Below are 139,024 nucleotides of genomic sequence, written 5' to 3'. Positions count from 1 at the left end.
GAAATTGTGACTCTAGTTTCTTTCTGTAGCACCACTTTGCTGCCTTCACCACTCTGTGCACGCTGTAGGATGCAGCTTTATACTCATCCATGTTTCCACTGGCAAGCCCCGTGTTGTACACAGTGGAGTGGGATCGTGGACGGATTTATCCACCCACGGCTTCTGATTGGAAAACTTTCTGATGATAGTTTTGTGCACTGTGTAACCTGATAGTTTTGTGCACTGTGTAACCTGCTAGTTTTCCGATAAATCCCTCAACCGCTTTTGTAAACATGTTGATGTCATCAGAGCTGATCCTAAACATGTCCCAGTCTGCATCATCCAAAGTGTCTTGTAGAGTGGCCACTGATTGGTCTGTCCAGCATGTGACCTCCCGCTGAACTGGGTCTTCCTGCTTTAGCCTTTGTTTATATTTAGTCATGAGGAAGATGGCAGCATGGTCCAATTTCCCTAACGGTGAACTTGACTGTGCTTTGTAGCTGTCTTTGAACTGTGTGTAGCAGTGGTCCAGTGTACTTCCACCCCTGTTGGGCCAGGTGATGTGTTGATAAAAGTTTGGTGTTGCGTGTTTGAGGTTAGCACTGTTGAAGTCCCCTGCCACAATGAGCGCAGCATCACTGTTGTGTCTGGTGAAGAGTGAGAGCTTCATGTAGCTCCCATAAAGCAGTGGCCGTGTCCGCCTGAGGTGGAATATAAATGGCGCTGACTATGACTGAACTAAATTCCAGAGGAAGGTAGAAAGGGTGACATTTAATGGACATTTGAAGTTTGAGGTTGGGTGAGCAGGAGAGTGAAAGAGCTCGCACTGTTGCACCAGCTGTTGTTTACCATCAGACATACTCCACCTCCTTTTGTCTTCCCCAACTCCATTGTGCTGTCCATGTGTTGAACCGAGAAGAACTTGGCTGGCTGGATGGTGTGGTCTGGTACCGCTGGGTTCAGCCATGTCTCGGTGAAGCAGAGAAGGTTGCAGTCCCAAATGTCTCTCTGGAACTTTACTCTGGCCCTGAGGTCATCAAGCTTGTTTTTCAGGGACTGGACATTGGCTAACAGGATGCTAGGCAAGGGAGCCAGGTGTGCGCATGCTCTTTTGCCCTGGCTTGTTTGCCCCTCGGTCGTCGCTTTGAGTCACTTCCTTTGTTCCTCAGAATCTTGCTCAGCCAGCATGTGTCCAGGTTTCAAAACGGCGGTACTGTAGGTGAGTAGATTGTAAACCAATAGAAATAAGAGTATCTCTGTCATATGTAATAATGTCCATTGCATAGGTAGATATGTTCCAATTTGGTCCGGCGTGCAGAAAATAAGCAAAAACAAACCAAGCGTGGTCGGAGCAGTCGTGACGGCAGCCGACCTCACCGGGGCCATCTTGCTGAGCCTCTTTCCCAGCTTTCCACTGAAAAGATGTTTAAAGTCTCCGCCACTGGCATCAACTGTGAGCGAGCCAGCCAAAAACAGACATCTGACATCTGCCTTTACATTCACATGAATTTAATATGGAATTGGCCTGCCCATATACAGTATCTCACAAAAGTGAGTACACCCCTCACATTTTTGTAAATACTTTATTATATCTTTTCAGGTGACAACACTGAAGAAATGACACTCTGCTACAATGTAAAGTAGTGAGTGTACAGCCTGTATAACAGTCTAAATTTGCTGTCCCCTCAAAATATCTCAACACACAGGCATTAATGTCTAAACTGTTGGCAACAAAAGTGAGTACACCCCTAAGTGGAAATGTCCAAATTGTGCCCAAAGTGTCAATATTTTGTGTGGCCACCATTATTTTCCAGCATTGCCTTAACCCTCTTGGGCATGGAGTTCACCAGAGCTTGACAGGTTGCCACTGGAGTCCCCTTCACTCCTCCATGATGACATCACAGAGCTGCTGGATGTTAGAGACCTTGCGCTCCCCCACCTTAGGTCTCCAGACCTAAGGTTTAGGTCTGGAGACATGCTTGGCCAGTCCATAACCTTTACCCTCAGCTTCTTTAGCAAGGCAGTGGTGGTCTTGGAGGTGTGTTTGGGGTTGTTATCATGTTGGAATACTGCCCTGTGGCCCAGTCTCTGAAGGGAGGGGATCGTGCTCTGCTTCAGTATGTCACAGTACATGTTAGCATTCATGGTTCCCTCATTGAACTGTAGCTCCCCAGTGCCAGCAGCACTCATGCAGGCCCAGACCATGACACTCCCACCACCATGCTTGACTGTAGGCAAGACACACTTGTCTTTGTACTCCTCACCTTGCTGCTGCCACACCCGCTTGACACCATCTGAACCAAATAAGTTTATCTTGGTCTCATCAGACCACAGGACATGGTTCCAGGACATGCTGACCCCTGAGCACCGCAAAAAGTGCCAACTATGGGCATGTGAGCATCAGAACTGGACCACGGAGCAATGCAAGAAGGCGGCCTGGTCTGATAAATTACATTTTCTTTTACATCACGTGGATGGCTGGGTGTGTGTGCATCGTTTACCAGGGGAACACATGGCACCAGGATGTACTATGGGAAGAAGGCAAGTCAGCGGAGGCAAGTGTCATGCTTTAAGCAATGTTCTGCCGGGTAACCTTGGGTACTGCCATCCATGTGAATGTTACTTTGATAAGTACCACCTACCTAAGCATTGTTACAGACCATGTACACCCTTTCATAAATAACGGTATTCTCTGATGGCTGTGGCCCCTTTCAGCAGGATAATGCGCTGTGCCTCAAAGCAAAAATGGTTCAGGAATGGTTTGATGAGGACAACAAGTTTGGGGATTTAGTGGAGTCCATGCCTCGTCAGGTCAGGGCTGTTTTGGCAGCAAAAGGGGGAGCAACACAATATTAGTCATAATGTTATGGCTGATCAGTGTAAACCACATGTAGTTCTATTTTATTATCAGAAGCAAATTCAACTACTGATTGCAATCAATTTTAATAAGAATTTAAAGTGTATTAATTTGTTATAGTTGACCCTGTCTTTCTCCTAGTAGACATTCAGGCATATTAATTGTTTTAAACAAACAATGTAACAAGGGCACACCTTGGCAACAACCTTTTCTTTTTTTTTTGTTCAACAAATGATTGAAACAAATGGTGTCATGTTCTAGATAACTCTAATATCTGGTTGAATTGAAAATCAGGTTGGTTCATGGTGCAGCAGAATATGTCAGAATATGTCAAACATTGAAACATCAAATTTCTTACCCATGTACTCTTTTCTTTAAAGTCCCTCAGTGTTAATGATCGTGGCAGAAAAGTGAAATTCCATGTCACATCCATACTCACCAGCTCCAAAAACAATAAAATGTAATAATTAAATATTATAAAAATTATAGTTCAATATTGAAATTTAAATGATTTTATTTTATTTACCAAATTTAAAAAACACACGTAGAAAATGCATGTAGAAAAAAATCAATAATGAAACATTGTTGAAGGTATATACAACAATGTAATGTAATATATAGTTAAAATATGAATGAGTTTATGATTTAATTCACCAAAGCAAGAGAAATCAGCAAAAGTGCTCAATTCCAGCATAATAATGTCCTAACATGGCAGGAATATCACAGGTAAATGTTAATTCCCCCACTATCTTCCACTGTTTGTAACTGCATTTAAAGCTCCTGTAAAGCACTTCTCACTCTGCTGTGCAGAGATGACAGGAATGGCAGGTGGAACCCAAATGCAGGATGCCAGAGCTTAAGTTTATGAGCTTTAATAAAAGGAACACAGTTCAAAATTCCAAAACAGAGTAACAGTTGAGTCAAGAGTATAATCCACAGTTCAAATATCCGCAACAGAGTAAAGGAAGGCTCACTGGATACACACAGTTCACTAATCAAAAATAATGAAAAATGGCAGGCTCACTGGAATACACAGGTTGCTTATTCAAAGCAGAGAAATGGCAGACTCGCATGAAATTCACAGTTCAATAACCCACAGCCGAGAAATAACAGGGTCACGAAAAATACTCAGTTCAATAACCCAAGGCAAGGAAATAAGTCTCATGAAAAATGCACAGTTCAGTAACCCACATTGCGAAATCCTTGTTAGCAATCCAAACGGCAAAATCCAAATAAACAGTCCAAGTATACTGATCTGGAAACAATGGTGACAGGGTCAGGCAGGTGTGAAGAACAGGAATCAAACAGGGTCACAACCTGGGTAGCGCACAACTGGCACCATCTGGCACGGAGCAAGTGTCGGCAGCATCCTTAAATATAAATAAATTAAGAATGCTTAAAGTGGTGGCCAACCCGGACGTGCTTGATGGCGGTCGACTGCATACCTACGAGGCAGTGCATGTTAGCAGGGGCGACACGGGCGTTGTTTTTTGGAGTCTACAACAGTTGACAAACTGGTTTGTGACTGGATTGAGGTGATTTTTGGGGTAATTAATGAAGATGATAACAGGCATTCCAATTAAGAATATCTAGAAAAATTCAAACAAAGTATTTCTGGAGGTGAAGTGAGTAGAATAAAAAGGTAGCAAAAAACAATGAATGAGGAAAGGATTGATAGTTTATCAATGTACACTATATTGTCAAAAGTATTCGCTCACCCATCCAAATAATCAGAATCAGGTGTTCCAATCACTTCCATGGCCACAGGTGTATAAAATCAAGCACCTAGGCATGCAGACTGTTTTTACAAACATTTGTGAAAGAATGGGTCGCTCTCAGGAGCTCAGTGAATTCCAGCGTGGAACTGTGATAGGATGCCACCTGTGCAACAAATCCATTCGTGAAATTTCCTCGCTCCTAAATATTCCACAGTCAACTGTCACCTGTATTATAAGAACGTGGAAGTGTTTGGGAACGACAGCAACTCAGCCACGAAGTGGTAGGCCACGTAAACTGACAGAGCGGGGTCAGCGGATGCTGAGGCGCATAGTGCGAAGAGGTCGCCAACTTTCTGCAGAGTCAATCGCTACAGACCTCCAAACTTCATGTGGCCTTCAGATTAGCTCAAGAACAGTGCGCAGAGAGCTTCATGGAATGGGTTTCCATGGCCGAGCAGCTGCATCCAAGCCATACATCACCAAGTGCAATGCAAAGCGTCGATGCAGTGGTGTAAAGCACGCCGCCACTGGACTCTAGAGCAGTGGAGACGCGTTCTCTGGAGTGACGAATCGCGCTTCTCCGTTCTGGCAATCTGATGGACGAGTCTGGGTTTGGCGGTTGCCAGGAGAACGGTACTTGTCTGACTGCATTGTGCCAAGTGTAAAGTTTGGTGGAGGGGGGATTATGGTGTGGGGTTGTTTTTCAGGAGCTGGGCTTGGCCCCTCAGTTCCAGTGAAAGGAACTCTGAATGCTTCGGCATACCAAGACATTTTGGACAATTCCATGCTCCCAACTTTGTGGGAACAGTTTGGAGCTGGCCCCTTCCTCTTCCAACATGACTGTGCACCAGTGCACAAAGCAAGGTCCATAAAGACATGGATGACAGAGTCTGGTGTGGATGAACTTGACTGGCCTGCACAGAGTCCTGACCTCAACCCGATAGAACACCTTTGGGATGAATTAGAGCGGAGACTGAGAGCCAGGCCTTCTTGTCCAACATCAGTGTGTGACCTCACAAATGTGCTTCTGGAAGAATGGTCAAAAATTCCCATAAACACACTCCTAAACCTTGTGGACAGCCTTCCCAGAAGAGTTGAAGCTGTTATAGCTGCAAAGGGTGGACCGACGTCATATTGAACCCTATGGATTAGGAATGGGATGTCACTTAAGTTCATATGCGAGTCAAGGCAGGTGAGCAAATACTTTTGGCAATATAGTGTATTTGTAGTTTCAATAATCAGTTCTTCCAGAAAGAGTTCAATATATGGGCTTCGCAATAAGGCCATATATTCCTCCCCCACTCTGCTGTTATAGATGTCAGAGATATAGACATATAGCAGCGGTGTGCAAAGGAAAACAAAGATGAAGAGGTGATCATAGATTTGAAAACTGTGGAGAAAATGCAAGAGATATGTGCTGTAATTGTGGGAGGCAACATAGAGTAATATACAGTGGATGTAATGTAAGGAAGAGAGCTGTGAAAATTGAACAAGTGAAAATTGTAAACAACATAAGTTACACAGAGGCAGTGACGAAGGTCCAAGAGCAAAGGAGAAGTAATGATACTGACAAAGCTAAAGACATCTCGAGAGAAGAGGTCAGTCAAGCAGAAGAAAGCAGCACAACACCGACAGTGGATAAGATGATTTTGTTTATTGCTTATGTAATTAATTGCACTGACCAAGTCAAACACAAAGAGAGAAAATTAAAATAACTGAAAGGAGCTAAAAATTTTTTGGGTATAAACAATATATCTTGGGAAAATATCAATAGAGACTGGAAGAGACTGGAAGTTGTCAGGAGGTGCAGGTTATAAGACAACTAGAATATTGTACAATTGAGAGATAGAGAGGAAGATATTGGGGGAGGGTGTATAATATTTACAAAACAAGGAATAAGGTTCTAGGGAAAGGAAAGAAGTTTAAATTTATAGTAATAAAAGTTTTGTTTAAAAAAGGAAATGTTAAAATTATTAATTTTTAAAATCCACGTAACAGACTATCATTAGAGGTATTATACATTTAGAAGGGAAAATTATATGTTGCAGTGATTTTAATGCTCATAGCATGTTATGGGACAATTGCAATGATGGGAACGGAATAGTGATTGAAGAATTAAAGATTTAGAATATTTAAATGATGGAAGGGGTACAAGGATTAATGTAAGAACAGGAACAGAAGTAGCCATTGATCTTACACTTGTTTCAAATTCACTGCTGGGTATATGCTTATGGGAGGTGTTTAGAGAACTGACTGAAGTGATCATTATCCTATAAAGTTGAAGTAAATTTAAGTGTAGAAGAATGTAATACAGGAGGAGTAGACATGTTTTTTTGGGAATGCAGATTGGGAGACATTTAGGTGTATTAGTGAAAAAAGAAATGGAAAAATTAAGCTATAGAAGGTGTTTGTAATGATATGTTAGCAGCAAATCAAACTATTCTGAAGAAGGGAGGTAAGAAAAAAGAAGATTGTACCATGGTGGAAAAATGAATGTGATAATTAAATCTTGGAATAAAGCTTTTAAAATGTTAAAAAAAAAGACTCATAGTTTCCAGAATTTTATTGAATATAAAAGGAAGCAGGCAAATGTAAGGAGAATCATTAAAAATACAAAAAAAAACTTTTGGAGGAAATTTTGTAACACAGTGGGAGGGAAAACAGAAATTGATGAAATATGGGGAATGATAAAAAAAAAGAATGAATGGGATAAAAAGAGAATTTCGGTATCCAATATTAAGGGATGGAGAAACAACAGCTGTAAAAGATGAAGAGAAAGTAGAAATGCTGGCAAAAAATTGTGTTAAAATTCATAAATCAAACAAAATTAGTGACCTTAGAGCAGTGTAAAGAGCTAATTGTAATGACGGGCTGGAGGCGTAAGTATAAGAATCCATCAGCAGATTTATTAATAAACAGCAGGCAGAAAGTCTAAACCGGAAAATCAAACACTGTGTCAAAACCAAAGGATCATACACATATATCAATAATCTCAGAAATAACTCAAGGCTTCGCACGTGACACAAGGGGACGATACTACGCGTTTGGCCAGAGGGAGCATGCTGCTTAAAAGTCCTGGAAACAGGAAACAGGAAACAACATGCGCACAGTCAATATTCAGGCGATGGTTCCTTCTGGTGGTCTGGATTAGCATACACCATGACACTAATACAGAATGAGGAATACAAAAATGACCAACTAAACCTGGCATTTATGAAGACAGAGTTAAATCGAGCTCTTAGAAAAAAGAAAAAAAAACAGGAAATCAGCTCCAGGTTTGGATCAGATTTGTTATTTAATGACATGTCATCTCAGTGAATTATCCAGGGATGTTTTATTAAAAATGTACAAAAATTTGGGAGGAAGGAAAATTACCACAAATTTGGAAGAAGGCAGTGATAGTTCCAGTCTGCAAACCAGGGAAAGACTGTAAAAAAACAGGAAATTATAGACCTATTGCTTTGACATCTAACATCGGTAAAATAATGGGAAAAAATGGTGAATGAAAGGTTAATGTGGATAATAATAATTTTTTTTCCAAATATCAGAGTGGTTTTAGGAGAGGGAGAAATACCATGGATTCACCTGTGTGTTTAGAACATGAAATAAGAAAAGCACAAATAAATAGAGAGAGTGTAGTGGCTGTCTTCTTCAACATAGAGAAAGCATACGGCATGATGTGGAGAGAAGGGCTGTTAGTCAAATTAGGTAAGTTAGGTATCAAAGGTCAAATGTATAGATGGATCATTTTTTTATTAGGGAGAGCAATAAAATGTAGAATAGGAAACAGTTATTCAGAAAAGTTTGTAATCGAAAATGGAACTCCACAAGGAAGGAGCACTTTATTGTTTTCCAAGATTTGGATAATGGGCCGGGATTCTCGCTGTTTGCTGATAATGGGGCAATCTGGAAAAGGGGAAGGAATATTGATTTTATTGTTGGAAATTACAGGAGGCTACTGGAATAGTTGAAGAATGGTCATATAAATGGGGTTTTAAATTCTCAGTTGACAGGACAAAGTTAATGTTTTTTACAAGGAAAAAAACTAATATATATGCCGTATATAGTGGATTGATTAGATCTGTGTTAGATAATGGTTGTGTGGTGTGTGGATCAGCAGCAGAAACATCTCTTAGAAAGTTAGATAATATACAGCATCAGGTATTGAGATTATGTACAGGAGCTATAAAAACTACACCAATTACAGCACTACTGGTAGAAATGTTATTAGAAATGAGAAGGGTACAGTTATCAGTGACTTATTGGGTTACAAGGCCATAGTCAAGAGCATCCAACACTAGATACTTTAAAGCCCTGTTGGGAATAAGAGAGGAGGAAAGCTAAGTTTTGGATGGACAGTGATACAGAAAGCAACAGAACTTAAACTTAATCAGTTAAATGCTAATCCAACTGTACCACTACCAGTAATAAAACTTTGGTTTCTTTCAGATGCTACAGTAGATTTTACATTGTTAGAAAAGAAAAACAAGGATAAGGAATGTAATTTCTATAATGTGCAGATATATATTAATGAGTACTACAGTTATGTTCAGATCTTTACAGATGCATCAAAGAGTTTAGAAAATAAGATAGGAGTAGCGTTTTCTGTTCCAGAATTTCATTTATCAGCAAGGAAAAGGATCAGTGATGTGTTATCTGTTTATACAGGGGAAATGATTGCATCATTATTAGCAGCACAGTAGATAGAAGAGATAAAACCTTTGAAATTAGTTGTTTGTCAGATTCCTGTTCATCATTAGCTAGTTTACAATACAGTCACTCAGAAAGTAGACCAGATATTTTAATGGAAATAATGCAAACATTATACAGAATTCAAATGATGGGCATTGCAGTGGTATTTTTATGGGTAACTGCACATATTGGTATCCAAGGAAATGAAATTGCACATAAGGAAGCAAAAAAAGCAATTAAAAATGACAACATTAACTTAATTGTTCATCTAAGGAAAGATGATATAATAATAACAAGGATGAGATTTGGACACACAAGATTAAACAGTACACTTTATAAAATGGGTAAACATGATACAGGAAGGTATGCATTTTGTGGGCAAGAAGAAACAGTGGAATGTTATAATATACTGTCAGAAATACGAACCTGAAATAAGGATTCTAATGCAAAATTTAGCAAAAATAAAAATACAATGAAGTGGAAATTTTAACAAGTAACATAGATGAACAAGTAACCCTTCAAGAACTCTGCTGTGTGTGTGTGTGTGTGGAGAGGAAGATATTACTCAGGTGGCTGTCAGTACCAGGAGTGAATCTACTCATGGAATGCAAGAACATTGTATATCTTGTCTTCTATATGCTATAGCTCCTTTTATGGAAGTGAAATGTACCATTCTATGAGAGTTTCATGCTGTTGGTCACGTACACATTTAGTTTAGAATGCACCTAAAAGTCCTATATAAGGGGGACCCGCAAAAGCAGACCTTGCCTCTCCGCTGTGTAATCTCATTGCACTGTGTTTGAGATGCCTTTTGCCGTGGCAAAAATAAAAATTCCTTTCTTATCTCTTTGCTTTGACTCGCACCCTTGTGTCCGTATGTAGTTTGTTAATCATTTCAGTTCAGAGTACAGACTTGCCACCTCAACAATTTATACTGAGAGATATTTTACAAAATAACTTGAGAAATTAATTTTATAGTTTTATTTTTCAGTATCTTAAAAGGATTAATCTGTGGGAGAGGATTTTTTTTTAAAAAAGGGAAGGGAGTAGGACATTTAAATATGTACACACAAAAAAATAAAAACGTTAAATAAACTTAACTTGTATGTCTGTGCTTTCAGTTCTTTTTTTGTGTCTCTCAGTGCTTGAATGGACCTAAAATGTTCTAATTATTTTGCAGCTTCAGATTCAGATCACAGGTTCAACGTTCAATCTTTAACAGAAAGTCACAAGGTGTGAAGAATATGACACTAGAGTGTCATGCTACAGTATTCAACTTTCAAGAAAGAATAATACAAATGAAATCCAAAAAGAAAACATGAATACTCAGGCCTAGTCCACATGTACATGGATAGTTTTAAAAATGGAGTTTTTCTTCCTTCGTTTTTAAAAAAAATCTCGTCCACATGAAAGCGCAAAATGTGGTCTGAAGCACTGTCAAGAGCATGCAAAACCAACAGGTGGTAATATAATCTCAACCTTAAAGCCATGTTGGCCAATTAGAAGCCTGAGACACTGACTTCACAAGCAGTATTGCCAGATTGGGCGGCCCAGTTGGGATTCTTTTGGTATCGTCTCAACAGGAAAAATCTGGGCTGGTTTTTGATGCAACTGGCGGGGTTTTTTTTTTACTGTAAACATGATATTTTTTTATTAATTTTCTATTCAAACAAACTTTACACTAAAGTGTAATATGTAATGTTGATTTTTTAATTATATGGTTCAGTTTAGCCAGTAAGGTTCAGGTCCTGTCCAGTCAGACTTCAGTCTTGATTAGCGGGTTGTAATTGTTCTACTCGTTAAGCCGATATCACAAAGTTATTAACTGTTTGTTATTGTATTAGTTATAACAGTATGCATTTTGGGCTGGGGTTTAAGCTGTAATTGGGATGGAAATCTTCAGTCCAATCTGGCAACCCTGTTCACAAGCCAAAAATGTCCGATTTTCCTGTATACATGATAACACTGCAACCGGAGTTTTTGAAAAACTTCACCCTGGCAGGAGTTTTCAAAAATGTTCAGTTTCAGTGACCTGATGCTGTGTTTGCGTGTGGATGAACGGCCAAACCACATAAAAAAAAGCTGCGGTTTTAAAAATACCCGCATTTCTGTGCACAGGGCCTCAGTCTCTAGAAAAAGTTGTGTCTATAAATGTCCTCTGAATAATCCAAAGTTACTTCAATTGAGCAAATTATGCAAATATGCAAATAGCTAACAGTGGTGATGAACTTTATGGCTATCAAGGTTAAATCCTGGAGTGGCTCTTCATCTCAGACTTGAATGGTTCACATTCATTCAACAATGCAATAAGTATCTTCAAAGACAAATATCAAGATGTCAGGAACTACTGGGACATTTCCCTGCCAGCTGTTTTTCGTTTCATGTGTTTTGTTGTGATTCCCACACGTGTTGTTCCACACCCTTCCTGTTGTTCTGTTTCCTGTCTTGTCACCTGTTTCCAATTTGCCTTATTGTTCTGCCTTATATATGCCTGCCTTTTTGCACCTGTCTTGGTCAAGTCATTGTGTATTGTCATGTTAGTTTCATTGGGCATTCTGTGAAGTTTTTCATGTTGTGACTTTTGCTGTTCAAGTGAGACCTCTCAGTATCCATGTGTTTGTTTTGTTTATTTTATGTCTCATCATGTCTTTCGTTTTGTTTTAAACCAATAATGCTCCAAGTTTAGATTTTAATCCTGCACTTGGGTCTGATTCTCTGCATTGTGGCCAATCAAGCTGGCTATGGAGCTCTGAGCTCTATCCTCACTTCTGGTGGCATCTCACAATCATGATACATGACTTTAGACAATGTTTTTCTCTATAAATCATCTTTAAAATGTTTTAAAAAATGAAATTTCATGACGTTTTTTCCTTCCAGGTGCATCACCTGACCCCAAAATACAAAATTAAAAAACTCCTTTCTGTATCAAACATTTATGAACAATAATACATTCATGTGATCCTTGAACTTTTAAGAAATAAAATACAACACAAAGAACTCACCATGTCCATGGATTTTACAATTAAACCAATATCCAAATAATTTGAGATGTTTTTTTTTTTACAATCCACTGTCATCTGCTTCAAAATCAGCAATCATCACTCTAAAAGCAACCTGATCTTATTAATCAAGGGTTTACAACATTATACATCACAAATAATAATGTTATTATTTATTTGCCTCACATTTATCACACTTTTGCCCCATTGTTCAACACTTCCACATATTCGCCCAGATGACGTTGCAAGCCATATAGTCACCCTTTTTCAGGTCTAGACATCTTTTGCACATCTACTTGCACCTCGTGTTATTGTTGCCCAAAACCAAAACTAACAAAATTTGCCCTCTTTTTTCTTATCATTATTCTTTCAGATGTTATTTATTTATTTGTTTGTTTGTTTGTTTGTTTTTATTTATTTATTTTTACATGGGTTACATGCAAGCCCCACACTCTCTTAGATGTCATTACAGAATATTGGGAGGAGGGGCATTCTAACAGCAACCACAGGTTGCCATTACAACCCCTGGCTCATTCCACCCTGAGCTCACAGGTTGCCATTATTAAACACAATAATTATTAAACACTTACCAATATGTTTTCAACTCTAACAAGTCACATGAACCTAACAGAACCCCATATGTGTAGACTTTCAAAAAGTCAGGGAGATGTAAATATGATGCATACCAGATAAAATAGCACTTATGAACAGTTCAAATGGTTAGGAGCAACTCACTTTTAATCAACTCTAGATTTAATGAATGGCTATTAGTAGACTATATTACCTAAAACATCTTGAGAAAAAAAAGAATATTTCCACTTATGGTTACACCATTTTGTCACCCTCGCATTTGGTTTGTTTGGAGCCCCAGTCATGTTTCAGAATCTCATGGACAGAAGACTCAAAAGAAAATGAGTGTAAATATTTATAAATTAGTGTAAAAGTATGGACATGAGTTTATTTTGTTCAATTTCAACATGTAATCCTATATAAACAAATGCCAATAAAGTGTAAAGTTTGATTTAAAAAGCATTTACTACACCTATTGTTCAAATTTAAATCTTTTTTCCTCAGCACCACTCCAGCAGAATAGAAGTTTTATTTATTTATCTATCTATTTATTCATTCATTCATTCATTCATTCATTCATTCATTCATTCATTTTTACATAATTTGTAAATTAGCTTTTATACATTAGTTTTAACTTAGTTGTTAACAAAAAATACTTACTGCTGTATAGCAGTGGCATGTTAGGGCAGGATAAAAAAATTAAAGAAAAAAAAAGAAGTGACAATACAAATAATGTCTCTATTTACTTTGCTAAGTAATTGGATTTTAACAACTGTTGACAGCTGTGTAACTTTTTTTTTTTACTGCATAGGGAGGGGGCTGGGAGAAACCTCCTGTGGTGAAGCATGGAGGTATCATCAGCTGATTGTAACAGCTGGTCACCTTAGGAGACACTTTGGTGTCTGGCAGAAGGGAATGCCTATTATTATTATTAGTAGTAGTAGTAGTAGCAGAAGTACTTATTTTCATTTTTATTGAGTTGTTTTATTTATTCAGATAATTTATTGAGAAAAGTCTTGCATTTACTAAATTATACCTAAGAATTTATTTAAGCTAGTAAGTATTTATTTAAGCAGCAACAGTCACATAACAGTCACAGAAGTGTGCATCTCATTTATAAATTTATAGTCAGTGTGTAAGAAATCATAACTAAAAATGTTCACTGTATTTCAGGTCAATCTGCTCCTGAACTCTAGTATTGAGAATGTTACATGAACCTAACAGACCCCCACATGTGTAGACTTTCAAAAAGTCAGGGCAGTGTCAACTTTACTATAATTCATTTTCTAATTTGTTTTTGCACTTATATATGTAAAACATCTGCTCTGTCTTACAAAACGTTTTTTTTATTTTTTTATTTTGACGGGTATTGCAGCCTTCAGAGTGATAATGATTGCAGCAGTAATGAAAGGTAGCACACTCTGATTGTTATGGTTCATGGTTTCTAAGGTTTACTAGTTTATTAAGCAGCCCCCGAAAAGGCATAAGGTTTGTATATATTTGTTTATCGTTAGTTAAAAGCAAGTATTTTGTGTAAAATGTATGCAGATAATGTGACGAGAGAGAGTTTACGGACTAGACTTTTAATGCGTATCGTTATACTTTGTTCAGCTCTTACAGTGATTTTGGAAGTTATAAAGGATATTTCCACAGTGTTGAATGTGCAATAAAGCTTCAAGAAACATCAATTTCGGCCATCATTCGGACGGGGTCCGCTACATCAGATAAAATAGCACTTATGAACAGTTCAAATGGTTAGGAGAAACTCACTTTTACTCAGCACTGGACTTAAAGATTGGCTATTAGTAGACTCTATTACCTACAACATCTTGAGGGAAAAAAAGAGTATTTCCACTAAGACTCTGCCCATGCAATGCATATACCACTGATTATTTAGATGACAGAGTACAGTAATGATTAGCAGTGGTATACAAATTTTCTTGGACTCTTTAAAATATTTAAATTTGCTGATGTATATATGTGTAAATGAGTGTAAATATTTGTAAATTCGGGTAAAAGTATGGACATGAGTATGTTAATAATGTATTTTGTTCATTGCAACATGTAATCCTATGCTGTTAACATGTAAACAATTGCCTGTAATGTGTCTTTAAAATCTTTTAATAAAGTTTGATTTAAAAAGCATTAACTACATTTGAAGGCTGTCATGAGATCTTTGAAATAGGCAGGACTCAAATTATAAATCAAATCTTTACCACTCATTTCTCCTGGCTCTGCCCTCCATTCACAAACCAACACTCAACCACACCTCCTCCTCCACACACACATTGTTAAAATTTAAATATTTTTAAGATTTTTTGAAGAAGCACCAATTTAGACAGCAACAGTCACATAACAGTCACAGTAGTATGCATCTCATTTATTAATCTGTAGTCAGTGTGTAAGAAATCATAACTAGAATTGTTCACTGTATTTCAGGTCAATCTGCTCCTGAACTCAAGTACTCAAGAACTCAATATATATATATATATATATATATATATATATATATATATATATATATATATATATATATATATATATATATTCTCACCACTGAATAATTTCATTTATTTAAGACTTGTTTACATAACAAATCAAAGGGTTTCAAATAAGAAATGTAAATATATAATATATATATATATTTACATTTCTTATTTGAAACCCTTTGATTTGTTATGTAAACAAGTCTTAAATAAATGAAATTATTCAATGGTGAGAACTAGACACTAATATCTAAAGTCTAAATAACAGCCACCTTACTGCCTGTCAAAGCTCAATCACTTTTCTAATTATAAACTCCTACAGCAACCTTCCTAGAATGGAAATTTAACTAGAGCCATCTGTGCCCTAAAATTAGCCCCTCTTGGTGACCAGGCCTCATGGACTATCTCTGTCAGACTGTTTGGAAGTTTGGGCTACAATTTACTCTTTTAGAGGTAAGTGGACTAGGTGTATGTGTTTGGTTTAAAACTTAAACTAGATTGAATGAATTAAATAGAATCTACATGTGATTGATTTTTTAAAAATTGCATTAAATTAAAATAATAAAACAAGGCTCAGTTAATTTTGACCTAAGAGGAAAAATATTAACCAAAAGGGATTATAAATCTGAAACAAAACAAAAAAAACCCTGTCATTTCATTTATTCTGTGCTGTTTTCTGGTTTTGCAGCATATTTGGATTAACGAGTTAAAGAGATGTATAATGCTGATAATAATAATAAATGAATGAATGAAAAAATATGCTGCCATTTAACACTGAAAAAAAATGTTGATACAGTAAATATCACTTTTGCCATATATTTAACTTTTATGTAAGAAGTCTCCTGTGTGAGTGCTTTGTAACGGACAGTATGTTTTCCTCTATTGAAAAGTCTTCAGGACAGACAACCATGCAATGTTTTTACTGTAGGGCACATGACAAACTGTCTTATTCATTAGAGAAAAAAGATTCTGTCAACACAGTTTGACTGTTTATGACAGTTTATAACTGCTATAACAGAATGTCATTTTTCAGTTGGTCCATAACAATACATGTAACAATAAACTAAAAATGAATACAGTTGTTCTTTAACTTTATAGGACAGTAATCAACTGTGGGGTGGTGACAGTAACCCTGCTTTGCACAGGCTGCATCACACCACCCTGTTTGGACTATATTCCTTACTTAACAATCAAATAAAATAATATACCTAATTTCTATTAGAACTATCCCAGTGTTTCCCTTTAGTTACCTACACTGTGGAATATTTACATATATACATATTTACATACATAATAACCTGAAAGATCACTGGCAAAGAATCGCTCACTCATTCTGTCAAGTCATTCGGACCCTCCCCCATCAGTCAGAACGTTTCCTTACCCTCCCGCTGCTGATCATGCACATGTTCACACCCGTGCTGGAACCACCTGTTTGCATTTCGCGACACCAAGGTATTTTGAGGACACAACATTGTTCGTAATGGTAAGTAATGTTAACCTCATAAATATTTTTGATTGTTATTGTTCACATGCACTGAATGCTATTACAATGACATATAGTAAAATATACCGTGTCTTATTTAATCTCATTAAATTATTAAAATCATTAAAAGAATTTAGCACTCTGAAGTCAAAACTCTCAATATTTGACTACCATTTATAAAAGAATTGGTTACATTAGAATTGGACCTTTTCTGTCAGGAACACATTTTAAAAATGCATAGTTAAACAGTAGTTATTGATATTTTAAGTTATATATATTAAATATACATATTCAGAAAGCGTGTGACAGGGTGCCAAGAGAAGAGCTGTGGTACGGTATGAGAAAGTCAGGAGTAGCAGAGAAGTATGTCAGAGTGGTGCAGGACATGTATGAGAGGAGCAGGACAGTGGTGAGGTGTGCTGTAGGTCAGACAGAGGACTTCAAAGTGGAGGTGGAACTGCATCAGTGATCGGCTCTGAGCCCCTTCCTGTTTGCTATGTTGATGGACCAGTTGTCAGAGGAGGTCAGACAGGAGTCTCCTTGGACAATGATGTTTGCAGATGACATTGTGATCTGTAGTGAGAGCAGGGAGCAGGTGGAGAAAAACCTAGAGAGGTGGAGGTTTTGCGCTGGAGAGAAGAGGAATGAAAGTAGTAGTAAGACTGAGTACATGTGTGTGAATGAAAGGGAGGGAAGTGGAACAGTAAGATTACAGGGTGAAGAGGTGAAGAAGGTACAGGAGTTTAAGTACTTGGGGTCAACAGTCCAGAGTAATGGAGAGTGTGGAAAAGAGGTAAAGAAGCGAGTGCAGGCAGGTTGGAATGGGTGGAGAAAGGTGTCAGGCGTTCTGTGTGATAGAAAAATATCAGCAAGAATCAAGGGGAAGGTATAGGATGACTCATAATTTGCTACAGATCTGTTAATCATATTTCATTTTCATAATCCCTACTTTCTGTGTGCTGTCATTATACATAACCAAAAAATAAAATTCTACAAATGAAACATACAAGCAGTAAATGTATATATGCTCAAAAGTTTGCATACCTTGAGAAAATTTGCAAGATGTGTACCATTTATTTTAAAAAAAACATGAGTGAGAAGGCAAAATTTTATTTCTTATAGGATTCAGGTTCATATTTAAGGCATAACAGAATGGCACAATCATCAAACAAAACAGGACAATAAAGCAAATGAGGAAATTATCCCTGTTCAAAAGTTTGCATACTTTTAGTTCTTAATATCGTGTATTGCCCCCTTTAGCATAAATGATGGCATGCAGTCTTTTGTAATAATTGTGCATATGGTCTGTAATTCTCTCAGGTGGTATAGCTGTCCATTCTTCTTGGCAAAATGCCTCCAGTTCCTTGCACAAACTGCACATTTGAGACTTCCCCAAAATGGCTCAATGATATTGAGGTCAGGAGACTGTGATGGCTACTCCAGAACGTTCAACTTTTTATGCTGTGGCCATTGGAGGGTAATTTGGCCTTGTGCTTTGGATCATTGTCATCTTGGAACATCTAAAGCCATGTCCACACGTAGCTAGGTTTTTTTTTAATTCTGTCCACATAAAAACGAAAATGCCCTGTTAAGTGCTGTCAGGAGCATGCTTAGCCAATCAGAAGCCTAGACAAAATGTCATTACAGATTGCAGCAGTTTAACAACAATGGCACGTCTTGGGAAAGCGATGCCCTTGACATGAGAAAATTTTATTGTAAAATGTAGAAGTCCGACCGGGTCTCGTCCAAAACCACCATCATTGTCTGTGTGGTTTGTGTTGTTGGAGATTTGTATGTAGCAGCAGTGAGCTTCATATTACATTCCAGCACCTCTGTTCATTAACGTAATGTGCGAGTAACTGCGCATGTATTTGCACACGTAAAAAGTCCAGTAAGCAACGTTAACATAGTCACTAGTTTATGTAATTTGTACAAAATACCTTCATAAACATAAACATTCAGTGATATGTAACTTCTGATCAGTTGTTTGGGTGATTTCAGTCATCATTAGGTTTTAAAAAGGAGTCAAATAATTATGTGATAATTATGGGTGCCAGTACCCTTAAATAAAATTTTTTTTTTTTTTTGCATTATCAGTCATATTTTCCAAATAAATGGCAATGTTTAACAATTTCTTTCAGGGTATGCAAACTTTTGAGCACAACCACAAAAATCTATTATTTTTAGTTTTTATATTCTATGTGAGATAGAATGAAAGGATGCTAATATGTGGTGAAATGCTAGGTAGATATATGATATATGAATATATGATCAGAGTTCACAACAGGTCACTATTGCAAGTTTTTACAAACACATTGGTAATTTAAATTGAGTTTTCAGCTAAAAATAAAATATTAATCTCATAAATTGAAGAGCCTGAACAATAACCTTAATCTTCAATAATTAAAACCTAAGCGTCAGCTTTCAGAAGATAGTTTGGTTATCTGTGTAGTCAGAAGTACTCATGAACAGCAATTTTTTAATTTTGGGTATGCCATTTATTAACTCCTTTGCCAAATTGTAGGATGCTACATAAGTGGTTAAATAACATTACTGCAAATTCTATTTTACACCTAATGAGTACAAACAGTGTGCTCAAAATGCAGCTTTCATTCATTTTGCTGACTGTAGTTCATTTTCATTCATTTTCAGGTCAAAAGAGACTTTCATTCAGGCTGCAATGGGAGCACCTGCTGTCTGCCTTAGGGTCTCCATCAGTGGGCTGAGCCCAGAGGAATTCATATAATTTTATAATAATGATGATAATAATAATAATAATAATAATAATAATAATAATAATAATAATAATAATAATAATAATAATAATAATAATGATAATAATAAAATATTTCATTTCAACACAGAATTTTGCTTCATTTCACTGACTGCTCTAGTAAATGTTGTGTAAATTATGTGTTTTGATTGTTTTAAACTTGTCTTTTTATCTCTGCTTTGTGGGTATTACTTTTTTGCCATCTCTTTATCACTCATGTCTATATAATCAAGAGATTTATAGAGCTAGCCTCTTGATTAATTTTGCCTTTAACTTTAAAATGTTCAAAATTTTCTTAAGAGGAAGCATGACCATAGACCTAGAGGATCATCCACACTTCATTGCCTTAAGAAATACCATGTCAAACATTGACTAACCCTAAATGAATCACAAACACAATGCCACTGAACTACTCATGTCCCTAAACTTCACAGCATTCAGTAGTGATCATGCAAGGTCCCCTCTAATAAGTACCCTTAATTAATGTAAGAAACAGTGTTCTTGTGTGATATTAATATAATTATTTTATAGCTATTAATTATTTATGCCAGTATCAGTAATATAAAGCAAAATTTATGAAAGTGACAGTAATACTTAGGTAGCAGTCATTTTAATTGTGCTATGTTAAAAACATTTTACATCATATTACAATAATGCAATAAATATAATATTAGTATAAAATGTTTTGAAATTATAGACAGAATGTTGGAATTTTTTACATAGCTCTTTGGGGTGAGTTGTCTGGCCATCCAGAGAACATTCATGTTTCAATTTCAATTTAAATGGATATTGTTTATATGTCAATATCTTGAAAGGACACAAGCATTTAGTCTTTTAAAATTTTATTAATAATTGTGTTACTATAAAATTAAATGAACAGAAAAAGAGGGTTAAAATATTGGTTAACCTTTTTTTTTCTCCCAAGTTTTGTGCTGCTAAAAATTATAATGGAGCCTTGAGAAGTTGATGGTGGCATGATGCTGGACCCTTTCACCAAAATGAGCTTAATGGACATTACCAAGATTTTCTCTCTCCTCCAACCCAAAGAGGATGAAGAACATGACTGTCAGCAGTTAAATAAGGCCATTGCTGAAGATGATGTCAAATGTCTGGCTGATTTGCTCTCTCAAGAACGGTACAAGAGATGTATCAATAGCAGAAGTGGCTGGGGAATACCAAGTACACCACTAAAAACTGCAGCTGCCCACGGTCACCTCCGCTGCCTAGAGTGCCTTTTAGCCCATGGTGCCGAGGTGGACAGTCTGGATGTGAAAGCCCAAACTCCTCTTTTCACAGCTGTCAGTGGCAAACATATTGGCATTGTCTCTGCTTTGCTCAAAGCTGGTGCTGATCCTAATGGAAGCCAATATAACAACTGTTCTCCAGTGCTAACTGCAGCCAGAGAGGGAGATGTGGACATTCTGAAGGAGCTGCTCTATTACGGTGCTGAGACTGATGTCAGGGCCAAAATACCAGATTGGGCTACCAATGCCACAACATGCCGAGGACCTCTCTACATTGCAGCCATTTATGGACAGCTGGAGTGCTTTAAATTGCTGTTGCTACATGGTGCCGATCCAGACTTCAACTGCAAAGAGGAGAAAATACTGGCAAGGATCAAACATTCAAACACTGTGCTGGACACATGTCTCAAATATGGGTGCCAATCTGAATACATTAAGCTACTAATAGACTTTGGAGCCAACATATATATTCCAATGGTTATTACTGACAGAATGAGAGAGCATGATGAGGCTGTCATGTTGGTGCTTAGAGAAAGAGGTTAGCTCAATAACACAAAACATTTTACAATATGTGCACTTATGTTTTTATTGAATATATTATAAATTCTCTTTCTATTTGCAGTTTCCCCCAAAACACTGATGTCCCAGACTAGGCTTGCAATACGGAAGTACCTTTCTACTGCACATCAACTGGACATGATTGATTCACTGGATATTCCACAAATGCTAAAAAATTATTTGAAACATACTACATGAACTATGCTTTATGCCATCTTTTTTGTGTTACCTTAAATACTATAAACTAGGGGTGTTCAGTGTTCTCCAAAAAGGGCCAGTGTGCGGGCATGTTTTCATACCAAACCAAGCAGAAGACACACATGACTCTATTGAAAGCCAAGATAAACTGATTGAACAGGTGGAATCAAGTGTGGCTACTGCTTTGTTGGAATGAAATCCGGTACCCACACTGGTCCTTTTCAGGTAAGATTGGACACCCATGCTTCAAACTTTAGGTAGGACATGTACTGTAGTGTGGTTCACTGGTAATTAAAGTTAAGATTGTACAGTACATGCTATATATGTATACTATGTACATGAAAAGAAATTAGCCTGTTTGTGCCCATATGTGAATAGTTATTTTATATACAGGTTATTGGATCTAGAATTCTGCCTTCCATAAATAATACTATGTACTACATTTAAGTTGTCCATATACATATACCCACACCGATCAGCCATAATATTATGACCACTACAGTTGAAGTGAATAAGACTGATTATCTACTCATCATGGCACCTGTTAGTGGGTGGGATAGATTAGGCAACAAGTGAACACCACTGAAAGCACAAACAATATGCACCTGAGCATCAGAACTGGACCACAGAGCAATCAAAGTAGGAAGTCTTGTCTGATGAATCACGTTTTCTTTTCCCTCATGTGGATGGCCGGGTGTGTGTGCGTCATTTACTTAGGGAACACATGGCACCAGGATGCACTGTGGGAAGATGTCAAGTCGACAGAGGCAGTGTCATGCTTTGGGCAATGTTCTGCTGGCAAACCTTGGGTGCTGCCATCCATGTGGATGTTACTTTGACATGTACCACCTATCTAAGTCATGGAAACGATTTTCCTTTATGACTCTGGCCTCTTTCAGCAGGATAATGTGCCATGCCACAAAGCAAACATGGTTCAGGAATGATTTGATGAGCACAACAACGAGTTTGAGGTGTTGACTTGACCTTCAAATTCCTCAGATCTCAATCCAATCAAGCATCTGTGGGATGTGTTGAACAAACAAGTCCAATACATGGAGGTCCCACCTCACAACTTACAGGACTTAAAGGATCTGCTGCTAACATTTTGGTGCCAGATACCACAGCACAACTTCAGGGATCTAGTGGAGTCCATGCCTCAATGGGCAGAACTGTTTTGGCAGCAAAAGGGGGACCAAAACAATATTATGCAGGTGGTCATAATCTTATGGCTGTACATTATATATATATATATATATATATATATATATATATATATATATATATATATATATATATATATATATATATATGTATGTATATATATATATATGTATATATATATATATAATTATATATACAACCTGTCTGACACAAACTGTCATTTTAAACACATTTAAATCTCATTTTAAATTATTAGTTATTTTAGTTATTAAATTATTATAGTAGAGATGTTTCCCAAAATAAGTGAATATGTTGCATGCTGGTTTGTACTCCCTTCCTCTGGGTAGGTTTTTCATTTTCATAATTCACTTGTTGACATGACTTCGCTTGAATTGAATAAAAATTATGTGCTTGGTCAGAAAGTGTACAGTAAGTCATGTTTACATGATCTAGTCAACCATTGTATTTTATTGCAGTTTAATCTATTGCACACTCACACTTCTTGGATCCAAGTGAATTAGATCACTCTAAATAACAGTCAATTCAATTTCAATTCAATTTTATTTGTATAGCGCTTTTAAAAATACAACATAGGAACAAAAAACATACAAAAAGTCCTAGATGTTAGACAAAACTTTTACAAAAAGCACTTTACAGTAGCTAAAGAGATAATGTAGTGGTCTACATGACTCCAACATATTCACATTATATATATATATATATATATATATATATATATATATACACATACACACATTACTCACAAAAAGTATTCGGCTTTAACTTAATTTGACCTTGGGTTAGGGTTAAGGATATTTGGCTTTTGGGTGAAATTTATGGAAAATGTAAAAATTCACGCTACAGTGATATTATATCATGAAAGTAGGGCATCTCATGCTGTTCATGAGTCGACTTATTGTCTGCTGAGGCATGGCATTCCACTCTTCTTGAAGGGCGGCCCTCAGTTCTATATATATATATATATACACACATTACTCACAAAAAGTATTCGACTTTAACTTAATTTGACCTTCTCTACACTTTTTGAATGCACCCCAGAACCTGAATGACCTGAGGGCTGCCCTTCAAGAAGAGTGGAATGCCATGCCTCAGCAGACAATAAGTCGACTCATGAACAGCATGAGACGTTATTGTCAAGCTGTAATTGATGGTCAAGGGCACATGACAAATTATTGAGACATTGACATTTTTTGTTGTGGTATATCCACCACTGTTGTTGGCTTTTGTTTCAATAAATTGTTTGAGATGAGGAACCATTGCATGCTTTTACTTAAATGCCCTACTTTCATGATATAATATCACTGTAGCATGAATTTTTACATTTTCCACAAATTTCACCCAAAAGCCAAATATCCTTAACTTTTTGTGAGTAGTGTATATATATATATATATATATATACACAAATATCAAAGATATACAAAGATATATAAATTTCTTTTTTTAATGTAAGCATTTTGAATCCCATTGTGTTCCTTATCCTGTCACCATAAAGTGATACAGTGTTCATTTCAATTCACAGAAATGGTTCAGGTACTCTAGTTTGTAAAAAAGTGATATAGAATTTAGGAAGAAATAAAAGTAGACTACAAAACTGATCACAAGTGCGTGTCACAAATACATATATATATTGTGATCAGTTTTGTAGTCTACTTTTGTTTAACACTTTTATTTCTTCCTAAATGCCATATCACTTTTTTACAAACTAGAGTACCTGAACCATTTCTGTGAATTGAAATGAACACTGTATCACTTTATGGTGATAGGGTAAGGAACACAATGGGATTCAAAATGCTTACATAAAAAAAGATATTTTTTATTGTTTACTATAATGGTTGTCAATGAACAGCACTATTGTAATCATTCCATTATTTTGGTGAAAAACAGACCAGCAGAGCACGAAAAGCACATGGCCCTGTTATTAGTGTATAATATAATGTACTGCATATTGTATAGTGTATAATGTGTTTCTTCCAGTAAAGGCAAGTGTTGTGAACACCAAGAGAGAGAAAATGTGATAAAGGTGAAACAGACACTGACACCCTGAGGAGGGAGCTATGTGTCTGCAAGGAGGCATATGCAGAAAGAACAGTTCTTGCGGATTTTAAAATGACACACAATGGCTTGTCTAGACCAATTTGACTGTTGTGATGTAGCTAAGGGGTGTTCAAACAGCAGCAGAGGCATTGTGGACTCTTTGTTTGCCTAGTCTGACTAATATGCAATTACCATCTTCTGTTGTCACCGTGGGTTCAATGTGTAAATATTTTTACTTTTGAAAACCTTTATTGTCCAAGACTTCTTTAATACCTAATACCTATTATTAATACCTAAGCTCAAATTTTATTCATTTTATTCAATTAAATTTTATTTCTATAGAGCTTTAAATGGACATTATCTCAGCAGCTTTACAGAAATATAAAAATTCAGAATGAAAATTAAAGAGTTTAAAATTTAAATATATATTAACTGTAATTAGCATGCCAGAGGCAATGGTGCAAGGAAAACTCCCTGAGATGATATGAGAGGAACATTGGAAGTTTGAGAGTAGAATACATTGCTTGACAGAGAGAGAAAGAGATAAAACTTTATTTAGTTAACAAATGAGTATGTGTGTGTAATATCTGCATCAAAAACCACCTTTAACACAATCACAATTCAAAAATTAGTTCTCCCTCAAGCACAGTGCTCCCTCAATCATCTTGTAATGCCACTGTGATTCAAAATTTCCAGGTCATTCATTACCTTATAGTATTTATATTCAACAATGACTCTATATTTCTCAAAGCCTTGAAAAGATGTGTTACATCCAGTCTATTTCTCTTTGAGCTGCAAATTAAAAGTTTTGCTTGCCCAAGAATTACATTAATTAGTTGCAATTTTGTTCTATGTTTTTGACTGTACCTACACCCTAAAATAAAAACATCAGGAATAACAACAGAAATACTATGTTTTTGGGAACCTAGTAATACAGATTGCAAAAGAAGTCTATTAGGATTGCTTGCAGTTTAGAGAGGAAACCAGTAGGCGGCTGTATACATGCCAATTTGTGCCACAATGCAGAGGCAATTCAAATTTTTAATTATTAACAATGACCAATTTAGGATTAATCCATTTCCATTTTCTGCCTTTGGCTTTTCAATTGCCCCATTCCAATTTTTACCTTACCTATAGCAGCATTTCCAACTGAGCTGGACACACACACATGCACACACACATATATCCAAGATCTGATCTCAACAGGAGAACTGAACTGTGCTGCACACGGACACAGACACACACACACACACACACACTAAACTGTCCTGTTTGCACGCACATGTCACTTTACATTTCACTTTACATTTTTTTTTATATTAATCCTGTTTACATGTGTCACTTTAATATTTGCATTCACTGTATACACTGTTCTTTGCACAAAATGTCAATTTCTTATTTGCACTCACTGTATACATTGCTGTCTGCACAAAAGTCAGTCTATATGTTGTTTGTCTGCACTGTCTTGTCTTGTCATCCTGTGCGCTTCTGTTGTATGTCTAGTTTATTTATTGCACCTTAAGTATAGTTTAGTTTTTATTGCACCTTAAGTATAGTTTAGTTTTATCTCTATGTTTAGCTCTATGTTTGTCTGCGTCACTGTACTTTGTCTTTGTATATGTAGCACCTCTGGTCTAGGAGGAACGTTGTTTCACTTCACTGTATACTGCATCAGCTATATATGGTTGAAGTGACAATAAAGCTTCTTTGACTTTGACTTTGACTTTAATACTCCAAGGTATTTCAACCCTTCTCTTTTCCAAATTAATTCACCAGGTAAAGATGTTAGATTCCCTTTCCATTTACAGTACCAATAGCCAATGCATCACTTATCCCAATTTATTTTTGCAGAGGAGATGATTCCAAATTCTTCAATACCTCTTGGATTCTTTCGTGTAGCAATGACAATGAGTTAAAATACTCCATCATTTATGGTTATATAAAACACCATTCTAAACTGCAATGGGTTTACTTTTATTTGTATCTGCTTACAATTAAAAAAATGTTGTGATTTGGTAAATGAAAAAACAAACAAACAAACAAACAAACAGGACATTCTTTCCTCTGCCTCCAGCTGTGAATTTTTATCTGGAGCGCGTAGCAGAAATGAAACGAAACTCAAAGTATCATTGCTACACAGACGAGAAATTTGTCTATAGAAACCTTGAAATGTCTATATTTAAACCGACCAATTTAAAATAAAAACAAATATTCGTACCCATTCACAGCATGCGTTATTCATATGGTAATTATCTGCACAAACTATTCAAATGTGTTAAATGTCCACCATTGCCTCTGCAGTGGCATTCCACCTTGATAGGGTGGGTCATTGTCTTCCCAGCAGTGGCAACCGGTCAATAGGGGGTGCTGGGGCCCCCCCTTTAAAGTTAGCCAGAGAAGAATGCTACTTTAACACATTAACAACAATTATATATTATAATAACGAAATAAAATAATTTAGTTGTACTATTTTTCTGATTGGATCGGAAATTTTCCTTGGGGCACAGCACTCTGAGCCCTGAACCCGCCCCTTTTTGTTGTTAGCGGATCAATATTGTTTTTATATATTTGGCCTCATGTGATTGGACCATTCTCAACAAGTCTCATTAACGCTCAGCATATTTCAGTTAACGGACAGGTATTGATTATTGTGGAAGCAAGCGAAATATGTTGAGAGGAAAGAAAATTCGTTTGTAAAATTCGTTTTTTGTAAAGAAAAATCTTTACAAAAATACCTTTTCACAAGGTGTTCAGATGAAGAAAAGAATCAAGGAGCTTGGACCAGATCAGCCCAATTTGCAAATTCAGCAGCAGTCAAGTGATGGCAGTCGAGTGTACACTCTTACATTCTTACATTCTTATTGAATGCATAGGCCATGCTGTCAATGGAAAAGAGACTGGTGACTGAGATGACTGCCTTTAATCAGAAGGTCATTAAGAAATTGGCAAGCCAGAAAGAAAGGAGGCCTGTGATTAGGCAACTTTCCTGTGTGTGTGTGTGTGTGTGTGTGTTTAAATGATTACCTTCATTACTTCATTACTGATAATAAACCCACATTAAACTCAAATTCACTGATTCATATTACACTGAGTTTTACAGTAACATTTTCATTATTTTTCCTGCATATTGGTTTTAAGTTCGTTTGTATATAAAACAACATATATAAGAAAATATGATATATACATATGAAATAAATATTTAGATATAAAAGACAAATATAAATGTCCGATTATAACAGTAAACGTAAGTGTGACCTGTGCAGAGTAGTGCAGTTATGTGTGTGCAACAATCTGCTGAGATAGAATGATGTGTGTGGAAATCCAGAGAAAAAGTCCAGAAAGTCCAGGTCTAGGTATTCTGGTTGAGGGCCCGAATGTCCTGCGGGAAGAAGCTCCTCCTCATTCTCTCTGTGTTTGCCTTCATGGAGCGTAAACATTTCCCTGGCCGCAACAGAGAGAAGAGTCCATTGTTGGGATGGCTGAGGTCCTTCATAATCTTCCTGACCTTGGTCCAGCACCCCTTGCTGTATATAGTCTCCAGGTTAGGAAGCTCAGTGCAGATGGTACGCTCAGCTGATCGCACCGCCCTCTGGAGAGTTTGCTTGTTCTGCTTGGTGCTGTGATTCTTCCTGTCAGGATGCTCTCAGTGGTGCAGGTGTAGAATGTTTTTAGCACCTTTGAGGGCAATTTAAAGTCCTTTAGGTGTCTGAGATGGTATAGACGCTGCCGGGCCTTCTTCACCAGGGTGTTAACGTGACAGGACCATGACAGGTCTTGCATGATGTAAACACATAGGTACCAGAAACTGTCCACTCTCTCCACTGGGGTCCCATTTATAGTGAGGGGCTGCTAATTCCTCTCCTGCTTTGTGCCGAAGTCCACTATCAGCTCCTTAGTCTTGCTGACATTCAGGAGAAGATTGTTGTCCTGGCACCATGTCTCCAGGTTTTCAATCTCCTCTAGGTAGGCTGTCTCGTCATTGTTGGAGATCAGGTCCACCACCACAGTATCATCTGCAAACTTAATGATGTTGGTGGAGCTGGAAGTGGCCACACAGTCGTAGGTGTACATTGAGTACAGTAAGGGGCTCAGAACACAATCCTGGGGGGCTTCAGTGCTGAGGTTAAGTGAGGGTGAGACATGGTTGCCCACTCTCATGGTGGCTCAGAGCTGTGTGATGGAGTTTGCTCCTTGCTCCTTTCCATCAGCCATAAAGTCCCATGAAGTTCCTCATTTAATTTAGTTCAGGTTTGGACTTATTTATATTTGGGAATTACAGTTTAGGTTTCTATTAGTAGGATTAGAATGTCACTGTCTGCTGAGGCGTCTCTGTCCTTCCTCATTGAGTTTGTTTGAATTGTTGTTATTATCTGGTACCTTTTATGTGGTTTGGAGGTTTTAGGATTTTTTTGTGTCTTGTTGCTTCAGTTCATTATTTGTGTTTGTGACATGTGTACTACTGTACTGTTCTCTGACATTATATGAACTGCCTAAAATCTCTGGGCTTCTGATGTCAACGTCTGTCCTACAGCTACCTTTAATCTCCTGTTTTATTTATGAAATAGTAACAATTTTTTTAGCAAATAAACAACTACACCTCCTGTATAACCTCACCTTCCCATTTTACATTTCTTTCAGTTGGTTTAGCTTAGCTTTCTCCGCATTTTCTCTGGATCTTTTCCTCTTCGTGGTAGGCATTTTATAGAGCACTTCATCAGTCTCACTCTTCTTCTATCATTTGTTCTGCTATAGCTGTAACTTGGTTTCTTTTTCTACTGTTTCTGATACCCCAATCCTGCATCACTGACTTTTTCCATTTCATCTACAGCCTCAGCTGCAATTCTCAAGCTCTTCACTATCTATGTTATCAGCTTTTGTGTCATTAGTCTGTTCAGGGCACAGGCATGTCAATCTTTTCCACATTTAAAATGTTTCATTGTTTCTGAGCTTGCAAACACCACACAGTCAAAACTGTCAATTTTAAACTTGAACACTTAGTTCTACTTTTACACTCTCTAGGATTATATAGACTTGTTGCCTAAAGCAGATCACATGCTCCAGTAGAGGAGATATACAACATAAAGAGATTTTCTTCACATCTGAAATGATTTTTTTTGTGTTTAGACAGCTCTGTGATAAGAAGCTAATCTTTAATAAATAGAGGAACACTGAAGTATTTTGTATCATGATTCCACTTTGAGCCACACTGTTCACTTTTTAAGCACAGTCAAACATGTACATGCAAAATCACAACAGTGCTGGTTATTTAGGATGCCAACATTATGCTGTTGTACCAAACAGCTGTTCCCATGGCTAAAGCAAACTCCTCTTAAGAGCAGTTCACCACAGGCTAAGGTGTCAAAAGCTTGATTAAAGTCAAGCACCTGCACAGAGAATTTACTATTAATAGAATTTATTTTGCCGGACATTCAGTATTTTAATTCCTAGTTAATTTTGCTACACTACATAAAAATTTAGAATTATTTTTGGTTATCTTCAGTTAGGGTGGAGAGATATGCTGATCTAGTTGCACTAAAAGATTTTCTGAAAAACTACTTCTGAAATACTCCCACTTTATTCCATTTATGTTTCAGGTTAAGTAGCCTTTATTTGTCACATATACATTATTGCACAGTGAATTTCTTTCTTCGGATGCTCAAGGGACCAACAGCAGTTGCTTGGTGGTGCTGGGGCTTGAACCTCAATTAACAAACTAGAGCCTTAACCACTTGAGCTACAACCACCCTATTATAATATGCTAGTGGTCTGTTTTAAGGTGCATGTGTGGTCATTATAACAGATTGTTTATTTTTTTTGGCAGTAATTACTTTCCTTCTATGTGGAGCTAAAATATTTAGGGTATAGAAAAACATTGACTATAAGTAATAATTCACCTGATCAAGTTCTATGGGGTCAGATGTGGGGATGATAACTCTGGAAGACTACTGATAAACCACTCTGCAATAGCAGACATAAATGCATGTTTAACACTAATGTGCCAAAGTGTATATCATGTCTAAGAAATTTTAAATGAAACAAGACTGTCTGAGATAGCTTCAGACTTTGGAAATGTGACTATATTTTCTATATTTAATATGAATGTTAGAATAAGATCAAGAGTGTGATCTTGCGTTTTGACATCAAAACTTGAATGATGAAAAATTAATGTGAATTGTGTTCAATCAAATAAGTATAATTACATTTCTGTAATTTAAAATAGTCATTTGAACATATTTTCATCTTTTAAAAACTCTTCAAATATTTTTCACTAAACCAACATAAGAACATTTCATTCAAACAACTCATTTAGATTAAGGACAGTGATTCCATCCAATTAGTTCAAGTTACATTAACACAAGGTTTATTTCAAATTACATCACACAAAAATGCTTTGCTATTATCTGTTAACTCTGTTAAAGTTTATTTCAAGAACTATGGACAATTACAGTTAAACAATACTGTAACATTACAAAACTAATGTTTACTGAAACAATAGATGCACTTTGCACCATGTAAGCTCACTGAAACAAGTGTGCACTTTAAGGCCTTTGGATAATTACAACAGTTTGTTGTTAAAGAAAATTAGATGCACTTTGCAGAGTGAGCATGCACATTAAGAACTGTGAATAGTTACAATTAAATATTACTGTAACATTACAAAACTATATTGTTTACTGACAAATTAGATGCATCATTCAGGTATAGCCTGCAATATTAACAAGTCTGGATAATACAGAAGCAATACTGTAACAAGATTATAAAACTGAAAGAACCTGAATGTTATAGCATGAAACCAATGTTTCAAAATGTTCAAGTATTGCTATTTTCTGAAACATGGCATTTAAAAGTAACAAATTACAAAAAAAATTACTTACACATCTGAGAGCAGCTTTGTCTTCAGTATTTGTACTTTATTAGATAGCTTGGTGCCATCTAGCTCCAGAAATAACTTCTGCAGTGCTTCAAAAGTGTACCTGAGTTCAGGAGGGTGGGTCAAGTTCAGTGCACATAAGTCCTATTAGCATGGCTGTGGCTGTGTTCAAGAACTCTCAGACCCTCCAATACCACTCCAACATCTACTGGGCAATCTTCAGTGTTTACACCTTTCATAAAAATCCCAAGAGTCTTCTGGATCGAGTACTGGGTGCATCTGTATCCTATAGAGGAGTACTACAATGATACAGGTACTCAAAATTCATGTGTATTAAATGAATATTTCACCCAAAAATAAAAATCATTTAGTCACCCTTGTGTCATTTAAAACCTATATATAACTCTTCTGTAGAACACAAAAATATTAAGAATGTCTCAGTGGTTATGTGTCCATACAGTACAATGGACACAAAGGTCAATTGGGTTCAATGTTGTATGGTTCAAAAAGTTGGACAAAGAAAATCAAACAGGTTTGGAATGACATGAGTGGCTAAAAACTGAAGTAACTTTTAGGGGATTGTTCACCCCAAAATTAAATTTCTTTCATCACTTACTCACCCTCAAGTCATTTCAGCCACCCACTGACTTCCATTATATAGATACAAAACCATCAAGACATCTCTCAATTTCTTTTGTGTTTCACAGGCGAGTCATACACGTTTTGAATGACATAAGGGGGAATAAATTTTAATGACAATTTTTGGGTAAACTATCCCTTTTACTTTACCACATCATTGTACAGCAAAATGCAGAAGGCACATTTTCTTAATATCTTCATGAGTTTTGAAGAGTATCGATCCATCTTGGAAAAGAAAGTAGACACCAGTTGGACTGTTGTGATTTGCTCATTCTGCACAAACCTACAATAGACAAAGAATAACTTTTCATGAAACCCATTAAGTTTAATAGAAAAAAAATTATTCACTTTAAAACGTTCACCTACCTCTTTTCTGAAGAGAGCAGGCCATCTGGTTTTGAAATCTGCTATAAGAGGTGATTCCTTGACCACCTCATGCCTCCTAATTGATAAAGACTTGTTCATTAGCATTCTTAAATTCTCATTATTCTTTTTTATTTCAGACAAATGTTACTCTAATTGCTTCAAGAGTTTCAGGTGTTTCCCCTTGTGGGTAGGATTGGCAGTAGTTCACCTCAGCTTTGTGCATCTTTTTACATGGTATGCAGGACTGGAAATCCAATCTGGTTTGTGCATGAGCGAGTTTACTGTAACTTCTGTATGGCCAATGTTTTAGTTTTGTTCTATAATTGCCAAGATTATACTTCAAACTGGCTTTCCAGCCACTGTATCAACTTCTCTTTTAAACAAGGGTGCTTTATTACAAGTGCTTGAGCCATCTGGCTGTATTCTGCATCTGAAGGGTAGACTTTGTATTTTACAATTTCTTCAGCAAGGCCATCTAATATGGACATTTTCAGCTTCAGGATTGAGAAGTGCCATGTGTTTTAAAAGCTGCATTACCCATTTCTAATTTAAGCTCAGCGTCATACGAAAAACGTGGCACAGTAAAGCTAAAGTAACAGCTGGCCATGCAGATGACTAGACTCGAAGATGGCTCAGGAGATAGACTTGCAACAGAGCTTGCTGAAGTAAATTGGAGATGACAAAATAAACATGTCACAGGATGAAAGTGACAAATGGTACTTCCACTTTGAGATGTGTCCAAATGTGGCAAGAGTGAGGTAGTCTTAAGGTCACTTGATGTCAGAAATACCACTTTCAAGGAACTTTTGTCTTGAATTTCAGATGTGGACATGAGATTCATGAAATCATTGTCAAAAATTAGGATCCATGAATTGCAATCTAAAATCTCCTTGTAGATTATACTTTTTCAGTTTCCTTTGAGAGATCACCAACAAAAGTTAGCATGCCATTCTGGAGGATCACCTTCCGTGAGTTATGCTCTCCAATAATAATTTTTATTCAGATTGGAGAAGTCATTGTGGTAAAACTGTGGGGGGAAAAAAAAACAGGAACACAATTAGTTTGTGAAAATATGCGAGTACGGTAATGATAAATTTAAAAAAAAAATGCAATAGTTTAAAGAAAAAAAATTGTGAAGTTTACACTTTATGCATGCACTTGTCTTTTCAAAGTCACTAAACACAAATGACCAACCATATAGTCAACCAAAGGATAATCATCAGCTAAATGACCATGTCCTACAAAGAACATCTCTCTTGTTGGTAATGCAGTAAGCTCAAATGCCCTAAAGTGTTCCCTGTACCAACCCCACAATTGTCTCCTTATGAAGCACAATGGCTTTTGAACTATACAAATTTGAACAATTTCTCCAAAGTCAGGGAGGCCACTTCTTGTTTCATGTTCCAGGTTCATACCATTTCTGAATTTCAAACAATTGCTAGACACTCTTAGCAATATAGATTTCCAGTATATCTGGGTACTTATTTTTGCATACCTGGGCTACCCCTGTTCGCAAATCATCAAGAGGAACTGTGGAGGCATCAGAAACATCCAGTGTACATTTTTCAGTAGCTTTCAAGTGATAGGAAATTAGCTGATGTTTTACAGCAAGTGACGGGAATGTTTATGAAGCAATTTGTGTGTCACACAATCTGCTTTAAAAAAAAGCTGTGCTTTGGTTCAAAGCACATGGTCCATAAACTAACAAGAGGACCAAATGATCATCATCTCAGAGTAATGCTCCTCCCCAAAAAATGGTGCTTTGGAAGAAGCTTGACATCAGGTAAGAGTTCTTGGTATCTGTCTGTTCAGAAATTTTCATCTCGAGGTAGGCTATGGATTCATCTGTGTGTATTGGTGAAACCACCAACTCAATATTGTTGAGGTCCATTAGAACCTGCCATGCAGGATTACCTTCAGGCACAAGATGCCCAATGAAAAATTGAAGAAACCTTATCAACCTCCAGTTTTCATGGGCATTTCCACCAATTGTCTTTCACCTTGAAAATGTACAAGGAATTGCATGTGTCTTGTTCTTTCGGTCTTCACACTTTTAAGGGAATTGGACAACAGATTTATTGAGGCTTTCCAATGTGAAGTATTTTTGATACAAGTAAAGAAAAGCACTGTGCAAGTTCGACAGGCACTACACCCTCAGAAACAGCACATCTGGAGGAAAAGCAGATAGAACTTTAAGCAGATTGAAATGAGAAAGATGCTTAGTAAAAACACATTCTCTTCACTCCACAACAGCTTGAGCCACTTTCCTGTGCCGTTTTCACATGATCTCCATGAAGATCTTTATTATGGAGGTTAAATTGCTCAAAATCCAGTAAACAGCAAAAAGCTTGAGCTTCTTTCGGGATGTGCCCAATGGGTTACACACCTCAAAATCTGCATATAGTGTCAATGAAATTGTTAAGTCTTTCCCAGACAGCAAATTGTCTTTAAAATAGGTAGCATCCTGAAATTACCTATAATAATGGTTCCCACTACTTGCTGGAGTAGTCCTTGTTTTGTGATCATCAACAACCTGAGGCAGAGATTTCAAAATTGGAACATACTGGTCCTTGTAAAGCTGCTTACACTTATGGGCAGAACATAAAGGACCACCTCTGCCTATGGCTGAATGCAATGGGTTACCTGTAATGATTGTAGTTGTGATTTCATTTATGACAGATTCATCAACATTGATATGTTTCTTAAACACACGCTGTACTCTGGTGACTGTGAGGCACGGACACAGACTTTAAATGGTAATGCAGCTCATCTTTTTCTTAAAAAAAAAGGCTGAAGATGGTTGCACCTTAACATTGCACCTAAATTCTGAACAACCATATAAGGCAAGTCTTTAACCATTTCACTGGAGACAACATGTACAAAATCACTGGCTTCACTACTGTCAACATCTTCAGGCTCCTGTAAATGTTCAGAGATGGTAACTACACCAGGCTTAAGATCACTCAGGAAAGGTTGCTTGTGTTTTCTGTTTTTATGTGATTTAGTTCCATTATGTGATTAAGTTCCATATACATTTGAATGGAAAGCACAACCAGAAAACAGGCAATGGACAGTTTCATTCTTCTTTAAATGACCATTTATGTGAGCAAAGTAATCTCTTTCTGAGGACAGACCACTGTATGCACACAAATGACAAGATGGGCCTTTGTCCATTTTCTCCTACACATGTAGGATGATTTCAACTTAAATGAATAAGTAGAGCATTCCATGTCTTGAACATACATAGACAATTTGAATATGTACAAGGATATCTCTGATAACCACTATAATGCACAGGCTGCAGTCTATAATGTTTTAGTAGCTTAGATCTTGCAGAAACCACAAGTCCACAAATTTTACACTTCCACATTTCTTTCAGGAAATTTGTTTGAGATTTACAAAAGCTTAAGCTGAATTTTATGTACCGTTTTATGTTCCGTTACCTAAAATGGCTGAATTCGAGGACTTTAAGAACTGCATAGAAAAGGCACTGACTAAACGGACTAAAATACAGAATTAACGTGAAAAACTGAATAAATCACACTAGTTAATCAGAAAAACCATGGTACACAATACTCAATTGCATGAATAATCCATTAAGTTTTAAACATACAAATACCTGACTATATAAAACACTAAAATCACCCCAAAACAGAGCATCAAGTTCAATACCGACCAAACGCGATGAAAAGGATAAATGAAACGCACCTCCTTCAGTTGCATGAAATCATCCACACAATACCCGACTGCAATATAAAATCACCACAACAGAGCAAAAGTTTAAAAAGAAATAAAGAACAAAAATCCTTAAGATTTCTTACCTGATGCTTCTCTTTAGTGCCAACTCCTTCGCGCCATTTTCCACAGATCCGTTACAAAATGTCACATCCGTTTTTTGAATTACAAACTTAAGTACATTACATTAGTTTAAAAAATGACAATCAAGTGTAGCCGAAATTAGAATGATTTGTTTTAGGGTAACACAATACACTTATGTTTTGATCAAAAACGAAACGTGTTATTTTAACACAAGATATTTGGGTAAAACAGAGTGCCAGAAAACCCCATTTTTTGAGTGTAGGATGTAAACAGCTGCTGTTCTCAGAGGGTTTTACGAGTTATCAAAATGAATATTAAAGTCTCCAACAATTAATGTTGTCATGAAAAACAACTTGGTCATAAATGAAATCTTAAAATTCACAGAGGAATTCAGAATATTGCCTTAAGGGTCTGTAAATATAAAAACATTTGTAAATGCAATAGCAAGCATAAAAATTTTGTTTGTTTTTCCTCTCATTTCAATGATAAACACTTTTTGAAAAAACAATTTAAAAAAAATTTATAACACTTGTAGCGGTATTTTGAGGACTCTGGAAACTCTAACACCAGGTTAAGAGAACTGTCTTTGGGGTGAGGGTTGTTCAGCGTGCAGGTGGTAGCAGCAGTGGCCTGAACACAGGAGACAGTGGTTAGTGGAGGATTTCGGAACGTGGCTGATATTCTCAAACAAATTATACTCATCAGTTTCTTGAATCCAGAAACGGAAGGCACACTGGGGCTGAGATCGGGCGAGTGAGTGCTGAGGGAATCCAAGATGGTGGACAGGAGAGGACTCCCAAAATGGCCCGTCGGATCGTTATCGCATGCATCCAAGAGACGAAGTGGAAATGAGCAAAGGTGAAGGATATAAACTATTCTACAATGGTGCACAGACACAGAATGGAGTGGGCATGGTAGTCAGTGAGCAGCTCCAGGACAGCGTGGTCGAAGTCCACTGCCCAGACGTTCCCCAGACGAACTGCCCCGAAGACGAAAAAGATGAATCCCACCTCTGCGCCATTGAACATGGAGAGCGACTGGTGATTGGCGGCGATCTTAATGGTCATGTCTGACGGGAGAGGGACGGATACGATCGATCCCATGGAGGCCAGGGATTTGGAACCCGAAACGATGAGGGATGCTGTGCACTGGACTGCGCGGAGGCACACAACCTCTCCGTGGCCAACACCTTCTTCAGGAAGAAGCCGGCGCATCTGATCACCTATGCCAGTGGTGGACAGGAAACACAAATTGATTACTGGCTTATCAGATGGCGTGACCTTAAACTGGCAACCAGTGTGAAGATCATACAATCGACAAACATCAGCCCTCAACATCGGCTGTGTAGAAGATGTGGTGGAAAATTCCAGAACGCAAGCAGGAGCTCGTGGCCGCCCTCAAATCAGTTGAGGATGCAGACCCTGACCAACCAGTGGCAACCATCTGGGAGAATGTTGTCGAGCAGATACACAAAGCTGCCAACAGTGTCCTTGGAAAACGAAAATGGGAAGACGTTTTATCGATAAGCAGATATGGTGGTGAAATGAAGAAGTGCTAGATCTGGATCACGTCATGCAGTGACGTGGACTACCAGTGATACCGGAACCTGAAGTCACTCGCAAATCGGGCAGTAGCGGCAGCAAAGAAGGCGCATTACAACTGTCTCTATGAAGACTCTATGACACGATGGAAAGGGTGAGAAGCATTTATCGCCTGGCCAATGCGCACCGCAGGATATCAGCCAAGTCAAACACATCAAAGACGATAACAAACAGATCCTGCGGGACCTGCCGGCCATACTGCAGCGCTGGAGCAATTACTTCTCAAAGATCTTTGGCGAAGAGTTTCCCCTACCCGCCGATACCCTCCGCTGACCCGAATCATGGCCCTGTCCCGCCCATCACCATAAGGGAGGTAGAAGTGGCAGTCAAGAAGATGAAGAACAGTAAAGCTGCTGACTCTGACAAGGTTCCTGCCGAAGTGTGGAAGCTGTTGGGATGCAGGGACATCTCGATCCTGACAACCCTCTTCAACCGCATCGTCAAAGACAGCGAAGTCCCAGCAGCCTAGTCGACCAGCACGACAGTGCCCATATGGAAGGGCAAAGGCGACGTAGCCGATTGCTCCAATTACCGCCCAATTTGCCTACTATGCCACACCATGAAGATTTTCGAGTGAATCCTCGATGCTAGGCTTCGAGCAATCATCACCAACATGCCAAATCAATGCGGATTCGTGAAAGGATGCGGCACCACCGACACCAATCATGCCACCTGATTGCTCCTGGAGAAACATCCCGAGAAGAATAAAAAAGTCCACATGGTGCAAGGTGCCCCATGAGCTGATCTGGCATGCCCTACGATCACGCGGCATCCCAGAAGCCTACGTCAACTAGGTCAAGCTGCTCTACCATGATGCCAGCAGTACCGTCTGAACCCCCGTTGGAAACTCACCGCCATCCGTGACCAAAGTGGGCGTCCACCAAGGCTCCGCCCTTTTACCATTTCTATACATCCTGTGCATGGACGTGGTGACCACCGACCTCCAACAGCCTCACCCATGGTCTCTCCTGTATGCCGATGAAGTCTTCCTCTTGGATGAAGACCGAGGAGACGTACAAGGACAAACGCAACAGTGGAAGACTCACCTCCGCGATAATGGAATGCGATTAATCACGAAGAAGACCGAGTACATGGAGTGCGGTCCGCAATCAGACAGCTCCATCACTGTGGATGGAGTGGACCTGAAAAAGGTCACCGAATTCAAGTACCTCGGGTCAGTCATCAGCAGTGACGGTGACCTGCTCCCCGACGTCCATGCCCACATCACTGCCACATGGATGAAATGGCGACAGGTCACTGGAGTCCTCTGTGATCGCCAAATGTCGCATCGCCTCAAATCCAAAGTTTATCGGACCGTTGTCCACCCAGTTGCCTTGTATGGATCATAATGCTGGCCAGCCGCCGCCAAGCACGAGCAAGCCCGCCATGCGACGGAGATGCGCATGCTATGATGGAGTCTCGGCCTGACAAGATGGGATCGTGTCATGAACACCGACGTCTGGAAGATTATCGGAATCGCCCCTATTACAGACAAGATGCAGGAAGCTCGGCTACGATGGTACGGACATGTGGTTCGAAGCACTGACAACTCTGTAGCCAAGACAGCCATGCGAATCAGCCCCCGAAGATGCCCTCGATCGCGCCAAATGGAGAAGGCAGACCCCGCGATGCAGCGGGACTGAACAAAGCAAAAAGCACAATCTGGCAGAGAAACTGGCCCAGAGTAGCTGCTTATATAGGAGAGAGAGGTGCACAGATGAAAGTCATCAGGTAATTAGAGTGGCAGAGTGAGCAGACAGGAGAGGGAAGGGGAGAGAGAGTGCAGTTGAAAACCAGGAACTGGAGTAGCAGGATCCAGGTGAGGCAGCGGAGCAGGAATCTTGACAACAATTATATGATGGCAACAGTAATATGATTCTTTAATGCATAACATATAAGTTGTTTACATAAATGGCACCTTAAATTAAAACCTCATATTCAAAGTGTTATGACTATAGGAGAGTGGGAGAAAAAGTTGTTAGGGTGTGCCTATTGCAGGGGTGTCAAACCGGATCCACAAAGCGCCATGTGGTTTTCATTCCAACCGAGCATAAGCCACACCTGCGTCTACTGAAAGCCAAGATCAGTTGATTAAACAGGTGGAATCAGGTGTGGCTTCTGCTCGGTTGGAATGAAAACCTACACGGCCCATTGTGGATCCGGTTTGACACCTATGGCCTATTGAGATCAGGATTCTCGGGTAAGTAACATGGAAGTCGAGTGCTCAATTATAGAATCAAAAGCATGGAGCATAGAGAACCGAGAAATAGTAATCAAAATAAGTATGCACATCTTTGGATGACCTGTTACATGCCACAGATCCGCTGCAAAACTACCTCACAAATGCTGGGTGTCTCAGGCTGTTGAAATGCATCAAAGACAGAGACCTGTTGTTTCAGGACATTCTTATGTTTTTAAGTAGTCCACAGAGTCTGTCGGGCATTTGAAAGTTTTCTGTGACACAGTTTGAGTTGTGATTAAGTGATATTTTTTAACAAAAACGATTTCAAGAAGTATAAGACTACGAGAACTATATTTTCACAATTCAGATATAAAACACATACAAAAAACAACAAATTTGGTTTATTTTTCACTTTGTTCTGCTACAAATTAAATTGAAAATGAATAGGATTTCAAATTATATTTGACTAAATAAACTTTATCAAAGATTTAAACAGTATGTTTCATATATTTCTTTCAAGATTTCATCGTAATTTCAGATAGCATTTTGAATATTTACCTTTTATTCTGCATTGTTAATGCAAGTCATCCTTTTGATCTTTGCTAGCCTAACAAAGAATGATTATCAGTCCAACCTGAAACATTTTTTCTAATTATGGCTCTCATTTTTATAGATTTAAGGAGGGGCTGAAGACTCAAATGCACCCAGTGTTGCTAAAGCAGAAAATATTTGGACTACTTGTGTCACGTTTGCATTACAGTTGGAATGGACAGTCATCATTCCCAGAGGATGAATCAAAATGATTTTGGTTGCCCTCTACCCTTTCCTTCAGTGTTTTGTCTATTCATTCATTTCAATATTTTCTTCTTTTTCTCTGTCTTCTTTGCTTTGGCAGCAATCTTTCATTCTGTCCTTATGTATTTTATATCACTCACTTTTCATTGACTCTTTGCTTCTAGACATTTATTTGCTGCTGTTCTAGCTCCTTTCCTTGCATTTGTTTTTCAGTCTTTCCGTACTTGATTTTCATCTCTCACTTTGCTGTCTTTTGAAGTTTTAGATATGGTACCTTTTAACTTTCTGTTATGATTGCACTAAATTCTCATTCTTTTCTTTGTTGTTTGTTTGCTTGTTTTTCTGTGTTATAGCAAGAGGGACCACCAATGCTAGGTAAAATTCTAGCCTTTACTGCTGGTGTAAATGTCATCCCTCCAGTTTGCTTCTCCCCTCAACCACCTAAATGCTGTTTGCCCATGGCAAACACTTGAATCAACTGCCTGAAGTTGTCACTGCTTGATACATGACAAGTTCAGAGGATGCATGAACTTTGCATCAGGTAATACATTGGTAAGCAGCATTTCGTTGCTATGTACTATGTGCTATTGACAATAAAGTTCTATCTATCTATCTATCTATCTATCTATCTATCTATCTATCTATCTATCTATCTATCTATCTATCTATCTATCTATCTATCTATCTATCAATAATAAATTTAGTTATTTTACATCTAATGCATTCTTAAGCTGTATAAAAAATACAATGTGTTGTTTAAGATATAAACACAGAGCAGTGCAAAAAAAATCCTAAAGTTAGTTACATTTTGCAATCTGCTACAAAATGTCCCAAAGCACTTTTGCTCTTGACATGACTTTTGAATGGTCCACTGATCAGCTTTGTTACTGTTCACTAAGAAAATTCACCAGACCTAAAAAATAATTGTATGCCATGTTTACCATCATCACTCAGTTGGTCTAATGTCTCTTGAATCCTGTTCAAAACTGTTTGATTGACATTAAAGTAATTTACTGGAACAAAATGTTGTTTTCGGTCTCTAACTGTAGCCTGTGTGGCTTCATTAAATCCCAACGTCTCATTTTCTGTAAAAATATTGTCAATTGCTAAGTTACCAGATCCAGCACTGTTAAGAACCCCTCTCTGCCACAGTTGGAGAGGGGTTTACCCTCCCTGTGTACATAATCCGTGGTTGTTCCACTGATTTCGGAACTCTGTGGATGCCCTTGGGACTCTTGGCAAGTAGAGACGAAAGAGATGGAATTCATTTGTGGAGCCAAATATGCTCTAATTTTTCCTAAAGGTAAACAGGTTACTGAAGTGAAATGATTCAACTCTGTTCAGATCTGTGCATAGCCATTCTATCCTCTGATTGTAGACACTGCGTTCAGTAATGACACTGCATCTGTTCTCCATGCCGTGGTCACAGTATATTTTTAGGGGGAAGGCCAAAGTTCTTCAAACCAGTGCAAAACAATTCCAGTACACTTGAGGCCATGTTGTTATTGGGGCACTTCAAATATATGATTATCTGACTAAAGCCATCCACACAACTATGAAAGTCCATCCTCCACCTCACCAGTTTATGGTTCACATCTCTATGCCTGTGGAAGGTGCATTCATATCTTGATAAAATAGTGCATTAAAAAAATATTCACCATAATTGATTGGGAGTTTGAACATTGTATATTTTTTGTCAAATTGCATGGTGGTAGCAGAAGCCCTGTACAACTGGGTCAAGCTGTTGCAGGCAGTGTCTCACATGCCAGCGTTGTATTCTAATGTGGCGCAACCTAAGGTTTGAAGGATTTCGCTGATCATGTCTGTCAAGTCCTCATCAGATATTTCTGTATAAGCCAGTGGTCCAATTTCAAGTTGCTGTCTATACCTGTTCAGTGTACTCTGGATTCCAAAGCATACAGCTCCTCTTTTGCAAAATCATTCCAATGGAAAAATAATGAGTAAATTTTACCCAGGATGATCATTTCTTATTGTTGGAGGTATACTTGAATTAAATAAAGCCCTTTGTCTCACTCATTCATCTTGAGTTTTTATATGAATTCATAATGGGACAAAAACATACATATAAGGCCTACAATGCTTGAAAACTCCTTGATGATATTTAATCCGTCCTAACTGCCAGTTAATTGAGAGAAAGGAAGAAATTATCCTTGTGTATGCATTAAGCTCACAGAAGGTAATCTGTCCAAAATCATGCTCTCATGTCCCATAGTGTAAGATTCTCTTATAATGTTCTGAACACGCCGCACTATATTAGGGCAAAAAAACATAAAACTCCTCCTCATTACCACCACAAACAAAAACTTACCTGGAAAAAGATGGTAAATAAGTAAGAAAATCATGGTTGCTGCTGTTCTAACAAAACTGTTAGAAACTGTTGTAAAGTTGTCTGTCCTTGAAAGTGCTGTTGCTTGAAATACTCCTTGTAGCTCCAACTTTGCTAGCAGTGCTATAAGCTACATACTTTGTTTTCAGTCAGGATTTAAACTGTCTTCTTGTTTAATCAAACTAACATCATTTTTAATTATATTATCTGCACTGTCATTCTTTCTCACACACAATGCCACACTCTCACACAACAATTTCTCTCATACAAATATCATCATTCTTTCTTATTCACTAATCTATTCTATCTTGCACACATTACTGTCGGGAATATTATGGTGTGTATGAATGAGTATGATAATGTCTGTAAGTGAGTGATAGTGTTTCTAAGTAGAATTATTAGTGTAAGTAAGTATAGTGACAATAGTGTGTGTTTGAGTATGATTGTGCAAGTAAGAGGGTATGGTAGTGTGTGTGTAAGAGTAAAGTATATGTGTGCAAGGGTCTAGTAGTGTATGTGGGAGAGCATAGTTATATGTGTGCTAGGGTAGAGTAGTATGTGTGGGAGAGTATAGTTGTATGTGTGCAATGGTATGCTCTGGGAGTATAGTTGTATGTTTGCATGGGTAGAGTAGTGTGTGGGGGAGTATAGTTGTATGTGTGCATGGGTAGAGTAGTGTGTGGGAGAGTATAGTTGTATGTGTGCATGGGTAGAGTAGTGTGTGGGAGAGTATAGTTGTATGTGTGCAAGGGTCTAGTAGTGTATGTGGGAGAGCATAGTTATATGTGTGCTAGGGTAGAGTAGTATGTATGGGAGAGTATAGTTGTATGTGTGCAAGGGTCTAGTAGTGTATGTGGGAGAGCATAGTTATATGTGTGCTAGGGTAGAGTAGTATGTATGGGAGAGTATAGTTGTATGTGTGCAAGGGTATAGTAGTGTATGTGGGAGAGCATAGTTATATGTGTGCTAGGGTAGAGTAGCATGTGTGGGAGAGTATAGTTGTATGTGTGCAATGGTATGCTCTGGGAGTACAGTTGTATGTTTGCATGGGTAGAGTAGTGTGTGGGGGAGTATAGTTGTATGTGTGCATGGGTAGAGTAGTGTGTGGGAGAGTATAGTTGTATGTGTGCATGAGTATGGTAGTGTGTGTGGGAGAGTATAGTTGTATCTGTGCAAGGTTATTATAGAATGTGTGTGAGAATGTATGTGTTATGACCTAAGTGGCCTCTCATAGTTACGCCCAGACACACACACACACACACACAAACACACACACAAGAACACGAGGGGGGTGGGGGATAGAAAAGCACAAGGGAAACTACAAACAACAGGAGTCCGGGCCATGATAAGGAAGAATAAAATTATAGTTTTCTTAACATAATTTTAACCGGGTGTCATTTTTTGCTGTGATTGCTACTGCCGTCATCAGTGCCGGCAATGTCACTCATGCAGATGCACACGCAACAAATGCACCTCTGTGCTGGTACACATCCATTGACATACAGCTCTAATTGTGGTTAAATACAAATAAACTCAAGCAGCACGTCCCTTTGCACCACCTAGCTGTGAACAAGATTCACACATTTGTCTAGGAGGTATTTTAGTTGCTGACCAACTGTATGATTTGTGTATGTAATGAAACAATATTAAGGCAAGTGGGGATAGTGTTAAGGCTGTGCAGGAACCAGATGCGATATAGTCCTTGGCAAAGTATTGGAATGGCAAGGCGAATGCTGTTATTGCTAACCACTAAAGATATCAGATCAAAAGATGATTGTCAGTAGATTATTATAATATTTAATTACTCTGAATGCCTAATCTTGATTTCTGCCCTGTGTTTTAAAAGTGCTGCATTTCAACTGCATTTTTTTTTGTATAAAAGGATAAATCAACATGTAGAAATGAGAGCTATTTATGGAAGAAAAGTAAGCCATGAAATCAATGACAGCCATTACACGACAATTTGGGATGCCCTGAAAAAGAAAGAAATGAGCAGTGTACAATCAACCAGATATCAAACAGGTCAGCCAAGAAAAACAACAGCAGTTGGTGTTGGAAAAATTAGAGCTGTGGAGAACAACCCCAAACAACAGTTGGTGACATCACCAACCAGCTTCACACAGGAGGGAAGAAGTTTTCACAGTCCACCAATTGAAGATGATTGAGAGCAGAAATATAGAGGACATACTGCAAGATGATACCCAGTTGTATATGTGGATGATCTGTGTCATGTCTATTCTACAGTACTTTGCATCAATGACAATTATGTGTCCTTGCTATTAATGTGAAGGGGATAGGCTGAATAGGGCTCTAAATGGCACCTCAAATTTAGGATATTCTGTGGCTTATTATATGCAAAATTGACTGTTAGTCATCTAAGGAATATGTGGCTGATTTCGAACAGAATAAGTGCAACAAGGGGAATTTCTTCTCTCCCTGAGGACTAGCCTTTGCTGCATTCTTTCTTTGGGCATTGCTAGTTTAGGGAAGTGGGGGCTTGATTACGGCTTGATGATCACCTCAAGCAAAAAGAAAATCTTCCTGTTTTCTCAATGAGAGAGAGGTGCTCAGTGGTAGGATTGAAACAAAGTAAAAAAAAAAAAGTTACAAATATGAGTGGGTGGATAAGGGTTAGTTTCATGGTGTTTAATTAATTAATCTACTTTCAACATTCAGAAAATAAAATATAACCTTATTATAAATTGCATTTTTAAACACAGCCTTCTTAATTACATTTATTGTGATTTAATTCAATGGATTCTGAGGTTGTCTCTCTTTATTAGAATTCCTAAAAAATGTCTCACTTCCTTTGTATCCCTGAAAGAGGATGTATAACCATGTTTATTGTAGCCTGACTTCCTGTTTTCAGATTCTCTGATACCATGTGCCTGAGGTCTATTCCTGTCCAAAAATGGCAGAATATTTCTATTCTCATTCTACATCACATTCATATGGACAGAGTTTTGTAATCCTTAATGGTGTGTTGTGCATATATATGTGATGGCCTTGGAAAGTCCTTCATGTGACAAAATTTTGTTTTTCCAGAGCTGAAAAAGGTTTCTCTTTTGCATAACAATCAAGGGTTATAGTATTTTAAAGCCTGGTTATCCCCAAAAGTGAAAAAGAAGAAAAGACTTGAACCAGTTGATTTAGAATTATAGTAATGTATATGAATACTATGTTCACTTTCTTCATGAAAAAAAAAATGGAATATGCATGTGGAGGTTTGTCTCATCACTTGGTGGCCTCTTTCTGCTACTGAGGTTGGCCCCATCTGGACAGCCTAGAGATAAATGGGATTGCTCACTGTGGATAGTATCACTTATAAACCCTGACGATGACTTTGGATCGCAATTACCATGAATAGTTAAGTTCACTATTGTTGAAGAACTGATAACTTCAACAAGATAGACTTCATGTTGAAACTAAAATGAATATCCTAGTTATGCAATTGGATTTTTTTTATAGATTAAATAAGAAATACAGCCAAAACAAACCACATGACCCATATCACTGATGATAAGATTATGATAAATATTTTAAACAGAAAGGTGCCTTTGGCAAGAGGATATGGTCAAGTAACATCAAACCAGCAAATAATATGTGATTATTCTCACCTTTGTCTATTAGCCTAAGATTTCTTATGTGCTTCTCTTCGTGTCTTAAGTTGACAAAGCCTAGCCACTCCACCATGTAACAGTGAGTCAGAGACGGGCACTAGCCGACCTCCCATCTCCTCATTCCCAGCCCAACCCAAAATTGCGATAGTGTCATATATAACCAAACAGTAAATGATGTATTGAGCAACTCCATCTACCACAACTTGGTAAAATCAGTCATAAACTGTTTACATATTGTCTAAAGTGGTTTGATCCTGTTTTAGAAGTAATTTGACAAATATTATATAAAGTCATATGGAAAATTAATTATTATTAATAATGAACTCAAGAGTCTGCCTTGAGAAATACAAACCACAGAGAGAATACCAAGAATTTCAGAGTAATTTTTATCTAATTTTATGGTGCCACTAGTTATTACCTGCATGTCCTTCATAGTGAGACATAGCATAATTTTTTTTTTTTTAATCTAGTTATGGCGTACTGATGACGTATTCAAGCTATGGCATCTAATCTGAGAGTTCATTAATAAATATTTTTGTGCAACCATTGCAGCAGGAAATTTTAGGGACAGTAGATGAGAGTGCATAGCACCATGATTGTATCACAACTAATTTGTGTTGCTCAATACAGACCACATTTCGATACACTGTTCTTTGAGAGAGACTATTTTATACATTTTTATATCATGCTAGTTTCTTTTTTTTCTGGCCCTAATCCATAGTTATTAGTGAAACATTTACAATCATGGTTAAACTGAGTTGTTGTTTCCCACTATGCCTGCTATTGAAGTGCACAGTTTGGACCACATCACAGGAAGCTGAGGAAAACGGCAATTGTTTCAGAAATAAAACAAAAAAGAGTGATGTCTTCATTTTGAAGTCTTGTCTACAATGTTTAAAAATTACTAAACAGGAACTAAGCACAGTTATATTTGTTCACAAAACAAATAATACTTGTTCATATGGCCTGTAAGCTCTAAGCTTTTTTCCCTGGTGGATCATTCTTGTACATTTTTTTCTCTCCTTCTGTGTACATATTATGAAAAGTGTTTACCATTTCCACAATTGCTTCTCATTTAAAATAAAATAATTTTATTAATCAGGGGAATATGCTGAAAATTAGGATAGTTAAGCCATTCATGATGTGCATTGTACTTCCATAGCAAATGAGCTGAAATATAATTTGTGCTTGGGCAGTGTTCTATTCTAGAAATGCATTAGATGAAGCGACACTTGAAAACATATTACATATTTTATTTTGGTGATTATGTATTATTTGTGTTTATATCATTATATTAAACATTACCTATAATGATTTACATTGGTCATTTTTGTGTGTCTTTGTGTAATAACCTTTGACCAATCTCACAAGCCACACATAATATATTGTTTGTAACACAAAAATCATAAATTTTGTACTATGTTTGGTGTCATGAATCATTGGCTACTGAACATAATGTGATGATGACAAACATACGTAGGTAGACAGAAACACAATTGCTCTGGTAGTCACACAGACAGAGCGGGAAGCATGTATGGCAGAGATATTTACATACAGTCAGCCAGACTTCCTGCCTTTGTGAAGCAGAGAGCATTTTTTTAGACCCATTGATGCAAGATCCACTCTTTCCTGTGTATAGGGTAGGGGGAGGTGGAGGGATGTCGTATGTGTACAATAGTACATAAAGACAATTTAACAATTTAAAAAATGCTTAAAAGAGCCTATATAGGCTGTATAATTTTATAAAGTGTATAAAGTAGAGTGTTTCCTATAATTGCTATAATTAAAAAGAATTGCTTGAGTTAGCCAGCCATCTTGCACAATCCCCAACAATTTTTTTCTAATTTATTTCAGAAATATGTATATATATATATATATATATATATATATATATATATATATATATATATATATGTGTGTGTGTGTGTGTGTGTGTGTGTGTGTGTGTGTGTGTGTTTGTGAAAAAATAACGGATTTGAGAATAAATCTGTGTGTGTGTGTGTGTGTGTGTGTGTGTCTGCGCTTGTCGCATATCTCAGTGTCGGCTTTCGTTCATTGTGTTGAGGGCGAGAGTGCAACAATTATACTGCTGACTATTCGTGGGAAAACGGACATTTTAAATACTACATCAAGGGGAACCTGGAGTTAGCTATCTTGAGCGCTAAATTAAAAAGAAACACGAAATATGGGCTGCTAGCAAAGTTTATTATCTCGCTACTCTTAATTCGCAGGTATTACCGACTTCACACATCTGATATCCGAATGGCAAGACTTATCTGAGGTAAACGTTTCATTTATTCATTTGCTTTCTAATATTATGAGACTCTACTGAAACTTAAAATGTTTATTCATTCTGTGTCGCCCACAGGCGCATTATAATAATAGGTCTCTTTTGAGACTGAAATATTAAACGGCAGCAAACCGGGGCACACTTAGTGCAAAATGTACAACATGGTAAACGCTGTTGATGTTCATTTAAAAGTATAAGAACTGAGGAAGACATGTACTTCTATAAATAAGATGTTTTAGAAACTATCCGACAGTAGTTGAATCCGCAGGTTTTTTATTACATTATCATGCCAAGCCTTGCTTATCAATGACTTACTACTTCAGCCTTTTATTTCCTTTTTTTTCCCCCATAAAACTTAAAAGGCACATAATAGACAATAGTAACTGGACAATCGACTGATAAGCAATTTTATGTGGTGTGTTTTCTCATTATTACATTACAAATTAAGGAGATTAAAAGCCTGGAATTAATTTTAAGTGGTGAAATTGCATTTGGTAGCTGTTCACAGGATCTCTCATTATTTGTGGGATAGGGTGGCTAGATGGAATCCCTTTGTCATAAAAATATGCAAGATCAACTAAACTGTCAAAAAGTTATAAAGTTATAATAGTCCATACTATTATTACATATAATAATTCCATAATTCCAAAGGGATGAGTGTGAAAATGCAAAAACAAAAAACAACAACAAAATAAAAACACTCTCATAGAGCAGCACAGTACAGTATGGTGGTGGTAGCATCATGCTTTTGGGCTGCTTTGTTCAACCAGAATTGGGGCTTTTATCAAGGTGGAGGGAATCATGAATTTTTAGAAATTGCTGATGCAAAACCTTAGGAGTCTGCTAGTAAACTAAAGATAAATGGGATTTCCTCCTGTCATCACAATGACCAAAGCATACATCCAAGTCAACATAGGAATAGCTTAACCAAAAGAAGATTCATATTTTTGAATGACCTGGCCTGTGCCCAGAACTGAAAACACCTAAAAATCTATGGGGTGACCTGTAGCAGACTGTGCACAGCAGATGCTTACAATTTGATGGATCTTGGATGTTTTAGCAACAAAATATTGTCTTCTTCTTCTTCTTTCGGCTTTTTCCTTCAGGGGTCACCACAGCGAATCATCTCTCTCTACCTATCCCTGTCTGCTGCATCCTCAACACTTGCACCCACTAGCTTCATATCCTCATTTATTACATCCATATACCTCCTCTTTGGCCTTCCTCTTTGCCTTCTGCCTAGCAGCTCCATGTCCAACATTCTCCTACCAATATACTCACTCTCCCTCCTCTGAACATGTCCAAACCATCGTAATCTGGCTTCCCTAACTTTGTCCCCCAGAAGTCCAACATGAGCTGTCCCTCTGATGTACTCGTTCCTAATTTTGTCCAACCTTGTCACTCCCAAAGAGAACCTCAACATCTTCAGCTCAGCTACCTCCAGCTCTGACTCCTGTCTCTTCCTCAGTGACACTGCCCCTAAACCATACAGCATGATGGTTTCACCACCAGTCTCACCACTGTCTTGTATGCCTTCCCCTTGATTCTTGCGGATACTTTAGCAAGGAAATATTGTCATTATACCATAGTTATACCATACTGATAGAATCTTACTCTATTATCTTTCCTTTTTGTGAAATGTTCGGATGTAATTTATCTTGGTTTAATTTAGTTAGAATCACCAAATCCTGCCATTTTAACAGTGTTTAATTCAGTTGTTTATATATTATCATATTTATTGTGTATTTCTCACTCTATATATAAATATTTGCATACACTTAGATTTAACTCATTAAAAGTCATTTTTAACCAATCCACAGATTTCATATTAGCAAACTATAATTTTGGCAAGTCATTTATGATTACTTTGTGCATGACGTTTTTTTTTTTGTAATTTTATCACAATTCCAGTGAGTCAGAAGTTTACATTAATTGACTATACCTTTAAACAGCTTGGAAATGCTGTTAAGGCTTTAGGCAATTAGTCATTACCTTCTTGTAGGCTAAATGGGTAATTGGTGTAAATGGAAGTGTACATGTAGATGTATTGAAGTACAAACTTCAAATTAAATGACTTGTTGCTTGACATCATGGGAAAATCAAACGAAATCAGCCAAAAAAAATTGTGGCTGTCACAAGTTTGGTTTATTCATGGGAGTAGTTTCCAAACATCTGAAGGTACCATGTTCATCTGCACAAACAATAATACAAGTATAATTACAAGTGTAAAGTATAATAAAGTCAAGGTATTGGAATGGCTGTCACAAAGCCATGACTTCAATACAATAGAAAATTTGTGGACAGAACTGAAAAAGTGTGTGCAAAAAATGAGCCCTACAAACTTGACTCACTTACATTAGTACAGCTTACTGTAAGAAGCTTATGAAATGCTTACCTGAGTTCTTTAAACTTCTGACAAACTGGGAATGTGATAAAATAAATAAATAAATATTTTTCTCAACAATTATTTTGATATTTCACATTCTTACAATAGAGCAATGACATAACTGACCTAAGAAAGACAGGGAATGTTTTCTATGATTAAATGTCAGGAATTGTGAAGGGAAGAGAGAGAGAGAGAGAGAGAGAGAGAGAGTTTGCTACTAAATGCATGATCTGCAAATTAAGGTTCTGCTGGGCATTGTTATGTAGAAATATTATCTTAAGCACATGTAAGTTTCAGCTGTTTACATGTACTGCCAGCTTCTAATTAATACAACCACTGCTGTGGAATTGCTATTTTGAGATTCATATAGTTGGTAATTGGTTCCAAATTCTCTTAAATATCCATTCCTGAGCTTGCAAAATACACATCTTGGTTAAGTATGCCAATGTCATTTGTAACTAGGATTTGTTTGAGGGACATGTGTAAAAATTCAAATACATTATTATAATTAGAAGCTGGCAGTACATGTAAACAGCTGAAACTTACATATGCTTAAGATAATATTTTTACATAACAATGCCCAGCAGAACCTTAATTTGCAGATCATGCATTTAGTAGCAAACTCTCTCTCTCTCTTCCCTTCACAATTCCTGACATTTAATCAAATGAGGATGGGTTCCCTTCTGAGCCTGGTTCCTCTCAAGGTTTCTTCCTTTCCATCCCAGGGAGTTTTTCCTTGCCACCGTTGCCACAGGCTTGCTCATTAGGGATAAAATAAAATAGTCTAACTATAGAATTTAATAATTTATTCTTATTTCTAGTTAATTAGTTATTTTTTATTTTTTATTATTATTTTTCATTTTCCCCTCCCCTTTCTCTGTTTTCTTCTTTTGTAAAGCTGCTTTGAGACAATGTTCATTGTAAAAGGCGCTATACAAAATAAACTGAATTGAATTGAATTGAATATACACTTTATTCAAGTCTTAAATTTTACTTTCTTTCTACCCAGTCTGATACTACTTTACTCAGTTCCAGAGATCAAATGTTCCCTTCTTTGAGGCTGACACTATGCTCTAGTGGTAAACCCACACAGTTACACAGACAGTGGTGAAAATGTTTCAGAGATAGAGAGGAAAAAGTTGAGGTAATGCTGAGACATACGATTCTGGCGCAGCTGCAAAAAAGCAGACATCTTGTACATTTGAGTTGTTTGTACATTTCAATCTAATTAAAAACAAAGACAAAAAATATTATTAGCAGCCATGTCACAAAGTAATATTTTTCATTAGAGGAAACTTCTGTAATTCTTTTATAGCTCACAATTTTACTGTTTTCTCACATTAATGAATGACAAGAATTACCCATTACATTTCTAGGTTTGTTTTTGGTTAGCTGGAAATTTTTTCTTTGTTTTCAGTTTGCAGAACATTCCCATAACTTTCTCTTAACCTTACATAATTAATGTAAAATCCTATACTGCATAATCCTGTAACCTAATATGACATGCAATAATGTATAATCCTGGAATTTCCCACACTTCTGGGTTTGTCATGCTTTGACATGCTTTTGCCATTCTTTTTAAATATGTTTTTACCTGGATACTTGCATTGTTATTATGTTTCATATACTGTCTCCTGGTTGTTTCCCTCATGGCTTCTTATTGCCTGCACCTGTTTTGAGTTTACTCCTTGATTGAATATTTCAACCTTCATGTGTCCCTGTACATTTTAAAGTTTACACTCAGTGTTTCAAAGCTGTTGATACCAGGGACGTATCTAGGATTTGAAAACATCAGGGGCTGAGCCCAAAACATCCGGGGCTAATTGAGGAGAGGGGGTAAGCAAGAATAACACATTTTGTAAGGGCATTTTTATGTAATATTGTTTAATATTACATAAAATATTTAGTATTGTTTAATATTGTTTAATAAACACAAATTAACACAAACAGTATGCAACTTTAGAAAATTTAATTCAATCTTTTTTCTGACTCCTACCATCATTTCAGAGTCTTGCTACTAAAAAAGGAGTTCATTAAAGTCATTACATTTTCTCTCACACAGGTATACCATGCAATATTATCTCTTTTACAGTTTGTGTGTGAAGCTGTACCGTGTAGATCCTTTATTATTACTATTATTTTACAATAATCTATATTATACATGCACCTATTATTTCATTCCTGATTCATGCTGTCACTACTGTATGAATTATTCTTTGTTTATTTTTTACAGCTTCTCTTCTCTTATCATTCTCTCATCTCTCATTCTCTCAGCTATCTTACTGCTTGTATCTTGTCTACTTCATGCTCCTGATGACTTTTCTATATTATTTTTTTGAGGGTGGAATCATCAGAGAGTATTTCCAAGCCTTGAGCAAAACGATCAGTTATCATACTAGTATTTCTAGTGCTGAGAATTCCTTTATCAATTGACAGAACAGCTGAATGATGGAGTCTGTTCTGGTCCATTGTTCACCTAAGTCATGTCTGTATTTTAACTTAAATACTGCATTAGTTGAATAATAGAAAGTCATGAGGTTCAGACTGTAATGTCTTAGTGCTTTAACAGTTTAGATTTTATTTAGATCTATCTTTAGGATGATTTAATTTAAGGCTTTTGTTCGTCTTGGGTATGGAATAATATTCTAAAGGGTCCTATATGTCAGGGGTTTTCAGAATCAAAGACAGTGGGCCTCCTTTTTAACACAACATACATTTGTTAGCCGACTTTAATCAACTGTGTTAACATTAAATATCAGAAGTTACACTTTTATCTGAATAATAAGATTGTTGTGTTTTCTGACATTTTTATTGCTGTCCCGTTTAAGGGCTGTAAGGTATTTTAGTCACGTGGTGTGAAAGCGGCGCCGCGCAGACCGACAGGTGTAGAACGCGAGAGCGGTTCTAGAGCATATTCGAGCGCACACTCTCGCGGTATTTTGGCGAGAGCGTGTGTGTGTCTGTGTGTGTGTGCGCGCGCGTGCGGAGAGAGATGTCAGTCAAAATCGTGTACAGTAAACGGCAACAGTGCTCTAATAAAACGATCAACATTTCATTAATTCCTCTACACTCCTGTGGAAAATTCGGGATAAAACATTCGGGGCTAGATTAAAAACATCCGGGGCTCGAGCCCCGAATGAATAGCCCTAGCGACGACCCTGGTTGATACCAAGCCTTTATACTCTGGTTTGGCTGGTTTTGATCTTGTTTCTTGTTTGTGGTTTTCGAATAATAGTCTTTTAACTAAGATCAACTCAGTAGTGCTCCTGATTCTTAAAGTTATCACACACCCTCAGCCTCATCAGGTGAAAGACAGGGAGTTGATCATTCACTTACATCTCACTGTGTAGGTATAATGAAAACATTTATAATTACCCTATAATGCAATAGATGTTTAATTAATTTAAAATAACTGTGATAATACCTCTGTCACTATTTTAACATTAATAAGCCACAATTAAATAGAAATAATTAATTGCATTTTATACTATTACATGTGTCTTTAGGTATAGGTACCAATAACATGGTTAGTTAAGGGCTACTTCACTAGCAACATTCGCTGTAGTCAGCTATCTTAGCTGTTGTAACTAGTTAGCACTTAGCACTCCATGCTAATTAGCTTATAGATGTCTATTTGGACAAAGATACATTGGAGCTTTACAAAGATTCCTTGGAGCTAAATGTTTACATCAGAGTGTATTAGACTATTATTCAATGACTCTGCATTTTTCATATATACAATAGTAGCATTAGCATTTTAAATGCTGATTACTAAAAAGTAACACCTGATACACCCATTGTCCTTTTACTATATTTAAATTATTTAAATTCTTAAATTGTGCAAACACTTGATTTCTGTGGAGGACTGTATATACAGTGGTGCTTGAAAGTTTGTAAACCCGTTAGAATTATTTTTACATTTTTGCATAAATATGACCTAAAATATCATCAGATTTTCTTGAAAGTAGACTGAACTACTGAACTACACACTCAAACCAATGAAGATAAATATATTATACTTGGTAATTCATTTATTCAGGAAAATGATTGAACAGTGCCCTGTTTTATTTAAATAATCTATCAAAGTCTGATCTTCACAACATGTGTTTGTGAAAGTGTATCATGTCACATACAAAGGAGATACCTGAGGACCTCAGAAAGAGAGTTGTTGTTTCTCAGGCTGGAAAAGATACAAAACCATGTCTAAAGGGTTTGGACTCCACAAATCCAGTTAGACAGATTGTGTATAAATGTAAGAAATTTAAGACTATTGCTATCCTCCCCAAGAATGGTAGACCTACAAATATCACTCCAAAAGCAAGACATGTAATAGTCTGTGAGGTCACAAAGGAAACCAGGGTAACTTCTAAGTAACTAAAGGCCTCTCATATGTTGGCTAATGTTAATGTTCATGTGTTCACCATCAGGAAAACACTGAACGACCTTTGTGTGCATGGCAGAGATGCAAGGAGAAAGCCAATACTCTCCAAAAAGAACAGTGCCACCTATCTGAAGTTTGCTAAAGATCATGCAGACAAACCAGAGGACTACTGGATAAATGTTTTGTGGAGGGATGAGGCCAAATTTGAACCTTTTGGTTTAAATGAGTGCTATTTTAGGAGAAAGGAAAACACTGCATAAGAACCATCTGAGAAACATGAGAAACATCATGGGTTCACAAATTTCAATCATAACTTTACATGTGTACATCAAAATCATATAAATTAGTTTATTTTCAGCTGTAAATTATTCATTTTTAACATGCATCTGTCATTAAAGCATTTTGACCTAACGTAATATTCACACTGAATCCTTATATAAAAATCTCCTTAGTGATTATTAAATTCTATGAAGACAATGAGGACAACATCCACTTCTTATTGAGTAATTTTAATCTACAGCATATATCACAAACTTTTCATTTATTTATGGGTCATTCCTGGGATTCTGATATATTTAAGTTCCCTAGAATTTTTAAAGTGGTGGCTCACCAAAATATGCTCAAATACTATTATATTACACTAATAATCTGGGGGACTAAAATATTTCAGAATCCCAAAAATGATCCATAAAACACTACCAGTCAAAAGTTTGGACACACCTTTTAATTCAATGTTTTTTGTTTAGGGATTTATTTTCTACATTCTAGAACAATACTGGAGATTTCCAAACTATGAAATAACACACATGGACTTAAGTAATATGTAATGACATATGTAATGACAAAAAACAACAGTCAGTTGTTATTTTAAGACACGAAGGTCAAGTGTTCTGGAATAGTTCTTGCAAGAATAGTATTGTCAAGTGCATTTGCAAAACCCATCAAGCACCATGATGAAACTGGCTTACATGAAGACCATCCCAGTAAAGCAAGACCAAAACTTACCTCTGCTGCAGAGGAGAAGTTCATTTAGAGTTACCAGCCTCAGAAATCACCAATTAACAGCACCTCAGATTAGAGCCGTTATGAAGGCTTTACAGAGCATCAGTAGCAGACATATCTCAATATCAACTGTTCAAAGGACATTATTGTGTATTTCAGCCACCTTCAGCATTGCTTTACAATGTAGAAAGAAATAAACACCAGGAAAGACCATGGAATTAGGTGTGTCCAAACTTTTGACTGGTAGTGTACATAATAGCTTTGTTCTCCTGCCCTAAGAGCATGCTGAGTTATGCTGTGCATTAAGCAGTGTCCTTATAGTGTTCTGAGAATTAAATCCAAATTTGTCAGAGAATATCATCTTATTCAAAGATCACACACAATGTGACACTTACTTAAACATAAGTTAAACTTAAACATAGTTAAATCTTTCTGATATAGCATAATATACAACTTACCAGGTCTTCTAAACAATTATCACTATATATTAACACATTACACTGAAAAAAATAAAAATCATAACCTTCTATCTTTACCTATAAAATTTTGATTTAATTTAGATTAGTTTAGACATAACTTATTGTTAATTTGATTATGTCTGATACTGCTTAATTTATTTGAATAGTTTTCTATTGTTTAATTAATTGGTTTTTTTTGGTCCAAATACATTTTTTAAAATGACTATGGTTGACTCAATTTATGATTGTCTAATTCAAACTTAAACATTTAGTTATACTTGTGCTTAAGTTCATAAATCGATTTTCTCTTTCGATTTTTGTGTTACACAGACTGATTTAAAACTAGCAACTACAGTGATTTTTTGGGTTTGCACATTAAACATACTATTAGAAAGAGTTTGAGAACAGTTTATATTTTGAAAATATCTCTATTAGAACTTGATGTATGATCTTTTGATTTTCGTGAAATTTCGTGGCAATGGTGTGTCAAAGTGTCAAAGTTCACTGGGTCATGTACTCGCAGCAGTACATGACCCAGTGAAAAATTTTACAATTTTTTCATCGATATTTTTCAGACATAATGCAATACATTTAACAGTATAAGTGATTCAGATTTGTTAATAATGGTTGCTTTTTGCGATTGATACCAATATTTACCTCATGTTCCTTGGATTCTGCTTAGAGTACGGCAATTTTAATGTGACCCGATTATCGTCGAATAACAAACATGGCGAAATGTCTTTAAACTTTGAACTTGTATGCGATCAACATTCTCGATCAAAATGCAGAAAATTTCATAATTTTAAAAAAGGAAAGTTTGCAGTTTTTAATGATATATGTTACTTAAACTCTGAATGAAATATTTGACTTTGAATAATTATACCAAATTTTAATTTTGGTGTAGGAAAAAGCGGCAAACAGCATTTGAAAGCTCATTCTTTTCTCTGATTAGTGGAAATATTTTAACTTTACATAATTTAACAATCAGTATATGCATTTTGAATATACTCACCCCTTCAAAACCACATCTGTAAATGAGCTGGTTATGTCATAGGTAAAAAAAAGAAAAAAATATATAGCACACCACAATTTAGCAAATATTTTTATTAGCTTTTTAAACATGTATGTTTGAGTACATTTTATTTAATGTATTTTCTGAAAGAACAATTAATTTATACCATATATAGGGATTCTGGCATATTCCAATAGGCTTATCAGTTGATCTATGGTTGCTATTAAAAAAAAGTGTACAAGAGAACTCAAATGCAAGTGCAAGAAAAAACTCAAGGCAGGTTTTGCAAACAGTTTTTTTTTTGTTCAAAGAAATAATCTTTCACAAAAAGAATATTTACAAAAGAATCATATGTATTTTTTTTAATTCAATGCATGTTTAACATTATATTCTTCTTGTCAGGTTTATAATTGACAAAAACCCTGAAAACACTGAAATCATGCCACTGATTATGACAAAATAAAACTATTTTCATTTCTTAAAATATACTGAACAAGGTATTAATAAAATTTACAACTGATATAAAAATAGAGCCACTAAAGTAAAATACTAAAAATAAGCTAAAGGAATAAAAATAAGATACAAACAAGTAACAATAAAGTAAAAATAGAACATACAGTATATGGTGGAAAATTGCAATAGAAAAATTAATATATCAAAAATAGAGAAGGTAGTATCTGAATACTGTAACTCAATCTGAATATGGTACAATGAATTAGTACATTGAATGTTATATATACAGTATATTGGTAAAGTGCCAAATAATACATTCTTCCTTTGGTTTATAACATTTGTGGGATATTTTTTGTGACATATTTCACAATACATTGAACGAAATAGAAATAGAAAGAAATAAACATCAGGAAAGACCAAGGAATTAGAAGGTGTGTCCAAACTTTTGACTGATAGTATATATATATATATATATATATATATATATATATATATATATATATAATATATATATTTTTTATATGTCTCTCAGATCATCAGATGGTCCACAAAGATGACATCTCTTGCAGTCAAAAGCTGACGTCATAACCTGCAGTGTGAGAGGATGGATAACATGGAAAGTTCTGTCTCTGATTGTAATGTTTCCAATGGGTACGTCAACAAAGTCTTCAGCGTGTCTCTGGATATGGAGAGTGAAACAGGGATTGTGCAAATTCGCAAATCCAAGGATCTTAAAGAATCTTTGGATCTGGCTTCCTTTCAGGATCCAATCAAAGAGAAACAGGAAATGAACCGGGCATCCAAAACCACAGGCATATGGAGGATTCTCAACCACCGAAGAATTGCTTCTGACCATGATAGACGACCACAATCCATGATACTTCCAGGGGAAACATCTACCTCAAAGCAGTCATTTGCTGACAAAGTAAAGGGTTTCAAAAATTTGAAGTCCCCCTTTGTCTTCAGAGGTAAATCTTGCAAGCTTTCCAATCCCAAGTTCCACAGTGCACTTAAAGCCGAAACAAATGAGTACAGCAGGAACTCTCCTGCTTTGTTATACTCTCAAAGGAACATACTCAGGAATAAAGGCAAAAGGCACTCATATGCAGGTTACACTACTGAGTTTGATTGCTCTTTTGAGGATATTGACTTTGCTACTACAATTGACAGTGATGACCAGTTGCCTATGAATGCAGGTAAGCAACAGAAGACTCACCTATGCACAAAGATAGCTCACTCAAACTGCAACAACTCATTTGTGACAGACTATGAAGAACAGTATGTGAAAGAGAGCCCCAAAGTACCTCTAGGAGGCAGACGGTCAAAAGGAGGTGATGTTTGGAATTACTTGAAAAGAATTTCCTTTATAGGAAAGGGAAGCTCAACTTTGTTGGAGAAGAGCTTTGACTCCATGCATACACTGGACAAAACAATCAACTCAGACTATGGCTCTGTTGACATAGAGTGTATTAAAGACTCCATGCCTATACCTAAACAGACAGGTCCAGATATCAAAAGCAGCCACTTTAGGGGACTGGTTAGGTTCTTCAACAGCATGGCTGAAACTGCTCGAAAATGGAGGAACTCATCCAGGCCCTTATCACCTCCTGAAGGTGAAAGTCCCAATACTGGTTCAGCAAGAACACAGCAGATTCAATTTATCCATACTAATGTTAATGCACTTAAGAGAAAACCTGATGCTTTCACCAAGCTTGCCTTCACCCCTGATATATGTGAGGTGATCTCACATGTTAAAGTTTCAAACAGGTCCCCAGATACTGTGTTAAAATCCTGGAAAGCATGGCCAGATTCATCAAGCTCTAATGGATTCTCTGATGGGACAGGATCACAACACACCTCCACTCACACCTCTCTGGCCACCATTGAGAACCACCAAAGAACTGATGGCCCGGAAGGAAGTTCTCTGTCTGAGCATGATCTTCAGGTTGTCCTACAGGAACAAAGTGAATCTGAGTCTTCTGGTATTTTAGATAAAAACAAAGGACAGACAGATGGTGAAAAAAGGGGTTTTTCCAGTAATATCATTCATGACTGTCCAGATGAAATATTTAAGGTAAGACAAACTATGCTTATTCTGGATTTTGATTTTAGCTTTAGTTAGACTGCTTTGTTTTACTGTTGTCAGTCTTAAAAGTTTGCAAGTGTTTTGTTCTACAAAAATTTACATCCCATGACTAACCAGTTTAAATATGTACAACAGTTCAATTTCATAACATATTGTTTTATTAAAAAGGAAAGACTTTGTTCTATATATTGGACGTCACATAGAGCAGTTTAGAGTAACACAGACAACAGAAACCAAGAAGAACCATTTACCCTTCCTAAGTAGATTAAACTATCAATCAGGGAAATGTACTATTGTTAACAGCTGCTTATAAATCAAATATGCTTAAACAGATTAATAACCTTGCCAGTTCTCACATCTTGGGATCACATAGTTTTTCACTCTCATAAGCTCACATACGTGGAACTGGGTATCAGCAGGTGGCTGTTGTGTGAGTCAGGGAAGTACAGGAAGGTTCAGAACCTGTAATACAATTAGAACTTATGTCCTTTAAGAAAATGTCTTGTCACTGACCTGTTTCAGACAATGTGATCAGGCCAGGTTCTAAGTGTCCCATCATAAAGGTGGCTTATGTCCTCAGTATGCCATTATAAAGGAGGCTAATATTCTCTGAATTGGAGAAGCAATGCACAGCAGTGCTTCAGCCACTAGGTTCTAAGGTTACCTAATCCTCCCAGAAGACAGGGATATGCACCAATCCAGGTTATCAGATTACTTGGGTTATTTACCTAAAGATAACCAGAGTAAATACAAAATGCAGTTTTTAAATGATGATTTCATTTAAAAAGCTGTCCAAACCTGTCTGGCCCTATGAGAAAAAGTAATTGCTCCTAAAGCTTATAACTGGTTGTGCCACCTTTGATGGGAACAACTGCAATCAAGTGTGAGTCTTTCACATTGATGTAGAGGAATTTTGGCCCACTCTTCTTTGCAGAATTGTTTTAATTCAGCCTGTTGATATGATGTTCTTTTTATGAAATGCTATGTTAGTTTTATGCCAGATGTAACAGGATACACACCTTCCAAAAAGTTCACCTTGTGTCTCAATAGTCCACAGAATATTTACCAAAAGTCTTGGTGATAATCAAGATGGTTTTATGGCAAATGTGACGAGCCATTGTGTTATTTTTGGTCAGCAGTGTTTTTTAATTTCTTTAGATACCCGCAAGATGTGTTGCTTTTTGAGATATTCTAGCATGCTGTCATTGCCTAACCAGATTGTGTCAAAAGCCTTAAGATATCAGGGTTTGATTCAGTTGGACTAAATAGTGCATGTGTAAATGGACCATGCACCCTTAAAATATTCATTGGGCGCATTGAGTTTGTAGTGCAGATTAGCTTGATCTTTATGACACTATGCCGTTAACTCCTAATTTGCATCTAATAGCATCTAGTAAATTTCAGACCCTTTCTCGCCCTCCTGGCATGTCGCCTCAAGACCCTCCTTTTAAATTGGTCCTGCAGAAGTGCCATTCACTTCCTCTTCCGCAGAATGCCATGTCTGGATCAACGGTAGGCAGCTTGCTGCTAGACCAATCAGGTACAGTGTTACACCTGATAATAGCTGTGCAGCATATCTGTCAGGACACAATATATACTGTATGATATATACTAGATATTTCAAAACATTATTTACATGTACACTGTGTGAATTTCTACACAAGAATATTGAGTTAAAATCCTAAAAATTGCATGGAAATTTGTCATTCTACCTATAGATAATACTTCCATGTTTAAATTGCTTATTTATTTGAATGTGCAGCATTTAGCAGAACCATATCCAGAGCAATAGAATTGCTTTTGGACCTATGATTAAGTCACTACTAAGTTACAAAGTCACTACTAACTTCATTATTAAGGGATTAAGTCACTAAACTACTGCAAGCTTGCATTAACTTGGATTATTTAATCTCTCAATTGTAAAATGCTTGTTTGACATTTGTCAAAAAAATAAATGTTTTAGTAACTGTACTACACAGTATAATAATGAACAAGTCTGTATTAATACTCAATTAAAGTATTTCATCTATTTTGCAGCTGAATCTTTTAGGCAATCAGCCACTGTCCTGAGCAGTAATGGAAGCACAAATGGAAAGAAAATGATCAGACCTGGTTCTGGACCTCTGCCAGTGCATGTGGTGAGTAATCATAAGCAATTATAGATTGGAAGATTTAATCCTTTATTAATCTTCTCAGCTTCCTAACCCCAAAATGTTTAGTGAATCACCCCATAACTGATTTAAATTGCTTAAGTTTTGTAACTCTTTTTAATAAGTACAAAATGACAAAAGTGGTAGAGCAGCAGTAAATAATTGTCACAATTTCCTCAGATAACTCCTCTTTGTTTTGTGATTGCTTGGTTTAAACTGAACCAAAGGCCAGTTTTTCCAGAATCGTTAGTCAAGTCCACTTGCTGCAACCTACTCTCTCCCCATCTCTATCTCTTTGTTTATTGTTCTTGTTTCTGATATTTATAGACAATTTAAAAACATGGTGGCTACACTGTGTCTGTTTCTGTTGTTTCAAGCTTCTCTTGTTGAAGATGTCTTATGGTAAGCTAGCTAAGTAACATCTGCACAGTTGCTCTCTAAATGTAAAGAAATTGATGACTGATAATGTTGGAGTATTTTTATGCTATATTGAAGAATCTATATTATATTAAACTATATTACACTAATTAGAGTTCACTCTGGAATAGTGAATTCTACTTGCTTTGCACATGTTATTTGTGCATAATTATTGTGCATCACCCATGCACACCCAAGTAATCTTATTTATACTTTTTTATTTGGGATTGTGGAAAGATTATGCAGACATTTTCTGTTGCAGAAAATTACACTTTAATCTCATTTTATGCTAAAGTAATAGATTTGCTTTAAAGCAGCTTCATCTAGGTGAACTTCAGTCTTTTAAGCCAAAAGTCAGGACTGTGGTTTTCTCGTCAGCAAAAAATGGAACATATAACTACATGTGTAGACAGTTTATTATTATTTCACATGAAATGCAGACACTTAAAGTAGTAACAATGTTATAAAATAAGATTATACGCTATAAATCCAATAATGTTTGCATATTGCAGTTTAATTTTAGTTCAACCAGTACAGGTTTTATCACATACACTATATTGCCAAAAGTATTCGCTCACCTGCCTTGACTCGCATATCAACTTAAGTGACATCCCATTACTAATCCATAGGGTTCAATATGACATCAGTCCACCCTTTGCAGCTATAACAGCTTCAACTCTTCTGGGAAGGCTGTCCACAAGGTTTAGTAGTGTGTTTATGGGAATTTTTGACCATTCTTCCAGAAGCGCATTTGTGAGGTCACACACTGATGTTGGACGAGAAGGCCTGGCTCTCAGTCTCCACTCTAATTCATCCCAAAGGTGTTCTATCGGGTTGAGGTCAGGACTCTGTGCAGGCCAGTCAAGTTCATCCACACCAGACTCTGTCATCCATGTCTTTATGGACCTTTATGTCTATATTGCTTTGTGCACTGGTGCACAGTCATGTTGGAAGAGGAAGGGGCCAGCTCCAAACTGTTCCCACAAAGTTGGGAGCATGGAATTGTCCAAAATGTCTTGGTATGCTGAAGCATTCAGAGTTCCTTTCACTGGAACTAAGGGGCCAAGCCCAGCTCCTGAAAAACAACCCCACACCATAATCCCCCCTCCACCAAACTTTACACTTGGCACAATGCAGTCAGACAAGTACCGTTCTCCTGGCAACCGCCAAACCCAGATTCGTCCATCAGATTGCCAGATGGAGAAGTGCGATTCGTCACTCCAGAGAACGCGTCTCCACTGCTCTAGAGTCCAGTGGCGGCGTGCTTTACACCACTGCATCCAACACTTTGCATTGCACTTGGTGATGTATGGCTTGGATGCAGCTGCTTGGCCATGGAAACCCATTCCATGAAGCTCTCTGCGCACTGTTCTTGAGCTAATCTGAAGGCCACATGAAGTTTGGAGGTCTGTAGCAATTGACTCTGCAGAAAGTTAGCAACCTCTTCGCACTATGCGCCTCAGCATCCGCTGACCCCGCTCCGTCAGTTTACGTGGCCTACCACTTCGTGGCTGAGTTGCTGTCGTTCCCAAACACTTCCACGTTCTTATAATACAGCTGACAGTTGACTGTGGAATATTTAGGAGTGAGGAAATTTCACGACTGGATTTGTTGCACAGGTGGCATCCTATCACAGTTCCACGCTGGAATTCACTGAGCTCCTGAGAGCGACCCATTCTTTCACAAATGTTTGTAAAAACAGTCTGCATGCCTAGGTGCTTGATTTTATACACCTGTGGCCATGGAAGTGATTGGAACACCTGATTCTGATTATTTGGATGGGTGAGCGAATACTTTTGGCAATATAGTGTATATTATTGTCAAGCCCAACATATACTAGTTTTCATGGTAAAATGTTGTTTTCCATCTGTCTCCAGAGAGTTATCAAGTTTGGAATTTCTGTTTATCAGTGCCAATTTTTGTTGGCATTTTGGACCGTGTAATTTCCTTGACTTTTTAATACATTTGAAAATATTTCACAGAGGAATGAACATTATTCGAAACTTCACTCATGACAACTATTGTTCATATACCTTTATGCAGTATCTATATAATCTGTTATGATATTCAGGTGGCTAAATACAGTACTTTCTGTGTGGTTGTTTGGGGAGATTGCAAGTAAACAGCGTGTGTGAAAAATAGCCCACGTGGCAAAGTTCACACCATTTTACAAAACATAATCTCCAATCAAGCTGAAATGCCCACCTTATTAGCCTAGGTGTGGGTATCGACTGAAGAACACCATTGTTGTCAAAGAGACAGGTTGTGCTTTTGCTGTGGGGAAGCTGTTCATCAAAACATTTCCTGTCCAAACAAAACCCAGAAAAGTGACAAGGTGCATTGTAGTGTGTGCCTGTACAATTTATAGGTTTGGTATAAATTGTCTTAGAGCATAGTAGCTAAGTTTAGGTTTAACTGTAAATTAAAAAGACTGTAAATTAATCAGTTGTGGAGGGATGGTTGATCTGCTGTGGGTAAGGGGGTGATGGCAGCTACTGCTTTCAGAAACTCAGTCAACCAGAGGAGTACACAGCATCAGTGACCAGCTACATCAGCAAGCTCATTGATGACGTGACCGTTTTCAAGACCATCACCATATGCTCCAACCAGAAGCCGCAAATGACCTCAAAGGTGCATGCGTTGCTAAAGTCTAGAGACTCCACTTTCAGAGCAGGGGATGAGATGGCCTTAAAAACAGCATGGGCCAAAACTGTCCCAAGCCATCAGAGAGGTGAAGCGTGCAAATGCCCAGAGCATTCACGGACACTTTTAGGACAGCAGAGACACCTGGCACATGTGGCAGGGCATCCAGGCGATAATGAACTACAAGAAAACTTCACCTGCCTGTGACAGTGACACCTCCCTCCCAGATGCACTGAACGACTTCTATGCTCAGTTTGAGATGCAGAACAACGTGCAGAACTTCCTCCCAATGACCAGGTGCTCTGCCTATCCATGGCTGATGTGAGAAGAACTATATTCTGAGTTAACCCACAGAGGTCTGCTGGACCAGACAACATTCCTGGCAGAGTACTCAGGGAATGTGCAGAACAGCTAGAGGATGTCTTCACTGACATCTTCAACATTGAAGCACCGCCATTGTTCCTATGTGCCTCAAGACAACAACCATCGTCCCCATCCCCAAGTCAAAGGTTTTCTGCCATCCTCTGATGATAGTCACACCCATCGTAATGAAGTGCTTTGACAGGCTCGTCATGAAGCACATCAAGACCCAGCTACCACCCTCACTGGACCCCATGCAGTTTGCATATCATCCAAATTGCTCCACGGTCGATGCCATCTTCATAACCCTCCATCTGGGCCTCACCCACCTGGTCAATAAGAACACATATATATGAATGCTGTTCATAGATTTCAGTTCAGCATTCAATACAGTCATACCTCAGCACCTGATAGAAGCTGAGACTGCTGGGCCTAAACAATTCCCTCTGCACGTGGCTCCTGGAATTTGACTGACCTCAGTCAGAACGGATCGGGAACAGCATCCCCAGCACCACCACATTGAGCACTGGGGCCCCTCAAGGTTTTGTGCACAGCCCACTGCTTCACTCTGCTGACTCACAACTCTGCAGCAATGCACAGCTCGAAGCACATCAACAGGTTTGCAGATGACACGACCATGGTGGGTCTCATCAGCAAGAATGACAAGTCAGCATACAGAGAAGAGATGCAACAGCTAACAGCCTGGTGTAGAGCCAACAAGCTGTCTCTGAATATTGATACAACAAAAGAGATCAACAAAAAGAGCATTACAATGCATATAGGCTCTCACAACCAGACTGTGTAACAGTTTCTTCCCTCAAGCCATCAGGCCCCTCAACACTCAGAACTGAACTGTACCAAACTCACCCCCCCCCCCACACACACTCAACTGTGTGAACTGATCTGTTTTGAACTTGAGACCCAACACATACATGTCTATAACTCCACCCATATTATAACTGTTTACATGCTGTATTTTGCACATTTATTAAGTTGCTGCTGGTGCTGTTTTGCATGCATTTTAAATTGCCACCAAATGGCAATTACAGAAGTGTATATGTTTACAAGAACCCTCTTGTTTACAGTTCTCCTATTTTGCACATTGTACTGCTTATACATTGCAGAATTTATACTGGCCTGCGCTATTCTGCCTTTATTGTATATTTTGTGTATCTGTCCTGTCCTGTTATTGTCAGTTTGCACAGTCTTCTGTCTTGCACTGTTTGCACTAGGTTGCACATGTTGGCTGCTGTCTTTTATGAATATCATGTGAAAGTCCTTTTTAGCTAAGGCAGCCATGTACAAACAGCATTTTAGTTTAAAACTGGCCAGGTCCATGGTAGACCTTGAACTGATTAGTTTTCACTTTACTGGCCAAAGGGCCTTCTCCACTTCTTCATGCAGTTCTTTCTCCCGCTCCACCAGTCTCTGCCTCCAGACTACCCTGCACTGCAAAAGAATTTCGTTCAACACTCCCCCAGGACTAAAAATCTCTCTCATTTTCCACTAGCCAGGTTTTTTCATATAGCTCTGTTCTCTTTTATATTAATTTAAATGATTCTATGTGTCCTTACCTGAAAGGGAAATTTCTTAATTGCTGCACTATTTGTAGTGCCATTTACCCCAGAGCTGTTTGTGCAAAGCACCTTCTTTCAACCCTTCCACTATGAAAAAAACTAAGCTGCACTTATCAACATTCAAGAACTCTTTAATACTTCACTTTTACACCTTCTCCAGTGCTTTGTAAACTTTCTCATAACCAGTCTTATCCAACACTATATTGCCAAAGCTTTGGTATGAATTAGAGTGGAGACTCTGAGCCATTCCAAATCTGGGATGTCTGCCTTTACACGTACATGAATGTAATATGGAGTTGGCCCACCCTTTGCAGCTATAACAGCTTCAACTCTTCTGAGAAGGCTTTCCACAAGGTTTAGGAGTGTGTTCATTGGAATTTTTGACCATTCCACTAGAAGCGCATTTGTGAGGTCAGGCACTGATGCTGTATGAGAAGTTCTGGCTCGCAGTCTTTACTCTTATTCATCTCAAAGATGTTCTGTTTGGTTGAAGTCAGGACTCTGTGAAGTTCCTCCACAGCAAACTTGCTCCTCCATGTCTTTATGGACCTTGCTTTGTGCACTGGTGAGCAGTCATTTTGGAACAGAAAGGGACCATTCCCAAACTGTTACCACAAACCTGGGAGTTACCAGCAACCTGGGATGAATATACTATATGGAAAAAAGAGAGTAATATGTATAAATATATAATAAACCTGCATATATAATAAACCTGCAGCTGAATATACATGAAAAAATAAATAATTAAATATTTGAGAAAATAATAAATAAAATGGCAACTATAATAAAAATTGTGACACTGCAGTGCACACTCATTTGTGCTAATAATAGCTGTTTCCAGCTTGGCGGTTGACTCTTTTTAGCAGGAAACAGGAAGTGAGCATGTACCACAAAGGGACAGAGGCTGGAAAAAAAAAACTCTCTCTACATAGGGGAAGTGGGTGGGGTAGAGATTCTTCACCATTAATAATTGATTTAGCACAAATAGTGTATTTGCAAATAGGTAGCAAAATGATCTCATCCATGAGACCTCAAAATTAATTAAAAGATGTTAATCTATTTGGAATGTTGGAAATTTTCCCACTGTGGGACAAATAAAGGTTTATCTTATCTTATCTTAAACAGGTCATGAACATTTTTAAACAAAAGAATGCCCCCTGATACACATTACTGAATAGCTTTTTTCTTAGTGCCTCTGTAAACTGCCACATTCAAAACTATACCAACTAATTGCTTGTGTCCCTTTGTAATTTGAAGTTTTTAAAAGAATACTTATGGTATGAACCCATGTAGATGTCCCGAAAGCTTCATTAAATATGTCAAGAATCCTACTGATGTGTCATCAGTCTAAAAAATGTAAATATTACCCAAAAATTTTCTGGGTTTTGTCTGGTAGATATATAAACAGAAAAAGTACCCAGCATTTGTCAGTGGTGAATTTCTGCGATCTGATCCGTAAAACTAACAAATTAATAATATAGCTACTCTAATGCTACGCTAGTGTTAAAATTTAGATTTTCCCCCATACCTTTCAGCCTCTTACATAATCCTCCTACTGTCTTTAAGGAGGGATTTTATTTGTCAATTGAGAATTCACTGACTCTGTATAACCCTCTTGTAAGCTATAGTTATTATTACACCAGAGATTGTTGTTTGGTACTGGTTTCCATTTACATTCTATTTCTTTTTCCATAAATTGTTGACATTGTGTGTATTCATTAAACATATTTTAGAGATGCACCTTTGGTATGCAAATGGAAAGAGGGAGCCAAGGCAGCAGTATGTGGAACATTATCAGCTAGTGTGAAGAATCTTTATATGTATTGAACAGATGCATTATTTAATTTGTACTTATGACACATTTTAGTAAGAACAGCCGTCCCCTGCACATTTATGCAATCATCCAATTAGCCAATCATGTGGTATTGGCACAATGCATAAAATGAGGTAGATACAGGTTAATATTGCAGCCTCAGTTAATGTTCCTGGCAAACATCAGAATGGGGAAAGATATCATCTCTGTGACTTCGCCATGATTGTTGGTGCCAGATGGTTGGGGTATTTCAGATGATCTCCAAGGATTTTTTACACACAGTAGTTTACCCAGAACTGTGCAAAAAAAAAAAAAAAAAAACATCCTGTGAACAGAGGGTCTTGAAGGCTGAAACACCTTAAGGATGAGCAAGATTAGAGGAGAATGATGAGACCAATTTTAGCTGTCAGGAAGACTGTATCTTTTATAAGTACTCATAAGAAATATTATGAGCAGAAAAGCATCTCAGAACGTTAGCAGGTCCTAAATAACTATTTGGCCTCAAGTGCACCAGAAGTTATGCTTTTATAGTGGTAGGCACACTTCTAAATGATTAATTAAGCATGTGCATTTCTTTCAATGCTGGGCACAGAATAACTGAAACTGAATTGTTGAAGACTGGAAAATGTCCAGGAAATAGAACTGTCCAGTTTTGTTGAGTTGTGCCCATTGACTGACAGAAAAAAAAACAAAAAATGCAAAAAGTAATAAATAAACTATATATATATATATATATATATATATATATATATATATATATATATATATATATATATATAGTTTATTTATTACTTTTTGCATTTTTTAAACCTATGTATTTATATATTCCTTCATATCACCCTTCAGAGGACACAAGGATTAAATATACTGTGCTTTATTGAAACCTTTATCTCTTTAGGATCACTGTGGGCGTGCTGAAGGACTCTGCTTTTCACTGCTGAACCTGTTCGTCTCTTAGTTGCGCGTGTTTATAATTTTATCATGCAGAGTGATGTCGCTCTCTCGGTTTCTGCTCGCTATAGCTTCACACTGAGGAAGCGCAGCGGTTTTGGATCTAGTTCAAATTAATGCCCATTTACTTCTTTTAAACAGGAGACAGCTGTCGCCGGTACGACACACACACACTAATAAGGATGATGACGGTGAGGATCTCTTTTATACTCGCACGCCTTTGAGCTCAGGCCGCGATGGCGGCTTTTTAATCAATGATTTATCTGCTGCGTGAGAGCAATGGTGTATGTATGGACTGTGCGTAGGTATCTATAAATAACATATACTCGTACATTGCACCGTGACCTTGGATACGTGTTATTCATGTTCTTGCCGAGTTCACAGTAACGACGTAGTTTCATTCAGTGCACTAGGCGATTACCGCCAACACTTCAACATCGCCGAAAATATGTGAAGGACGTTACTATCTATAATACACCTGCCTGGCCTATTGGTTGGTGTTTTGTCGTTGCTGTTGTTGTCTTGTCATAGCTGTACAATTCTGTTCAGTTGTTTCCATTAACCCTGTGCCGCGGTGATTTGTGCATTGATTACTTCTGTCATAGTGATGTCGTTTGCATTTACTGCAAATAAATAACGTGATAAAGTTATACTATTATGACTATTGGTAGCATTTAGCAGTCTAAATTTCTTTTAAAGCATATGTTATAGAATGCATATTTGCAGTAATTGACCAATAAATGTAAACTACGTTTATAAAAAGTGGTTCTTGTTAGGGTTTTTGAACTATTCAGATTAATGTACGAATGTTGTAAGTGCATAGAAATCCACAAAACAGATTTAATATCAAAAATCTCACTCAGAGAACACTTGATCAGATCCCACAATAAGTTGCATTTTTGACAACAAATTTTGACATTTTTACAGAATGTGTTATAGGTCAGCCCTGACATTTGATTTGTAGAAGTTATAAATAAGTTATAAATCACTTCTTCAGTGATACTCAATATCACCAGCATAACAGCAAAAATTTTTTTAAAAAGACATTATGAATCAAAGGTGGCACGGTGGCTTAGTACGTTCGCCTCACACCTCCAGTGCCCTGGGTTCGAATCTTGCTCACTGTGTGTGTGTGTGTGGAGTGCTTGGTGGGTTTCCTTCCACAGTCCAAAGACATGGTTCTAGGCTGACTGGAGTCTCTAAATTGCTCGTAGTGTGTGATTGCGTGAGTGAATGAGCGTGTGTTTGCCCTGTGATGGGTTGGCACTCCATCCAGGGTGTATCCTGCCTTGGTGCCCGATGACGCCTGAGATAGGCACAGGCTCCCCGTGACCTGAGCATAGATAGGATAAGCAGTGCAGACAATGAAATGACATGAAAAAATTATGAATCAAATCATGAAGAGGCATACATCAGAAGTTCAAACTGGAATATGTTGTACTGCATTTTTGCAAGTTTTGAATGGCAAAAGCCTCATTACCTTATGGACAAACAGAAGAAACTAGAATAACCCTAATGTGATATGTGCTTTCCAGTGACAAGGATTTTTAGGTTTCAGACATGGCATTTCACTGAAGTCATGCTTAGAGAATGCTGTGCTATGGAGTACTTTTCACAAATACATGCCTATATTTATTCTGGGAAATTTGTAAATAAATCTAAGCTATTTTGTTTTCTTCATGAATGTCTGAATCAGCTAAACCAGTGCATACTTCTTGTTTGCCAGTGGGAACCACCAACATACAAAGACTTATTTTATTTCTGGTTATTGTTTTAACATATTGTAATATAAAGACCTTAAAAAAGTCTATAAAAATGTAACTATGACATACAGTATATTGGACACATATATGTCATAATTTTTGAGGCTCCATAAAGGACTTCATATTATATAACATATAAGCAAAGACAAAATCAACAAAACTGTCTGGTTGCTAATGTGATGATGTAGAAATGTGATAAATTATTTAGCTATTTAGAATGTGAGGTATACGATTGCCTTTAAATCATATTACAAATTTTGTATTTGTTTTTATTAAAATTGTGTATCCCTTGGCTTTTGTTTCAATTTTGCTTTCCCAACACATTTAAATCATGTTTCTACAGTGCTCTCTGGTAGCATTTTTGAACAATCAACTGTGAAAGTCCTTACACGAAGGACATCAATTTATTTGGTATGTTTACTGAAATTCTAGGATTCTGTAAAAAAAAAAAAAGGTAGCATCAGGACAATCTGATCAGTATGATCTTAATACATCATCTCATGTTTTTCAGTTGACTTAAATAGTTTGGGTTGCCGAATGACTAATGTTGACTAACTAACTTCTCATGTGAATGAGGTGAGATGCCGTCTCTTGAGCATTTCATCCCGCTACCAAACAGCAGTGAGGGTAGCATGTGAAGGTCTGTGTGACCCTCCATGGATATTCCTCAAATCCAGTCATGCTCATTCTCATGGATCCATCATCAATATCATGGATTTTAAGAGGCTGAGGCTGTGTGCATGTTGAGGTGTCTCATGGTGGCATCATTGCTGATATTGCCATGAGTTGATTAGCACTGTGATACAGACCTGAGTATTGCAGAACCACTGGTAACATAAATGTTTGGTGAGATATCTGCTGGAGTTAACTCACCCTTGATGAGCGGGGACTAATAAACTCTGCCTGATGAGCTGAACAGCTTGACTGAAATAGAAGTAGCAGTGTGGCACCTCTTTCCATCTCCACCTCTCTGAACTGTTGCAGCCAAGTTTCTGTTATAACTTGGAGCCTTATAGAAAGAAGCAAATGCAGTTAGGGCACTTTATTAGTTGAATGCCAAAAAATCCAAAAACACTTAGGTATAGTCATGATAAAAAAATAAATAAAAAAAAACAGGCAAAGGCCAGGCCATCTACAGATGGGTTAAACAGTGCTAAGCAACACAAAAGAACTGTAAATATATATTCAAAAAGGCTTGGTATATTCAAGACCTTAGATAAACTGAATGCGTACTTTGCAGAATGTAAGTAAAAGTCTGTCATTAAGGTTGAATGTGTATATTTTGAAACAGGTGAGTCTTATTAAAAGTTCAGTGACTGAGAGTGAGGCAGTGTGTTTGTATTTTGGGAGGTGGAGTCTGAGGCAGCTATGTTTTTAGGCCACAGTTTAGCCACAAGTTTGTGGACTGGGTTAACATGCACCATTTATGATCAAGGTTTCTGTTGACTGTGAAGGGGTTCATGGAGCAAAATGTTATTACAGTGACAGAAATCACAGCCCACAAATGTATTATTCATTAATTTATTATTTATTATTCGAAGTTATTATTAGCATGTTTAACCAGTCCCTTAAATTAAATGGATTTAATCAAAACCTCAGTAACTCAAGGACAAGTAGAGGGTTTGGACAATGAAACTGAAACGCCTGGTTTTAGACCACAGTAATTCATTAGTATGGTGTAGGGCCTCCTTTTGCGGCCAGTACAGCATCAGGTCGTCTCGGGAATGACAGATACAAGTCCTGCACAGTGGCCAGAGGGATTTTGAGCCATTCTTCTTGCAGAATAGTGGCCAGGTCACTACGTGATGCTGGTGGAGGAAAACATTTCCTGACTCGCTCCTCCTAAACACCCCAAAGTGGCTCAATAATATTTAGATCTGGTGACTGGGCAGGCCATGGGAGATGTTCAACTTCACTTTCATGTTCATCAAACCACTCTGTCACCAGTCTTGCTGTGTGTATTGGTGCATTATCATCCTGATACATGGCACCGCCTTCAGGATACAATGTTTGAACCATTGGGTGCACATGGTCCTCCAGAATGGTTCAGTAGTCCTTGGCAGTGACGCACCCATCTAGCACAAGTATTGGGCCTAGGGAATGCCATGATATTGCAGCCCAAACCATCACTGATCCACCCCCATGCTTCACTCTGGGCATGCAACAGTCTGGGTGGTACGCTTCTTTGGGGCTTCTCCACACCGTAGCTCTCCCGGATGTGGGAAAGACAGTGAAGGTGGACTCATCAGAGAACAATACATGTTTCACATTGTCCACAGCCCAAGATTTTCGCTGCTGGCACCATTGAAACCGACATTTGGCATTGGCACGAGTGACCAAAGGTTTGGCTATAGCAGCCCGTCCATGTACATTGACCCTGTGGATCTCCCGACGGACAGTTTTGGTGGAAACAGGAGAGTTGAGGTGCACATTTAATTCTGCAGTGAGTTGGGCAGCTGTGGTTTTATGTTTTTTGGATACAATCCGGGTTAGCACCCGGACATCCCTTTCAGACAGCTTCCTCTTGCGTCCACAGTTACTCCTGTTGGATGTGGTTCATCCTTCTTGGTGGTATGCTGACATTACCCTGGATACCGTGGCTCTTGATACATCACAAAGACTTGCTGTCTTAGTCACAGATGCGCCAGCGAGACGTGCACCAACAATCTGTCCTCTTTTGAACTCTGATATGTCACCCATAATGTTGTGTGCATTGCAATATTTTAAGCAAAACTGTGCTATTACTCTGCTAATTAAACCTTCACACTCTGCTCTTACTGGTGGAATGTGCAATCAATGAAGATTGGCCACCAGGCTGGTCAAATTTAGCCAGGAAACCTCAAACACTAAATTGGCCAGTGTTTCAGTTTCATTGTCCAACCCCTGTAGATCTACACTATATTGCCAAAAGTATTCGCTCACCTGCCTTGACTCGCATATGAACTTAAGTGACATCCCATTCCTAATCCATAGGGTTCAATATGACGTCGGTCCACCCTTTGCAGCTATAACAGCTTCAACTCTTCTGGGAAGGCTGTCCACAAGGTTTAGGAGTGTGTTTATGGGAATTTTTGACCATTCTTCCAGAAGCGCATTTGTGAGGTCACACACTGATGTTGGACGAGAAGGCCTGGCTCTCAGTCTCCGCTCTAATTCATCCCAAAGGTGTTCTATCAGGTTGAGGTCAGGACTCTGTGCAGGCCAGTCAAGTTCATCCACACCAGACTCTGTCATCCATGTCTTTATGGACCTTGCTTTGTGCACTGGTGCACAGTCATGTTGGAAGAGGAAGGGGCCAGCTCCAAACTGTTCCCACAAAGTTGGGAGCATGGAATTGTCCAAAATGTCTTGGTATGCTGAAGCATTCAGAGTTCCTTTCACTGGAACTGAGGGGCCAAGCCCAGATCCTGAAAAACAACCCCACACCATAATCCCCCCTCCACCAAACTTTACACTTGGCACAATGCAGTCAGACAAGTACCGTTCTCCTGGCAACCGCCAAACCCGGACTCGTCCATCAGATTGCCAGATGGAGAAGCGCGATTCGTCACTCCAGAGAACGCGTCTCCACTGCTCTAGAGTCCAGTGGCGGCGTGCTTTACACCACTGCATCCGACGCTTTGCATTGCACTTGGTGATGTATGGCTTGGATGCAGCTGCTCGGCCATGGAAACCCATTCCATGAAGCTCTCTGCGCACTGTTCTTGAGCTAATCTGAAGGCCACATGAAGTTTGGAAGTCTGTAGCGATTGACTCTGCAGAAAGTTGGCGACCTCTTCGCACTATGCGCCTCAGCATCCGCTGACCCCGCTCCGTCAGTATACGTGGCCTACCACTTCGTGGCTGAGTTGCTGTCGTTCCCAAACACTTCCACGTTCTTATAATACAGCTGACAGTTGACTGTGGAATATTTAGGAGCGAGGAAATTTCACCACTGGATTTGTTGCACAGGAGGCATCCTATCACAGTTCCACGCTGGAATTCACTGAGCTCCTGAGAGCGACCCATTCTTTCACAAATGTTTGTAAAAACAGTCTGCATGCCTAGGTGCTTGATTTTATACACCTGTGGCCATGGAAGTGATTGGAACACCTGATTCTGATTATTTGGATGGGTGAGCGAATACTTTTGGCAATATAGTGTATATGCCAACTTGGACCAGTATATCCCCCTGTTCCCTGTTTGTAGTTGGTTTCCATTTAATGGAAATGGAAGGTAATGCGGTCAGTAAGTTGTATCTAAATGATCTACTACATTCTGACTAGTTTAGCTTAATGAGTTAAATTATTATGAGCTAAATAATAAATGGATAAAATGTATGATTAAAAAAAAATATGTACTGAGGGCATCCATGAATTTATTTTACAGAGGGGTGCCATGCTAGAAAGGACCATTATTATCATTATTATTTTTATTAGACAAAGGTGGGCAGCATTTAACATTGTCACTGTCCCATGTCAGTGTGGGTTTCTTCCATTTTCTACGGCTTCCTCTGATCTGACAAAAATGTACGCCTAGATGTAAATGAGTGTGTTAAGTGTGCTTTTCAACACAATTAACAAACCAATTTGATTTTAATCTTCAACATGTCACCTATCTGTATATTTGTAATACACAAATTTTGCACTTTGAATATTTGGAACTGCATTTATGTTTTTCTGTGCATTTTACTGTGCATATCATGGCCATGAAAAATACTACTTTATGAGTGTCTAGCAGGTGCTTTCTTTCAAAAGATTCAGTCCTCTTAATACCACCTAACCATCTTGCAGTGTAACTATGACAATATAGATAAATAACAGTTAAGGCTGAAGTTATATGTACAGTTAGCCAAAGCCATCACTGTTATGTCAAGAAAATAAATGGAATAAAAAATAAATGCCATGGATTGAGACCTTGTGTACTACAGTTACTGAGTTGAATATGTTGCAGAAGGCTTCAACCAAATTTACCAGGTAACCCCAGGAGAGCTTTTCAGATTGCTTGGGAGGTTCTGCCATAATCTTTGGTGAGAGAAGGGGAACTCTTCAAAAACCCAGTGGATATGACCTCCTTTCAAGAGGTTGTGCTAGTAATCTCTAGTGTTTGAGTTCATCGTTGTGACTATGGTTACTGGATTAGATTTGGATTTGAAGTTGTTGAAAACTCTGGACAAGGTTGGTTATGTGATTTACATGTCCCTTCAGTGTTGCTTGGAGGACAGTGCTTTTGGATTACCAAACTGAGATTATGATAATGTGCTTTGGCTTTGTGGTTTTTGTAAAAGGTACAAAAGAGTAAAGGGTATTTTGCTATATATTATTTTGGTTTCTGTTTGAATATAGAAAATGTTGTTTACATTCAGGTAATTAAGGTGAAATCATTTAAGACAAGCAGAAGTTGTAGCAGTGTCCTCTCAAGGGGCGACTAGACAGCATTTTCTTTGAATGTACAGTAGATATAAAAAGCGCTACACACCTGTTAAAATGGCAGAGCATCTCCTGTAACCCTCTTCAGGTCAGACCAGATTTTTGATTGAATGTAAATGGCTGGGCCATTTTTAAACTTTGATCTTGTTTTGGTGAAGCCATTCTTTCATAGTCATGCTGAAAGTTGAAATTCCTCTTCATCTAAAGTGTTTAAGCAGAAGCATTAATTCTGTTATTCCCTTTACCCTTATTAATGCCCCAGTTCCAACTGAAGAAAAGCATCCCCAAAGCATGATGCTCTTTTGGTCACATGCTGTGTTCAACTTTGGACTCATCGGTCCATAACACATTATTCCACATTGTTTTGGAGATTGGATGTAAACTTTAGTTAGACTTGGCTAAAAAAAAGGCTTTCGTATTACCACCCTCCCTGTAGCCCAGACATAACAGATTTGGAGATTTTCGACTCCAACCTGCATCAGGTATCTTAGACTTTAAGCTAATACCATATTTACAAATAATTGTATCATATTTAGCAAATATAAGGTGTAGTGACTCGTGACTGTGACAGGCTGAACATAGACATGCAGGAGACAAGGGTGGTGGAAAAAGTGCTCTTTTATTTAAATGTCCTTTAGGAAAAACAAGGTGAAAAGGTGGTCAAGGGTGCTGTTGTCAACAGTATGCTCTTTGGTTGTGAGATCCCGGCAGTATGACGAGGCAGGAGCCATGGAGCTTGAAGAGTGCAGCATGTTCAGGAGATGTTGTCGTCACTTTATAAGGATAACTTATACTGTATCAGTTTACTGCTGCTTGAAGACCCTCCCTGTGTATCCTGCACTCTCCCTGCTTCACACTGAGATTGATGAGTTGCCACTCTGAGAGATTGTGTTGCCACTCTGATTTGCTGCTGGCTTTGAGCGATTCTGCTGCCCATAACAGGGATGCTAAAGTGCCACTGTCCTTTTAGCACCCTAGCAGTAATCAGGTAAGGAGCATGTATAGGCTGCTGGTGGGCGGCAATGTGGGCTAAAACAGAACCTTGTGGAACACCAAACATTACCTTAGTTTGCACAGAGAAGTCACCATTTACTGGGGTGCTTTTCGGCAGTGTATGTTTTTGTATTGTCATGTGCTTTTGTTTATGTTTCATGTTCATGTGTCTTTGCCCTGCCCTAGCTATAGATTCCTCCCCGCCTCTGCACACCTGTTCCCTATGTGTTTGTAATTGGTTCCCCTATTTATCCCTGCTGCGTTGCGTTTTGCAGTGTGGAATCCTTGTCTTCGAGTTCTTGTATTCTGTTCGGTGCCCCCAGTCTGCAGTCTTATGTAGTTAGAGTTTTGGTTTCTTTTTAGCCTAGTTATGTTTGCCCAGTTTTCCCAGTGTTTCCTGTCCCTTAATAAATCATGGCTTTTGTTATCCCTGCATTTGGGTCTGATTTTACCCTAAGAGGCACCCCTGAGCACATGATTGAAGGATTCTGCCAGTAATACAGACCCAGTGGGATAGCACCAAGTGTAGACCCTAGGCCTTTGGAGCAACTACATTAACCTCTTGAAGTTGGTTCGTAGACGATATGTCTTTTTTTTGTTTGGGATTTATTTTTTGGTTGGTTGGTATCACTCTGCACCAGTTCCAGTGGGGGGCGTCACTTCGTTTCCTGTTTGCTGGCTGAGGACGCTGCTTCACTTCCTGTTCGCAGAGGATGGTACTCAGCCGCATCGTTTCTTCAGTGCACCACGCTGCTCCACTTCCTGTTTTTCTATGGGGGATGTCACCTCACTTTGTGTCTGCAAATGATGTCATGATCTGGACTTTTTTTTTGTTTGTTTTTTTTTGTTTGTTTGTTTTTTACTTACTTTTATTGTGGACATTTTCTTGCTCCTGTGGGGGATGTGGCTCGGGAGTGGTGTCGGGCAGAGGATGCGTCCCTCCCCCTCTTCCATCTGTACAAGGATCTGCCCCTGGCTTGACTGGGGTTGTCGCTCAGCTCTTGTGGCTCGGTCATGGAGGTCGCCCAGGCCTTCTGCTCAGCTGAGGACGTCGCTCGGCTCTTTGGCTTGGCAGTCAATGTCGCTCGGCTCTTTGGCTTGGCTGTGGACATTGCGCAACCCTTTTGCTCCACTGTGGATGTCGTTTGGGACCCTCTGGCCTTGCCATCGTGCCCCTCTCTCCCAGTTTCAATTTTTATCGGTTTCTTTTTAGCCTAGTTATGTTTGCCCAATGTTTCCTGTTCCTTTTGTCTGTCTTATTTGTTAATAAATGACTTTTGTTATCCCTGCAATTGGGTCTGATTTTACCTTGAGAGGCACACCTGACAGAGATACTGCCAATTTAGTATGACGCCAATTACATTCTGTATTAATAAAGGAAATAATGTTTATGAAAACAAACTCAAAAACATTGAGAAAAGTCTACTCAAGGATTTATTTTATACTGACTTAAAGAGAATATGTTTAATAAATTTTTTTTGGTCTTTGATTTGTTCCTCTTCAGTTGATCAGTGGAGGGTCCATCGTCAGTGCTGAGGCAGTATGGGATCATGTGGCCATGGCTGACCGTGAACTGGCTTTCAAGGCAGGAGACGTTATTAAGGTTCTGGATGCCTCCAACAAGGATTGGTGGTGGGGGCAGATTGATGATGAAGAGGGTTGGTTTCCAGCCAGTTTTGTGAGGGTAAGACTGGAATCCATCCAAGAATATTTTACAGCAACATTCATACTGAATGTAACTGATAATTCACACTATTTGTTTTACTTATGTGCTCTGTAAAAGTGATGGAGTGAAATTTTGTTTTAAAAAAGGGAAAGATTTTCAAGCAGGTCATGACCCATTTGCACCAGCCCTATCCATCTGTACTTTTGTTCTATTATTTTGACCCTAGAAACAGGCAAGTGCAGTAGTTTGCATTACTAGCAATATATAGTCAAGTACAAAACATAAGTATTTGGACACAGTTTTTTGGTGTTATATAGTATTTGAAATGAAGCAGTCAAGATGTGATTGAAGTGTAAACATTCAACTTTATCTCAAGGGGTTTAAGAAAATATTAACCGCTTATCAATTACAGGCATTTCATATTCCCCTTTTGTCACAGACTTAAAACTAATTTGACAAATTAAAATAAATAAAGGATTATTTTGACAAGAAAACACACTTTTTTATATGAAATTGTATAAACATATTAATTTTCTTCACACAATTCTTGTTACAACACAAAATTTAGTAAGAATGTATTTATTGTGTATCAAACTTTTTAGTCCTTAGTTAATTTTAAGCATTTTTAAACCACAATTTAAGCACACAAAGAGTGCAATTGGCATTTAGTAGGTACTTCTAGGCAGGAACTGTGTGATTAGTCTGAGGAAATTAAAAAATTTGATGCTTTGTGAATGACTTTTGTGGCAGCATCATGTCACACTACTGTGCCATTTGAATACTTTTGTCCCTAAATGTCTTGTTGAGTGAGGTTTTCAAATTTCTCTTTGCAAGCAGGTCAGTCTTGTATACTTGACAGTACAGTATTTTGCAGTCTCTCTTTGACAGTAAGCCTATGAAAATTTAAGGTTTGCACAAGTCAATGGTAAAATTTGAAGATTAAAACGGGTCCCGAGTCAATTTCATCTCACTTACCCATCTTCATTCCTAGAGGACCATATTGGAACAAAATGTATCTTTGTTATTCTTTCCTAAGGTTGAACCTCACCCTCCTCAACCCCAAACAAAACAGGTTTTCTATATCAACCCTATAGCCACTCGAAGGTTCCAAATCACAACAGCAAAGGTGCGTTTTTATGAAATTTCCTCAAGTGCCAAGAGTTTGTCAAACACATCATGAGCATCAAAACAAGTCAGATAAAGATCATGCTTTTAGTGTACGTAATAATAAAGCTTGTAGGCTTTATTCCTAATAAAGAGCTTCATGTGAGTTAAACATTTGTGATGTGCGCATTTTGGATGCATCATTTAATATAAGAATGACTTTGAGGCATTAGTAGGACTGCATATTACTTTAGTATGTGTTTGCATTTCCATTTCTTTCGTGTGTTTGCATTATTGAGTTAGAATTTTAGTACCATGTTTAGTGGATGTCTCATAATTTTATTTGTTGTTACACTGTTTTCTAGTTAAGGATGAACCAACAGAACTCTGTGGTCCTAGCAAATACCTCTAGCAGTACTAAAACACCTAGGAACAAAGTTTTAGCAGTTACAGCTTTCTGATCACTAAATCTGTAAATTAATTTTTAATTACACCAAGATGTAGTCCCCTCCAAAATTATTAAGCAGCAATTCTGTTGTTTTTGCTATATTCTGAAAACTTTTGGACGTCGGAAATTCAGCTTCTATGTCCTAACATTTACATTTAGATGTATTAGACAACTTAGAATGCAGCACATTATTTTTTAATTTCACCAGATTTTCAAGATAACAAAATTATTGGAATGTGTGACTATTAGGCATTTCTGGTTTTGCCCTACTAGATTATTTGATTAATTCATTGAGCACTGGTTTTGCCTTTTTTGAAGAGTGCACTTGCAGCTGTCTATGACAGAAAAGCAAGCCATCTGCAAACAAGAGGGAAAATCGATCAGAGCCATTGGACAAGTATTGGGTATAGACAATACGACAATTTGAAATGTCCTGAAAAAGAAAGAAACCACTGATATACTAACAACTTGACATGAAACAGGTTGATCCAGGAAAATAGCAGCAGTTGATGACAAACACTGTGAGACCTGTGAAGAAAAAACAAAAGCATCAGTCAGTGACATCATCAACAATCTCCAGAGGACAGTGGAGAATCTATCACAAGCTACGTTTGAAAAAGGCTTAAAGAGCAGATATATAGTGCCAAGATGCAAACCATTCCTCAGTAAGAATCAAAAAGCCAGATTAAAATTCACAAAGAAATACAGATATGAGCCACAAAACTGGAATCAAGATTAACCTATGTAGGTTGTTTCCCTCAATGTACCACACTAGTAGTAAAAAAACCTATAAACTTTGTTATTTGAAAAGGTTGTTGTTGACTCTCCTTTTTGGTTAAAAGCCTAGCTAGGTATTTTGATTTCTCATTTACAAATTACTTATTACTCACCCTTTGGGCTTCCCCTTTGGGCTCAACATTCTCATGTCATTCATCTTTTAACCTCATCCCAAATGTCTTTACAATGTGTGCACAATTATTACAAGTCATTTGTAAAGTTGTAAATTTCCCAGGGTTTGGGGAGGAATTGGGATATGGGAAGCAGGCTTGGGAAATCTCCGGGGGTTCTTTATGTTAACGTTCACTTTTCATATCTCTGTGCACTCACACACACACACCTTTGAGCTGCTCAGCTTTCAGTCCTGCAGTGTTTGTCTCTCGGCACTTGACTTGCCACTGAATAACCCGTCCTCTCATCCCTCTCCGCTCACGGGATAACATGGCTCCCAGCTCTCTGTCCAATGAGTTAGTCTACAAAACAAAGGGGATTAAAAACCGACCGACCTACCGGTCACTGTAGGACCTGTTTTTTTGTGGTTGGATTGATGTATACCACCTCCAAGGAGGTGGATTGAGCCGGCGTTTTTAGATTTAACCCCAGTCCTGGTTCGTCCATCAGACAACAAAGCCACAGGGACCATCTTTCTCTACAGCTTGAGGAAACTGAGGTGGTAAACCCACCTCACAATGTTTATCTGTCCACCTTACTTCATAGTTGATGTCCCCAATATGCCGATTGAAAGAGTCATTGCCAGTTGGTGATGTAATGTGGGTAGCAAAATTATATATCCCAGTACAAATTTCCATTTCTGAGTACCCCTGCAATACATTTGGGCATGACATTTTTGCGCCTGAGGTAAATTCTCCTGTTATGTGAATTAAGGTGTGAAGTTTTGCTCTTACATAAAGAACTTGCAGAATTTCATTTTTGCTGGTTAAAGGTCTCTCCTCCCAATTTTCCCAGTGACATCTAGGACACTGTCTTGCATCCATATAATAATTCAAATGGGGGAAACCCTGTGGAGGTTTACGGGACCTCCTGCACTGCAAATAAGATGCTTAAGCCACTTATCCTAACTCCACACAACATTGTAAATAAATTACGAATCATATTTTTGTGTTTAATTAAACCCTTCGACCACTGGTGTGAATCAGTATGTTGTTGTTGCAGCTGCTCCCGTTTTTGGGGTCACCACAGTGGATCATTTTGTCTGCATGTTTCGATTTGGCACAGGTTTTACCCCAGATGCCCTTCCTGACACAATCCCATTTAATCTGGGCTTGGGACCGGCACTGAGATTTAACTTATCAGTGGTTGGGTTAGTGCCCTGCTCAGGAATCAAACCTGGGCCACAGCAATGAAAGCATGGGATCCTGCCGCTGGACCACCAGGAGGCAGTGTGAATCAGTATAAGTCCCAATAATACAGTATTTACACTTTGTGTAATGTTCATGACATGAATATAGTTCCCTGGTCCATCTCTTTTTGGATCCTGATTTAAATGATAACATTGAAGAGCATGGCATGCCTCTGCAGCATGGCATGCTAAAATGTTGCACAGAGGCACTGCTTCAAGCCATTGTGTTGTGTAGTCCACTTGCAGTAATACAAAGTGCACTTGTATATGTCGATCTAATGGCCCTGATGAGGTCCATCCAAATACTTAAAGGGGACCTTGATTAATGGAAGCATTGGCACATTTGGGGTGACCAGCCTCACATCACCTGTGAATATTGCTGTGAATTCCTGGGCCAATGGAAGCAGGCTCTGAGCTGTTTTTTTCAAGTCCTAAATGCTCTACCATTGGATTAAGGTGAGCCACAAACTCAAACTCATAATGGTTTATGCATCAGTGTAAAGTTTCCCAGGATTCAGAGAGGAATGAGGAGGCAGGCTTGGGACAACTCAAGGGAGTTTCTTTAACTTTTTATGCTTTGCTTTTCAGTGCTTTTTTGCTTTCGCTTTACACTGACAGACACACACACATGGCTTCTCTCCCATTGTGATTGTCTCTCCCCATTTTATCTCCTTTCCAGCTCGCTGCAACAAAACACATATGTTAGAGTAACCCCATACAGGTGTAGATCCTTATCACTCATTTCCTATTGCTCCGCCTCCCATTCACAAACTGGTGCTCAACCATGCACCCACTTCCACATCAGTATAATGATCTGATCATTATTTCTATGCATGTTATCTAACAGTGCTCCATTGCATACATTAAGGTACACCACTTCTTCTTTAGCCAGCAGAAGCATCAAAGATGACAGAACGATGACTTGCCCCCTTTCCTCTTCTGATTAAAACCTGTTGAGTACTTCTGGGCTATTCTTAAGCATGTCATTTACTGTAAACTCACCTGTTTGAACTCACCTGTTTGAACAGGATTTTGTAGGCTGTGGCGGAAATTGAAATTGATTGTGAACATAGTCATAGCTGAGCGGTTTTAAATCAAAATTATTGTCATTTATTTTTTATGTTAATTATTATATTATGTTAGTTATTTGCAGTGGCAGCCAGTCAGTAGGGGTTAGCCAGAGAAGAATGATTTTTAACTTTAACACATTAAAAATAATTATATATTTTAATAATGAAATAAAATCATTTAGTCATACTTTTCCACTGTTAGTCATATTTTCGTGTGTGCGGGGCGCCAGACAAACAAGTGTGTATGTAGGTCCGTAAACTTTTGAAAAGCATGTAATTGAGGCTGAGCTCTGCTCTGAGAGCAGCTCTCTGCACCCCAAACTCTCCCACTTTTGTTGTTAGTGAATCAATATTGTTTTTATATATTTGGCATCATGTGATTGGGCCATTGTCAACGAGTCTCATTACCGCTCAGCATATTGTCAGTTAACAGAGAGGTATTGATTAATGTGAAAGACAAAAGACAATTCGGTTATATCTTTACAAAAATACCCTTTCACAAGGCGTTTGGGTGAAGAAAAGAATCAAGGAGCTTGGACCACTTTAACCAGAAGGTCATTAAAAAAAGTTACAAGCCAGAAAGAAAGGAGAGCAAAATTAATTTCCAAATAGTGCCACTGCCCAGTGAATAGGCAACCTTCCAGTGTGTGTGTGTGTTTTAATGATTACCTTCATTACTTCAATACTGATAATAAACCCACATTGAACTCATATTCAGTGATTCATTGTACATTTATTGCATGCTTTAACAGTTGACTTTAACAGGAACATTTTCAATATTTATCTTAGTATTAATAATACATAATCACCTGATAAATGGCACAGGTTTTATGCCAGATGACCTTCCTGACACAACCCTCCCATTTTTTTTAGCCTGGCTTGGGACCGGCACTACATCTAGTGGCTGGGGTTGGGCACTGGCTGGGAATCGAATCCGGGCCTTCCGCATGATAGGCGAGAAACCTACCACTGAGCCACCAGTGCCCTCAGTTTAAGACCAGTAAATAAAACAAGTTAAAATTTTGTTGCCTAATAGTTGAGTATTCTAATGTTAAGTCTTATTTTTTCTTTATTAAACATTCAATTCTGTTGTGAAATAAACATTGGGGATCAGCTGAGGCCATTTTGTTCACCAATAAGATTAAGCTTAGAAATACCATTTGCCTTATAATTGTGCACACAATGTGGTGTAAGGCAGAAACATCAGAGTTAGCCTTCACATTCAAATACTTTCAGGGGGACTGCACTCATTTTTTGAGTATGTGCTACCTTAGACAACAGAGTGGAGATTTGATTAGTCTGTACTTTTCTTAGTTTTAAAAAAGGATATAAAAAATACCAAAAGTCATATTTTCTGTACATGCTTTACTCTTCTTGCACATAGCTGTGGGTGAACCAGGAAGATCGATCCATTGAAGCTGCGGAGGGCAGCAGTGAGGTCCAAAATGGGCACCTGGATGCAAGTAGTGACTGTCTCTGCTTGGGTCAGCCTCTACAGAACAGAGACCAGATGAGGGCTAACGTAATTAATGAGATCATGAGCACAGAACGTCATTACATCAAGCACCTTAAAGATATATGTGAGGTACTGCTCATCTTTTCCCTTTCCCTAAAACCATTATTGCTGATTAATGATGATTAATAAGTTATATAAATTATATTTACTTTAAAAATGTCATAGTAGTAATTTGTTTTAACTTGATGAGGTTTCCTTACACATTTGTTAAACCTTGTTTCCATTTACCTTAAATTTAGTATTGTTACATTTTGTAAATGTTTTCTTTTATGTGACATTTTGGTCTGTTTTTGTTTGCATGGTTTATATATATAAACTTGTATTGAATAATTTTTCTCTTCAGTCTGTCCCTAAAACATATGATAATGTACATATACATATACACTCACTTTAACAGTAACAAGAGAACCCCTGCTAATTTATGCAGTTATCCAATCAGCCAGATACAAATCAAATGCTTTACATAATCTTCACACATCACATCAAACATCAGAAGAAATAAATAAATAAATGTGATGGTTGTTGATGTGTATTTGAGAAACTACCCTATCTTTGTGATGGCCAGGCCTGATGGAAAACCTATCATAAGATCGATAATGTCTAACATTTTACTATGTTTGTTACTGTGTTATTTCCTGAAATTTGTACAAAATTCACATTTATATTGCAACCTAACCTACTTACAAAAACATTACTGCCAAACTGCTATGTGTTCAATTTTTTGTCATGTACACAAAAAAATTTCTGTAATTGTACATTCACTGACCACTTTATTAGGAACACTACACTAATACTAGGTAGGACCAATGTTTGCTCCCAAAACAGCCTCAATTTTTCTTAGTATGGATTCCAAATGATGTTAGACACAATGCTTTGAAATTATGGCAAATGTTGACATGAAAAATCCTAGGAGATCAGCAGTCAATGCCCCAGGGAAAATCAAATTTTGTCTACTTTCTGAAGTTTGATGTGAACATTACAGCTTCTGCAACATAAACCACTGCCCCATACCTGCATGTTAATTAATGATTGCTTAAATGAGTGCATGTGCAGGTCTTCCAAAGTGCTCGCTTTTACATTTACAGGTAAATGTTTTTTGTGAGGCTCCAATACGCTGAAGCTGTGCAATACAAAAAAAAATCAGAAGATTAGTGGAATGGAGAAGAGGAGGGGACAGAGATTATTTACAAATGAAATGAAATTCATTTCAATTCAAATTATTTGTATAGCACCTTTTACAATGGACATTGTCTCAAAGCAGCTTTACAAAAGAAGATAAACAGAGAAAGGAGAGGGGTAAAAAATGAAATATATAAATATAAATAAATTATTAAATTAAATTATTAAACAATTTTACCTTATTTTATTTTATTTTATCCCTAATGAGCAAGCCTGTGGCGACGGTGGCAAGGAAAAACTCCCTGAGATGATATGGGGAAGAAACCTTTAGAGGAACCAGGCTCAGAAGGGAACCCATCCTCATTTAGGTGATACTAGACAGTAAATAATGTAACTGTAACTGATTAATGTCCTTTCTACAACAGCAATCAATGGCTCATGAGGAACTATAAGGTCAGTGTAGTTTCTGAGGTCATTATAGACACTAATTCCTTGCTGCCACAAGCTGACAGATGAAATGGCAGATCTATGACGGTGTAATAGTCCCCAAGTGGTTCTGTCCATGGCTGTCTCCTGGATCACAGGCTGTCCGCACAGATCCATCCACAGCATCAGTGAGCACCACCAAGTGATGAGACTCCGACCAGGGGTAGAGGCAGTGGTCATAATGGAAACTGGCAAACACTGGGAGCTCAGGAGTGGGGTGTATAGCTCGACAGAGAAAGACAGAGAGAGAAAGAGAATGATATTAAGTATGCTTCTGAACATGTGATGTTTAAAGACAATGTAGATTATGTGTAAAGTGCAGGCAGGGACTCTGGCAAGACTAGCTATGACAGCATAACTAAAAGGGAGAGCCAGAAGAGACAGACATGAAGGCTTCCTGGGACGTAAAGCATCCAACCTCTTCACAGTCAGCAAACCTGAGCGACTTGTGAGGGTGGTAAGATCACAGCATCCAAACATCTCAGTACATTAAACACTCTATGCCCATGAACCTTCCAGATCTGCTCCTTTACCTAAGAAAACTATACATTAAAAGCTTGACTAAACAAATGTGTCTTTAGCCTAGACTTAAACATTGAGACTGTGTCTGAATCCCGAACACTAATTGGAAGGCTGTTCCATAACTGTGGGGCTTTGAAAGAAAAAGCCCCCTGCTGTAGCTTTTGCTACTTGAGGTACTACCAAATAACCTGCACCCTTTGATCGGAGTAGGAGACCATTTAGTGCTTTATAGGTCAGTAACAGGATTTTATAATCAATGCAAAATTTGACTGGGAGCCAATGTAGTGTGGCTAAAATAGGAGTTATGTGTTCATATCTTCTGGTTCTAGTTAGGAGCTGCTGCGTACTGGACTAACTAGAGCTTGTTTATGCTCCTACCGGAACATCCAGACAGTAAGAAATTACAATAATCCAACCTAGAGGTAACAAAAGCATGTACTAGTTTTTCTGCATCATGAAGTGACATCATATTTCTTATCTTAGCAATATTTCCGAGATGAAAGAAGGCTACCCCAGTGATATTATCTACATGAGCTTCAAACAACAGACCAGAGTCAATAATCACACCAAGATCTTTTACTGCTGGACAAGATGAAACAGAAAGACCATCCACAGTTACTCTGTAATCAGAAAGCTTACTTCTAGCTGCATGTGGTCCTAGTAGACCTCTTCCTTAAGCAGGAAGAAGTTAGTGACCATCCAATGTCTAATGTCCTTTACATATTCTTCTATCTTAATAAGCTGGTGTCTTTTATCTGACTTAGCTGAAACATATAGCTGTGTGTCATCGGCATAACAGTGGAAGCTAATCTCATGTTCACAAATAATTGCACCAAGGGGTAGCATATATAGGAAGAAAAGCAGTGGGCCTAAGACAGAACCTTGTGGAACACCGAACATAACCTTGGTATGCATAGAGAAGTCACCATCTAGATCTACATACTGATAATGGTCAGTTAAATAAGACCTGAGCCTGGAGAGGGCTGTTCCTTTAACACCAACAACATGTTCTAGCCTATCAAGTAGAATAGTATGGTCAATGATGTCAAAAGCTGCACTAAGATCAAATAACACCAGTATGGAGACACAACCCTGATCAGAAGCCAGTAACAGATCATTGACCACTTTAACCAGTGCTGTCTCTGTGCTATGATGAGGTCTAAATCCTGACTGATGCATTTCATAGATGTTATTTCTATGCAGGTATAAACATAACTGCTGTGCTACTGCCTTTTCTAGGATCTTGGGCAGGTTTGATATTGTTCTATAGTTAGACAGCTGACAGAGGTTGAGGTCAGGTTTTTTAATCAGGGGTTTGATAAATGTTGCTTAAAAGATGTAGGCACATAGCCAGTGCTAAGGGAAGAATTAATCATTTTTAGAAGGGGTTTGGTAGCTACTGGTAATATCTGTTTAAGAAAAGACATGGGTAAATAATCTAGAATGCAGGTTGAAAGTTTTGAAGATGAAATTAGTGAAATTAGATCAGGCTCTTGAAGTGGAGTGAAGCATTCTAAGTTCTGATCAGAAATAGTTATATTATCTAAAGGATTATCTATCAAATAATTTGGTTTTAAGTTAATAGCCTGAATTTTTTGCCCGATATTGTCAATTTTTTCATTGAAAAGTCATTGCTGCTGCATATAGATGGTGTGCACTTTTCTACAGTGGTTTTACTCCTAGTTAGTTTTGCTACAGTACTAAATAAAAATTTAGGATTGTTTTTGTTATCTTCGATTAGGGCAGAGAGATACGCTGATCTAGCACTAAGAGAATTTTTGTAGTTTAGAAGGCTTTCCTTCCACGCTTACTGAAATACTGCCAATTTAGTTTGACGCCATTTACGTTCTAGTTTCCTAGCTGATTGTTTTAAAGCTTGTATGTGGTTGTTGTACCAGGGTGCTAGTTTCTTCTCTATAATTGTTTTCCTTTTAAGTGGAGCTACAGTGTCTAGGGCAGGGGTCGGCAACCCGCGTCTCCGGAGCCGCATGTGGCTCTTTAATCCCTCTGCTGCGGCTCCCTATGGCTTTATTTTTGTCCGTTAGTTTTTTAAATGTAATTCTAAATTTGTAGATTATGGTGATCTTGTAACATTAAAATAAAACGTGTTTAATTGTTTGTCGCTCAAAATATGGGTCACAACCGCTGATGTGCGACACCCGCCGGCATGATTTATTGAGCTTTTCGACCCCCGGTAGGAGAACCATGGATGAGTCCAAGAGTCCTAAAGTGAATCCAAAAGTGCTACGTGGGCAGATTCATTTGCTTTCACTGCTGATGAGACTGGTTTACCAGTATGCTTAATATGTGGTGACAAATTGGCAAACAACAAAAAGTCGAATGTTGCAAGACATTTCCAGAATAAACAAACAGCCTTTGCTGAAAAATATCCAGATGGAGATGAGAGAAAAAAGCCGTTTCGGAACTGAGGCGGAAGGTTCAGAAGCAGACGTACAGAAGCAGATTGCATTTTTGGTTTGCTGCAGGTTGATAATTTAAGTTCGGCTTTTTATTTCATAAATACGAGGAGGACTCACATGTTGCTCACAATAGAAATTGAGCATTTTATTTGAAAATGACCTACAACCCAGCATCTTTTTTTCGGAGTTGAAAATGTTTTTGTTGCATGCAGAAATAGCATATCGTTTTCTCTGTAGCAGTTCATTGCTTTCGTAAATGCAACACACTATAGTTGTTTTTATACATAGCATAAAGGTAAAAAATAATATATGCAGTGTTATCTTCATTTTAGATCAGTGGAACGATTCTTTTTAAAGTCACTCACTGAAATGAATCGAGTCAGTGATTCCTATTGAGTTAGTTCCTTTTGAAAAGTTATTCTTTTATAGCCCTCCTTTCCTATACAAACTCTAATCATGGTGGGAAATAGTGGTTAATAATTTAATGACTATAGTTATGTACTGTTATGTTATGGCGTGTATGTAATAGTAATTGCAAGTTTTTAGAAAATCTTTGACTATTGCATGATGGGTAACCAACCGAATGTTTGCCCCAGGGTGCGATGTGCGCTTATTCCGCCACTGACAGGGGCAATAAACATGTCCCTAGAAACATACCAGTGCAACAAAAATTTCTTTTAAAGTGCCACACAAACATACAAACGCACACACACACACACACACACACAAACTTTAACACAAATATAAAAATGAAAAATGTGCAAATCAGTTATATTAACCAAAAATTAAATATGTTAAATGTTAAAGTATCCAAAAGGAATAACAATAAATATCTTAAATAAGGAATAAAACAACCAAACTGAACAAAAATGCAAAATGTGCAAAAAGTATACCTATATACATAAAGTGCTTTGCTTTAATTGCTTAATTGGCATTTAAGAATGTCAGCTCACGCACTTAGGGGGTGCTGAGACTGAACATAAGATTCTCAGCTGAATCAGTCTGTGACCCAACTCCGTGAGTCCACTGAGAATCAGCTGAATCAATCTATAACCCAGCTCCGCGAGTCCACTGAGAATCAGCTGAATCAATCTATAACCCAACTCCGTGAGTCCACTGAGAATCAGCTAAATCAGTCGATGAGCACAGTAGCAGCCGTCTTCTTAATACATAAATTTCTTATACTGTTTTTTTTCCTTCTCTCTCGTTACCCTGGCAGCACATTTGTTCATTTGTTTCTTTCTAACTTTTTTTTTCTCTGCTATGTTTAATAACTGCATTAATATTAATGTATAATATATAATGTTTTGCATTGTTTAATAATAATAACAACAACAACAACAACAATAATAATAATAATAATAATAATAATAATAATAATAATAATAATAATAATAAAAAGAGCACGGTAGCCATAGGATAAATAAGAATTGGGTTAATTTAGACCTCGGGCTCATGAATCATGAGTTAATATGCCAAATCGGATCATTTAACTCGGGTGAGTCAGTCAGGACCGGTATTATTTTAGATAAGGGTTTTGTGGCTCCCGGTGTTTTCTTTTCTTTGGGAAATGGGTTCAAATGGCTCTTTGAGTGTTTAAGGTTGCCGACCCCTGGTCTAGGGTGTTGCGAAACATTGACTCCAGGTAATCAGTTACCTGATCAAGTTCTGTGGGGTCAGACGGCGACCCAATCATGCGTGATAATTCTGGGAGACTATTGGTGAATCTCTCTGCAATAGCAGACGTAAATGTATGCTTGATGCGGTAACATGGCAAATTCCACATCTCGTGTCTTAGACGCATTTTAAATGAAACAAGATAGTGATCTGAGATAGCTTCCGACTGTGGAAGAGTAACTATGTTTTCAATATTAAAGCCGAATGTTAGAATAAGATCCAGAGTGTGACCTCCATTATGAGTGGGTCCTATTACATTTTGATTAACACCTACTGAATCTAAGATGGATACAACTGCTCTTCTCAGAGGGTCTTCTGGCTTATTAAAATGAATGTTGAAGTCTCTTACAATTAATGCTTTGTCTAAAGAAACAACAAGGTTTGAAATGAAATCTGCAAATTCACTGAGGAATTCAGAATATGGCCCTGGGGGTCTGTAAATAACAATTAGTGGAATTGACTCTGTGAACTTATTTGTAGCTGCATAAGTTAGGTTAGTATAAAGAATATTACAATACAATATTACATACAATACAATATTACTCTTGGTAACCTCGGACTGAAGAAGGCGTACATATTATTAGCTCCTACATGGAAGATTATCTTTGAGAACCTGTGCTTGCCTAGGACCCTAAGATTACCTGCTATGTCCAGCGCCCTGACTCCCGGAATACACCTAACCTGTGCTGCAGGAGCCCCTAAAGGCCTAGCTAATTTCACAAGCCTTAAGATTGAGTCTCCTATAACCAGAGCTCTTTCAGGTTTCTCAGCAGGTGCTTCACTGAGGAGAGCAAACCTGTTGGAAGCGGAGAGGAGTGGTGCTCCCATGGGCAAGCCTTAGCGTTAGCCTTGGCTATGCGACTATGCCGCCAAGTCATCACCCATTCACCCCCCTGTGAGGGCTCTAATGCCGGAGTTGGGGGGTTACTAACTCCACCTAAGGCATCCAGACTTCCCACTACAGACACTACACTGCTCTCGCTATCACTAACCCTCTCTAGTGTCTGGATGTGCACCTCTAAATCTAATATCTTCTCCGTCAGACTATCAGCTAACAGCTGTCAGCTAACAGCTGTCAGCTAACTAGCGTACATTTATCACAAGTAAAATTAACGCTAACGACGAAGGAAGAATAGCTAAACATCCTGCAGCTTACATACTGTACAAGCTGAAAGTTAGTCATACAACCCCTGGCAAAATGTATGGAATCACCACTCTTGGAAGATGTTCATTCAATTGTTTAATTGTGTAGAAAAAACCCAATCACAGACACACCACAAAACTATTTTCAGTTAACATTCCAACCTTCTGGCTTTATGAAACACTTACAAAAATAAAAAAGAAAGAAAATTGTATTCAATTGCAACTGTTTTTACAGATCAAACAGAGGAAAAAAATATGGAATCACTCAATTCTGAGGAAAATATTATGGAATCACCATGTACTTTGCAGTTCTAAAACAAACACCTGTATCCGATTACATCTGCTAATTAGTCTGCAGTTAAAAAAGAGTGCACATCTTAGTGAGCTGTTGAACCGAGCTGATTGACATAAGTCATGGCTCGAGACATGATTTATGTCGAGAGATGTCAGTTGAAACAAACACGAGAGATGTCAGTTGAAACAAAGGAGAGGATTATTGAAGAAAGTAAATCTTCACGGAATGTTGCAAAAGATGTTGGTTTTTCCCAGTCAGCTGTGTCTAAAATCTGGACCAAGTACAAATCAAATGTGAAGGTTGTAAAAGGGAAGCGTACTGGTTGACCAAGGAAGACATCAAAGCATCAAGATAGAAAACTTAAAGCAATATGCCTTGAAAACAGAAAATGCACAACAAAAAAGGCAGAAATTGGAGTCAATGTCTGTGACCAAACTGTAAGAAATCGCCTAAAAGAAATGGGATTTACATACAGAAAAGCCAAACGAAAACCATCATTAACATCTAAACAGCAAAAAACAAGGTTTCAGTGGGCTAAAGAAAAGCAATCATGGACTGTGGTTGACTGGATGAGAGTGATATTCAGTGATGAATCACGAATCTGCATTGGGCAGGGTGATGATGCTAGAACTTTTGTTTGGTGCTGTTCCAATGAAATTTATAAAGACAACTGCCTGAAGAAAACATGCAAATTTCCACAATCATTAATGATATGGGGTTGTATGTCAGGTAAAGGTATGGGAGAGATGACAGTCATTACATCCTTAATAAATGCACAAGTTTATATTGAGATTTTGGACACTTTTCTTATTCCATCAATTGAAAGGATGTTTGGTGATGATGACATCATTTTTCAGGATGATAATGCATACATAGGGCAAAACTTTCTTTCAAGAAAGACATATAATATCAATGGCATGGCCTGCGAATAGTCCAGACCTCAATCCAATTGAAAATCTATGGTGGAAATTAAAGAAAATGGTCCATGACAAGGCTCCAACCTGCAAAGCTGATCTGGCAACTGTAATAAGAGAAAGTTGGAGCCAGATTGATGAAGAATACTGTTTGTCGATAGTTAAATCCATGCCTCAGAGAATTCAAGCTGTTATAAAAGCCAGAAGTGGTGCAACAAATTACTAGTGGTGGTTTTGTTTGGTGAATCCATAATATTTTCCTCAGAATTGAGTGATTCCATATTTTTTTCCTCTGTTTGATCTGTAAAAACAGTTGCAATTGACTATGATTTTCTTTCTGTTTTGTTTTTGTAAGTGTTTCATAAAGCCAAAAGGCTGGAATGTTAAATGAAAATAGTTTTGTGGCATGTCTGTGATTGGTTTTTTTTCTACACAATTAAACAATTGAATGAACATCTTCCAAGAGTGGTGATTCCATACTTTTTGCCAGGGGTTGTACTTAATGATCATGTACCTGTGAGTGAATTTAACCTTGATATTGAAGAGTTCTGAATTGGGTTTTCCTCCGATTGCTGTTTGAAAACCGGAAAAAAAGCTTCTCCCGAGAAAAACAAAAAAACTATTAACTGCAATATGTAAGTAAAGATTTTGTAAACGAAACATGACAACGTAAAATATTCAGGCAAAAGGAAAAAAAATTGACTATATAAACTTAGAATATAAAACGCCAACACAGGCAAGAAACTCGCAGCAAGCGCTTCAAACATAGGAAGTGACCAAACACAGCAATTAGGGGTGTATACAGTTGTGTTCAAAATAATAGCAGTGTGTTAAAAAAAGTGAGTAAAGCTCAAAATCCTTTAATAACTTTTATTTCCATACATGCAAATGCATTGGGAACACTGCACATTCATCTCTAAATGAAAACATGAAGAAAAATGTATCAAATTTGTTATTGCTTTACAGAAAAGACTGTTCAGAAAAATAGCAGTGTCTGCATGTTTCGTTACAAAGTCAAAAATTTACTGTATAAACTGAAAAATGCTTCAAGATTTAGTTTTTTTGTGAATTACTGAACTAATATTCACAATTTCTGAGAACTGCTTCACAGCTGTGTTGCATGAAGTCGACCAAATTCTGTTCTGTGAACAGGTATTCCAGCCCAGGACAACTGCACTACACACCACAATTCCTCTGCATTTCTTGTTTTTGCCTCAGAAACAGCATTTTTGATGTCACCCCACAAGTTTTCTATTGGATTAAGGTCCGGGGATTGGGCTGGCCACTCCATAACGTTAATCTTGTTGGTCTGGAACCAAGATGCTGCTTGTTTACTGGTGTGTTTGGGGTTGTTGTCTTGTTGAAACACCCATTTCAAGGCCATTTCCTTTTCAATTAATGATTCAATTACACAGAATCAGCAACATGCATGTCATTGCTGTTGGGTCTGTTGGTTTTCTATTACTCTACTACACCTACTAGTAAAATATTTGCCATGTAGAAATATAATTTCTACCAAAAACAGTGATTGATCTGGTTAGTGATGTTGGACTGCTATTATTTCGAACTGTATGCCTAGTTAGTAAGTAGGTAAGGTGCAGATCCTAACTGTAAACAGTGGAATATTTGCAGTCACAGTATGTTGACAATTGTGCAAAAGGTAGTAAAATAAATAGTAGCTGTTTGCCACTGTAGTGTCTGGGAGTACTGAGAGTATAAAATGCAGATGAAGCAACAATACAAAGTAGCATTAAAATAGAAAAAGATTTTACATTTAAATTGTAAGTAAACACAATAAATAATAATAAAAAATGTAATAAATGACAGGAAATAGAAAATAATACTATAAACTGTATCATGTCTCATTGCTTGAGCTAAAAAAAATTCTGGACTGCTTTAGATACACACATGCACATGCAGACATACTGAAGATATACACCAGAAATATAAATATATATAAAAAGCACTAATAGATATGGCCATAAAAAGCCAGTTCTAGCCTGCTCCCATACATTTCCCATACACAATGTGCACTGTAATTTTCTAGTGTGAACTTGAATAGATTAATAAAATTTTTATATTCTACATGAATAGAATGTTTATATTCTTCACTACTTACCGTGCAGGTTTAAAATACTTCTCATTTTTAGGGTTACTTGAGGCAGTGCAGAAAGAGGATCGACATGTTCAACGATGACCAGGTAAAAGTAATTTTTGGAAACATCGAGGACATCTATCGATTCCAGATGGGATTTGTTCGGGATTTGGAAAAGCAGTACAACACAGAAGAGCCCCATCTGAGTGAAATAGGTCCATGCTTCCTGGAACATGTAAGTGTTTTAATGCATACACACATTGAAAGTAATTTAAATATTGCATGTGTTGAAACTAAAGTCATTTGTAAGCTATTGCACATTTTGTTATTTGATCCAAAGCAAAGCAACAATTATAGGAATATTAAAAACAGAAATATTTTCTTTTTTGTTAACAAATGTACCATCACAACAAATGAAAAAATATAAATGAAAAAATTGCTCTTTGATGAAGTTTATCTGATTTCTACACACTTACAGCAAGATGGGTTCTGGATCTACTCTGAATATTGCAACAACCATCTGGATGCATGTATGGAGCTATCTAAGCTGATGAAGGATGGACGCTACCAGCACTTCTTTGAAGCATGCCGTCTCCTGCAGCAGATGATTGACATCGCAATTGATGGCTTCTTGCTGACCCCAGTGCAGAAGATCTGCAAATACCCACTGCAGCTGGCTGAGCTGCTCAAATACACAGCACAGGAGCACAGGTAACACACACACACACACACTATACATTACATAAAAATGTACCTAGGACACATTAGTAACATATTTTAAATCAGATCACTCAAACCAGTTTCAGAGCCTGGTCCAAGATGCAGGCTAGACATGTTAAAGTCTCTACAAGTGTAAAGTCATCTATCTATCTGAATCTGTCCAAATTTCCCCTTGGAGCTTAATATATTCTGTCCTTCCTTCCACCCATGCTGCTGATATTGGCACTTGTAAACACATTAGCAAAGTTAACAATGACATAAAAATGACACCAGGTTATGTAATCCGTATGTAACCCAGACACTGCGTCATGGATGACACTATGGGAACACTCATTGTGGAAGCGGTGTCTGAATCTCTGTGTGAACTCACGCCAATCTATTGGCTAAGGTGGTCATGTCATGCATCATGGTGGTCATGACAAAGTGGAGGGCACCAGCAAGACCATATAAGGATATCTACGTCACATTGCTCCAGCTTCCACTTGTCTGAAGAAAGCAGAGTGGGTACCCGGAATGTGGCAAGCGACACAGCATCTCAGTACGTTCTTACATATGTAAACTGTTGTCCTTTTCGAGAGAACTTGATGCTATGTCATGGCTGATGCTATGGGAACGTCAATACCGCCACATGCCGGGAGATATCTGTCCCGAGCTAGGAGCAGAGCAACACTACTCCTGTAAGACCCAGGATCCAGGAGTGGGGTCATATGGGTGTGTGCCACAGTGGGGAGGAGAGGAGGTTCCTTCTGATGGGAATCTCCAAAGGTGCACCAACCAGAAAGGAAATTGGCTCCACAAGTCCACAAGTGTTACCATCTTGAAATTGTATGTTTCAGCATACAAATTCAGAGCATGCAGGTTCAAAATTGGGCAAAGCTCCCATCCTTCTTTAAAACCAAGAAAGGCTTAATCTCAGAGGGGAATATGATCTATTGGCCCTTTCTCAGATGCTGAGATTCCCCCAGAAGGAATGAAGTTTGGTCTGTGCCAAAAACAGTGGGCAGCTCAACTTTAAAAAAGACAGAGGTCAGAACTGAATTCTGCAGCCTTCTCCCACAGTATCAAGAACCCACTGCGACACACCTCGCAGAAGCTTCCATGTTGTCTGAGAAAGGTGTTAAAAATTCCCATAAACACACTCCTAAACTTTGTGGACAGCCTTCCCAGAAGAGTTGAAGCTGTTATAGCTGCAAAGGGTGGACCAACGTCATATTGAACCCTATGGATTAGGAATGGGATGTCACTTAAGTTCATATGTGAGTCAAGGCAAGTGAGCGAATACTTTTGGCAATATAGTGTATATATATAAAACCTCGTCCCCAAGTACGTACAAATTGGGTTCCCTTTAAAAAATCGCCTAAAATTTGCTCCTACATATGACCATTTTTTCTGAGTTCGATCCAGGACACGCCATCCCAAGTCACTGCTATCAGGTAAGCTAGGGCATGAGTGTATCACCCAATGTCAGTTTTGATCAGTCTCCGGTCGTGATCATACGTGCACATAGTAGCTGTGAACATTATTGTGTTCTTTTCTCGATATTATTTGTATTCTACTATACAAAATAATTCCAGCATAGCCCCTAAGGAAGTGCAGACTGGTAAATAAAACTTTGGCGGACCGAGCGCTAAACATTATGACCTATAACGTGATGTCTTATTTTAGGACAATTGTGAAAAAAGAAAATCTCTCTGGATAGATTTTTAGTGAAAACGTTTGCCACGTACAAACCACAGAATTAAGTGGGTTTTTTTTTTATATTACTTTGTTGTATTATTTTGTATAATTTTTGACTTTTTAATACTTTGTTTCAAATTTTGTGATAAAAATTAAGATAAAATTAAAATAAAGATAAAAGCATAAAAAATAAAAAGTTACATATGATTTGTAGTGTTCGAGAATGGATTAATTCTATTTACCTGTATGCCTATGGAAAAAAAAAAATTTAACTACAACTAAATCGTGTCTCAACCAAAATTATGTTCATACTCTAAGATTCTACTGTATATGCACACATAACTCCTGGGTCACAAGTGGTGTGCATGCCATCTTCATCACAAAGTATCGTTTCCATATTTAACATACCAAGCTGTTTTCTTTGTTGTTTAGTTTATATCCCTACCAACCTCCTGTCATTCACTTGGTTCATGCCTCTCACAGCTCAGGCCACCCAGGGTCAGAGTTTCTCCTCCAAAATACATTTTGGTGGCCTCTCTGCCCTAAGACATAGAGAACTATGTAAAGGCCTGCCAAGCTTGTGCTCATTCCAAGTCTAGTCATCAGTTCCCCTCAGGACTTGCACCACTCCCAATACCTAAACAGCCCTGGTCACACATATCTGTGGATTTTATCATAGACCTGCCCAGTTCTCAAATGAATTTGCCACCATACTAGTAATCATAGACAGATTCTCCAAAGCCTGATGACTCATACCTCTGAGGGACCTACCCAATGCTATGGAAACTGCCAGAAAAATATTTAACCAGTTCTAACTACCACCCCCAATCCAAAGGGCAAGTGAAATGATTAAACCAAGAAATCGGCTTGTATCACAGGATGCATTGCAATCGTGATCAGCAGTGGTGGAGTGAGTTTCTTCCTTGGGTGGAATACAGAACTCACTCTCATTCAGCCATGGGATTAACCCCTTTTTAGTGCAGCCTGGGGTACCAACCCCCCTTGTTCCCCTGGTCCAGCAAACCATCCGACCTCCTGGCTGTTGATGATTGGATACACCATAGTCAAGCAGTCGGGAAAAGTGCACATGTGCATCTCCAGAGAGCTGTATGCCTACAGAATACTGTAGTGAACTGAACAAGATGACCACAGTACCAACTGGCCAAAGAATATGGCTCTCTACCTGCAACCTAAAGCTCAAGCTCCCCTGCAAAAAATCCCAGATTCATATGCCTATTTTGTAATTACCAGACAAATTAAGCCCATCACATACAGACTTCAGCTTCCACCATCCTACCGCATCTCTCCTGCCTTCCACACCTCCCTCCTCAAACCAGAAGGATTCAAGGCAGCCTACATCCACAGAAGATCTGGCATTAGTTCTCAGAGATGTTTAGAACAACCTACCTGCCGAGTTCCTTAAAAAACTGTGTACAAGTGTACCTAGAAGAATTGATGCTGTTTTGCAGGAAAGGGTTGTAATTTGACTTAGATTTCTCTTTTTTTTGATTTACTTTTGCTCACTCATTTTGTTAATTGATAAAAATAAACTATTTTCACAACAGACAAAAACTTTTGCACTAGGCACTTTTTGCACAACACTATATATGCTACAGTCAATTTCTATCGAAAGTTTTCTTTCTTAGACTGGAACATTCGCAGAAATGTATAACTCCAAAGGTGTATGCACTGCTTAAGTCTAGAGACTCTGCCTTCAGAGCAGAGGACAAGATAGCCCTAAAAACAGCAAGTGTCAAACTGTGGTGAGCCATCAGAGAGGTGAAGCACACACATGCCCAGAGAATCCAAAGTCAATTCCAGGACAGTGGAGACACCCAGCACATGTGGCACAGCATCCATGAAATCACCAACTACAAGACAACTTCACCTGCCTGAGACGCCTGCCTCCCAGATGTGCTGAATGACTCCTATGCTCGGTTTGAGGGGCAGAACAACTTGGTGGCAAGGAAGACCATCCCTCCTCTCAATGACCAGGTCCTCTGCCTATCTATGGCTGATGTCAGGAGAACTCTATGCAGAGTTTATCCACTGGACCAGACAACATTTCTGTCAGAGTGCTCAGGGAATGTGCAGAACAGCTAGTGGATATCTTCACTGACATCTTCAACATTTCCCTGAGGACCACCATTGTTCCTACATGCCTCAAGACAATGACCGTCATCCCCATGCCAAAGAAGTCCATGGTTTCCTGCCTCAATGACTATCGTCCAGTTGAACTCACACCCACCATGATGAAGTGCTTTGAGAGACTCGTCATACGGCACATCAAGACCCAGCTACCCCCCTTACTGCACCCATGCAGTCCTCCATCTGACCCTCACCCACCTGGACAATAAGAATACATTTGTACAAATGCTGTTCATAGACTTCAGTTCAGCATTCAATACAGTAATCTCTCAGCACCTAATTGAAAAGCTGAGTCTTGGGGCCCCTCAGGAATGTGTGCTCAGCCCAATGCTGTTCACTCTGCTGACTCATGACTGTGCAGCAATGCACAGCTCAAACCACATAATCGAATTCACAGATGACACGACCGTGGTGGGTCTCATCAGCAAGAATGATGAGTCATCATGCAGAGAGATGGTGCAACAGCTAACAGCCTTGTGTAGAGCCAACAATCTCTCTGAACATTGATAAAAATAAAGAGATGGTTGTTTAGGAGAGCAATGAGTGGCCATTTTTCTGTACATCAATGGATTGTCTGTGGAGATCATCAAGAGCACCAAATCCTTTGGTGTTCATATGGCAGAGAGCTTCACCTGGTTGCTCAACACCAGCTCCATCAGCAAAAAGGCCCAGCAGTGTCTCTATTTCCTACGAAGGCTGAGGAAAGCCCATCACCCCCCCATCCTGACCATGTTTTACAGAGGACAGCTGAAGATCATTGGAGTATCTCTTCCCACTATCACATTTACACCACATGCTGCATCCGCAAAGCCAACAGCATTGTGGGTGACCCCACACACCCATCACACACATCTGCACCCTTCTGCCACCTAGAAAGAGGTACTGAAGCATTTGGGACCTCACAACAAGACTGTGTTTCTTCCCTCAAGCCATCAGGCTCCTCAACACCCAGAACTGAACTGTACTGAACTCACACACACACACACACCTGAACTCACACACTTACTTACTCACTCAACTTTGTGAACTAATCTGTTCCAAAATCAAGACTCAATAAATACATGTCTATAACTCCACCCATAACATAATTGTTTACATGCTGTTTTTGCACATTTATTCAATTGCCGTTCTTGCTGTTTTGCACGAATTTCACATGGCCACCATCTGCTGCTATACAGAAGTGTATATGTTTACAAGAACCCTCTTGTTTATAGTTCTCCTATTTTGCACATTGCACTGCTTATATTGTATATATACTGGTCAGTGCTATTCTGCCTTTATTGTGTGTTATCTGTCCTGTACTGTTTTGTTTTGTATTGTCTGTTTGTGATGTCTTCTGTCTTGAACCCTAGGTTGCACACATTGCACTTTATTCAGCTAGGCCAACTTACTTTCTGTCCTTAGTTCTGTGTTGTTTTGTAGCTATATGTTGTTATTTTGTTTTATGTAGCACCATTGTACTGGATGAACATTGTCTTATTTCACTGTGTACTGTGTCATCTATATATGGTTGAAATAAAAATAAATGCTTTTTGACTTGACTTGACTTGACTTGACTTGACTTCAGGGTCATAAGGATTATGCATTACAAGCTTCATACCCTTCATATGTGGACAGACCCCAGTATCTCTAATGGTCACAAGACTCTTTCGACAGACATCCTGCTCTCGTGTTGGGAAGCAGTCCTAGATGGCTGCCCTGTCCATGACATTTGGTAAGGCTTCTATCTCCCATAGAAGTACTATGAGAGGTGCACAGATTTCCTGAAGATGGGGGCTGTGTTTCTAGTGCTGAAACACTTCCTCCCAAAACTCAGGGGCTACCTTTGGTGGTCCCCTTCTTCAATCATTAGGGCAGTCTGTGTTTGTCCCCTCTGTTCATGTTGGTGCACCAGATCTGGCCCTAGGTAGAGACCAGAGAGTAATTTACACTCCAAAGCACATGATCAGGAAGCAGCCTTCCTGCTAAGGTGGGGCTGAGGCCTGGGAATGTCATCTCCACCCGTAGGTGGTGAAATGCATATGGCAATTTTCAGCCAGGTGTAAGTGGCTTTGTTTGCCTCTGAGGTGTAGACCGACTGTTCCCTGTAGCTTTCTTTTTTCACCATGCCATGGTGCAAATGTAGTCGAGGCTCCATCTGTATGCTTTCACCAATAGCTCTGCTCACAGGGGACCTAGCCAGGGAATACCATGACCGAGTCTGCCTGTTATTGGTGGCTCCTCACTGGCCCACCTAAATCTGGTTTGTGGACCTAATTTCCTTTCTGGATACTCCCCCTTGGGAGATTCCCATCAGGAGGAACCACCTCTCTAGGGCAAAAACCCGAGAACTTTCTGCAAGCCTTCTGCCCTCTGCCCCTCATGTCAGCAGAGAAGGAGAGACTGCACCTGCTGGGCCTAGTTTGGGTTCTTAGCAATTATGCCTATTGTTCGAGTGTGTGGTATAATTCCTCTGCCTTTTCATCTGCTTTGGTGGCCACAACAATAGCAATCCAGTCTCCAACCAGCGCCTTGTGCCTGGTTCTCCTAGGCCTATGAGGCGCACTGTGTGGCTTCACCTCTAGGGATTATAGCTCACTCCACTAGATGTATCGCCTGTCTCAGCCATGATGCAGCATTGAGTTTCCTTGAAAAGGAACTACACCAGGTTATGTTTGCATGATTTTACACAGGTAACACTGACATTCAGGAGGAGATTGTTGTCCTGGCACCATGTGTCCAGGTTTTCAATCTCCTCTAGGTAGGCCGTCTAAATGCTGAACTATAGTCAAAAGCATTTTAACATAATTCCCCTTTCTGCTGTCCAGGTGGCTCAGGGCTGGGTGATGGAGGTGTGCGATGGCGCCCTCAGTAGATCGGTTAGGCCAGTACGCGAATGGTAGTGGGTTCAGGGTGTCAGGTAGGGAAGAAGTGATGAACTCTCTGATTAGACTTTTGAAGCACTTCTTCACTACTAAGGTCAGGGCTACTGGGCGGTAGTCGTTGAGGCAGGTGGGTTGGGGTTTCTTGGGGATATGAACAATGGTGGACTTTTTGAAGCATGTTGGGATTATAGACTGTTCCAGGGAGAGGTTGAATACTTCAATGAACATAGGTGCAAGCTGGTCGGCACAGGCCTTCAGGACCCGACGCATGATGCCATTTGGTCCTGCTGCCTTCCTGGTGTTCACTCTCGTGAATGCCTTTCTCACATTGTTTCTAATGCTGTTAGCACTATGAGCTGCAGCCTTGAAGCAAGCGTAAAAGGTGTTTAGCTCATCTGCCAGAGAAGCATCTGCATTCACCATTTTGGAAGATAGTGTTCTGTAGTCCGTTATTGTTTTTAGTCCCTGCCACAGACTTCTAGAGCCACTAGTGACTCAGTTCCTTTCCATAGTGCCACTTTGCCTCCTTCACTACAGCACGCTGTAGAATGCAGATTTATACTTGTCCATGTTTCCACTGGCGAGCCCCATGTTGTATGTGGCAGAGGATCCCAAGGCATCACGGACAGATTTATCCACCCATGGTTTCTGATTGGGAAACGTTCTGATGATAGTTTTGTGAACTGTGTCATCTACTGGTTTCCTGTTAAATGCCACAACCACTTCTGTAAACATGTTTGACGTCATCAGAGCTGCACCTAAACATGTCCCAGTCTGCGTCATCCAAAGCATCTTGTAAAGCGGCCACTGATTGGTCTGTACAGCATGTGACCTCCTGCTGAACCGGGTCTTCCTGCTTTAGCCTTTGTTTATATTTAGGCATGAGGAAGATGGCAGCGTGGTCCGATTTCCGATTTGGACGTGACTGTGACATAGCTGTCTTTGAACTGTGTTTAGCAGTGATCCAGTGTTCTTCCAACCCTGGTGGGGCAGGTGATGTGTTGATGAAGTTTGGCACTGTGCGTTTGAAGTTAGCACTGTTAAAGTCCCCTGCCACAATAAACGCAGCATCACTGTGTTGTGTCTGGTGAAGAGTGAGAGCCCATCTTCTCACGACCTCACCACGCAATCTTGAATAATTATTTTATTAAAAAATAATACTTTCCACAACTATATATAGTCACATGGGATTGTGTAATCAGGAGCTTTTGAGCAACTTATAAATATGAGCAACAGTGCAATTTTTTTGTTCATTATAGATTTAACAAATTCCTTCTTGCCAAAAAGAACATCAAAATTCAATGATGGAGACCTGAGTGCAAGACCGACCTCAGCAACAGTTCAAAGCCACTGTCATAGTTGCCAAGAGTTTCAATCTACAACAGTCCTATATATCTCCAGGTAGTCAGCACCAGTCAGCTCTTCCAGGTGATGTGTAGCACATCAGGGTGAATCAAGCAGGTCCAGGGAGAAGAAGCCATAAGGATCACTGGGAGCATAAGAGTAGAATGTGTAGCTGGACAAAGACAGACATACATACAGACAGACAGACAGACAAACAGACAGAGACAAAATATTAGGTATTCTTGTAATCATGTAATGGTTAAGGACATAATTCATTGTGTGCATAGTGCAAAAAGGGACTCCAGGAAGACTACCTATAGCAGTATAACTGAATAAACTGAAAAGGTGAGACAGACATGAGGGCTTCCTAGAATATAAAGCAGCCAGCCACCCTGCTGTCAACAAACCTAAGTGAACATGTTAGAGAACATCCAAACATTCAAGTTCACCAAAACATTCTATGCTCATGAGGATCTGATCCTTCACCTAAGAAAACCAATTCATAAAAGGCTTGACTAAACAAATGTGTTTTCCTGGACTTAAACACTGAGACTGTGTCTGAATCCATACTTAGAAAGCTGTTTCATAACTGCGAGGCTTCTAACCTTCTGCCGTCTGACATAGCCTTTACTACATAAGGTACCGAGCAAATGGTCTACACCTTTTTGATCATGCAGCAGGCATGGCAGTTACCAACAACAACAAAAAACTACTGTGGTGCAAGACCATTCAGTGCTTTATAGGTCAGTAGTTGTATTTTCTAATCAATGCAAAATTTGACACAGAGCCCATACAGTGTGACCTTAGTTATGATATGCTCTTAGTTAGCTGCTACATTCTGGACTAACTGCTTAGACTTGCTTATTCATCTACTGGAACTTCTAGACAGTAAGACATTACAATAATCCAACCTACCATCATGTGGTTTAAATGAAAGACTGGAGTAAATAATCACAACAAAATCTTTTACTGGTGCACATGAAACAGAAAGGCCATCCAGAGTTACTCTGTAATAAGAAAGCCTATTTCTGGCTTCATGTGGTCTGAGTTCAAGCACTTCTTAAAGATTTGCACTTTACACCAATGATCATACCATACACTTTACACTTTACACATACACTTTACACCAAAGGTGTATACTTGCTTATAGACATCTACATATATATTTATATATTTATCTTACATATGCACACTGTACATACTGTATTCTTTTGCGACACCATTTCAAAGTTAACCATTGTACTGTATTATATTATTGTATTATATTTTAGTTTTTTTATATTTAGTTTTTATAAAGCAGTTTTATATTTGTATATATATATATATATATATATATGCATATATTTGCATATATGTTTATATGTGTATATAAAATATTATAAAATAATGTATAACATAACATATTATATATGTTTGCATATGATATAGAGTGTCTTTCTCTCTCTCTCTCTCTCTCTCTCTCTCTCTCTCTCTCTCTCTCTCTCTATATATATATATATATATATATATATGTTCAAGCAAAGAGACACAACCCTGATCAGAGGCCAGTAGTAGCTCATTTACCACTTTAACCAGTGTCTGACTGATTCATTTTATGAACTTTAATTCTTTGTAGGTATGAGCATAATTGCTGTGCTACAACCTACTCTAGAATATTGGAAATAAAGGAGAGGTTTGATATTGGCCTGTAGTTGACAGTGGTCAAAGCCACTATATATTAAAATATATCAGATATATTTTAATATATCAGCTTCATAATTATCATACCCACTCATTGATCTCTTGTGTCTTGTGAATGGGGAAATTGTCTTCCTGGAAGAGACCACTCCCATCAGGATAGGAAGAATAAAGGTGATCAGCCAGAATAACTTGTTAATGAACAGTGTCCTTTCCCTCTAAGGTTGCTTTAACCACCTATCTGTGTAATCCTAATGTTTACTGCAAACTATATTACTATTAAATTACATTATTACATTGTTTTTAGGGGGGTTTTTTTTGTGTGTGTGTGTGTGTGTGATATGATGTGTCAGACTCCTGATAGCTAAATAGAAGCCTATGTTGTAGATAAATTGAAAAATTTCTTCCAGTCAACACCAACATACTCATGAGATTTTATAATATAATTAGATTGCATTGGATTGAATTGAAGTTCAATTGAGAAAAAGACGAAAAATTAGATCAATGTACAAATTGCATACAAGTTATTTTTACTGTCACCAGTGTTACTGTAGCAGTGTATTCTGGCATACATAGAATCATTTTATTTTTTTTCTTTCTTCAGTGACTATCGTTATGTGGCTGCAGCATTAGCCGTCATGAGGAACGTGACCCAGCAGATCAATGAGCGCAAGAGGAGACTGGAGAACATTGACAAGATTGCTCAGTGGCAAGCATCCGTTCTAGACTGGGAGGTTAGTTTGAACAGTCAGAATTATTTTGAGTTTCATACATAATACATTATTGACTTTTGTCACTATGGTTGTCATAACACTTTTTTTCTTGATAGGTAACTAAAGTGAATTCAGATTCAATAAATGTAGATGTACATATGACACAATTTTTTTCATTGTATATTTCTGTTTTACTTGGCTTTAAACTGAAACAGCAAGGGAATGTGACACAACTGGGTAAACTAGAGCATATATTTGTTAACACAAAAAACTTGGATAGCAGAATCAAAACATCAGTAATAATAGGTTTAAATCATCATCATCAAAAGACAGGCTAGGCATTCTATTGTTTTTCTATCTCATTCCATCCTGCTAAATTATCAATAAAAAACTAGACAAAAATGCCAATACCATGATAATTATTGGGAGTTTGCGTAGACTTTCACCCATTGTTACAATACACAAAGACACAAATACAAGACAGACCAGGCAGACAACAGAGTTAGAGGAGCTTGGGCAACAAGAACAGCAGGAGAACAGAAAGTTTTATGATTAATGTGCGCATGACCTCCCGGCAGAGCAGAGAACTAACCAGAACCTCCCAGGAGACCAGGGAACAAGCAAAACCTCCTGGAGGACCAAAGAATGAACAAACCCACCCAGCAGACCAGGGAATAAACGGAAAACCGAGGAACAACTATCAACTCCTTTATTCATGTGCCGTTAATTCTTAAACAGAATAACCTGAACAGAATAACCACATGGAGGCAGATACAAAGACCTGCTGTTAGAATTTTTTAGTTCACTCTGAAAAGAAGCCTGAGTCACTCTAATGCCACTGCCAAAGAACCACACAGAAGAAAGGTGTAATATTCAGTGTTATGTAAAAGACATCAGCAGAAACAGACGGTGGTGGTTGGACCTTGCCACTACCTCAGCTGTACAGACCACATCTCTGTTATGCTAAGCCCAGCATATATACTGTACCACTTCTGATATGTGTGAGACTGTTTATGAAACAGGTCTGAGGGAGACAACCTGGTGAGCAAGCCATCTCAGCACTTCAGGAGCACACAGACTGGAATATGTTTACAGAGGCTGCTACATACCACAACACCACAGATTTGGCACAATACACAGCCAGCATCAGTGACTGACTACATCAGCAACTGTGCAGATGTGTTTCCTTCCAGACCATCACCACACATGCAAACCAAAACAATAGATAACTGCAAAAGCGTGCTTGCTGCCGAAAACCCTATGAACTACCTTCAAGTCAGATGAAAAGACAGCCCTCTGTACAGTAAGGATGTTACTTTGAGATGTACCACCTACCTAAGCAGACCATGTACACCCTTTTATGAAAACTATATTCCCTGATGGCTGTGGCCTCTTTATAATGCGTCATGCCATTGTGGTGGCAAGTCTGCACTCTGACTTGAAATAATTAACAAACTACATACGGACACAATGGTGCAAGTTAAAGCAAAGAGATAAGAAAGGCTGCGGCAAAAGGCATCTCAAACACAGTGCAATAAAATTACACAGCGGAGAGGCAAAGCCCTCTTTCACGGGTCCCCCTTATATAGAACTTTTAGGTGCATCCTAAACCAAATGTATACGTGACCATCAGCACGAAACTCTTGTAGAATGGTACATCTTACTTCCATAAAAGGAACTAAAGCATATAGAAAGACAAGATATACGATGTTCTTGCATTCCACTAGTAGAGTCGCTCTTGGTACTGACAGCCACCTGGTTAACATCTTCCTTTCCACACACACACCAAATTTCCTAAAGGGTTAGCTGTTCATCCATGTTACTTGTTAAAATTTCCACTACACCACAAAGCAAAAATGGTTCAGGAATGGTTTGATGAGCACTTGGAGGACTTAAAGGATCTGCTGCTAACATCTCGGTGACAGATTACACAGCACACCTTCAGGGATCTAGTGAAGTCCCTGCCTTGACGGGTCAGGGCTGTTTTGGCAGCAAAAGGGGGACCAACACAATATTAGGCACAATATTAGGTAATGTTATGCCTGATCAGTGTATAAATTCAGCCAGTTACATTAATGTCATAACTAACAACTCCTCTAGCTTTGGACTGGAATAGTTGGGATAGTTGGGCCAACCACAAGGAAGCCAAGCTTGTTGAGAATCACAGAGATGTGACTTCCCTAAGAAACTCATAACATGACTGGATTACACAGAACCATTGCCAAAACTAAACTCTAACAAACAAGACTAAACAACTGCCCTTTAGAAACTGAAAGCACAAACACAAAGGTGCAGTATTATCAAGCAATGTGTAAGTAAAGATAAAGATAAACATAAAGATAAAGAGCCTTTATTGTCATTGTAGTGACACAGCAAAATTTGGTTGGTAGCTTTCAGAGACCAGCAGCAAAAGGGAGTATACATTTACATTACAACAATATAAAAATATAAAATAAAAAATATAAAAATATTATAAAAAATATACAATATAAGAATAAGAATATACAGAGAAGTACAGAAGATGAATAAATACAGAGTGGATGAATGAATGAATCAGTAAATAAATACAGTGGGACATGAATACTAGTGCAAAAACACTTATAGTGCAAACAGGTATTAATCAGACTGGGGAAGTATTGCACAAATTATAACAGCAGTACAGTTCAGGTTGTAAAGTGTTTAATGTGTGTGTGTGTGTGTGTTGGGGGTGTGTGTGTTGACTATCCGAGCCAGGTCTCTCCAGTGCAGCTGGTGTACCACACTGTGATGCAGTGGCACAGAATGCTCTCTATTATACGCCTGTAGAAATTTACTAGGAGCTGAGAAGGTACTTTGGTTTTCCTTAGGAAGAAGAGCCTTTGTTGAGCTTTCTTCACTAAGTAAGTGGTGTTAATGGTCCACATTAAGTCCTTTGTTATGTGCAGACCCAGGAATTTGATGTTGTTAACCCTTTCAACCTCTGCACTGTTTATATTGAGAAGTGGAGGTGTCATTTTCTGGGTTCTCCTGTAGTCCACAACGATCTCCTTTGTTTTCATGGTATTCAGAACCAGGTGAACCTCCTCTCTGTAGTATGTCTCGTCATTTCCTGATATCAGTCCCACTATTGTGGTGTCATCAGCAAACTTATCTATGGTGTTGGAGGAGTGGATGGGTTTACAGTCATGTGTTAATAAAGTGAAAAGGGCTCCTGTGTTCAAGGGGGAGAATGTCAGATGTTTTGAGCCATGGGCTCATCATAAGTGTGTTATGTGGCAGAGAAACTCCTTTTGAAAATCTGTCTTCCATTCGGGAAGGCATGTTTTTTTTGTTTGTATGAAAGGACATTGTAATTTCAGTGGCCGATTGGCCCCTCTGTTAGCTAGAGCTCATAACAGCTTATTATAATCTATATAGAACATCAAATGCATTTGTAAAAAACCATAATAAATCATTATGACCAGAATTTCAAATCAAATCAAATTCAAATTTTATTAGTCACATACATAATCGTACACAGTATGATATGCAGTGAAATGCTTACACGACTGTTTTGACCCTTGAAAAAGGAAAAGGAATAAGGACAGAACAAAAGACAAGGATAAAATATAAAAATACGACACAAAAAATAAGAATACGAATTATACTAAAAACACGAAATATAAAATATAAAAACAAGACGTTCACAGTAAGTAAAAAATAAAATAGAATAAAAATATAATAAATATAAATAAAGTCTGTCTATCTATCTATAAGCACTGCATCCCACCTTTGAATTACAATCTGACCCTGTGCCAAGCAAACTTGTCTGATCTTTTTGGAAACTAACAAACCTGATTAAATATTAATAGATGGCAAATTTATGTTTAAGGAATAAACTTGGCTTTCAAACAATTGAACACAATAGCCATCTATTAATATTTAATCAGGTTTGTTAGTTTCCAAAAACGATCAGACAAGTTTGCTTGGCACAGGGTCAGATTGTAGTTCAAAGGGATGCAGTGCTGATAGATAGATAGATAGATAGATAGATAGATAGATAGATAGATAGATAGATAGATAGATAGATAGATAGATAGATAGATAGATAGATAGATAGATAGATAGATAGATAGATAGATAGATCCTAAATTTGAAACATTCTGGCAAGCTTCTGGCAATAAACTGCACTGCATTACTGTAGTAATACTGGTAAGATGTTTGTGTTTATGTGCTGTATTTTGTGTAAAATAAGATTGTGTGTTTTTGTTATGATTTGCATGTCAAAATTATCTATATATGAAAAGAGCTTGATAATGAGGTTGATCCTCTGTGCAGGGTAATGACATTTTGGACAGAAGCTCTGAGCTGATATACACAGGTGAGCTGTCTTGGATCTACCAACCTTATGGGAGGAGTCAACATCGAGTCTTCTTCCTTTTTGACCACCAGCTAGTGTTGTGTAAAAAGGTAGATGATTTTTCTATTTATTATTTAAGTAAAAATGGTGTAAAATGTATTTTTATGTAATGTATTTATATTTTGTTTAAATGTAAACCCAGGATATGCACTAGCTCTCAAATGCTTAGTCACACTAGACTGAATACACACATACCAGCCACTTTAATAGGAATACCACACACATTGAACATTCATGATTCAAAGAACTTTATTAATCACTGTGGGAAATTGCTTTGCCATGTTACAGTTGCTCTAATAAAAATGGAAGAGAGAAAGAAAGAAATATTCTGGGTAGGATCTTGCTTTGCTCTCAAAAAAAATTCTCAAATTCTCATGGCATTGCAGAAAGTTTTTGAAAGATTCTTTTGAGATTAATATTAAGGTCTCAATTAATATGCATCACATACAGTAATTGCTCAGATTTTTCAGCTGCATAGTCATGGCACTGTGTATGTCATCTAGCAAATCAAGCAAAAGAAATTCAAACTCAAACAAATTCAACTCATTCATTTCATAATGACAAAGCATGGATAACATTGAAAACCCTGTAATCGACTTCCTAAAATCTAGTTAATTATCATTTACATGGGCACAGAATTCCTCTCTCTGAATCATCATGAAACATTCTTTCTGAATAATTTGCATTTCAGCCTCATTATGGTTCATCTCCATGTGCAGTGGAGTAAATCTGATCGTAAAGACCAGTATTATGTAACCATAATTCTGTGTTTAACTTGCTTAATGGCCTCCTTCAAAATAAGTTTTAATTAGATAAGTTTTACATATATAGAAATTGATCTTTGGATGGAAATATGGTATATCAGTTCTACATTTTTAATTATAAGGGCTTTAATCATGAGGTAATCTAGAGGATTATTTTTTATGTGCTAATTTATTATGTGCTAATAATAGCAATTTATGAGGATCAAAGTTCACTATAGTATGTTGCATGTACTTGTATGTGTGTTTTAGGAGGTCACACATGGCACAATACAAAACCACATTATAACACATTATAAATTAGATTTCTTGAAATTGTATATTAATATTCTGTTTAAACATAAATGCAAATGACCCAAATTAATTTTGTATTTGGGATCTTTATGCAGAGGAAGGTGTTCAGGCCCAGTAGGCCCAACTTCTCAATCAGGTGCTCAGAAATTATTGTATTGAATGCTTAACTGAAGACTACGAACAGCATTCATACTCATTAGTCCTTATTGTCCAGGTGTGTAAGGGCCAGATGGAGGGTTGTGGTGATGGCATTGTACGTGGGGCGGTTAGGATGATAGGCAAACTGCAAGGGGTCCAGCGAGGGTGGGAGCTGGGTCTTTATGTGCCTCATGATGAACCTCTTGAAGCATTTCATCACGATGGGTGTGAGTACAACAGGATGATAGTCAGTGAGGCAAGAAACCGTTGACCTCCTTCTCATGGGGACAATGGTCGCTGTCTTGAGGCGTGTAGGAACAACGGCTTTGCTCAGGTAAATGTTGAAGGTGTCAGTGAAAACATCTGTGAGCTGTTCTGCACAATCCCTGAGCACTCTGCCAGGAATGTTGTCTGGTACAGCAGACTTCCATGGGTTAATTCTGCATAGAGTTCTCTTAAAATCAGCTGTGGATAGACATTAGCAGGAGTGTTTCTAGGATTTGAAAACATCAGGGTCTGAGCCTGAAATATCAGGGGCTAATTAGGGAGAGGGGCTAAGCAAGAATAACATGTTTTGTAAGGGCATTTTTATGTAATATTGTTTAATAATGAACACGAATTTACACAAATTGTATGCAACTTTAGAAAATTTTCTTTTTCCTGACTCCTCCCATCATTTCAGAGTCTTGCTACTAAAAAGGTTCATTAAATTCATTACAATTTTCTCTCTCACACAGCTTGTGTGGAGCAGTGCCATGTAGATGTTTTATTATTATTATTATTATTATTATTTTACAATAAGCTATATTATACTTGCACCTCTTATTTCATTCCTCATTTATGCTGCCACTACTATACAGTTTTATTCTATTACAGTGTTTATTTTTCTTACAGCCTCTCTTCTCTTCTCTTCTCTTCTCTTCTCTTCTCTTCTCTTCTCTTCTCTTCTCTTCTCTTCTCTCATTCTCTCATCTGTCTTGCTGCTTGTATCTTGTCTACTTCATGCTCTTGGTGACTTTTCGATCCTGTTTCTTTGAGGGTAGAATTATCAGAGAGTATCTTTGAGACTTGACTTGAGCAAAACAGTCAATTACCATGCTAGTATTTATAGTGCTTAGAATTCCTTCAACTGACAGAACAGCAAAATGATTAAGTCTGTTCTGACCCATTGTTCGCCTAAACCAGACCTGGGCATTTTACTGCCCACGGGCCACATCCGGCCCACTACCCTTGACCAGCCTGGTATATATGTATAAGTATATATTGCATATATTATATATATTCCGGCCCTCTAAAACCATTCCAATTTCTCATGTGGCCCTTTTGGAAATATAATTGCCCACCCCTGGCCTAAGCCATGTATGTATTTTAACTAAAAAATACTGCATTAGTCATGATGTTCAGACTGTATTTTAGTCACGTGGTGTGAAAGCGGCGCTGCGCAGACCGATAAGTGTATGACATTAAAGTATCGCGAGAGCGGTTCTAGCGCACATTCGAGCGCACACTCTCGCGGTATTGTGGCGTGCGTGCGTGTGTGTGTGTGTGTGTGTGCGCAGACAGAGATGTCAGTCAAAATCACGTACAGTAAACGGCAACAGTGCTCAACTAAAACGATCAACATTTACTTAATTCCTCTACATTCCGGTGGCAAAATTCGGGATAAAACATTTGGGGCTACATTAAAATCATTCGGGACTCGACGCCCCTGGTCGTTAGTAAGAGGGATGGTCTTCCTCGCCGCGACGTTGTTCTGTACCTCAAACCGAGCGTAGAAGTTGTTCAGCGCATCTGGGAGGGAGGCGTCATCACATGTCTTGTTTGTGATCGCCTGTATGCCCTGCCACATGCGTCGGGAGTCTCCGCTGTCCTGAAAGTGGCCGCTTTTTTCTTTGCGTGTGCACGCTTCTCTTTTTTGATGGCTCAGGACAGTTTGCCCCTTTCTGTTTTTAAGGTCGTCTTGTCCCCTGCTCTAAAGGTCGGAGTTTCTAGAATTCAGCAGCACATGCACTTTTTTACATATTGTAATGGCAAAGGATGTAAGATATCCTCTGTTGCAACCAATTAGCTAGAAAGTCAGGAAAAGTTTGGTAGCTAGAGGGCCTGTTAAAAATGAATGAGCTAAGTCTCCTTATCCTGATCCCAAATAAAGACTAAATGAACAGAAACATTGCAATTACAATCAAAATTTTCTGGGCCTCATACATTATATTTAAAATTTTGTTTAAAATATAAATTATGTTTTGATTTTTAAGAGAAACTGCATTGGCATAGCTTTTTGTGACTCATTTCAGTTTCATGTTCTCCTAATGTACAGGATCTCATACGACGTGACATCCTTTACTACAAAGGTCGCATTAACATGGACAGGTATGAAGTGAAAGATGCAATTGATGGATGGGATGATGACTTCAATGTTAGCATCAAGAATGCTTTTAAACTGCACAACAAGGACACAGAGGAAATTCACATCTTCCTCGCCAAAAAAACGGAGGAAAAGATTCGCTGGCTTAGGGCATTTCAGGAAGAGCGGAAAATGGTGCTGGAAGATGAAAAAATAGGTAAATGTTAAAGATGTAACCAGTAACTGGCTTCCATAAAAAGGATTCCCATCTAATGCTTCTGTATTCAGGAAAGCTTTTCAAATGTACATACAGTAAATTATAATAATTATTATAATTTCTATTATAACTTCAAATTTTCAGTACGAAAAAATTATCTTTGCCCTAGGGTTAAGGTCAATATGGTAATATTAATTAACATGCCTATTATGTAAGTGTTAATGTTCTCTTTGAGATTTTAATTAAAGAGGTATAATGTTGTATAATTTTGTATTAATGTCATATTATTTTAGGCTTTAAAATTTCTGAATATCAGAAACATCAAGCTGCAATGACAGTGCGTAAGGTGACCAAACAGAAAGGTGAGGCACCAAAGCGTTACCAGGTGAATTAATTTTTTTTCCCTATTCTTTATTGCATGCTGTCTTTTCATTGTTGTTTTATGTGCTAATCTTCAAAGAAATTAACAACACTGAAAGTTGTTGTAGTTAAAGAATATCCCACCATATCATTGTCAGTGATTTTAATAAATTTAGTTTTCATTTTCATTTTTAACTATAATATTTAAAAATATTCAATTATTTTCAATTCATTAATGAAAATAGATGCTCGCCCTGCTAGTATTATATACATCAATGAAAAGACATGCTAAAATTTATGTCAACTAGGTCTTGATATTAAAAAAAAAAGCTCTTGAATAATGCAATCATCTTGTTGTATTTACACATTGTTTTGAAATCCAATGTACTTCACTGACATACGGTGAAGTATTTTCTTGAATTTGCAGATTCATTTATAGATATCATCTTGAGAAAGAGGGCCATATTATATGGACATGGTATGAAAATGATAAAGGTATATTTATAAGAGTTTTCTGTAGAGTTAACCTTTCTCCAAGATGCCATGGCAACTGCCTTTAAAACAGCTCTTAAATTTAAAGAACAAAATAGGCACCAACACCAAAGCTATTTTTGATGTGGCAAAATAGCAGCAACACAAAAGCTATTATGATGTGTTCATTAATGTATTCTGGGACTTGCATGAAATTTAAGATGGATCCATGGAATTTAAGATGCACAGATAGCTGAATACAAGGTCCTTAACCATCCTAAAACAGAAATTTCAAGATGCCATGGCAACTTCTTAAAAAAGTAGCCACAAATATCAAATGTAGCAATTAGTTCTAGATGCAGTATATGTTAGAATATGTAAATGCATGTTTAACTTTGAATCAAAACATAATAATTATGGAGGTTTGCCCTCTTCAGATTTATCAGTATTGCTGCAATGTATCTATAAATGTATTGAAAGTTATGGGAAGCATGAATAGTGTTAGTTGGACAGTGGCATTGTAAGTAATGTAAGTAATAGTTGTTTTAAAAATTGTTGTTGTCAATAGTTGTTGTCACTTTTTCTTTTTTTCACACTCTCTTCCTTTCCTTCCATCTTTGCTGGTCAGCTCTAAATCTAAACAGGTATGTGCCAAATTCATCGTCTTGCCCCCAGGAGACCATAGCCAATGGACAGTTTGCAACCGCTGATGACTTGGCACGCTCCAACCTATATGAGTTTCATCATCAAATTCAAGCTCACTCACAATTCTGGCAAAATTTTGGAAGGTTTGCATTGTTAAAAAAATAACAGAAACATTCAAAAGGTAACTGAAATAACCAGCTGTTGCACGGAATGGTGGAGAATGACGTAGACCTTTCTCTAATTGATCCATTCATTCATAAGCAGTACTAAAGAATATGCCTGTTTTATTGGCTATGTATTAATATCACAATTTTGCAGAATTTTGAGACAGCATTAATGAATATCTTGTGCAAAATAACAAATAGGTACATTAGATTATAGAGCAATATGATAAATGTCTGAAATGTTAATTAACTGTCAGTACCTTTTAACTTGGTAAAAGTATTTAATTAATTGTAGTCATGAAGAAATATTGGCACATTAATAAAAAATAAAGCTGATCTTTGATTTATAGTGAGCTACACCAGTTTTGTGTATCAAATGATTGCATGTACAAAAATTAATTGTCCAATCCATTTCTCCCCAATTTTACAATCTCAAAGCAGGTTGAGGTCTTTTTGTAGACATTTGTACAAACAGGTAACATGAACAGTAACAAGAAAGGTAAAATGAAAATCTTTAGACAAATCTTTAACCTAACCTCACACAACATTTATTAGAATTTTAACCAGTAAGGGCAGTTTTATAAATTTATTACAATTTATTGAATGAGAAAACTGGTCTTATGAATTTGCAGACTGTTTTTTGAACAGGGTATTTATTTGCTGTAAATGAGGCTGACTTTCCATTTGTATCTTTTTGAAGTTGTAGTTAATAAAAGGGTTCCTTTGCAAAATACTGTAATGTGTTTTAAAGTCACGTTAGATGACACTAGATTTAATCTGCACCGTAAATGCGAATTCATGTTATCTGAAGCACTTTACCTGATGTTCGGTTATGGTGTCTTGGTCTTGTTGTCATGTATTAAATCAGTTATATACATTTGGGTTTGTTTTTGTTTTCAACTTTGTTTAATTACATGTTATTGATACATGTAACTGGTTGTATGAACCTGGATAACTATCACAGGCAGTGAAAAACACCTGGATACTTCCATGTTTATGTGTGTACATGTAGAGACCTTTACTCAAACTCAGGAAATGATTTATGATGCAGAATTTGCAATAAATAGTGCTGTCATACACCCTCTTGGCTCATTGTCTGGTGGTTATCAGGGGTCCATAGAATCACTGTTACATTCCAAGCATACAATTCGACCTGTAGTAACCATAGGTCACCAATGGCAGTGAAAATCATTTGGGTTTTCGCAATCACATTTTTTACCAAATGGTAAAGGGGAATGGCAGATCTACACAAGAACATATAATGCACAAGCAGGCAAGTGTGTTACCTACACACACACTTGTAGTACCGGTGGAATTCATGGACACTACAATAAACACAATGAATATAGTACACACATCAACAGCCATGCCATCTGGTGAAGGGAGGGGCAGTTCTGCTTGTTATAGATGGCTTGTTGAGAAGAGACTACTGATGAGAGGCTCCATGTAGGTGTAGTAAAGTGCTGGTTTTGATGGAGTGGTTAGTGAGGTCCATGGATATTTTCTCTTGTTCCCAGTGTCATCAGAATTTACAGCTACTGCTGACCTTTTAGTCTTTCTACTGTAGACAATATTTAATAAAATTCTAGCCATAAGCAGGAGGAGGTTGAGGTGAACCACACGATTATTGGTGAGCATGGAGTGCTCAGGGTGGTGGAAATGTAGAACAAAGACAGAACTAGTTGTGATATTTTGACTGAACTTTTTTGATAATTTGCTTATCCATTTGAGGTCTTTGGAGATGTTGCCTAGGAATTTTAAGGACTCTAATAATGTATGCCGACAGTGTCATAAGAAACAGGACTAACCAAACTGGTGGTCAAAGATGACTATGGCACTCACCACTGAGAAGGGACATGTTAAACTTATGAAATCCTGAAAAGATGAATGGCAAAACCAGCTCTCAGTGCCTCTACAAGCTCAAGAGGGAAGAGTGGCATTACACATTAGGGTCTGAGTGTCCACATGCCTTTCCTCCAAGAATGTTGGTCTGCTGACTGGTGTAAATACTATTCTAAATCTAAATACTACTGTCTTACATAGCTGGCTAAGAGTAAGAAACAGTGCATTGTATGGTGTCAGAAAACCATGCTAGCAGCAGCTACAGGCCTGCCTGCTAAATAGACAGCAGGGAAAAACAGGAGGAAAAATGGGACACTGACTGGTAAATTCCCCTTACCAAACAGGGTGAAGAAATCTATGAAGTTCAAATTACAGTGAATAATGTATGCACACATGCACAAGACCATATCCAGGTGATTCTCACTGCCCATCTCAATGCATTGAGAAGGTGGAACATTTAGTGAAAGGGTTATTTCCATATATCATGGATGAATTATTCAGTCCATATTGTGCTAAAAACCCATTTTACATTTACAGGACATTCATTTTTTGTTTATGTTAATCAGTTTTAGTTTTAGAAATGGATAAAAGTATATTTGGGGGTTTGGGTTCATTTTGGTTTGGTTCAATTTATCAGTTGGATGTCTTGATGTCTTAATCACACTTCCTGTTCAAAATTGTAATTTAATGTATGGTCTCGAAACATGGTGAATGTTCATAAGCATTAATTTTGCCAAGCATATTTTGAGACTCATGATTATGAACATGAACTGACTCGGTCACCTGATATGTTTTGTGGATAGCCTTGATGCCAAATAAAGTACCTTGGAAATCCTTTAAATCCCTAGAATGTTTAGAGTTTTTTTTTATTGTGTGTGTGTGTGTATATATATATATATATATATATATATAATTTTTTATTAGCATTGATATAACAAACTGCACAATGTCGAAAATGTATTATTTTTGTGATCCGTCATTATTTTGTATAACATGAACTGACAAGCATAGATATCCATATTAAAATTGCTAAACTAAAATCTTAAAATATAAAACACTTTGATGTCTATAAACACCGTTTTTGTTTTATTGTATTTTTTAATATTGATAACTGAATTGAAATGTTATGGGTTGTATAGTGTGCCACCATTTTTTTGTCCCTTTTGTTGGCTATTTGCCTCTCTGTCTTATTGATGGGAAAAATAATAAATACTTAATTTCTAAGAATTCATACTTGTTCTTTTTTGTGTCCTTATGGTCTTCATCAGGAGTTTGGTGTAATGGTATAAAACCAGTGAACTTTTTTTTAAACAGGCATAGATTTAATGAATACAATTCTTTTATTTTTCTAATGACACAAATGGTGAATATCAAGTTCTCAGAGTTGATATAGTTGCTATTGACAAAATCTTACCTAAAATGGTGACAACACTTTGAAATATGAGGGATAAATTAGTTTAATTTGCTAAGATAGAGAATCTCTCAACACAAACAATTCATCACGTGAAGTACTATTAACTGATATTACTATATTTGTTTTAATTTAATTTTGTTTTAATGTGCTTTGACTATGCACAACATATTTTAAGTCTAGTACTTGCTATATGATTAATTTCCTCACACAGGCACTCACTGTGCATAGCATCGTGGAGAGAGAGAAGATATAAGTATGCATGTAATGGGTCAAGGTAATGTACATTATGCACAAAGTGCAGGTAGGTACTCTGGCAAGACCAACTATGACTTCATAACTAAAAGGAAGAGCCAAAAGGTGACTCAGATATGAGGACTTCCAGGGACATAAAGCATCCAATCACTCCACAGACAGCAAAACTGAGCGACATGCAAGAGTGGTAACATTTTACAATATTTTCTAGTCTATCAAGTAGAATAGTGTGGTCAATGCTGTCAAAAGCTGCACTAAGAGAAGCTAACATCGCAAGGATAGTAACAGTAACAGGTTATTCACTACTTTATCCAGTGGTAAAAGAAGAGTGTGAAACTGACAAAATTGCATTACTCCATCACCTCGCTAAAGAGGAACACAAGGCTAGCCTATCTAAACTGCAATTTGTACAACAAGAAGTGAAATTTCTAAGACGTGATCTCAGCAGATGGCAAAAAATTAGAAACTAGTAGAATTGAAGCCATACAAAGCATTGCAAAACCAAATCAGAAAGAAACATTTTATACCATTCCTCGGAATGTGCTCATATTGCAGGATGTTTGTCCTAGATTACACAATCCTCGAGGTTTCCTTGAGTGATATAGTTCATGGGAAGGACTCACAGTATATTTTTTATTTGAACCCCAGAAGCAGAATAGGCATTTGAGAAAGTTAAAAGAACTCTACAAATTACACTAACACTGGGTATCCCAGAGCCAAATTTGTAGTCTTAGGCCAGAGCTGGAGAAAACACCATTGCAAAATCCAGGCCTAGAGCTGTTTGTTGATGGACCAGCATCCAGAGACCCAGACATAGGCAAGAACTGCATGGGTTATGCAGTAGTAACTCAACATGACACATTATAGGCACGACCGCTCCCATCACATCTGTCCACTCAACATGCAAATTGGCACAAGTTAAAACAGTAAACATCTTCACAGATAGCAGATATGCATTTGGAGTAGTGCATGATTTTGGCACATTGTGGAAACAGAGGTTTTCTGACTTCTTCAGGCAAACCAATCATGCATCATGGCCTGATCTCTGAGATGCTATCCTTTTACCACAAGCTATTGCAATTTGTAAATGTGAAGCACATACTAAACTCACTGATCCTATGTCACAGGGAAATGCTAAAGCAGATGCAGCAGCCAAGGCAGCAGCAAAACTTGAAAACAAATGACTGAATTTCATCACGTCTAAGATTTCTACCCAAACAGCTGATCTTGAAGAACCGCAGGCCACATCCAGTCCAGACAAAAGAGCCACACCACCTGGAAGAAAGCAGGATGTGTGAAAAAAGGAGGGGTTTCTTATGGCCCTAATGGTAAACCATGTCTACCAAAAAAACTGTTTCCATATTATGCCAAGTTGACTCATGGTCTAGACCATGTGTCAAAAGGAGGGATTTATAACAGTATCTCTGGGTATTGGTTCACTAAGCACTTTACTAATTGCTCCCAAAATGTTTGTGAACAATGTGGGCAGAAGTGTTAAACCCCCCGAGAGTGCACACCCACTACCAGAACAGCCTTTCCAACATTTACAAACGATTTTATTGAACTTGCACCAAGTGAAGGTAAACGATTCTGCCTAGTCATAGTTGACATGTTTTTTAAATGGGTAGAAGCCTTTCCAACATCAAAACAGGAGGACAGTGCAGTAGCTAAAGCACTGATCACTGAAACCATTCCAAGATGGGGAATTATAGATAAAATAGGCAGCGTCAATGGAACCCCAATTGTTAATCACACATTACATTACATTAAGTCCCCCCTTTTTGTGATTTATATACTGTATTTATTTGCTTCTTATATTTCTTGTTCTAAAATTGCACTAGTAATTATGGTCAGGTATCCTGGTCACATTACCCTGTGTATAGTGACTATTTGTCTTTGTGTTACTGTCTCTATTGCCGCTGGATATCTGGACTTTCCTTCACCCACCCACCCACCCACCTACCAATATTTGGGATCTGATTTAAACAACAGTGTGCCTATCATTCAGCTAGTGGAGGAGCAGTGAAACAAGAAAACGACTCCCTTAAAAACAAACTAACCAAACGCTTTGCAGAAACAGGCTCATCGTGGGTAAAAGCCGTACTTATTGTGCTCATGCACAATGGGAACTAGAGTAAGAGGAAGGGAAATTTGAGCCTGTTCAAGATCTGTTCAACAGACATCTTAATACAGGTATAGGTCCCCCTGGAATTCCAAGGAAGCTGATGAGTTAATGTGAAGATGAAATGTTGATTTACTGTGAAAACCTGTCCTCTGCTCTGTCTGTAGTACACAAACAGGTGAAAGAGGCCCTTCCAGAGCCCAAGCAGACTGACCTGCATGAATGGCACCATGTTATGCAAATAATACAACAGGTGTTCCTGGGTACTAAAAATGAAATCACCTGTACCTTAGAGTAAAAGAATAAGATACGTTTTAATATAGCATGCTTTGTACCTTTGTTGCTAAATCTCAGAGAGGTCCTTCTCTTGCAAAAACAGCAGTATAGTCCTTTCTGTAAAATGGTACAACTTGACATGTGATGGTAGTGTTGAAAAGTGAAAAGAGAAACATAAACCTGATGTAATCTAAGATACATGCAAACACTTACTAACTATAAAATAAATTTTGCCTGGATTTAAGTTGTCCCTTAAAGACAAAAGGAGGGAGATGTAATGGAAATATTATTTTTTCATATGATTCTGTGAATGATCTATAAGCTTAAGGCAGTGTTAGTGTGTGTGTGTACACTGCGTCTGTGAGGTTTTTTCAGGATTCTAAATTCCATCAATACAAGTCCATGGGAATTTTTGGATTTTCGATCTTACGCTATGGGTACACCGAATGTCCGATTGGTTCTAAAATGTACGGCTTCATCTGGCCCAAGATTCTGAAGGAGCACCAGGATTTGGTGTCGAGTTTGCTCTAAAGCCCACCGAATTATAAACCTCCAAAGTTTTGAATGGAATTCTATCTGGAAAAAGGCCACTTTGAGGAATTCCGATCGCTTAGAAAAATAATAGCATAACAGGCACAACATAACATTAGGCACAACAACCATGCAGAGTTTGGTGCATGTAGCTCGAAAGCTTTAGGAGGAGTTACAATTAATAATTGTAATAATTGTATTAATTAAATGACACCAGAAAGATATGTGATATGAACAATGTCCTTTTCTGCATTTATATATAGTCAATTGTGTGATGCAGATACAGCATGTGTAGAATGTTGTGTAAATTAATAAGGAGGTTGTTGTCGTCCACACAGGGTTGGCAGCGTTGCTTTGAATACCCCAGTCCTCACAAAGCAGAACCCGGCTGGAGCTGGTCCATCTCTGGATGCCACTGGAGCTGGCACAATCTCTGGATGCCTCGGGATGGGTAGAAGAAGGGAAACAAGTGGAAAGTAATTAGCATAGCTGCTGTTTGTTTGAACTGGGAGACTGTGTCTGAGCCCCAAACACTGTCAGGAGGACTATTCCAAAGTTTAGGAGCTAAATACAAAAACGCTCTCTCTCCTTTTGTAGCCTTTGATATTCTGAGAACTACCATAAGTCCAGAGGTTTGTGATCTTAAGGAGCGTGGTGGATTGTAGAAGACTGGCTAGATATGTAGGAGCTAAACCATTTAGAGCCTTGAACGTAAGTAGTGCTAGTTTATAGTCAATTCTAAACTTAACAGGTAGCCAGTGCAGGGATGATAAAATTGAGGTTATATGTTCATATTTTCTTGACCTGGTAAGAACTCTGGCAGCTACATTCTGGACTAACTGTAGCTTGTTTATTGAAGATGCAGGACAACCACCTAGTAATGCATTACAATAGTCCAGTCTGGAGGTCATGAATGCATGAACTAGCTTTTCAGCATCAGATACAGATAAAATGTTCCTAAGCTTGGCAATATTTCTAAGGTGAAAGAAGGCTGCTTTTGTAATATCGGAAATATGATTTTCAAAGGACAAGTTGCTGTCCAATATTACGCCCAGGTCTTTCACTGTCAAGCTAGTAGTAATAGTACACCCTTCTAAATGCAAGCTGAATTGTGAGAGCTTTTGTGTACTGGTTTTTGGACCATTAAGTAATATTTCTGTCTTATCAGAGTTTAGTAATAGAAAATTGTCAGTCATCCAATCTTTAACACACTCAGTTAATCAGTCAATTTAGATATTTCATATGGTTTTGATGAGATATATAACTAGGTATTGTCAGTATAAGAATGGAAACTAATCCCATGCCTTCTAATGATGTTATCCAAGGGAAGCATGTATATTGAGAAAAGAGAGGTCCTAAAACTGATCCTTGTGGAACCCTGTATTTCACTGGCATTACACTGGACAGTTCACCATTTAAATCTACAAAATGGTATTGATCAGACAGGTAGGATCTAAACCATTTTAATACCTGTCCCTGCATACCTATGTGATTTTGTAAGCAATCTACGAGAATGTTATGATCTATAGTGCCGAATGCAACACTAAGATCAAGCAGGACTAATACTGAGATGCAGCCTTGGTCCGAAGCTAAAAACAAGTCATTTGTGATTTTTACTAGTGCAGTTTCTGTGCTATGATGGGGCCTGAAACCTGACTGAAATTCTTCAAAGATGTTGTTTTCCTGTAAGAAGGAGCATAGTTGAGCAGACACCACCTTTTCTAATATTTTAGATATAAATGGAAGGTTTGAAATCGGTCTGTAATTTGATAATTCATTAGGGTCTAGTTTAGGTTTCTTAAGAAGAGGCTTAACTGAGAGGCTTAACTTGAGAGGTTTTGGGACATGACCTAGATATAACGAGGAATTAATAATATTGAGTAGAGGCTCTCCAGCTGCATGTATCACTTCTTTCAGCAATCTAGTTGGAATTGGATCTAACAAACACGTTTTTCATTTAAACACGTTGTTGAAATAAGTATGAAATGCGATGGATGGATGAAAAGGCAATTACCTTATTACGTATAACTTACACTCACTTTCCACTTTAATAGGAACACCTAAACACCTTCTCATTTATCCAGTCAGCCAGTCATGTGACAGCAGCGCAATACATACAATCATGCAGATACAGGCCAAGAGTTCAGTTAATGTTCACATCAAACATCAGAATGGGAAAAAGCGTGATCTCTGTGACTTTATCCATGGGTTGAGTACTTTTGAAACTGTTGATCTCTTGGGAGTTTCACAATCAACACTCTAGAGTTTACACAGAATGGTTCAAAAGAACAAAACATCTTTGAGTGTAGAGTCTGTATTCTGCAACATCTTGCTGATCAGAGGAGAATCACCAGGCTGGTTTGGGCTAACTGGAAGTTTACAGTAACTCGAATAAGCACTCTTTACAACTATGGTCAGCAGAAAAGTGGCATCCACATCAAAACTAGCCTACAACAGAAGACCACATCAGATTTCACTCCTGTCTGCGTAGAACAGGAATTTGAGGCCAATATGAGCACACATTCCTAGAAATTATACAGTTAAAGCTTAAAAAGTGAGTAAACAGTGAAAGTCAAAAGTGAAAGTCTGTGCCCATAACAGTCTCAGAACCTGATGTCCACTGCTGTTGTAGCCCATCCACAACCCTCAAGGTTGTAATGGTAGTTTTAACCAATCAGGCTATTTTACTTTGAGCTCTGTTATCAACAAAGCATTTCCACCCACAGAACTCTCGATCACTCAGCTTGTTTTGTTTCTCAATGCCACAGAAATCACACTTTCCCTCATTCTGATGTTCGATGTAAGCATTAACAGAAACTCTTGACCTGTATCTGTATCAGTCGATTCCAGGTTAGATGATGTCCTCAGGAACCGAATCAGAGCCTCGTAGCCCAACTGTACATGAACTGGGTCCTTTTAAAGCCAAACAAAAACAAATCTCCATAACTCACCTTGTCTATGGTGTTCAACATGGCTATGTATTTTAAACCCTGCATGCATGTCCAGTTTTCCATCAAAGATACACAGATGATATAACACTTAGCTCAAATTTTCATTATGTATATTTTATTTGAATATTTTTCCTAAGAATGTCCTTCATTCATAACAGACTGTGTTATAAAGCAGAAAATTTGCTTTTGATATGAGAAAAAAATTCACCTGGTTGTTAGCTGCTGCCAGTCGCATCACAATCTTCTTTCCAGTCAAAAACAGGAAGTTCTGATTAAGGATGCAGGCTAAAATAGTCTGAATATAAGATAGCACACAATATCAGCAGATTGAGCTTTACCTGTACAATAACAGCAGGCTACACAGGTTTTACTCACAGAAAACGCCTGGCGGTGAGCAGGGACGTATCTAGGATTTGAAAACATCAGGGGCTGAGCCCAAAACATCCGGAGCTAATTGAGGAGAGGGGGTAAGCAAGAATAACACGTTTTGTAAGGGCATTTTTATGTAATATTGTTTAATAATAATCACAAATTAACACAAACAGTATGCAACTTCAGAAAATTTAATTCAATCTTTTTTCTGACTCCTCCCATCATTTGAGTCTTGCTACTAAAAAAGGAATTCATTAAATTCATTACATTTTCTCTCACACAGGTATACCATGCAATATTATCTCTTTTACAGCTTGTGTGTGGAGCTGTGCCGTGTAGATCCTTTATTATTACTATTTTACAATAATCTATATTATACATGCACCCATTATTTCATTCCTGATTCATGCTGTCACTACTGTATGAATTATTCTTTGTTTATTTTTTACAGCTTCTCTTCTCTTATCATTCTCTCATCTCTCATTCTCTCAGCTATCTTACTGCTTGTATCTTGTCTACTTCATGCTCTTGATGACTTTTCTATACTATTTTTTTGAGGGTGGAGAGTATCTCAGAGACTTGAGCAAAACGGTCAATTATCATACTAGTATTTCTAGTGCTGAGAATTCCTTTATCAATTGACAGAACAGCTGAATGATGGAGTCTGTTCTGGTCCATTGTTCACCTAAGTCATGTCTGTATTTTAACTTAAATACTGCATTAGTTGAATAATAGAAAGTCATGAGGTTCAGACTGTAATGTCTTAGTGCTTTAACAGTTTAGATTTTATTTAGATCTATCTTTAGGATGATTTAATTTAAGGCTTTTGTTCGTCTTGGGTATGGAATAATATTCTAAAGGGTCCTATATGTCAGGGGGTTTCAGAATCAAAGACAGTGGGCCTCCTTTTTAACACAACATACATTTGTTAGCCGACTTTAATCAACTGTGTTAACATTAAATATCAGAAGTTACACTTTTATCTGAACAATAAGATTGTTGTGTTTTCTGACATTTTTATTGCTGTCCCGTTTAAGAGCTGTAAGGTATTTAAATTACGTGGTGTGAAAGCGGCGCCACGCAGACCGACAGGTGTAGGACATTAAAGTATCGCGAGAGCGGTTCTAGAGCATATTCGAGCGCACACTCTCGTGGTATTTTGGCGAGAGCGTGTGTGTGGGGAGAGAGATGTCAGTCAAAATCGTGTACAGTAAACGGCAACAGTGCTCTAATAAAACGATCAACATTTCATTAATTTTCCTGTGGAAAATTCGGGATAAAACATTCAGGGCTAGATTAAAAACATCCGGGGCTTGAGCCCCGAATGAATAGCCCTAGCGACGCCCCTGGCGGTGAGCAGGCAGCTTCAAACCGATATCAGTGACCTCTCTGTCTGAAAGTTGGCAGCTAAGGAACAATGGAAATGTTTAGTGTATGTTACACATAAATAACACCAGTACACCATTAAACTGAGAAGAGAATTGTACCTAATAAAGGGCACCTCCACCTCCTCTGGGCTAAATCTCTCCTCACACTCCTGCAAGGCAAATTAGCATCATTAAAACTCACACAGTACATTTTACAGACTCCTATCCAGAGGAATAGTGTGTATGTGTAGATACACGTACGTTTGGAAACACAGAATTACCTCAGAGTTGCTCTGTGAACTATGAGGAGAGCAAACACCTTCCTTTACGCAAGTGGCTGTGTCCACCGGCCCATCTTAAAACACATGCTGGTATGTGCAGGTCAAATAAAAATAAATAAATAAATAAAAATGATTAAAATTTATATTATTAAAAATTCTTAAAATACATATTTAAAAAATATATATAGATAATGAATAAATAATAACTAGTGTAATAAACTTACCACATAATCCTCCAGTGCCACAATGATGGATCATTCCATGCAGTTACAGCAAATGTATTCTGTAAAACTCCCAGACACGCTCTTAAAAGGACAATTTAAAGTGAACACAATTAGTCACTGCAATTAACAAAATATTTGTGATGCCACAACGAATAATCCCTTACCTTAACGCCAGTGAAACAATCCTCAATACTGGTATCATAAGGGAATCCCTGCAAATACACAGCAAAATCAGCTGAAACCCCAGATATTTTTCACATCTAATAATTATTAATGTCAATTCTCTTCATCAGAGTAATTAAGCCTGTAATTACCATGTGGTTCAAGTAGCAGGTCTAGAGCCAGCAGATCACACACTCCAGACCCCTTATCATCCTGAGGTTGTATGTCTTAATGTCCACTGACTAGAAATACAAAAAAAAAACCTAAACATTAGAACTAATGGTGTTTGTATCTCAGCTGCAGCCCTGTACAATACCCTAGACTGGAAGCTGAAGTAGTCAGCAGAGAGGAACTGAACATTCTTCCAGGTGAAGTCCAGTTTTCCAGCAGTGAGAGGCTGTGAAAAGTAGAGCATAGATCATACATGCTTCTTGTCATAGCAGTTTCATAATAACACATTTAAGGTTCAGTTGCTTTCCTTACCAAAAAATACAAAACAAAAAAAAAATAACCCACAACCTTGTAAACTGTAGTGATTGGCTTTAGTAAATAAACAAATGGTTTGTTTACCAGAACAAAAGCTGAAGGGTCATTGTGAGATGCAGTGGGCAGTAGCTCATTGTATGGCTGAACAACCTTCACACACAAAATTAGTCACTGAATTTAACAACATTTTGCCACAATGAATTAGCCCTTAACTGAATTCCAGTTTGATGGTCAAATTGGCTTAAAATTAAAGAATTCCTGCAAATAACATTTAGAAGCTCAACATTTACAACCTTAACTCACAAAAGTGAACATTGCAGCAGAGCACAAAGATCACAAGTCCTTCATATCACAAGAGTTTTATACTAAAACACTGAACATTATATTGTTCTTAACATCCACTGACTAGAATTCGAAAAACAAAACTAAACATTAGAACTTGTAAAGACGTGTGTGTGTGTGTGTGTCTCAGTACCGCAGACTGGGAGCTGAAGGAGTCTGGAGACTGAACCTGAACATCGCACCTGGCTCTGTTCAGCTCACCAGCACTGGGAGGCTGTGAAAAGTAGATCAAAAAAGTTCAAGTGTTTCTTTCTAGCAGTTTCATACTAACACATCTACCATTCTGTCACATGGACAATCCAGTGATCATCTTTCGTAAATTAATTATAGGTTTGGTTACCAGATAGACTGTTTATAACTCCGAGATTGATAGCTATAATTAACTTGTGAAGAAACAGAAAATTATAGTATTATTAGTCAGCTGTGGACGTGACCTGATTAAACTCTCTAACCCTCCTGTCCATCACGTGAATCAGTATAAATATTAGTGTATAATTATTAAAACTTTTAACTGAGTTCAGCGATCTATCTACCTTTATATTCACTATGATAGTGTCAATTACATGATTAACTACATTCTAAAGGCAGATAACATTTGTAACAAAAATACATTAATGACATTAAAAGGTACATTAATTTAACATGTAATTTGTGTAATAATGAAACGCATAGATAAATTCTCTAGATAAATAACATTAGGCCAACAATTACACCGTAATTTAAAGCTGTAACCGTGGTGCGAGAGCTGGCTAAAAGTCTGTGTTGCGAGAGCTGGCTAATCACTAGGCTAAGCATGATTTAGTGTAAAACCAGTAGCCATTATTGTTAAAAGTGACCTACCAGTGAGGTAAACATTTTATTGCCAAAATAAAATAAATTCATAAGTCAATGTCATCAATTCAGGTAAATATTTTACTGTTTAGTTTATTCCTATGGCTGAGTTTGCTAGCACAGTAACTAGCATTAGGCTAATTCGTGGCAAAAGAGGATATCGCTGATTAACTAGATAACATTAGACTGTAACACAGTTTAACTTAAACATGATTTATTGTAAAAACACTGATATTAAAGTCAAATGTAACACACACGAGGTAGCACAACTAAAACTCCCCGTTCTGTTTAGTGGCCAATTGGAAAAACATGAAGGGATGTGCTATTCTTAGATTTGGGCCAATCATCAGAAGCATTAGTTCGCTCAAGAGACAGGTTTGGTAACAGTGAGGCAAAGGAAGACAAGACAATGATCACGTCAAATAAAATTTGTTGTATTAATAAAATATTAACATGAAAAAAAATACTGTAACAATTTAGGAAAACTGTAAATTCAGATATATTTATAGAAAGGGGAAGACAAAAAAACCCAACCTTGCAAAAGACAAGGTCAAAAGATGAAATTAGGCATTTTCTTAAAAAAATACACATCACGAAAATTTCTATAAACAAATAGTAAAAATTAAGAAAAACACCACCACACATGTTTCTTTTATATTAACAACAATAACAAGCCTGTATTTGTGCAAAAAAAATAAATCACATAGCACACCTAACTCCATGTGCTCACACCTTGTGCGCATGGTAATTACCATATCTTAGCATAAATGCATAAACAATTGCAAAACGATAAAGTTTGGTGTTTAAACTTAATTTCTATAACTTGTATACAAGTTTTAACATAGTGTTAATATAAGGCACTTACCAAGAGAAACACTTATCCCCTGATTTTTTTTTCAAACGAAAATGAGTAATAACTCAACTGGCCATCCTCTCCCTCTTTATCACTCACGTGGCACTGATGTTATATCTGCTCCCATCCGCTGACTGACAACATTCAGCTGCTTCAAAAATTAGTAATCTTCTCTTTTGTGTGAATCTCTAGCACACTATCTCTCTCAATTTACCGGATAACTAGCCCGTTGAAAAACAGCCTCATGCTCTCGCCATTACTCGGCTTCTCTTCCTTCTAAGCTCCGCCCATGGGTGGAGCTAATTATGCCAAGCGATTCATTAACCAATCAAAACACTTCCTGAACCTTAATGGAACAGCACTCAAAACTAACTTTCTTTAAAACTATAAAAATAACAAACACTATATTACCTTCTCTTTTCTCCCCTACAATAATCTCTCCATCTAAAATAAATCATCCACTCATTCATCCACAAGGTTTATAGTAATCTGGGTTACACAAATCATCCTTTGGGTGTGGTCAGCAGCAGCGCTTTGTCCCCGCACGGTACACAGTAACCTGCACCTGCAGAGTGAGCAGCCCTGCATCACAGCCGATCTCACGGAGAGTCCAGCTACTCAGAAATCGTCGGAAATCCATTGGGTATCTACTTTACCAGTTGCTTTCTCAAGTTGCTTGGGTTTGCTCTTCTCTAGTCGCTTTCTGTGGTCTTGTTAGCTGATGTTGATCCGTTGCGTAGCACCAACTCAATGTTGTGTATTGATTTAAAATCGTTCCATGGAACGTGCTATCACTATGGAGCCAGTTTAAACAAAAATAAACAATTTTTTGAACAACGACACGCCCAGCATGACCAGTGTTGGGGAGTAACTAGTTACATGTAACGGCGTTACATAACTTAATTACAAAATAAATGTAACAGTAACTCGTTACAGTTACTTAGAAAAATATGTAATTAAAATTACAGTTACTTATGAAAATGTTAAAGATTACAAAGAGAGTTACATATATATTTTCTTTAAAAAAAAACTAGTATATGTTGAATAAATATTAATTTGTTGTTAGAGTTTGTTAAAGCGGTGCTATTCTGATGATTTTGATTGGTTCTCTGGTTTAAATTTGAATTCAATTATGTTAATCCACATTGCCGCAGAAAGCTTTAGGCTAATACACTGTCTGAAAGTTGCCACCAAGTGATAAAAATGCATTTCAGTCCTGGGAATTTAAAAATAATTTCATCCTGAAATCCAATAAGGGGCAAACATAACAGTTTAGTGCAAAATTTGTTTGCCAGCTGTTAAAATGCTTTCGACATCAAAGGCTTCAATGTTGAACCCGAGGAAGCATCTGCAGGTATGTAACCTAGCCTTTCTTTATTTTATAATATATATAAAATGTAAAAATTTTTGTAATTATTGTGAGTGTACAGAAATAAAAACAGACCCTTTAGTTTCGAATGATATATTACTCGTTTCTGTATAATAAAAAGTGACGGAGTGGTCAGTTGATTTACTGTAACTGCTATGTGGAAAAAATCCACTAAAAGGCGCCTGCGCGTTCATCGAGCCCATAGTGTGCTCAAGACCTGTATTCAAAACATTCAGAACAAATTAGCTAGTCTGCTAGCCATGGGCGTCGCTAGGCCATTTTAAAGCCCCCCTAAAATTCTGCGATTCTCCATAAACTTTAACCACCCATCTGTACTCCATCCATCACTCCATAAAGTGATCACCTCAGTCCCCTTTAAATTTCATATGAAAACGGCGGCAGACTTCGGCTCCTCCCCGTCTTTCAGCGCGTTCTTCAATCCGCAAACCGCGGCGTCACAGAGCGAGGATCAGAGGACAAGTGTGTGTGTGTGTGTGTGTGTGTGTGTGAGAGAGAGAGAGATCAGGAAGACTCGTATTTGGCTTGTTCAGTACTCAAATGTTATACACATCTATGCAATATACAGTGGAATGCTGCATTAAGTTTACCATCCTACCCTGTTAGTCAAACCTTTATTTTATTTTATTTTATTTTATTTTATTATTTATTTATTTTTACTATTATACCCTCGTTGGGGGCTGAGCCCCCCTTAAATGAAAATCCTAAAATCGTCCCTGCTGCTAGCTACCTTTACCAGGCACACTTCTGTTTATGAACCCTCACATTAGCTCACATTTTTCCTCCTTGAAAATGTGTTGGTAATGTTAGATCCAATATGACTTAGTTATTTTAGCACTGTAGTATACATTATGATGACTCTTTTCAGATTTTTTTTTTCCAAGGCATTGTTACTTGCCAGTGTGTCCTGTCATAGCTATACAAAGATTTGATTCCTAAAACAGTATTAAACCATTTTTGTTATGAAGTCTGGTTTTGTGGAGGCTGTGCTTAAAATTAAATTAATATAATCTTAATTCAAGTGATGAAAGATTTAAAATTCTAACAGTAAACAGAGTTGAGTTCTACTGTAAGGATAACCCTGCCTGGTATAAATGTTTGGAAATGATTTCGTTGAAAATATCCATTAGAAACTTAAAAGTAATCAAAAAGTAATCAAATGTAATCAGTTACTTTACTTTTATAAAGTAATTGAAAACTTACACTACTTATTACATTTTAAACAGAGTAACTTGTAATCTGTAACCTATTACATTTCCAAAGTAACCTACCCAACACTGAGCATGACACAGGCTCTGAAACCAGGGCTCGAGACCCCACGTGGGATTGTCTGAGATGCACAGAAGCTTAAAATTAAATAATAAAAAAACAATTATAAAGAATAAAACGAAAAAATATATTATTATTATTATTATTATTATTATTTTTGCTGTTGCGTTTGCTTTTATGATTGCAATACATAGAGTATAATAATGTCTATTTGTCTATTTTATCTAATAATACTATATAGTATTATATAGTAATAATATAACCGAGTTTCCGTGTCGGTTTCGCTTAGAATAATAAAATAATGAAATCGAGACTGAGAAGTTCACTGACCTGTACAAACTTTTATTCCACTTTTCTCTGCATCGCACAAAACCTCAACTCATTCGCGTGCCCATTCTCTTGTCTACGACAAGCCACAAAAGACACAGACTGCCTTATACCAGGGGCGTAATTTCCACGGGGACAGGGGGGACATGCCCCCCATCCACACACACACACACACACACTTTTCAAAATCCCGTTTGTTACGATTTTTAACCGCACGCCACGGAGGAGCAGGACCGAGCAGAACACAGAGTCTGCTTTTGTCGTACGCGCGTCCGCGTCCAGGAATGTCGCGTTCACACTAAAAATAGCTCACTGAACGGTATCGCGGTTGCGGCACAGCCAGCGATGAAAAGCCAGAAGCACTTTATTGTCATCATGAATGAAAAGAAAGAAAGGAGATGTGAATTGGATGATTCAGTAAATTAGCTCAGGTCAGGATAATCATATTCTCTGTGTATCATATTCACCTGTTGATGATTATATACATACTTTAGTAGCCTACTATTGTTTTTGGCAGAATTTATCATTATAACCAATTTAATTATTTCCCAGATTTTGTATCACCATAGTCCCTTAAATGCAGGAAATGGGTTTTAAATCGAAAACATTTTCCCCCATTTTGTGTCCCCCCACTTTCCCCCCTCTCCTTCTGAGCCAGTGGTACGGTCCAAAATGCTGATTAAGCGAGTACAGTATAGGAGAGTATGGGATTAACTCGAAGATGTGCAGTTTACTAAAAGGCTAGGGTAGTTTTTCTACCTAACTTCACTTTAATTTCCATTCTGTTCAGCTTAATTGAAGACTCTTAGACGGCTAGATAAATCTCTTGGCTCCAAGGAATTTATACAATTATTAGAAATGCGAACCAAGTGGAATGGCACGAACCTGTTTGGGCAACACATCGAAAAGGTATTGTGCCGTTTTAATATCTACAAATAACAGTGTTTGTAACGCGTCCTAGGCACGTGTGAAAGACATTCCACAAGTTGATGTACTCATATCCTTATGGCTATACATACACGGAGGAGTCTCTTACAGGTTATTCTAGGGCATGACAGCACAGCCATGTCAGCTACGCGCTGTTTCTGGACACACAGTGGTCTTTACACGTTTATTTTATGTGAGGGTCCGGGGAGAATTTCACGCACAGGGAAAAGGATGCTCGAACAGGAGAAAGGCTAAATGTTATGTTACGTGACTGTTTCTCTAGTAGCTGAAACATACAGTTATTAGACTAAGACTGGCGACTGCGTGTGTGTCCCGTCCGTGTTTGCAAGTTTGCATGCTCTGGTGTTTTTTTTTTTAGCTATATGAGACATACCTTTAGGAGAAGAGAAGGCTTAGTTAATGTATGTTTGAGGTAGTCTTTCTTTCGAGGCCTGCTTATGGAGAAAGTATGGTTAAAAAAATCCCATATGGTGTTTGGAGTCCGAAGAGACGTAATGCATAGTCTAATTGTTCAGTTCACACACCATTCATGTTTATATATCTACAGTCGCCTATAATAAACACCTACAGAACTGTTCCCCTTATTTAAATCCAGCTAATTTGGACGTGAGACTGCAGGAGTCTTTTTTGCCAAAGATGTTGAATTGAAATGTTGAGTTGTAGACTGACAAAATTAAATATAAAATATTAGTTATATTTGATTTTGTACAAGTTGCTTTGTCATTTCATACTTCATTCAGATGGTTCATATTATGGTTTTTAGTCTTTTATTTGTACAGTCCATATTAACTTTTTTTTTTTTTAAAGGTTTGGCACAGCAACTTTCAGAGAATGAAACTTCATTCCTTATCCATGTAGATTCATTAAAGGGCTTACGCAATGCTGGAGTTCCCTTTCGAGGGAACTCGATGCTGCGTCATGACTGACGCTATAGGAACACTTTGTCGAGGAAGTGTGTCTGAAGTTCCGTGTGCACACGTGCCAATTCATGGCTCGGATAGGACAAGTGATGGAGGAATATGCGCCATATAATGGCATCTACGTCACATTCATTCAGCTTTTTTGTCTTCAGGTAGCACTCCGTTGTATCAGTTTCGAGTGTCTATGCGAGGCAGGTTTTAAGAGGTGTGTGCATTCGTGTCCGCAATTGGGTGAGGAGCATGTCCGGTCGGCTCTCGAGGGATCTGGCTGTGTGCATTGTGGGAGATTTCCTCCTCACAAACTCCAATCTTGTTTGGCTTTGTTTACCTGGCCACGCATCAGCGCCTCGTGGCTCAGGTCCCACATCCGACAAGGTGGCGTGGCAGCTTAGATCATGGGGTTCGCAGATGGAGTTAGCAGAAGCGGAACAGGAGACGGCTTCTTCCCTTTCTCCTGTCCTCTCCTCTGACTCCGCAACTAATTAGCAACTAATTAAGTTAATTGACAACAGGTCTGTAACATGATTAGCTATAAAAGGGATGCTGGCAGAGTCTCTCAGAAGTAAAGACAGGCAAAGGCGCTCCAATCTGTGAAATAGTGCGTAAAAAGATTGTGGAATAGTTTAAAAACAACGCTCCTCAATGTCAAATTGCAAAGGCTTTGCCAATCTCATCATCTACAGTGCATAACAATCAAAAGATTCAGAGAAACTGGAGAAATCTCTGTGTGTAAGGGACAAGGCTGAAGACCATTGTTGGATGCCCGTGGTCTTCGGGCCCTCAGATGACACTGCATCACTCATCGGCATGATTCTGTCATTAACATTACAAAATGGGCCCAGGAATATTTCCAGAAACCACTGTCGGTAAACACAATCTGCCGCGCCATCTGCAGATGCCAACTAAAACTCTATCATACAAGAAGGAAGCCATATGTGAACAAGGTCCAAAAGTGCTCATTTAAAATGGACTGTTTCAAAGTGGAAAAGTGTTCTATGGTCACACAAGTCCAAATTTGACATTCTTGTTTCGAAATCACAGACGCTGTGTCCTCCAGACAAAAGAGGAGGGAGACCTTCCAGCTTGTTATCAGTGTTCAGTTCAAAGGCCAGCATCTCTGATGGTATGGGGTTGCATAAATGCATATGGTGTGGGCAGCTTGCATGTTTTGGAAGGCACTATG

General features: G+C 38.0%; 2 protein-coding genes and 1 long non-coding RNA gene across 16 annotated transcripts; 2 read left to right on the top strand and 1 right to left on the bottom strand.

Annotated features, from left to right (window-relative positions):
• The first annotated feature begins 15,683 nt into the window (after positions 1-15,683).
• Positions 15,684-22,783, top strand: asb12b (ankyrin repeat and SOCS box-containing 12b). Its single transcript, XM_058396457.1, has 3 exons — positions 15,684-15,754; positions 20,483-21,339; positions 21,424-22,783. The coding sequence occupies exons 2-3, from the start codon at positions 20,532-20,534 to the stop codon at positions 21,555-21,557; spliced, it is 942 nt and encodes a 313-aa protein (XP_058252440.1). The 5' UTR covers positions 15,684-15,754; positions 20,483-20,531; the 3' UTR covers positions 21,558-22,783.
• Positions 22,784-49,027: 26,244 nt separating this feature from the next.
• Positions 49,028-121,757, top strand: LOC131357531 (spermatogenesis-associated protein 13-like). 11 transcript variants are annotated; one of them, XR_009205284.1, is made up of 15 exons: positions 49,028-49,295; positions 59,529-61,070; positions 62,487-62,622; positions 63,120-63,220; positions 80,662-80,841; positions 81,860-81,949; positions 86,967-87,167; positions 97,825-98,004; positions 98,248-98,480; positions 108,804-108,933; positions 113,209-113,340; positions 116,801-117,044; positions 117,338-117,429; positions 117,832-117,899; positions 118,504-118,641. XR_009205284.1 is itself a non-coding variant. In XM_058396540.1 (15 exons), the coding sequence occupies exons 2-15, from the start codon at positions 59,601-59,603 to the stop codon at positions 118,683-118,685; spliced, it is 3,399 nt and encodes a 1,132-aa protein (XP_058252523.1). In that variant the 5' UTR covers positions 49,028-49,295; positions 59,529-59,600; the 3' UTR covers positions 118,686-121,757. The 11 variants fall into 11 exon arrangements, 9 of the variants coding, with proteins under 9 accessions (XP_058252523.1, XP_058252522.1, XP_058252528.1 ...); XR_009205285.1 differs by having other exon boundaries at positions 117,338-117,406; positions 117,813-117,899; positions 118,504-118,553; XM_058396540.1 differs by having other exon boundaries at positions 117,338-117,406; positions 117,832-117,882; positions 118,504-121,757.
• Positions 121,724-136,227, bottom strand: LOC131357533 (uncharacterized). Of its 4 annotated transcripts, XR_009205287.1 has the most exons (12): positions 135,977-136,218; positions 131,440-131,520; positions 131,049-131,114; positions 130,631-130,875; positions 130,481-130,528; positions 130,317-130,397; positions 130,093-130,179; positions 129,932-129,981; positions 128,448-128,522; positions 128,281-128,367; positions 124,650-128,034; positions 121,724-123,467 (listed from the first exon to the last, which is right to left on the bottom strand). It is a non-coding gene; the product is annotated as an uncharacterized LOC131357533 (long non-coding RNA). The 4 variants fall into 4 exon arrangements; XR_009205286.1 differs by lacking the exon at positions 121,724-123,467 and having other exon boundaries at positions 124,170-128,034; positions 135,977-136,227; XR_009205288.1 differs by lacking the exons at positions 121,724-123,467; positions 135,977-136,218 and adding an exon at positions 133,003-133,917 and having other exon boundaries at positions 124,170-128,034.
• Between the last annotated feature and the right edge of the window lie 2,797 nt (positions 136,228-139,024).

This window comes from Hemibagrus wyckioides, linkage group LG08 (assembly GCF_019097595.1).
Source record: "Hemibagrus wyckioides isolate EC202008001 linkage group LG08, SWU_Hwy_1.0, whole genome shotgun sequence".
Taxonomy (NCBI): Eukaryota; Metazoa; Chordata; class Actinopteri; order Siluriformes; family Bagridae; genus Hemibagrus; species Hemibagrus wyckioides.
The sequence above is the reverse complement of the archived record's forward strand: the minus strand, read 5'-3'. Positions and strand labels throughout refer to the sequence as shown.

Coding starts and splice junctions, on each gene's coding strand:
- LOC131357531 (XM_058396539.1), top strand. CDS start 59,601: ATGGATAACATGGAAAGTTCTGTCTCTGATTGTAATGTTTCCAATGGG. Junction 98,005..98,247: donor GTCCATGCTTCCTGGAACAT/GTAAGTGTTTTA, acceptor ACACACTTACAG/CAAGATGGGTTCTGGATCTA. Junction 117,883..118,503: donor GGCCATATTATATGGACATG/GTATGAAAATGA, acceptor TTTGCTGGTCAG/CTCTAAATCTAAACAGGTAT.
- asb12b (XM_058396457.1), top strand. CDS start 20,532: ATGATGCTGGACCCTTTCACCAAAATGAGCTTAATGGACATTACCAAG. Junction 21,340..21,423: donor GTTGGTGCTTAGAGAAAGAG/GTTAGCTCAATA, acceptor TTCTATTTGCAG/TTTCCCCCAAAACACTGATG.